We start from the raw sequence: 144179 nt of genomic DNA on the forward strand, positions 1-144179 counted from the left end.
TGTAGAGAGCAGATCCGAATAGTCAGTGTTTAAGAGGGAACTGGTCGTACAGTTGGAGGGCCAAGCTGACCTCCCGGTGGCTCAGCACTTCAACTCCCCCTCCCACTCCGCCTCCGACCTCTCTGTCCTGGGTCTCCTCCATGGCCACAGCGAGCAGCACCGGAAATTGGAGGAACAGCACCTCATATTCCGTTTGGGGAGTCTGCACCCCGGGGGCATGAACATCGAATTCTCCCAATTTTGTTAGTCCTTGCTGTCTCCTCCCCTTCCTTAGCCCCCCTGCTGTCTCCTCCCATCCCCCAGCCTTCTGGCTACTCCTCCTTTTCCCTTTCTTGTCCCCACCCACCCCCGCCCCCGATCAGTCTGAAGAAGGGTTTCGGCCCGAAACGTTGCCTATCTCCTTCGCTCCATAGATGCTGCTGCACCCGCTGAGTTTCTCCAGCTTTTTTTTGTGTAACCTCCGAATAGTCAGTGTTTTGCTCTGAACATACCTTCCCTTCAGCAACCAGACATCTATTCTAAATGATATACTAGATTGATAATTTCTTATAACATATTTGAAGTTTACAGAGATGCCAAAGCTAAGATGCAGCCAACTGTGAAACAAATATACAGTAAGGTAGTCTGATGCTTCATCCTTGTGTTCGATGGCTGTCATGAACTATTGAAAAGCAAAGTACTTTTCATGGGCAATCGAATTTCGACAGGGTTGTATAGATGCCCTTTATTTTGGTCTCGTCGATTGGCTTGTCAGTTACTCAGAGCTTTATGGGCCTGTCCCACTTAGGCGACTTGTTAGGCGAGTGCAGGAGACTGCATTCTCCACATGGTCGCCACATGTTCGTTCGCTGGTGGTCTCTGGTGAGTCTCCATGGTCGCGAGGAGTTCCTGCATTCTAGGAAACAGTCGCGGCCTCAGTATGGTCGCCGCAAATTTTTCAACAGGTTGGGGGAAAAAAACGTAAGCAGGCGTTTTCGGACCCAAGGATAACCGGCCGGTAATGTTAAATGTCTGCAGAACTTCACAGCTGTGTATCTCTGGCTTATCAAACGTAGTCTGGCTTCTTAAAGTTATCTCCACTTCTTCTCCCCCCTTCTTTTAAAGGACTTACTGTACACTGTGCTAGCCATCTTAATTACAGCGCCAACCTTCCTGTTCATCGCGGTGGGTGTCTGTATCACCTTGGCTTTGCACCGTGTGAATTTTAGACAGCGCTCCTCCGCTTGCCCAGGGGGGGGGGGGGGGGGTGTGTTTGTTTGTGTTCCACTCTGACAGTCGCTGTTCCAGTTCCCGGAGGGGACCTGACTGTGGAAGCTTTACTGAACTAATTATTTTCCAACTATTTCTTGGGTGCGTGTGGTGGAAAACTTCAGAGATAAGGCTGTTCAAATCCTGATCTCTATACTTGGGCATCAAATCTTAGCTGCCTAGGATTACACAGAGTGTGAACAGCACACCTGTAACTAGTGGTCTACCTCTGGGTCTGGTGCTGTGACCATTGCTGTTTGTCATCTATATCAATGATTTGGATGAGCTTGTACAAGGCATGATTAGTACATTTTCAGACTAAAGTCAGTGGTATTGTAGATAGTAAAGATGGTTGTCAAAAATTGCAAAGTTTCTTGATCGGTTGGGCAGGTAGGCAGAAGAATGGTTGATGGAGTTTAATATAGAGAAGTGAGGTGTGGCATTTTGGGAAGACTAACCTGCATGAACCAGATAGTGGGGGTAAAGGAGGGCTCGCTGGTGCACCTTGCGAGTCGGGGGTGGCATCAGAAGCTGGGGCTTTTGAGGCGGTGCAAGCCAGAGTGGCATCAGCAGATCTGCCCGCTATAACAAGGGTTTACTGTATTGAGTATAGAAGTTGTAGATACAAAATGCTGGACAGGCAGCATCTCTGGAGAGGAGGAATGGGTGACATTTTGGGTCGAGACTCTTCTTCAGACAGAACTTGAGTCTGGGGTTGGGAGGTCATGTTACAGTTGTACAGGATATTGGTGAGGCCACATTTGGAGTACTGTATTAGTTTTGGTCACCCTGTTATTGGAAAGATGATGTTAAGCTGGAAACGGTGTCGAGACGATTTTCAAGGATGTTGCCAGGACTCGAGGACCTCAAGTCAAGTCAGTTTTATTCGTCACGTGCACATAAAGTGCAGTGAAATGATTTTGCCAGGAGCGGTACAATAACAAAAACACACAATACGCGACAAAAATTTAACACAAACATCCACCACAGCATTCATCACTGTGGTGGAAGGCACAAAGTTTGGTCTGTCTTCCTCTATTTTCCCCCGTGGTAGGGACCACAACCCTCCACAGTCGCTGCTGCGGGCGTCCAGATGTGCAGACAAGGTAAGTCCAGGTAAGTCCTGAATCGGTGCTTCCCCAATGGAGACCGTGACTTCAAGATGGTGTAGGCCGCAGGCCGGTGGTCGAAGATCTAAAGTCCCCGCCGCACTGCAGACCGCAGGGCCGGCGGTCGGAGCTCCTCTCCAAGGATCTCCGGCGAGGGATCCTGCTCTGGATGGTAAGTACCCGCCGCGCCCACGGTTAGAGGTAGGCAGCGGTCGGAGTTCTTCTCCGGGGTCCCCAATGAGGGATCCCAGGCTCCGGAAGCACCGCCGTCTGCGGCTTCTCGATGATGTAGGCCGCGGGCAAGCTGTCGGAGCTCCTCTCTATAGAGACAGGTCTGTGCAGGCCATGACTTTATTTCTTGAAGTACAGCATGATGAGTGGTGATCTTATAGAGGCCTTTAAGATCATAAGAGGATTAGTTAAGGAAAATGCACAATAGGGGAATCAAGATCCAGAGATCATAGATTTAAGGTGACGGGGGAAGATTTAATAGGAGCCTGAGGGGCAAACCTTTTACACAAAGGGTGGTAGATAAATGGAACGGGCTGCCAGAGGAGGTGCACCTTGCGAGTCGGGGGAGGTAATTAAGGTGGATACTATCACTAAGTTTAAGAAGCATTTGGACAGGTACATGGATGGGAATGGTTTGAAGGAATATGGGCCAAACACAGGCAGGCGGGATTATCATAGATGGGGCAAATTGGTCAGAGTGGGCAAGTTGAGACAAAGGGTCTGTTTCCACGCTGTATGACCATGACTGAAAAAATGCTGTTTTCACATGCTATCTTAAACCAGCAACCATGCAGTTGGATATAGATAACTCCATAGCATCCATCTGAAGTAAAACATGGCAGTTAATCTTCATTATCTTGGCCAACAACATCAATTGACACTGCTCATTGTCACACTGTGCTTTGAGAGATGTTGCACACAGATTCGTTGCTGTGAATGCATTTCAAACATTTGTTGCCACAGCCATGTAATGAACAAATCTTTCATCCTACGATCCAAATAGATAGAACTAATAGTAAAAAATGGTTATTTCATTACCATCCATATTGCAGTTGGGGATATCTTGCCACACAGAAAATGACTGGTCCACTTGCCTGCAAAGCAGTGACTGTATTTCATTCTCTGTGATGTGTCACAATAACCAGAAAACATGAAAGCCAAGGATGTAAATGCAGTAACATTTCAGTCCAAAATTATCCATTTTGTTTCATTAATTTTAACAGTCTTAAATACAAATCAACGCACAGTTATAATTAAGTTAAAACATTCCAAGCAGAATTTATAGTGAAATTAAATTGTGATACACAAGTCAGTCAGGTTTACATATGGACAATATAGTCTCAATTTTTTTTTTGCAATTTCATGCAGCTACTAAAATATCCAGTCAATGCAACATTAAACCACAGAATGTAACTCACTAACGGAACCAGCTATAAATGTTATGCTATAATTTCCCTTGAATCGTTTGTTTAAAGCAGCACACAGAGCAATACCATACCGTAAATTTCATAACTAATTTAAATCTTGATTTTGATTTACAAATGCTCATGATTAATAAATGAATGAGAAAAACAGACAATAGAAGCATAGAAAATAGGTGCAGGAGTAGGCCATTCGGCCCGTCGAGCCTGCACCGCCATTCAATATGATCATGGCTGATCATCCAACTCAGTATCCTGTACCTGCTTTCTCTCCTTACCCCTTGATCCCTTTAGCCACATCTAACTCCATCTTAAATATAGCCAATGAACTGGCCTCAACTACATTCTGTGGCAGAGAATTCCAGAGATTCACCACTCTCTGTGTAAAAAATGTTTTTCTCATCTTAGTCCTAAAAGATTTCCCCTTTATCCTTAAACTGTGACCACTTGTTCTGGACTTCCCCAACATCGGGAACAATCTTCCTGCATCTAGCCTGTCCAACCCCTTAAAAATTTTGTAAGTTTCTATAAGATCCCCCCCTTAATCTTCTAAATTCTAGCGAGTACAAGCCGAGTCTATCCAGTCTTTCTTCATATGAAAGTCCTGACATCCCAGAAATCAGTCTGGTGAACCTTCTCTGTACTACCTCTATGGCAAGAATGTCCTTCCTCAGATTAGGAGACCAAAACTGTACGCAATACTCCAGGTATTACTCAGCAAGACCCTGTACAACTGCAGGAGAACCTCCCTGCTCCTATACTCAAATCCTTTTGCTATGAATGGTAACATACCATTCGCTTTCTTCACTGCCTGCTGCACCTGCATGCCTACTTTCAATGACTGGTGTACCATGACACCCAGGTCTCGTTGCATCTCCCCTTTCCCTAATCGGCCACCATTCAGGTAATAGTCTACTTTCCTGTTTTACCTCACATTTATCCACATTATACTGCATCTGCTATGCATTTTGCCCACTCACCCAGCCTATCCAAGTCACCTTGCAGCCTCCTAGCATCCTCCACACAGCCAACACTACCCCCCAGCTTTGTGTCATCCGCAAACTTGGAGATGTTGCATTTAATTCCCTCGTCCAAATCATTAATCTTAAATATATATATTTTTTAAATTTTATTTTTATTAGAAGTACGGTAAATTACAATACTACACAACACATATATCTTAATATATTTTTTGTACCGCTTCATTTTTTTTGAGCTTTAAGAAAAAGATAGCAGTAAGGAAAGTAAAGAAAGTGCGCAAGAGTCGTGAAGTGCAAGAGTGTTGGGAAAAGAAAGCCCCTTAGAAAAGAAGTTAGAGAAGGAAGTAAAGTAAGAAAGTAGCCCCTAGAAAAGAAAGAAAAAGAAAGTAGGAACAATCGCTCTATTATAACATTAAACTCCGCAGAAAGGGGACTACCAACCAAGTCTGTTTTTGTTGTTTTACCTCCCGTTACCAGGCCCTGATACCATTTATTTATTTATTTATTTTTAAAATTACTATTGCACCTCATGCTTGTAATAGGTCCAGAAACATAGACCACGTCTTTTGGAATTGGTCTGCTTTACCTGCTAAGAGGAATCTCATCTCTTCCAGATGTAATGTTTCAAACATATTTGATATCCACATTTTTATTGTTGGTGTGGGCGCATTTTTCCAGAATTTAAGTATAAGCTTTTTTCCCATTATTAGCCCGTAATTGAATAAATTCTTCTGAAACACGTTTAGTTCAGGGTTACCTTCCGATATTCCAAAAATAATCCATTCTGGTTTTGGTACGTTTTATTTTGATTAATTTTGAAAAAATATCAAATATTTCATACCAGAATTTTTGGATTTTTGTACAAAAAACAAAAGAATGCGCTATGGTAGCTTCTTGACACAGACATTTATCACAGATTGGTGAAACATTAGGGAAGAGTTTATTTAATTTAGTTTTTGAATAATATAGTCTATGTAATGTTTTGAATTGGATGAGCGTATGTCGTACGTTGATCGAACATTTATGCACCTGTAGTAAATGATTATCCCAGCTCTCTTTTGAAATTTTTATAGCTAATTCTTGTTCCCAGTCTCTTCTAATTCCATCTGTTGTGGGTATTTCTATGTTTAAAATGATATTATATAGGTACGATATTAGATTAGCTGATTCCGCCTTTGTCTTCATTGCTTCATCCAGTAAGTCGGAAGGCATATTATGATAGTCTTTTGTGTATTTTTTCAGATAATCACGAATTTGAAGATATTTAAAATATTGGTTATTTTTCAAATTATATTTCAGTTGTAGTTGTTGAAATGATAGTAATTTTCCCAATTCATACAGATCTTCGAGCGTTTTGATTCCCATTCTTTCCCATTGCATAAATGATTTGTCTATGATTGATGGTTTAAACGATGGATTATTGACTATTGGTATTAAAAGAGATAGGTTTCTTAATTTTAGATTCTGTTTTATTTGTTTCCATGTTCTAATTGTGCTATGTATAATTGGATTTTTATTATAATTTTTATTATTCAAATTTATTGGTGAGAGGATAGTCGCTCCTATATTACTCGGGGAGCAGTCCCCTTTTTCCATTACCATCCAGTCCGCCTGCTGGGCAGAATTGTCCAGCAGGTGAATCATATTTTTAATATTTACTGCCCAATCATCTATCTATCTATATATATAATACTCAAATCAGTCCGCCTGCCGTCCGGCTGCATTTCTTCCTTTGATTCATTGCCACGCCCAATCCAGACGCTCAATCTCCGAGATATTTTCCATTTCGGTAGAGATTTCGCTTTTCTTTCTAAGTATCCGCTCCTCATTTCATCGTGTTGAAGTACATGTTTTTAATCAAATCCTTCTCACCCCCCCACCCACCCCCAAGTATTTAAAAAATAAACAGGCTTCTCCATTTACATGTCAGCTTCCAACACACTTCGAAACAAAGTTGCAAGAGAGGAACACTGAACTTTTCACTGCTGCAGCAGGCAGGGGAGGGCTGCAATCTTACATTTGGGAACGGGCTCAGTTCCAATGGAGGAGACGGGTGCATGGCGGAATATTGGGTTGGGGGATCACACCATTGGGGGAGCAGACCCAACGGGTCTGCACTTGGTCTAGTATATATATAAAACTCAAATCCATCCGTCCGCCTGCAGTACAGATCCCTTCCTGCCTTTCGATTCGTGCCCGATACTCGCAGATGTCCAATCGGAATGGCCAATGCTCGCAGATGTCCAATCGGAATGGATTCATTTGCATGTACGGCTGCCGGCTGCATTTCTTCCTTTGATTCATTGCCACGCCCAATCCAGACGCTCAATCTCCGAGATATTTTCCATTTCGGTAGAGATTTCGCTTTTCTTTCTAAGTATCCGCTCCTCATTTCATTTCGTCGTGTTGAAGTACATGTTTTTAATCAAATCCTTCTCCCCCCCCCCCACCCACCCCCAAGTATTTCAAAAATAAACAGGCTTCTCCATTTACATGTCAGCTTCCAACACACTTCGGAACAAAGTTGCAAGAGAGGAACACTGAACTTTTCACTGCTGCAGCAGGCAGGGGAGGGCTGCAATCTTACATTTGGGAACGGGCTCAGTTCCAATGGAGGAGACGGGTGCATGACGGAATATTGGGTTGGGGGATCACACCATTGGGGGAGCAGACCCAAAGGGTCTGCACTTGGTCTAGTTCATATATAAAACTCAAATCCGTCCGCCTGCCTGCAGTACGGATCCCTTCCTGCCTTTCGATTCATTCCCGCCGTGCGATGTCACAATGCCCGATGCTCGCGGACGTCCAATCGGAATGGATCCATTTGCATGTACGGCTTTCCGGCCGCGTTTTTTCCTTTGATTCTCTGCAACTCCGAAGCCGGACGCAGAATCGCCAACGTCTTTTCCATTTCGGTAGAGATTTCACTTTTCTTTCTAAGTATCCGCTCCTCATTACATTTTGTCGTGTTTAGGTACACTTTTTTAATCAAATCCTTCACCCCCCCCCCACCACCTCAATATTTCAAAAAGGAACTGGATTCTCACCCACACAAGCAGCCCAGCCCATGGTGAACGTTCCATCGTGTGATGTCACAATGCCCAATGCTCAAATACATTGTTGCCATAGAGAACACTCAGTGATTATTCAAATTTTTCACTAACTGTCATTCTGATTTTGCTTGTGAAGTGAAAAGCCTTGAATTGCATTTGTCTGATGCAGGAAGATTGTTCCAGATGTTGGGGAAGTCCAGGACATGCGGGACACAGTTTAAGGATAATGGGGAAATCCTTTAGTACTGAGATGAGGGAAACATTTTTCACACAGATAGTGGTGAGTCTCTGGAACTCTCTGCCACAGAAGGTAGTTGAGGCCAGTTCATGGGCTATATTTAAGAGGGAGTTAGATGTGGCCCTTGTGGCTAAAGGGATCAGGGGGGTATGGAGAGAAGGCAGGTACGGGATACTGAGCTGGATGATTTGAGTAAAGAGTGCAAAGAGTAGGAGTAAACGGGTCCTTTTCACAATGGCAGGCAGTGACTAGTGGGGTACCGCAAGGCTCAGTGCTGGGACCCCAGCTATTTACAATATATATTAATGATCTGGATGAGGGAATTGAAGGCAATATCTCCAAGTTTGCGGATGACACTAAGCTGGGGGGCAGTGTTAGCTGTGAGGAGGATGCTAGGAGACTGCAAGGTGACTTGGATAGGCTGGGTGAGTGGGCAAATGTTTGGCAGATGCAGTATAATGTGGATAAATGTGAGGTTATCCACTTTGGTGGCAAAAACAGGAAAGCAGACTATTATCTAAATGGTGGCCGATTGGGAAAGGCCTGGGTGTCATGGTACACCAGTCATTGAAGGTAGGCATGCAGGTGCAGCAGGCAGTAAAGAAAGCGAATGGTATGTTAGCTTTCATTGCAAAAGGATTTGAGTATAGGAGCAGGGAGGTTCTACTGCAGTTGTACAAGGTCTTGGTGAGACCACACCTGGAGTATTGCGTACAGTTTTGGTCTCCAAATCTGAGGAAGGACATTATTGCCATAGAGGGAGTGCAGAGACGGTTCACCAGACTGATTCCTGGGATGGCAGGACTGTCTTATGACGAAAGACTGGATAGACTTGGTTTATACTCTCTAAAATTTAGTTGACTGAGAGGGGATCTTATAGAAACTTACAAAATTCTTAAGGGGTTGGACAGGCTAGATGCAGGAAGATTGTTCCCGATGTTAGGGAAGTCCAGGACAAAGGGGTCACAGCTTAAGGATAAGGGGGTAATCCTTTAAAACCGAGATGAGAAGAACTTTTTTCACACAGAGAGTGGTGAATCTCTGGAACTCTCTGCCACAGAGGGTAGTTGAGGCCAGTTCATTGGCTATATTTAAGAGGGAGTTAGATGTGGCCCTTGTGGCTAAGGGGATCAGGGGGTATGGAGAGAAGGCAGGTACGGGATACTGAGTTGGATGATCAGCCATGATCATATCGAATGGCGGTGCAGGCTCGAAGGGCCGAATGGCCTACTACTGCACTTAATTTCTATGTTTCCCTCTCCTCACACCTCTCCCTCTCCTCACCCCTCTCCCTCACCCTCTCTCCCTCACCCCCTTCCCTCTCTACCCCACCCCTTCCCTCTCTCCACCCGCCCCCTTCCCCCTACCCCTCTCCTCCTCCCCTCTCACTCCCCACTCTTTCCCGTCTCTCTCTCCCCATCCCCCTCTCCCACCCCCTACCCCGCTCTCCTTTCCCTCCCAAATCTGTCATGTTTCCTCCTCCTCCTCTCCCCTCCCTCCCCTCTTCTCACCCCCCCCCTTCCCCCACCTGTGAGTTTGGGGGGGTGGTTAATTTGAGTGTGTGATGCCGCAGCCCCACCCCCCCCCCCCCCCCCCCAAACAGACCCAATGGGTCTGCACTTGGTCTAGTAATACATAAAATTAGGGAGCGCTAGACCCCCCAACTCTTTTCGTTTATTAAGGTGTGATATTTGTATTCTATGGGATTTATAATCCCATATAAAATTTGTAATGTCTGAGTCCAATTTTTTGAAAAACTTTTTTGGGAGATATATAGGTATTGAATGAAATAGGTATAGGATTTGTGGTAAGAATATCATTTTTATAGCATTTATTCTGCCTATTAAAGACATCGGAAGTGTTTTCCAGAATTTAATCAAATTACTTAATTTCTTGAGTAAGGGATTATAATTGGCTTTAAACATATCCTGGTAATTTCTAGTAATTTCAATTCCCAAATATTTGAATTTTTCTGTAGCTATTTTAAAGGGGAATTTCCGGAGGTGTGTTGAGTCTTTTGGTTTTATCGACAGAATTTCACTTTTGTTCCAATTCATTCTATATCCTGAGAAGGATCCAAAGTCTTCAATTAAATTTAATATGTTTGGTATACTAATTTATGGTTTTGTGAAGTACAATAGTACATCATCGGCATATAGGGATATTTTATCATTAATCTTATATTACTAAAAGTCTGTTCTTGACCGGTTTTGGCCATCTGTGCTGTGATTTCCGAGAGAATGCCGCCACCTACGGCCGTCATTTTTGGCCACCTCGCTCAGAGCCCCCCTCCGCTGTATGTGTGCCGAGGATTTTTCCTGTCGATGAAAAATGACAGAGATATTAATGATTTTACAAAATTCCCCATTCTCTCTGCTGCCCCCCTGTTGGGACTATAAAACCAGGACGTGGTGTGCCTCAATCAGTGTCTGCAAGCTGGAGGAAGGCAGAGGGTCACATTTCTCTGAGCTGTGAATAACACTGAACACATGTCTACTCAAATGTAAGTGTCCTTAGTGGTTCTAAAATGCTTGCAGAATGTGTCTATTGGTTTTGTCTCTTTTGATTCTACAATGCTTGCAGAATGTGTCTTTTTTGGTTCTAAAATGTTTTTTTAAGTTCTCCTCCCCCTTTCCTCTCCCCCCCCCTCTCTCCTCTCCCCCCCCCCCCTCATCTCCCCTCTCTCTCTCCTCCACCTCTTACCCTCCTCTACTCCACCCCCCTATCCCTCTTGCCCCTCTCTCTGTGTCTCTCTCTGCCTCTGCCCCTTCTCTCTCTGCCCTTACTCTCTACCCCCCCCCCCCCCCCCCCCTCTAGATGTGACTGCAAGTTGGGGGCTATGCATCAATAGATAGGGTGGTTATGGGGTAAAATGAGCAAATTAATAATATTAATATAATACCTAGGGGGGTAATTAGTGTGTGTGCGGAGGGGGGGATAGTTAGTGTGTGTGACGCTGCATGCCGCCTCCCCCTCCCCCCCCCCCCCAACCTCACCTTGGGGGAACAGCCCCAACGGGTCTGCACTTGGTTTAGTATATATTGTAAATAGCTGGGGTCCCAACACTGAGCCTTCCGGTACCCCACTAGTCACTCCCTGCCATTCTGAAAAGGACCCGTTTACTCCTACTCTTTGCTTCCTGTTTGCCAGCCAGTTCGCTAACCACATCTAGGGACCCTCAATCATGTAAGCCGCCGCCGTCCCCGATGCCCAGCAGAACGCCGTCGGCCTCAAGCTGCCGGTATTCTGGGCTGAGCAACCGCAGGTCTGGTTCGTGCACGTTGAAGCACAGTTCCACATTTTTACGACAGGAAATACTTCCATGTCATTGGGGCCCTCACTCAAGAGATGGCCTCGCGGTTGCTGCCATTCTTGCTGCAGGGCCCACCGGCGCTCGCAAAGTATGAAGGCCTCAAAGCCCTCCTCCTCCGTACGTTCAGGCTCAGCCGCCGAGATCGCGCCGCCCGCCTCTTACGCATGGACGGTTTGGGCGGCCGCAAGCCGTCCAACCCAATGGCTGAGATGCTCGCTTTAATGGATGGCCACCACCCGTGTCTCCTTTATGAGCAAGCATTCCTGGAGTAGGTGCCAGATGACATCCGCTTAATGCTCGCCGGCGCCGACTTCACCGAACCCACGCAGCTCGTCGAATGGGCCGACGAGCTCTGGCTCACGAAGCAGCAAGATGGTGGGGACCATCAACCCGGTCTCCGCGCCCGCCCGCCCGCCCGTCGCCTCGATGGGACAGCAGAGACGCCCCGCCCACCACTACCACTGTAGAGCCGCAGCCACATGATGGTGACCGGGGTAAGCGCAAATTGTGCTTTTACCATCTCCGATGCCGTCAGCCCTGCTCGTTTTTGGGAAATGCCTCGGCCGATCGTCTGTAGAGGCGATCGCTATCGGCCCGAACAACCGCCTCTACGTGCGCGACCGTCGCTCCGGCCTGCGTTTTCTCTTTGACTATGGGGCCATCGTAAGCATATTTCCACCGACTGGACGGGACACCCCGTGCTGGTAAACGGGGCATCTGCTCACGGCCGTAAGTCGTAGTATGATTCCAAGCTACGGCACGCCGATCCTCTCCTCTCCCTGTCCTTTGACTCCCACCCTTATGAATGGACGTTCATCATCGCGGACATTGCGCAACCGCTCCTCTGTGCTGGTTTCCTCCGGGCTTTCTCGTGTGCGGGGTGGGCGCATGATTCCGGCAACGGACCTCGGACCCGCGGCCCCCGGTTCGACCCGGCCCGCAGCTCAGCGCCATTGCCGAGGTTGAAGGCCGCTATGCCTCTTTCCTCACCGAGTTCCCGAAGCTCCTCACCCTGTTTCAGCACGGCAGCCCCCAATCACGGGGTCGTCCATCATATCCCCACCGTGGGCCCAACTGTGCACACCGACTTCCACCCAACAAGCTGCGCATCGCCCGCGAGGAGTTCCACCTCATGGAAGACATGGGGATTGTCCGGCACCCGGACAGCCTGTGGGCATCCCCGCTACACATGGTCCCCAAGGCATCTGGAGGGTGGAGACCATGTAGGGACTATAGGCGTCTGAACGCCATAACAACCGCGGGCCGCTGCCCCACATCCAAGACTTTTTCGCCCACCTCGAGGACACTACTTTCTTTTCCAACGTCGACCTGGTCCGCGGTTATAACCAAATCCATGTCCACCCGGATGACGTTCCCAGGACCGCGCTGTTCGAGTGGCTTTGCATGCTCTTTGGAACGCCTGTGTGGCATTTTTTTAAACCAAAGGCGCATGGACATGGTCGATAGGGGTTTACCTTTTGTCTATATTTACCCCGACGACATCCTGGTCGCGAGCCGCACCCAGCAAGAGCACTTCGAGCGCCTGCGGACCCTGTTCCAGCGGCTCCTGGACCACAACCTCATCATCAACCCCTCCAAATGCCAATTCGACCTCCGCTCCATTTCATTCCTGGGGCACAGTCATGTCTCAGGGCGCCGCCCCTTTACCCTCATATGTGGAGGCAATTCGGTAGTTTTCCCACCGCGCACGGTAAAAGGGTTGGAGGAATTTGTCGGCATGGTAAATTGTTACCACTGTTTCATGCCGGCAGCGGCAGCTTCCAGTGCCTCGCAGACAAGCCGAAGGTGCTCGAATGGTCTGCCGAGGCAGACGCGGCCGAGGGCACCAAAGCAGCCCTGGCCAATGCCACGGGCCTCAGCCTCGACGGCCCTCACTATAGATGCCTCTGACAATGCTGTGAACGGCGTATTGGAGCAGCTAATTGATGGCCGCTGGCCTTTTTTAGTCATCAGCTGCAGGCCCCTGAACGCAACTACAGCGCTTTCGACAGGGCGCTCCTCGCTCTATACCTGGCCATCCGGCATTTCCGTTACTTTCTGGAGGACCACCCTTTCACCGACCATAAGCCTCTAACTTTCACCCTGGGTAAGGTGTCCGACCCGTGGACTGCACACCAACAGCGACATCTCGCCTTTATTTCTGAATTTACCACGGATGTGCAGCACGTCGTGGGCAAGTGCAACATGCTCGCTGATGCCCTGTCGCGCCCTGCCCTCCCTGACGTGGCGACCGTGGACCACGGCATGAACTACGCGGAACTGGCTGCGTTGCGGCGCGGATGCTCGGATGGCAGACTACAGCACTGCTGCTTCTGGCCTCCGGTTAGCCGACGTCCCGTGCGGATCCTTGAGCACGGTGGTACTCTTTGACATCTCCACTGGTCGACCTCGACCCATTTTCGTCGTCATCTACGGCCTGGCCCACCGGTCCACCGGGTGATCTCGGCGCTGTGCATGTGCGGTGTGGACCGCGGTGCAGGATTTTGCTGTCTCTTTGGCCCGATTTCTGCACATTCCCGTCGACTTGGTGGGTCCGTTACCGACATCCCGAGGCGCCACTCACCATCTCACCATCGTGATGAGGTGGCCGGAGGCTATCCCGCTTTCGGACACCTCCGCCGCATCTTGTGCTCGAGACCTGCCGGCCAACTGGATTGCCCGGTTTGGGGTTTCATCAGATATCTCTACCGACAGGGGGGCACAATTCACGTCCTCTTTGTGGACAGCTCTGGCACAAGTGAACGTGGCGCGGTTGCAACACACCACCGCCTACCACCTAGAAGCCAACGGGCTTGTCGAGCGCTTCCACCGCCTCCTCAAGTCGGCGCTGAAAGCTCGGCTCACGGGTCCGGACAGGGTAGACCAGTTGCCTTGGGCGCTGCTGGGTATCCGCACCGCTCACAAGGCGGACTTAGATACACCGTCCGCCGGCTCGGCCCCACGGGTGCCCGGGAATTTTCTCCCTGCAGTTCGGGGGCAGGCGGTCTCGGCGTTGTTAGCGACCTTCCAGGAGCGGGTAAGCGGGCTGGCTCCGGTGCCTACCTCGCGCCACGGGCTGACCGCGGTACACATGCTGCCGGTCCTGCAGGACTGTATGTTTGTTTTTGCCCACAGGGATGCACACCGGTCCCCGTTGCAACGCGTCTACGAGGGACCGTTCCGGGTGTTGCACTCTGGTGTCGCAACCTTCACCTTAGACGTGGGTGCCGGGGAGAAATCATCTGTCGCCCGGCTCAAGCCTGCTCAAGTGGACATTGACACCCCAGTGGTGGTGGCGTAGCCCCGACGTAGAGATCGTCCGCCGGCTGATCCCGCTGCACCTGGAGTGCCTGTTTCCTCCATTCCGGTTGTTTCTGTTTCTCCCGCCCTGTTAGTCCTAAGGCCCCTGTCCCACTGAGGAAACCTGAACGGAAACCTCTGGAGACTTTTCGCCCCACCCAAGGTTTCCGTGCGGTTCCCGGAGGTTTTTGTCAGTCTCCCTACCTGCTACCTCCGGGAACGGCACGGAAACCTTGGGTGGGGCGCAAAGTCTCCAGAGGTTTCCGTTCAGGTTTAAGGCTATGTTCTGCCAGCCCCCTGTTACGCCCGACCCGTCTCCAGTCATCACGCGTTCGGGTCGCAGTGTCCGGCCCCTGCTCTGTTCCGCACCTCGGGTTCTGGGGGGGGAGGTCCTGTAGCGACACCTGGTGGTGGACCTGGGTAGTCGAACCCTCGTGATTGGAGGAATCACATGAGCGCGGGTGGTTTTATTCGTGGGCTTTTTTTTAAACCAAAGATTAGAGAAGTATCTTTGCTTATTACTGTATTGAGTCATTCTAGCGCCACAGTGTGGATTCAACATCATGCTTTCGGCTGTCTCTATCGATTTGAGTAATCTCGTTGTTTTCGTGTTCAAAATAAAACAATTTTATTTACTCACCGTCTCGACTCGCCAAAACAGATTAAAAACAAAGCGAAAATGAAAGAAGGGCTTGCCAGGGAAAATAATCAGTTGCAACAAAACTATTTTGGCCACAATAAATGTGTGTACCTTGCAGAATCTATCGTTTCGTTTATCTTGTTTCAAAAATGCTCCCGGGGCTGTCATAATGCTTCTATTCGGCTGCTGGTGTTGGTTAACGGGGCGAAGGAGCAGAGTCTGATGAAGGGATCCGACGCGAAAGGTCGCCTACCCAGAGACGTTACCTGACCCGCTTGTGTTCTGCTGTATGTAGGAAGGAACACTAGATGCTGGTTTACGCCGAAGATAGACACAAAAAGCTGGAGTAACTCAGCGGGACAGACAGCATCTCTGGAGAGAGGGAATGGGTAACTTTCGAGACGCTTCTCCAAACCACGGACTGGTTCGAGGACGTTGCTCTAAAAGTTTCGCTATTAAAAAAACGACTTTAAATGAGCGTTTTATCTTTCTCACCGGTTCAACTTCGGTTGCGCTTTACGGAACAAATGTTTCCTTTAATCAGTGGAAAACATACTCAAAAGCTTTACAAACATGGAATACACCCTCTCAACTAAATAAAAGCCAAAATCATCAGCAGCGACCCACTGTTTCCTCGTCCACCGCTCACCTGAAGACTGCAGCGGCACAAACTGGAGTCGCCCCTGCTTTCAACCAAAGATACTAGTATCTGCTTTCAACTGAGTGAGAGGAAAAAGATCGAGCCGACCGAGTGAGTGAGTGAGTGTGCGGCGCCCGCCCGCCCGCCCGGCGCAGCGGTGGCGCCTGCGCAGTGGTGGCCTGCTGGTTGCTTCCCTCCCCCCAGCCTTCCCCTTCTCTCGCTCGGGCTGCCTTGGCCACCCCTCCCCCACCGCTCCCGCCCGCCCGCCCGCCCCTCGCAGCCCGGAGCCAGCCCGGCCAGCACAGCGAGCCAGCAACGGCAAGCCACCGCCACAGCGCCTCCACAGCACAGGCCTCCCACATCCACGGGCTCTCGTTGCAGGCGGCGCCCGGGAACAGGCGCCCTGAGCCGGGCGGCGGTTTACAAATTTAGACCGGGGATCGAGAGGTGGGTTTTATTTTTTTTTTCTTGTTTTCTTCCTTCCACGCGTGTTTATTAATTTAACATCGAGGTGATGGGGTAGGTGGGCGGAGGCCGCGCCGGCGGTGGGTGTGGGGAGAGGCGGGCCCCGCGGCCCGTTGTGGTGGGGTTTTTTATAGCTCGGGTGATTTGGCGGCCGCAGGCCGCGCGGCCTAACCACCCGGTCCGGTCCCGTCCCCTCCCCCGGGCTCCCATCCGCCTTTGTGTGCCGAGTTTCACGCCCACTGACCCTGTGGCGAGGGGCGGAGAGTCCTCGCCCGGCCTTCGGCCCGATCCAGCTGCCTTGCAAGCGCAGGCCCCGGCCGGGGCCTCGGGCGCCCCGCTGCCTGTCAGCCGGTCCATTCCCGGTTTCTATTGTTTGCAGGCCGGCGTGTGGGGGTTGCGGGTCGGAGGCAGGGCTCGGTTGCCGGCTACTTGTACGGGGGACACCCACCTCTCTCTGGCAACATTATACCGATGCCCTGCCCGCCCGGAGTTGGATGCACTCCTCACCTTCACCTGTCCCCTTCCTTCCCTCCCTCCCCTCGCTTCCTCTCAGCACAGATCTGGGTTACACACAGAGTGGTCTGGTACGATTACACACCCCTCTCCGGTTTACAGAGCAGAGCTCTCTCATATGCACATAATCCGTGGAGCTGTCCCTTACACATCTTACTGATTTAGATTCTTAAACTATGGTTTCAATAGATTCGGTTTAGCTGTGAAGTCTGTCTTATATTTGTCATCGTACATTGTGGGTAGATCTCCTTTGTAACTGTTTCCCCTTAACATTTGCAGTACTAATGCTCTGCAAAGTTCTCTTGTTTGGCTGCATAGGACATCTCGTGCATTAATACAGATTTTTATGTGTATGGATGATAGTTGCAATTAAATGCATTTCTAGCATGAATCGCCCCCTCAAGTATACTGTCATTGAACAAGATTATGGCGGAATTGCAACTTCAACTTGACCTTCTTGGTATCCATCAGTTCCATTATTGTCTTAGAATCTGTGGATCGCTTGACTTGAATGTGCTAATACTTGAGCATCTGCAGCTCGTTTGAAAGTATACAATTATAAACATTCACAACCCTTGGAATGAAGAAAATTCTTCTCATCCTCTGTCTGAAATAACCATCCCCTTATACCTGAAGATGGGATCCTAGTTCTTTACTCTGCAGCTGGATGAAGCAGTCTCTCAGCATCTGTGTAGATCTTATAGATTGTGCCCTAAGAATTGAAGGCAGATTTTTTTTCCAGCAAGGCAGAGATCATATAGAAACATATTATAGAACATATAGCGAGAGAGATTTTCATTGTAGTCGCATGTGGATCAGTAAGGGAGTGCCCTTTTTTCTATACTTGCGTAAAAGTTAAGACTTTTACTAAGAAATTGATGTTCTTTTCAGATGGGAATAGAACTCTGTGTGATTTGATTGTACAAAGAAATCTATCAAACCAGCTTTGTACTTTAATATCTAAATTGCAATGATTCAGATTTTTTTGTGACTACGTATTTATTACAAGTGTATGTTACTTGCTGCGATTTGATGGCCTTTTAATGGTGGAATAGAGTTTGATTGTTGGACTGTTACTTATTGGTGAATGAAGGTTTAGTTTATATTTAATATGTATATATTTTTCAAGTTTTCCGCCTTACCTTATTTTGTTCTTCAGAAACAGTGGTGGCAAGTCAGCCTGCCCAATTGTACTGAGGATAGTACATAGAACCCATTACAGGCTTTGTATTGTATGGGAAAACTCGAGGTTGAGAAGAATGTTTACCTAAATTTACTAGAGAAAAAGTTAGCATCTGGCTAACTGAAAGATGGTGATTGGAGTCAACTATGTTATTCCTTGTATAGGATATTTGGGAAGTGACTGAATCATGTAAGCAAATGTATTTTTTATTGAATACTTTGTTTTGAGAGTCCACCTTTCATGTCACAATGTTAATAATTTGCTGGCAAGCCACTTGTACCCTCTTAACTCTAGTTATACACTGGCTCCCTTTCATTCACGCCTCTGCCAATTGACCAAGATGTGTTGCCGACCTGTCAATGCCTCTCCATGTGGCCTTAGCTCTCCTTATCTCAGTAAGCCCTTCCAGGTCATCAATCCTGAGAAATTTTGCCGAAATTCATTTTGTGCACAACAGAACATCTCCACTTTTCATCACTCCTCCATTCAACTGCCATGCATTCTCTTCAACATTTCTCTTCCAAAGCATATTTCGGTTAATTGTGTTATCCTCTAAAGCATTCAGTATTAAAAGTTTGTTTCTTAACCCTACAGTAAGATGTTTTCATAAATTGGAGGTGCTATATAAAAGCATGTCCTAAATTCATACATTAAACATTATTTGCAAAGTGCAACAGCAGAAGTTGCCTCTGTATTTTTCATATAGTCTATATGCTACTGAACTGTCTGTAGTCTTTGGAGATATTGACCACACCATCCAAGTTGCTTTCCACCATTAGCAAATGCTTGTTTGTTTCCATTCCAAATCTGTTGCAGCAAGCGGATGGCCTGCAATGACTTTTTGCATCATTGCCTCGGGTGTCCTCCAAAGTATAATCTTTGGCCCCTTCCAATTTTCTACTTGCATGTTTTCTGTTTACAACATAAACCGTACACCAGCAACATCCATGTGTACCTTGCCATTATGGCTCATGATCTCTCCAGTCTCTTTCTGTGCCTAACTGGCATGGAATGAGCAGAAGTTTTCTCCAAATGAATATCAGGTAGGCAAGGACCCATAGGCTTTGCTTCCTAACCATTGATTCTGTCACTTTCCCAGGCAATATGCTGATGCTCAGCCAGATTGTTCAGAACTTTGGCGTCACTTTTGACCCCTATATGAGCTCTCGGCTACACATCCATGCCATCACTCAAATTTACTATTTTCATCTCCGTAACAGTGTCTGACTCTGCAGCTGTTTACCCTGTTTTCCATTACCCTCATTCATGCCATTATTGTCCCTAGTCCTGACAATTCTGCGCATTCATTGCCTGCCTTCCTTGTTCTATCATTCATAGGTTAATGGTCACCCAAAACGGGTGTTCATATCCTGGAAACCATACCAAGTTACCCCCCCCCCGTGCAAGCGACTTACACTGACGTCCCGATCAGTGACAAATTAATTGTTAAATTCTTACTCATTTTAGCTCCCCTCTGGCCACCTTCCTTCTCCAAAGGGCTCAATGAGATTACAGAACCAAAGCCCTTTGATAAATACTGGAGTAACTTTGCGGGCCAGGCAGCATCTCTGAAGAAAAGGAATGGGTGACGTTTCGGGTCGAGACTCTTCTTCAGACTCCAACATTTTGTGTCTACCTTCGATTTAAACCAGTATCTGCAGTTCTTTCCTACACCCTTTGATAAATAAATGCTTCTCCATTTTGAGTCTCTTAAGCACCCCCCTGATTTTAATTGATTCACTCTAGTTCAGCGCTTTCAGCTTCCAAGAAATTTCTGTCCTTAACCGTACTATTTTTCTTCTTTTGAGATGTCCCTCAAACTCTTTGTTCAAACTTTAATCATCCATCCTAACATCTCATGTTGCTCATTTACAAATTTAGTTTCACATGGCTACTTTGAAGCCCTTCAGAATGTTTTAACTTGTTAGTAGCACCATATATATATAAGTAATTCAAACCATTGACAGCTGCATTTCACTATTTCCTCGCTTGTGGCCGTTACCCTTAAAATTTTGCATAAAGATATGATGTTAAGTAGCTGGAATGTAATGTGGAAAAATGTGAGGTCACCCGCTTCTGTGTAGAAACAGAAAAACTGTATTCTTAAAAAGGTGATGAATTGGTCAGGTTGATGGGTTCAATGGACCAGAGTATGTTTGTACACAGGTTACTGAAAGCCAATGATACAAGAGCATTACTTGACAAGGAAGGTAAAAAGTATGTCATCCTTTATTACAAGAGGATTTGAACGCTGGAGTACAAAGATTGTACTGAGATTATGTGGGACCACGGTGAGACTGCACCTCAAGTAATGTGTAGAAACCAGGAATTGCAGATGCTGGTTTATTTTAAAATAAAGACACAAAGTGCTGGAATATCTCAGCGGATCAGGCAGCTTGCCCTGGAGAACATGAATAGGTGATGTTTCAGGTCAGGACCCTTCTTTAGACAGTCAGACACAGGGTCCTGACCCAAAAGTCACCTGTACATGTATTCCAGGGATGCTGTCTGACCTGCAGAGTTACTCCAGCACTAGGTGTCTTTTTTGTTTGTACTTGTCCTAGGAGTGCAGTGGAGGTTCATCGTACTGGTTCCAGGGATGGAGAACTTGCCGCTTGAGGGGCGATTGAGTGGTTTAAGTCTAGAGTTCAGAAGATTGAGAGGTGTATTTCAGATATGATGTTTTATCCTGAACAAGGCTCGTAGTCTCAGAATAAGGGGGCAGCTGTTTAGGAATAAGATGAGAAATGTCTTCACTCAGAGGATGGTGATCTTTATAATTGTTTACCCTGGATGGCTTTGGCTGCTTATTTATTGATAATAATAATAATAAATACTTTATTAATCCCCTTTTCAGGGGAAATTCAGATATTCTTGCAGTACACTAATAAAAATACAACATAGCATTGAAGAAGAAGTTTAACATTAAAACATAAAAACATGATGGCATTCAAAATCAAAATTGATAGCTCATAATTTTCAAGGAATTGAGGAATATGGGATAATGCAGGAATATTGTGTTAAGGTAGAAGGTAGCCAAATGGCCTATTGCTCTGAGTACTTATGTTATTGGCAGATTGGATATGAAATTGTGAAGAACAGTTATGCATCAGTTTTATATCCTTGAATGTTTGATGCTGTTCATGTATTGGGTGCTGAAATTAAAGAATGCAGTGGATAACACTCTAGTATGTATATGTGGTCTTGTATGTATAAGTGCTGAGATGTGGTTTACTGCTTGAATGTTTCCCATAAAGTGAGTTCCTGATCTGCGTTAGTCTGTAGATTGACAGGGGGGTGGGGTGGGGGGTGCACTGATGGTCACTAGGGGAAGGAGGTGAGTGGGGAAAATTAAATGCTGCCCTTTGCCCTATAAAGAAATATGCAAAAATTAACTTGGAAAACACTTGCGAGCTAAGCATACATGGTTACAAATACTGTAGATGAATCTAAATATGGAACTGAAGTGGATTTGACAATTCCCACTATTTTGTTTTATCCAGGGGTTTGTACGGAGTGAGATATTATATACATATTTATGATTGATTTTAATCCTTGTTCCATTTTGGCAGATCTTCAAAGGGCTATGATAGAATGGAAAGGATGTAAATCCAGCAATGGAATGATGGTCTGAATTGTCTTTGACTTGTATGGTTCCCTGGTTGGACATCGTTCCATTACACAATAGGTTAGATTTCTCAATTGGGACAGTTCATATTGTACTATGCATATTGGCACTCAACTGGCAGCTGATTTCTCTGAGTCCTAGGAGGAAGCTAACACAATAGACAATAGGTGCAGGAGTAGGCCATTCGGCCCTTCGAGCCAGCACTGCCATTTAATGTGATCGTGGCTGATCATCCACAATCAGTACCCCATTCCTGTCTTCTCCCCATATCCCTGGACTCTGCTATCTTTAAGAGCTGTATCTAACTTTCTTGAAAGCATCCAGAGAACCGGTTACCGCCCTCTGAGGCAGAGAATTCCACAGACTGACAACTCTCTGTGTGTAAAGGTATTTGCTCATCTCTGTTCTAAATGGCTTACCCCTTATTCTTAAACTATGGCCCCTGGTTCTGGACTCTCCCAACATCGGGAACGCGTTTTCTGCCTCTTGCATGTCCAAACCATTAATAAGTTAATTAATAAACTTTATTTCGGACCCAAGGTCCAGACAAGGGACAACATTACATAAAAATACATTGCATATAAAAACACCATAAAATACATATTAAATCTTAGTATATCACTTCTAAAAACATCATAAATTATATACTAAAAAAAAGAACAATACATGATTTAAAATCCAGAATAAAAAAGAAAGATCAGTGTCCTATAATGAGACGATGATACCAGTGTCTCCACAACCGGGATTCGTAGCATGTAGTGCTAAACCTTATGTTTGACAAAGCCACGATATTTACATTTTTAGTCATTTATCCTGCAAATGAATTTATACATATGATCTCTTAGGATGGAAACATAGAAAATAGGTGCAGGAGGAGGCCATTCGACCCTTCGAGCCAGCACCGCCATTCATTGCGATCATGGCTGATCGTCCCCAATCAATAACCCGTGCCTGCCTTCTCCCCATATCCCTTGACTCTACTAGCCCCTAGAGCTCTATCTAACTCTCTTAAATACATCCAGTTATTTGGCCTCCACTGCCTTCCACAAATTCACAACTCTCTGGGTGAAAAGGTTTTTTCTCACCTCAGTCTTAAATGGCCTCCCCTTTATTCTAAGACTGTGGTCCCTGGTTCTGGACTCGCCCAACATTGGGAACATTTTTCCTGCATCTAGCTTGTCCAGTCCTTTTATAATTTTATATGTTTTTATAAGATCCCCCTCATCCTTCTAAACTCCAGTGAATACAAGCCTAGTCTTTTCAATCTTTCCTCATATGACAGTCCCGCCATCCCAGGGATCAATCTTGTGAACCTATGCTGCACTGCCTCAATTACAAGGATGTCCTTCCTCAAATTAGGAGACCAAAACTGTATGCAATACTCCAGATGTGGTCTTACCAGCGCCCTATACAACTGCAGAAGAACCTCTCTACTCCGATACTGAAATCATCTTGTTATGAAGGCCAACATTCCATTAGTTTTCTTCACTGCCTGCTATACCTGCACGCCAACCTTCAGTGACCGGTGTACAAGGACACCCAGGTGTTGCTGTACCTCCCCCTTACCTAACCTAACCCCATTGAGATAATAATCTGCCCCCTTGTTTTTGCCACCAAAGTGGATAAACTCACATTTATCTATATTATATACTACATCTGCCCACTCACTCAAGCTGTCAAGGTCACCCTGCAACCTCCTAACATCCTCATCACAGTTCACACTGCCACCCAGCTTTGTGTCATCCGCAAACTTGCTAGTGTTGTTCCTAATTCCCTCTTCCAAATCATTAATATATATGGTAAACAGTTGCGGCCCGAACACCGATCCTTGCGGCACTCCACTCGCCACTGCCTGCCATTCTGAAAATGATCCGTTCACTCCTACTCTTTGCTTCTTGTCCGCCAACCAATTTTCTATCCATGTCAACATTCTACCCCCAATACCATGTACTCTAATTTTAGTCACCAGTCTCCCGTGCGGGACCTTATCAAAGGCTTTCTGAAAGTCTACATACTCTACATCCACTGGCTCCCCTTCATCCATTTTACTTGTCACATCCTCAAAAAGGATCCTCATAGCTTCTAAAGTACTGACTCCTGCAGTCATAAACATGTTACTAGCACTACACCATCTAGGTTTCCTTAGCAGTGTTCTCATGGCATCATTATAGGCCACCTTTAGCCTCTGCAAACTTGTCTTTCTGTAGTTTGACCACAGGTGCGCCGTATAGAGTGGTGTGTAATATGCTCTAAACACGCCATCTTCAATACATCGGTACACATCAGGAAATTTTAGACATTTATCCTCTTTGGTTCTACAAACCATAACAGCACTCTAACAAGCATTATATTTAATATCATGTTCCACACCATACACAGAACATATAGTAAGGAGCTGCTGGAGACCAGCGCTAGATGGACTAAAAACCACAAGATCATTTGCATACATAATATGGTTCACTAAAATATTACCAATAATGCACCCAGTATTACAGGCTTTCAATTGCTTGGACATATCATCTATATAAAGATTAAAAAGGACTGGGGGCAAAATTCCCCCTTGTCTAACACCATTGCTAACCCCAAATGGGGCTGAGACCCAATTGCCCTATTTTATTTGCATAGTCTGGTAGGCATTCAAGTAAGCCAGAATTCTCACAATGTTTTTAGGCACCCCCCTTTGACTCAATTTAACAAACAACTTTCTATGATTAACATGATCAAAGGCTTTGGAAGCACATATGAATTGAAAAGTTTTTGCCTTTATTTGTTTACAATCTGCTTTAGGGCATATATGCACAAGTCAATGCCATGTTTAGCTTTAAAACCAAACTGGTTATCTGTGGAGTTAAACTCATTTACACTATCCAGCAGAATTCTTTCTAAGACTTTTGACAATATGCTGGCTAAAGCTATGGGCCTGTAATTATTTAGGCTGCCTGCTCTACCAGCTTTGTCCTTAATGACCGGCACTAGCAGAATGGACAACATTGAGACAGGTAACAAGCCATGAATCATAAACCAGTAAAGCAAATAGCAAGGATAGGAGCTATCCTCATGTTCACATACTTAAGATGTTCAGCAGAAATATGATTCAAGCCACTTGCTTTGTTGTTGGACAGCTTGTTCATGGCATGATACACCTCATGTGATATAATCACCATTGAGTCATTACTCTCAATATTGTTCACCTATACAAATCACCTTGGACACAGTTGAATAAAGTACTATAATGTTGTCGCCATAACTCCGCGATATTAGCTGTTCCGGAGATTCCATCTACAGTGCATGGTAGAGATGTTTTGCAACTGTTAAGAGCTCGCATTTCTTTCCAAAAAACAGTATCATTGTTACTTAGCAGCAGCTTAGCCATGGAATCAGCCCTCATAGCTTGCTCATTTTTATAGATGAAACGGACAGCATACTTATCTTACATTCGTGAGCTTCTTGTACTCAAACACAGACCCCTGTCTGGGTCTACCTGCCATAGCCCATGATTTAGTGGCTTCACGGGCTTCAGTATGATACTCAGCTACATACTTATTCCAGCCAGGCCTGATGTTATGTGTCTTATTTTTATGCTTGCAGTAGGGCTTACTGCCTACATATAAAGTGCTTACTATATCATTATACATGGAGCAGATATATCTCCTATGCTTCATATCCTTACAATTAACATTACTACACATCATTGCATCTTTAGGTAGTTGAATATTGCTTAAGGATTTATCTGTATGGGCATAATAGGCTAAGATGTCTTCCTTTGTGAGGGTTGACCAATCCAGTTTTTCTGTGTTAAAGCTATTTCTATCTCTGGACACCACAGGTAGGTGTTCAACATTTATTGTTATAGCAGCAGATAACTGATCAGTCATTGCTGCCCCATACAAAATGCTCATACACCCCAATGAGGCATGTGCATCAGCTGTACTAATACAGTGGTCCAGCCACACTGCCACCCAGCTTTGTGTCATCTGCAAATTTGCTAATGTTACTTTGAATCCGTTCATCTAAATCATTGATGTATATTGTAGATGGCTGCGGTCCCAGCACCGAGCCGTGCAGTACCCCACTGGTCACTGTCTGCCATTCTGAAAGGGACCCGTTAATCCCTACTCTTTGTTTCCTGTCTGCCAACCAATTTTCTATCCGTGTCAGCACCCTACCCCCAATACCATATGCTCTAATTTTGCCCACTAATCTCCTATGCGGGACCTTATCAAATGCTTTCTGAAAGTCCACTACATCCATTGGCTCTCGCTTGTCCATTTTCATAGTTACATCCTCAAAATATTCCAGAAGATTAGATAAGCATGATTTACCCTTCGTAAATCCATGCCAACTACTGCTACTGCTATCCAAATGTGCTGCTATTTCATATTTTTAAATTGACTCCAGCATCTTCCCCAAAACCAATATTAGGCTAACTGGTCTATAAACACCTTCTGCTTTGTTACAGAATAGCATCACAAATTGAATCATTCATTTTGTCTTCAATATTTCTTCATAATTTATATTTATGGCACCTGCCACATTATTTATGCCACATAAATAAACTTGTGTTTTCCTGTCACATCACCAAGTTAAGATGAGAGGGTTTTGCTGGGATATTTATCTGTCTTTTTGAGGTGGTCGAACATGTATCAATGTATTCCTGTGCTTGAACTGGAATTGTCTCGCCTAGATGCAGTTCCTTCCTCCCTTGGTGATGATAGGGTTCTGTTTTTGTGAACTGTTCGTAACCTCGACAATTTGCAAGTTGGAAACGAGGGCGCGAACTGAGTTCCCACACGGCTGAAGATGCCTGCAGCCCTGCCACGGGTGGCAAATTCCCAAATACTAATTTCTATGTATGGGCGGTCCATAGGTCGGCTGTTCATAACTTCGCAAGAAACTGTTTGTTTAACAGTCTATTGGCACAGGCGGAACATGGGAATTTTGGACGAGAGCTCGGTGTGCACGAAAAATGTCAGGTCTTGAATCTCGATTGGGTGGTCTGGAACATGACCTAGATATGTCCAGTAATTTGATTTGTTGAATCACAATTTTGAATTTTTCAATTTGGCGTCAGCCTGGACTACTTTTCGAGGAAAAGAGTCTATTTCCACCATGCTTTCTTAGGTAGCCTATTTCAATGTAATGTCCCCTTGCTCTGGCATCTCTCCCAGAAGAAAAAACACACTCCCTTCTGAGAACAAGCGAGAGCTGCAGCATGAGAGAAGCTTTATATGATGCGCAGTATTCTGCTATTGAGAACTTGGTACTCTTCACTGGCTTGTCAATAAGCAGGATTTTTGTAAAATACTTTAAAATGCACAGGCATATGGCGTGGCAGCTTTGTGTGTGGAAGTGTTAAGGGAAAACAGCAGAGAATACTAGGAGCTGCTGCATTTGGTTCCTTGCTCTAATTTTTGATTTTGTGCAATACAGTAGCAGCAACACTAATTGGTGTTAGTGTAGTGTCAAGAAAAGACGGAACAATATTACTTTGCTTCTTTTCTTCCAAAATTGATTTGAGCCCTGTTCATCTGGGCCAGACTCCCATTATCCATACCAAATAAACATACAAAGTCCAGTTCACAAGTAAGTTCTGATAAGAGTTTCAACCTGAAGTGTCAACAATCCCTCGACCTCCACAGTTGCTGTCTGGCTTGCTAAGATCGTACAGGAGTTTGTTTTCTGTTCACTCCACTGTTCAGAACTTGCTGAATTATACAGAATATTGTCAAGAAGTTTTAAAATTTGCATTCTATCCAATGGCATTTGGAATGGCCTTTATACTCCCACTCCCCCTGAATCAAAATTGAATTGCCTGAGGTTGAAGAAGTTAATTATAACTGACATCTCATGGTCCTGGTTTTAATTGCTCCATTTTTACCCTTTCAGCTACTCTAGCCCAGAGCTCCGAAATTGCCTCCGTAACCCTCCTTTAAAGTGCTTCTTACAAACTGACCAAACATGAGCATCTTCCTAATATTTGCTTGTGGGCAGGATATTGAATTTTGAGTATTAATGTAAAACACCTCAAGACATTTCAGAATCAAAGATCATTTATAAACAGACACAAAATGCTGGAGTAACTCAGCGGGACAGGCAGCATCTCTGAAGAGAAATGGGTGACATTTCGGGTCAAGACCCATCTTCAGACTGAGAGTCAGGGGAGAGGGAGATATGGAAGGGTAAGGTGTGAAAATGTCAGATCAAAGCAAATGCTGATCAAAGAAATGTAGAATGGTTCATTTTTATCTGAGGGGACAATGAGGCATAACATTAATCTGGATGATAGTGAAACTGGTCGGAGAACTAGGGTGGGGGAGGGACAGAGAGAGAGAGAGAGGGAAATCAAGGGTTATTTGAAGTTAGAGAAGTCAATATTCATACCGCTGGGTTATAAAGCTGCCCAAGTGCAATATAATGTGCTGTTCCTCCAATTTGCATTGGGCGTCTTTCTGACAGTGGAGTAGTATATGTATATATGTGTATAGTATATAGTGAATGGAAGTTGCTTTTACTGACGAAGATTACTTGTACATTAGTGGAAGTGATATTTCTGACTGTTCTGTGTCCACGTCCTATAAGCTTAAAACATATTGTGGATTTTATTTCACTCTTCAAGACATCCCAAAGCTATATAACCATATAACTAGATAACAATTACAATAATAATAATAATAATACATTTTATTTATGGGTGCCTTTCAAGAGTCTCAAGGACACCTTACAAAAATTTAGCAGGTAGAGGAAAAACATGTAAGGGGAATTAAATAGTAGAGACATGACTAGTACACAAAGTAAATACAGAATTCAATACAAAACACAGTATGAGGCAATTAATGCACAGATGAAAAGGGACGGCACGTGGGGCTAAGGATAGGCAGAGGTGAAGAGATGGGTCTTGAGGCGGGACTGGAAGATGGTGAGGGACACGGAATTGCGGATCAGCTAGGGAAGGAAGTTCCAGAGCCTGGGAGCTGCCCTGGAGAAGGCTCTGTCCCCATAACTGCGGAGGTTGGACTTGTGGATGGAGAGGAGACCAGCTGATGTGGATCTGAGGGACCGTGAGGGTTGATAGGGGGAGAGGAGGTCAGTGAGATATGGGGGGGGCCAGATGGTGGAGGGCTTTGTAGGTGAGGATCAGGATTTTGTAGGTGATCCGGTGGGAGATGGGAAGCCAGTGAAGTTGTTTGAGGACTGGAGTGATGTGATGCCAGGATTTGGTATGGGTGATGAGTCGGGCGGCTGCGTTCTGGACCAGTTGGAGTCGGTTGATGTAGGTGGAGCTGATGCCAAGGAGAAGTGAGTTGCAATAGTCCAGTCGGGAGGAGATGAAGGCATGGATGAGTCTTTCAGCAGCGGGCGGTGTGAGAGAGGGTCTGAGTTTGGCGATGTTGCGGAGATGAAAGAAGGAGGTTTTAATGACATGGCGGATGTGAGGCTCAAGGGAGAGGGTGGAATCAAAGATCACGCCAAGGTTGCGGGCCTGGGGAGATGGGGAGACAGTGGTGCCGTCGATGGTGAGAGTGGGGTTATTGATTTTGTTGAGTGTGGCTTTGGAGCCTATGAGGAGGAATTCTGTCATATCGCTGTTGAGTTTGAGGAAATTATGTTGCATCCAGGTTTTTATAGCTGACAGACAGGAGTTGATATGGGAGAGGGGGGGGGGGGTGTGGGGGGGGATTTGGTGCCAAGGTAGATCTGTTGTCATCAGCGTAACAGTGGAAGTCCAGATTGAAGTGGCGGAGTATCTGACCAAGGGGGAGGATGTAGATGATGAAGAGGAGGGGGCCGAGTACGGAGCCTTGGGAACGCCCTGAGTGACTGTGGCTGTAGCAGAGGTGTGGTTGTGGAGAGAGATGAAGTGGGATCTGTTGGAAAGGTAGGAACGGAGCCAGCTGAGTGCAGAGCCTTCAATGCCGAGGTCTTTGAATCTGGTGAGCAGGATGTTATGGTTCACTGTATCGAAGGCTGCGCTCAGGTCGAGGAGGATGAGGATGTTGAGGGAACCAGTGTCAGCAGAGGTGAGGAGGTCGTTGAGGACTTTGAGGAGAGCAGTTTCTGTGCTATGGAGGGGGCGAAAGCCAGATTGGAGGGGTTCAAGTACGTTATACGCAAGGAGGTGGGAATGAAGTTGCGACGCAACGATACGCTCCAGGGTTTTTGAAAGAAAGGGGAGGTTTGAGATTGGCCGGTAGTTAATGAGAGAGGAGGGATCAAGACCAAGTTTCTTTAAGATTGGTGTAACAGCAGCAGTTTTGAAAGCGGAGGGGACAATTCCTTGGGACAATGAGGAGGTGAAGAGATTAGTGAGGTAGGGGCAGAGAACGGGGAGGCAGGACTTCAACAGGGGAGAGGGTCGAGGGAGCAGGTAGTGGGTTTGGAAGAGCTGATGAGTTTGGAGATTTCAATAGGGGTGACCAGGTCAAACTGGGAGAGGAAGCAGTGTGGAGGAGGGGTAAGGAGGTCAGTGGAGATGTTGAAAGGAGGGGCCTTGGTAGGTGGTGGAGTAGATGCTGGGGAGTCGGGTACAGCGGATAAAGATTGATAGATGGTGCTGATTTTATCAGCGAAAAAATGGAGGAATGAGTTGCAGAGATCCGGAGTAGAGGTAGGAAGAGTGTTGGCTCGAGGCTTGAGGAGGTTGCCCACTGTGGAGAAGAGGGTTCTGTGGTTTAGGCAGGGATCGGTGAATATGGAGGAGAGGTAGGCAGATTTTGCAGCAATGAGAGCATCTTTGTAGTCAGTGAGGTGGAGTTTGTAAGCTTCAAGGTGGACTGTGAGAGATGATTTATTTGTAAGTCGTTCGAGTTGGCGACCAGTCTGTTTCAGTTTACGAAGTGCAGGTGTGTACCAGGGTGAAGATGTGTTGAAAGTTACGGTTCTTGTTTTGAGGGGGGCCAGAGTGTTGAGGGAGGTAGACAAGGTGGAGTTGAGATGGTTTGTGAGATCATCAGGTGAGATGGGGGTTGAGTCCAGGGGGAGAGTGGTGGAGAGCAGGTCAGAGAGATGGTGGGGATCAATGGATTTTAGATTACGGAAGATGATTTCTCGGAGGAAGCGGGGGCGAGGTGTCAGAGAAGGGATGGTGAACCGTATAAGCTTATGATCAGAGAGGGGGAAGAGGCAAGGATGGAGGTCGAGTACCAGTTGATTTGTGGAGCAGACCAGGTCAAGGATGTGACCTTTGTCATGGGTGGGAAAGGTGACGTGCTTACTGAGAGAGAAGTTGTCCAGTAAAAAGGCGAATTCAGATGCGAGCTTGCAGGTGGGAGAGTCCATGTGAATATTTAAGTCACCAAGTAGCAGCAGACCTGGGGAGAGGGATGAGGCAAGTGTGAGGAGTTCAGTGAAGTCAGATAGGAAGGAGGGGTTTGGTTTAGGTGGCCGGTAAATGAGGATGACTGTCATGGAGGAAAGGGCTTTGAAGGCGAGGAATTCAAATGATGCTACTTGGGGGGAGGTGAGTTCAGTGATATGAAAATTCTGGTTGAAAATAACAGCGAGGCCACCTCCATGGCGGGAGGGGCGGGGCTTGGAAATGTAATTAAATCCAGTTGGGGATGTTTGATTGAGGGAGAAGAAGACATTGGGTTGTTGCCAGGTCTCAGTGAGCAGAAGGAAGTCCAGAGTGTTGTCAAGGATTAGTTCATGGAGGGCAAGGGCTTTGTTGTTGAGAGACCTGGTGTTGAGGAGGGCAAAGTTGGCATGGTGAGAGGGTGGAGGGATGGGGCAGGCTGGAGAGATCTGAGGTTGTCCCGGTTGACAGTGTGTGCGGTCAGCTGGGATGGGGGGTGACGTGAGTGAGGGGGGGCAGAGCGTGGTAGTGAGCAGATGGATGGAATGGAATGTCCGTGGTTGAAGCAAACAAGCCTGCGCCGAGAGCCTCTGTGGATGAAACGGGGTCGACACAGAAGTCCAAGCTGTTCAATGACCTGGGTGCAGGATGGGATGTGGTTGTTGCAGAAACCAGTCATCTGCAGAGTTGAGTATTTGAGCATGATGGTGAGGGTGCAGAGAGGTGTTCAGCGGTGCAGGTGCAGGTGGAGAGAGTATCCAGCGTATCCAGTATCCAGTATTACAGCACGGAAACAGGCCATCTCGGCCCTACAAGTCCGTGCCGAACAATTATTTTCCCCTAGTCCCATCTACCCGCACTCAGAGAACCCTCCATTCCCATCCCATCCATGTACCTATCCAATTTATTTTTAAATGATAAAATCGAACCTGCCTCCACCACATCCACTGGAAGCTCATTCCACACAGCTACCATTCTAGTAAAGAAGTTCCCACATGTTACCCCTAAACCTCTGTCCCTTAATTCTGAAGTCATGTCCTCTTGTTTGAATCTTCCCTACTCTCAATGGGAAAAGCTTGTCCACGTCAACTCTGTCTATCCCTCTCATCATTTTAAAGACCTCTATCAAGTCCCCCCTTAACCTGCAGCGCCCCAGAGAATAAAGACCTAACTTATTCAACCTTTCTCTGTAACTTAGTTGCTGAAACCCAGGCAACATATATAGTATAGTATAATAAATATAGTAAAACTGTATAGCAAATGAAGCACGCTTTGTTGTAATGTGGGAAATGCTTCAACCAGACTCTGCACGTCAAAGACACAGCAGCATTGTGATTGTGACCTAATCATCTGTTTTACAGCTATGTGGGATAACAAACAAAAAATGGCCAACATGTTAGGGAGAAACTCCCTGTTGTTCTTCTCAAATTATTGCCTGGGAGTGTTAACTTTCAGGCTAGGAACTTTCAGGCTAGTAATCCCTTTCCATGATGGAGCTCGGAAGAGAGCGCTTACTTCAGAAACTTGGTGATAGTCATGCTGTTGAGGTAGCCAGCTGATCTAATTGGGGCCTCAATGCCAGAGGATGTTGGTCGGGGTGAAGGCATGACATTGGCTCACTTGTCCTTTCCTTAAATTTAAAGGATTTTATGGAGATAGTTAATGGTTATTGATCTCTCAGAATTATATTAAATAGTGTTAATGCCCACGGACCACATAACAGCAACAGCCTGGTTACATGCACAACCTGATTGTTTTTTGAAGACATGACCAAAAAGGTTGATGAGGGCAGAGCTGTAGATGTTGTATACATGGATTTCAGTAAGGCATTCATCAAGGTTCTGCATGATAGGCTGATCATGGGATCCAAGGAGAGATAGCTGAATGGATAGCAAATTGGCTTCATGGTTGGAAGCAGAGGGTGATGGTGGAAGGTTGCTACTTGGACTGGTGGCCTGTGACTCGGGGTTCGGTGCCTGGCCTGTTACTGTTTGTCATCTATATCAATGATTTGGATGAGAACATACAGGGCAAGATTAACAAGTTTGCTGATGATACAAAAGTGGGTGGTTTTGCAGATAGTGAAGATGGTTGTGAAAGATTGCAGCAGGATCTTGATCGATTGGCCAGGCAGGCTGAGGAATGGTTGATGGAATTTAATACAGAGAAATGTGAGGTGTTGCATTTTGGGATGTCTAACAAGGGACCAGTGAATGGTAGGCCTCTGGGTAGTGTTATAGAGAAGAGTGATCTAGGAGTGCAGGTGCATGGTTCCTTGAAGGTCGAGTCGTAGGTAGATAAGGTGGTCAAAAAGGCTTTTGGCACAATGGCTTTCATCAGTGGGAGTATTGAGTAGGATGGGTCTTTATTCCTTGTAGTGTAGGAGGATGAGGGGTGATCTTTCCAAGGTGTATAAAATCATGAGAGTAGGCCCGGTAGATGCACAGAATCTCTTGCCCAGAGTAAGCAAATCAAGGACCAGACATAGGTTCAAGATGAAGGGGAAAATATTTAATAGGAATCTGAGGGTTAACCTTTTCACACAAAGGGTGGTGGGTGTATCAACCAAACTGTCAGAGGAGGTACTTGAGGCTGGGTCTATCCCAACTGTTTAAGAAACATTTAGACAGGTACATGGATAGAACAAGTTTGAAGGGATATGGACCAAGCGCAGGCAGGTGGGAGTATTGTAGCTGGGACATGTTGGCCGGAATGGGCAAGTTATTTCCACATGGTATCACAATATGACTGTAAAAATAAATGTGTCAATGGGGAGATAGAGTTTGGGGACAAGAAAGTTTTAGGCTTGCAATAACAATGTTGTTCTCTTTCAAGGTTTTCCAAAATAAAGGTGTTTTTAACAGCTATACGTTTATTTTTGTTATTGCAAACTAAAAATACGAAAGGCGTTTTGTTACAATATAAAGTATCATTGCACGTGTCAATTGCTTGTCAATTCCAATGACCTCCGGTGAAACTGAAAAACTGTTCTTAAGAGAAAATGGTGCATGATTACTACAAGGAGGATACATGGAAAGTTTTTTCCCCCTCAGACTTTCTTTCCCAAAGAAAGCTTTTTTTCTGTTTGTCAGTCTCCAAAGTGGTTCTCTGGTTCATGGTCAAAGTCATGTTATAACCAATTTGGCCCATGTATTACCAATAATGTTCCTCAATTTATCAATCACATTATATCCAATTTGTGTTGCGTAAATACACATTATGGTAGACCTGCTTGTACAGACCTGAAATGGATCAGCCACTCTGCACTTTTCGCTGAATGTAGCAATGTTACAAAATTTTGAGATTTAAAAAATCAAGTCTGCAATTTATCCCATCAGATAAAGCATAACAATAAGTTTAATTTGACACCTAATTCACTTTCATATCTCAAGTAATAAAAAAGTTATGGCCATTTTCATACTCGGAAATTAGCATCTTGTTCCCTATTGATTTTCTATGGACATAACAAAAAAGCTGTGATCGTGGACAGTCAAAAGCCCATAACCTTCTTAAAAATTAAGAGAACTGAATGAAATTTTCAGTTATCATAGATTGAAGCATTCTGAAACAAATATAAAATAATCTTACTTGGATGACCTGAAATTAAAGCATATAATACCGGTGGGGGCGCTGCACTGGCAGCAGCCCTGTCAGCAGCGTGTTAGTCTTTTCAACTTTTTTTATTTTTTTAGTATGTCTTAAAGTCTGTTTTTAGTGTTACTTAGTGTGTTTTGTGTGGGGGGTGTTGTGGGGGGGGTGAGGGGGAAACCGTTTCGGCCGCCTCCTCCATGGAGAGGCGACTTTTTCCAGGTCGCCTCCCCCGTGGCCTAACAGCGAGGATCGGCGCGGCCTTTCCCGGAGACGCGCCCGGGGCTCGGGGCTCCGGCGGCGGGTGCAGCGTGGACTGTCAGCACGGAGCTGGGGCTCGCTGGAGGGGAGCGCTCCGTTCCGTTGGCCCGCAGCAGACGGCAGCCTGAAGCCGCGGCCTGCACAGCTCCAGCTGGCGCGGCGTCTACAGCCCGGGATCCCTCGTGGGGGACCCGGGGGGAAGAAGAAGCTTCCACCGCCGGCCCACGGCCATCTTCTACCGCGGGTCCGGTATGGACTTAACATCACCCCTGGAGGGGAGCTTCGACCGCCGGCCCTGCAGACTGCGGTGCTTACGGCTGCGACGTGGAGGGAACTTTAAATCTTCGGCCGCCGGCCTGCGGCCTACACCAACTAAAAGCCGCGGTCTCCGGTGGGGAGGAGCCGACTCTGGACTTACCTGGACTTGTACCTTGTCCTTTTACCATCTGGACGCCCGCAGCAACGGCTGCGGAGGGTTGAGGTCCCGACCACGGGGGGAAATGGAGGAGGACTGGCCAAATTGTGTGCCTTCCACCACAGTGATGAATGCTGTGGTGGATGTTTATGTTAAAAATTTATTGTGTTTTTGTGTGTGCCCTTTATCATTGTATCGCTGCTGACGTATCATTTCACTTGCACTTTTTGTGCAATGTGACAAATAAACCGTTGTATTGTATTGTAATTAGTTAGTTACCCAATTGTAGCTAATTTCAAACTTCAATTACTAGATCTAAACATCTATCCATTTCTTAATAAATGATTAACATTTTTAAATAGCCCAAGTGTCCAAATAATATTCACAAATAATTTACAATAAAACATGATTTTTAAATCTCATTTACATCAATTTATAGGCCAAATGGAAGGAATTTAGTGTTCAATTGCTGTAAATTAAAGTCAATTTAAATCAGCTTTCTAGTGGGTTCCTCTGAATGCGCTGGTTTAGAACGTTCACATTATGCTGGATTTGTGCCCTCAAATGCCCAGAAAAAAATGCATGGGGGGGGGGGGGGTCCTTTGGGGACGACGACCCGCCAGCCGCACCTCTCTCCCTGTCCAGTGGCTGTCAGTTTGCCCCCTCGGTGGAGGGCATGTTATTAGAAACAGTGAGTCAGTCGGAGCTGGGCTAGGCAATCGGTTCCACTGGAGCTGCTTGTCGTCTTCCGGCATCAAATGTCCTGCTGGTGGAGGGCGTTGTGACTCAGACGTTGAGGTTTGGTGGCGACGGGGGCCGAGAACCGGCCACTGGCGGGGACGCACATGGAGCGCCGTGGCAGGCCAGGCAACATCTCCGGGTAAGGGTCTCGACCGGAAACGTCACCCATTCCTTTTCTCCGGGGATGCTGTCCGTCCAGCCGAGCCGCTACAGCACCCCGCACGCACCCCGGACGTCTCTGACCGCCCGGGGAAGACAACGGGGGACGGACGGGCGGGGGTTAACTGGGCGGTCCAACGGCGGCTTGGCGTCGCCAGCAGCGCTGGGCACACGGGCTCGACCCGGGCTGTGGATGAGGCGCGGTTCTGTGAGCGCTCTTCCCCTGTCTCCCACTGGCACCTGCCCCCTCTCTCTCGCTGTTACACCCGTTCTCCCGCTATCTGGCACCCCTGTTCCTCAGATTAAATATATTTTTACATATAAATCATGAATAAAGATAAGAATTTACATACAGTTCATGCAGCCATCACTTCGTTCGCTTTTTCTTTATACTGATTGGTTGCTGGAATTTCAGCTGCCAAGGCTTTTAGTTCTAAAATGTTTACAAGCCTTATAACCCATTAATATTTTGATCATTTGTACAATTACATTTTCTATATAGTTCAGTGTTAAATGTTTGTATGATAACATTTATGTAAGATGCTATTTAATGTTTTTTGGCACGTTAATGGTTTAATATAATTAATTTTGCGGTATACTTATCCTTGTGCCGAAATCTCATTGTGGCCATGCTCCTGCCTATCTCTGTCAACATGTTATCTGTTTCTGGCTATTCTATCTCCAGTTTAAAGTGTTCTGCTACTGGCTGTGTTGTCCTTTGCCCAGACACAACATTCTGGCATTCCTCTTCTAAACCGCTCGCCCTTCTCTCTTCTTTAAAGTGTATCATTTGTCAAGTTGTGTTTATTGTCATATACACTTAACTTTTTTTCTCTGTTGTCAGCTGGGCAACCTAGGTTTTTAGGTTGCCAAATGACAGTTTAGGTGGTCATATAAGACGGCTTGCATAACGCGTGTGATAATGTGCTCGGATGAAGTGCATAGTTACCAGTCAGAATTATGCTCAATGAAGCATTCACATATTATTTCTGCTTCAAATAAACATAGAAAATTGGTGCAGGAGGAGGCCATTCGGCCCTTCGAGCCAGCACTGCCATTCATTGTGATCATGGCTGATCGTCCCCTCATCAATAACCCGTGCCTGCCTTCTCCCCATATCCCTTGACTCCACTAGCCCCTAGAGCTCTATCTAACTCTCTCTTAAATCCATCCAGTGGCTTGGCCTCCACTGCCCTCTGTGGCAGGGAATTCCATAAATTCACAACTCTGGGTGAAAAAGTTTTTTCTCACCTCAGTCTTAAATGACCTCCCCTTTATTCTTAGACTTCTAGACTCGCCCAACATTGGGAACATTTTTCCTGCATCTAGCTTGTCCAGTCCTTTTATAATTTTATATATTTCTATAAGAACCCCCTCATCCTTCTAAACTCCAGTGAATGCAAGCCTAGTCTTTTCAATCTTTCCTCATATGACAGTCCCACCATCCCAGAGATCAATCTCGTGAACCTATGCTGCACTGCCTCAATCACAAACAATCCTTCCCCAAATTAGGAGACCAAAACTGTGCACAATACTCCAGATGTGGTCTCACCAGAGCCATATACAACTGCAGAAGAACCTCTTTACTCCTATACTGAAATCCTCTTGTTATGAAAGCCAACCTTACATTAGCTTTCTTTACTTCCTGCTGTACCTGTAAGCTGTAACCTGTCAGTGACCGGTGTACAAGGACGCCCAGGTCTCGCTGCACCTCCGCCTTACCTAACCTAACCCCATTGAGATAATAATCTGCCCCCTTGTTTTTGCCGTCAAAGTGGATAACCTCACATTTATCTATATTATACTGCATCTGCCCACTCACTCAACCTGTCCAGGTCACCCTGCAACCTCCTAACATCCTCTTCACAGATCACACTGCCACCCAGCTTTGTGTCATCCGCAAACTTGCTAGTGTTGCTCCTAATTCCCTCTTCCAATTCATTAATATATATGGTAAACAGTTGCGGCCCCAACACTGAACCTTGCGGCACTCCACTCGCCACTGCCTGCCATTCTGAAAATGACCCGTTCACTCTTACTCTTTGCTTCCGGTCTGCCAACCAGTTTTCTATCCATGTCAACATTCTACCCCCAATACCATGTGCTCTAATTTTAGTCACCAGTCTCCCGTGCGGGACTTTATCAAAAGCTTTCTGAAAGTCTAGATACACTACATCCACTGGCACCCCTTCATCCATTTTACTTCTCACACCCTCAAAACATTCCAGAAGATTAGTCAAGCAAAGTCAAACAAAGATAAAGTCACAAACTAAACATATTCACCAATCAAGACAAGATATATACCACAATGACATGCAGCAAAATTATAATACAGTATCTCAAATCTTTGTACATGTTGCAATGAATGCAATTTGTATTATTTCTTTCCACTTCCAAACAAAAATGTGGGTGGATTATTTAGCATATGATCAACCTCGGTGAGACCAAGCGCAGACGATCGTTTTGCACAACACCTCCACTCAGTTCGTAATAACCAACCTGATCTGCAGTAGCTTTCTTCCTGCTGAATAAGCTATGACAGGCTTTACTGTCATGCTGTCTAATATGGAAGGGTTTGAGGCAGTTAGAAATCTTGTGGCATCAAGTTATGATGGAGTTTAGCTGCAGTAGATTACCTGATGATTGGATATATGTGCAGGTATGTGCCAGACCAACAGTACATTTCCCTACTGTTTCTATGCAAATACCCAAATACTGCACAATATTTGGTGAGGTCACAATAAATCACAATCACAGTACAGGTGCACAACCTTTTATCCGGAGTTCCGGAAACCGAAAAACTCCGAAAACCGGCCATTTTTTCCAGATGTCGTCTGCGCACCAAAGCTCGCGTTTGGCGCCAAACTTGACCCGAAACAACCCACGGTCAACCCAGGTCTGTACTACTGTAGCGGCTGCCTCCTCCCCGGAGACCGGGAGACGCTTAAACATCTGTAAATCATTGCTTAAATGTTAGTCAGTTCGTTTGGAGGGCTTTTATGTGAAGGGGGGGGTGAAGAGGTAAACTTTAATTCTTAGTCCCCTACCTGGTCGGAGAGGCGGGGACTAAGCGGTCAATGCCTTACCGGGTCGCCATGCAGTAAGCTCCGCAGTGCTGTGGCCGGTGGGGCTGCGGGCGGAGGCAGCGATTGTAGCTCCGCCGCCCCCGGCAACTCTATCCCCTGGCTGCGAGGCGCTCCAAATCCAGCGCGTCCGAAATCCGACAAGTGTCCGGACGCCCCAGCTCCGCGAAAAGGTTTTGGGATCGGCGGCGTCGCATGAATGCAATTGGGATACCAGCGGGGAAATGGGCGATGCCTTACCGGGTCGCCTCGTGCGGCAAGCAGACTCCGGAGCGCTGTGCACAACACCGCCGACTCCCAACATCTGCGCGGAGCTTCGCTGGATTTGGAGCTGCGCTGCCATGGGGTAGAGTTGCCGGGTTTCGGCAGCTCCAACCGGCATCCGCCCGCGGCCGGATGCAGAGCCCCCAGGATGGGAGTATGACCAGGTAGGGGACTAAGAATTAAAGTTTCCCCCTTCACCCCTACTCCCACCAATACCCAAAAAATCCCTCCAAACTAACTGACTAACATAAATCACAATCATTCTCCCTTTCTTAGGGAAGAGGTTTTGCTCCAGACTTTTCAATTTGCCAAGCCTGTACAATAAAAATCAACGGAAAACACTTCCATTAACACGGAAATCCGAAAATGTCCGAAATCCGACAATTGTCTGGTCCCAAGGAAGGCGGATAAAAGGTTGTGCACCTGTAATACTTTATTAGCCAAGTATGTTTTGCAACATATGAGGAATTTCATTTGCCAAGCCTGTACAATAAAAAGCAACGGAACACACATAACACATTTTAATATGAACATCCACCTGCGGTGGCGATCAAACCTTCCGCGACGTTGGAGCTTCCCGAGACTGCAAGCTCCCGATATAAAGTCCGAAGACGCAGTTGGAGCGATCCCTGGCAATCCGTGGAGCAGATCCGTGGACTTAACATCCCTCCGATGTTAAGTCCACGTCCCGTGGGGGCGCTCGAGGTCAGTCCGAGGAAGCCTCCAGCTCCATCGATGGTAGGCCGTAGAGCGACCGGAGACGATCCGAAAAGTCATCTCATCTCCGGAAAGGGAAGAACTGAAAACAAATGTGAGCCAGGCATGCAAAAACTAACACAACAGTGTAACAAAGTATACAGAGAGATTTTCTTGAACTTAGAATAATTAGCAATGATTCTTTTAAGATAGATCCATCCAGGAGCTGCTACTCTTCTTTCACGTGTTGGGTGTCTTGAATTCAGGTGCTGCAAAGAAAATGTGGCACCACAGGATGTTGTAGCTGTTTCGAAAAAACGTATTTCGACCAGTGAGCAGTTTCGAATGGATCTGGCACTGCCTCTTGATTTTAATGCTGGCTATGTCATGGATAGAATGGTACACCTTGCCTGGCCCTATTGCCACATTACTGCCTCTGTATTAGCAGCTACTCGTGTTTAGATCTTTGGAAATGTTTCAAGAACTTCGTAGTCCCAAACTGCTTCTGTTGGAACTCATCCTGTTGATGGCAATTAACCATGTGCATGCTTGAGGACAGGTTGGGAATGACAAGACAACTTTTAAGAAGCTAGTCACAAACCATGCACTTGTGCAACTAAGTCATTTTCTGAGTTTATGGTCAGTTATCAATTGCATGTTTTAATACTTTTTCCCCCCTTCCTTGTAATGATGACAATTGCAGGTGCCGTGGCCAAGATTTAAGAGTCATCACAGGGCTCGAAATTAACGGTTGCCCGGGTGCCACAGACCACTCAAAGCGCTGCCGGGCAACCTAAACACTGATCCATTTTGCCCGGCTTGGCAACCAGATACTGGTTTGTACCGAAGATAGATACAAAAAACTGGAGTAACTCCGCGAGTCAGGCAGCATCTCTGGAGAAAAGGAACGCGACATTTTGTGTCGGCGGTGACGGCTGTATTGCGTGGGAAAGATACTAGGTGCGGGGTGAGGAAGGGTCGCAGCGAATGATTGGTCCCGAACGGCGGGCAGCAGCGGCCCCATCTTTTCCTCCTCCCGCCTGCCCTGATAAGGGCCGCTGCTTGCAAACCCGCTACCCGGCGCTTAAAAAAAAAACCCTCCCGCACGCCGAGGCCGGGAGTAGGGAGGGAGGGAGGGGGAGCCCTCGACGTGCGGGAGGGTTTGTATTGAAAGCGGTTTTCGCCGTTAGTGGGATTGCTGTCGCGGCCGCTGTGTGGGACCCGTCTTTCACTCCGACACTTCTGAAGCAGCTGCACCATAGATCCTATAGCGAGAGGATCTTTGAGCTGCAGCGCTCGGCCCCGCACCTTGCTGTTGGCTGGCGGAGGAGAGAGGCGGTGGCGGCGAGGAATCCCAAAAGCCAAGGCAGCGAGGCGATGTTGTCCGAGGAGCGCTGACCCTCCTTCCTCCATACCTCGCCCTCCTTTTCTCTCTCCCTCTCCCTCTCCCTCTCCCCCTCCCCCTCCCCCTCTCCCCCACTCTCCCAAAAAATTGCATTAATTACAATGTGTAAAAAGAGTTGAGATACTGTCTTATAATTTTGCTGCATGTCATTGTGGGATATATCATGTCTTGATTGGTGAATGTTTAGTTTGTCACTTTATTTGAAGCAGAGATAATATGTGAATGCTTCATTGAGGATAATTCCGACTGGTAACTACGCACTTCGTCCGAGCACATTATCGCACGCGTCATGCAAGCCATCTTAAATGGCCACCTAAACTGTCATTTGGCAACCTAAAAAGCGGCCAAGGTTGCCCGGCTGGCAACAGGGAAAAAAAGTTAAGCGAGAGCCCTGCATCATTAAATTTGGTGAGGTGGTGAAGACTGGAGGATGGCAAATGTTGTTCCTCTATTTCAGAATGGCTGCAAGGAAACCCCTGGGAACTATAGGCCAGTATGCGGGAGATTGTGCCTCATGAATGGGATTAAATGTTTTGAAGATGTGACCAAAAAGGTTGATGCGAACAGAACTGGATTTCAGCAAGACATTTCACAACGTTCCACATTGTAGGGTGCTCTGGAAGGTTAGATTACATGGGATCCAAGGAGAGAACGGGGTAGTAAATGGGCTTCATGAAAGGAAGCAGATGGTGATCGTGGAAGGTTATTTTTCAGACTGAAGGCGTGGTGAGTGATGTATTTCTGGGTTCAGTGCTAGGCTCATTGCTGTTTGTCATCTATATCAATGATTTGCGTGAGAATGTACAAAGCATGATTAGTAAGTTCGGTGACGGCACCAAAGTGGGTGGTATTGTACATAGTTGGTTGTCAAAAATTGATTGATTAACTGGGCAGGTGGGCTGAGGAATGATTGATGGAGTTTAATACAGAGACATATAAGGTATTCCATTTTAGGAAGTCTATAATCAGGGCAGGACTTGCATCGTGAATGGCAGGGGTCTGGGGAGTGTTGTTGAGCAGAGGGACTAGGAATGCAGGTACATAGTTCCCTGAAAGTGGCATCACAGGTATATAGGATAGTCAAGCCGGCTTTTGGCACATTGGCCACCATCAGAGTATGGAAGTTGGGAGATCATGTTACATTGGTAAGGCCTCATTTAGACTATTGTGTTCAGTTCTGTCACCCTGTTATAGGAAAGATGTGGCTAATCTGGAAAGGGTATAGAGAAGATTTACGAGGCTGTTGTCAGGACTCAATGGCCTGAGCTGTAGGGAGAGGTTGAGCAGGCCAGGACTTTATTCCTTCGAGTGTAGGTGGATGAGGGGTGATCTTATAGAGGTGCATAAGATCATGAGAGGGTGATGGGGTACGTGGGGGCACCGCGAGACGGCTGCCCTGCCAGCAGCATGTTAGTCAATTCTACTTTTTTTGTTTTTATTAGTATGTCCAAATGTTTGTTTTAATGTCTCTCGGTGTGTCTTGTGTGGGGGTTAGTGAGGGGGGGTAAGGGGGGGGACCCGATTTCGGTCGCCTCCTCCTCGGAGAGGCGACTTTTTCTATGTTGCCTCCCTCGTGGCCTAACACCAAGGATTGGTGCGGCTTTCCCGGAGACTGGCCCGGAGCTTCAGCAGTGGGTGCAGCGTGGACTTTTTCATCGCGGAGCGGGCGAGCCCTCGCCGAGGGTCGCCAGAAGGGAGTGCTCCGATCGCTGGCCCGCGTCAGCCGCGGACTGCGGTACTTCTTGCCGCAGGCGTGGACTGCGGAACTTCCAGCTGGCGCGCCGTCCGGAGCCTGGGATCCCTCGTTGGGGACCCCCGGAGGAGAAGAGCTCCGACAGCTGGCCCACGGCCTACAACAACTTGAAGCCGCGGTCTGCGTTGCTTCTTGCCGCGGGCGCGGCGGGGACTTACCATACGGACTGGGATCCCTCGCCGGGGATCCCTAGAGAAGAGCTCCGACCGCTGGCCTGCGGCCTACGTTATCTTCAAGCCACGATCCCCGGTAGGGAAGCACCGATTCGGGACTTACCTTGCCTGTACATCTGGCCGCCCGCAGCGGCGACTGTGGAGGTTTATGGTCCCGACCACGGGGAAAAGTGGAGGAGGACTGACTGAACTTTGTGCCTGCCACCACAATGACGAATGCTGTGGTGGATGTTTTGAGTTAAATGTTTGTTGTGTATTGTGTGTTCTTTTTTTATCCAGGCCTAAGTTGGGATTTTGGGTGGGCATAAAAGACCCTAAGGCATTTTTTTCTTTTTGTAGTTCTGGATCCTTGCGGTTACATTTTATATCTTTTGGTAGTGTATTCATAACACAAAGTTGGTACAAGCTTTTGTGTAGGCAATGTCCTCAGGCAGCTTCTATGAGGATTGTGTGTGGTTCTCAGCACCTGTGATATTCTCCCACCTATTTGAAAAATTCCTTTTAATATCATCCTAGGCAGAACTTTCTTGTTCTTTATTCAAAAATTACCCATGAGATAATGAATTGATATTGTACATAACTAACGACATTTCTAGACGCTTCTAATTGTTCTTTGTATGGTAGTGGAATATTCAATCAACGGTTACAACTTGCATTTATTTACATAGCTCTCTTAAATAACAAAATGTTCCAAGGGAATTCACAGGGACATTATCTAAAATTATTGACACAATTCCCCAGGAAAGATATTAGCAAATATAAGCTTGGTCAGTGGAGTTTATATAGTATTTTTCAAGCAGAAGGGAAAGGTGCAGAGGTTGAGAGAGGGAATTCCAAATCTCTGTGTTTTTTTGTTTCATTGATCCTCCTGAACATTCAGAATACTATTATCTACAAAGGGGCCAATAGCTTAAAGACTGTCCCTTGGACTATTTTCCTGTTGCTATTAATACATTTTTATGTTCCGTTTCCTAACATTCCAACCAACAATTTCAGAAAAATACAATGATCTCATTTTAGTGAGATATATTTCACTTAGGATTTCAACCAAGTGCAATAGTGTGAAATTGTTATGCTGAACTGTGAATATACCAGAATAATTTTAAATTGTAGTTTTTTTTTTTATCCTTCTATGAGTGGTTGCACAACATTACGGGCCTGTTGGAGTTCGTACATTTTTTACGGCAGAGCACTATCGGTAGTGATATTTAAATTCCTCCCAAGGTCTGAAATGAAAATGGCTGGTTTATCTCCTCATTTTTGCTGCCTTTTCAGGAACAAAGTTCCCACAAATGAGAAGATGTGTGCAGCCCACAGAAGCTGGCAAAATCCAGCCGACCCTTCTCCCTAATCCTCGATCCTATGCGCATGCTGTCCATAAGCACAACGTTTGTAACCTCGGGAGAACCTGTGGTGCAGGGAGGAGTGTTGGGTAGTTTTATATAAACCCAAAAAAAGAGTTGAGCAGATTGTGTGTTCAAGCCCCATCTGAGAACCTTGAGCATGTTAATAGACAATAGGTGCAGGAGTAGGTCATTCGGCCCTTCAAGCCTGCATTCAATGTGATCATGGCTGATCATTCACAATCAGAACTATCCACATCCCTGCCTTCGCCCCATATCCCGTGACTACGCTATCTTTAAGAGCCCTATCTAGCTCTCTCTTGAAAGTATCCAGAGAACCGGCCTCCACTGCCCTCTGAGGCAGAGAATTCCACAGACTCACAGCTCTCTGTGTGAAAAAGTGTTTCCTCATCTCCATTCTAAATGGCTTACCCTTTATTCTTAAACTGTGGCTCCTGGTTCTGGACTCCCCCAACATTAGATTAACTATACTAATCCATGCCTATATAATCTCCACCACACATATTATGCATGCCACACATTCCACCTAGTAATCCAGTCCGGGTTTTGGGCTGCTGTTGGCAGTTTTTGGTTGCTGCGGACAGAACATAGTTGATTTTAAAATGCATGTCTGTGTATCTTTATATCTTAATACAAGACTGATGGTTCACTCTTGACTTTGTAATGGATTGCATACAAACAGGGAAAATGTTTCCTGCCTCTAGCGCAGAGGTCGGCAACCTATGGCCCCTGGGACGAATGGGGCCCTTAACCCGAAATCATCCGGCCCGCAGGCGTATTTTATTTTCCCATAGTCATCTGGCCCGCATACTTCCTTCATCTCCAGTACCTCCCAGGCCCGAGGCATGGTGACGCAAGGAGGCCTGCACTGGTGGTTGCAATTGTGGAGCTGCCGAGTGCCTGAGCGGGGCCGAGATCTGGCTGTACCGCATCCTGACCAAAGCCGCTGGCACGACCGCACACCTGTGTCTGGGCTTCACTGTTGGGATCGGGGTTGTCAATAGGCCGGGGACGAGTGAGTATGAGTATTGGAGCCACTGCCTTCAGGACGGAGCCAAGGCAATGGTCCATAGGTTGGCCATGTTTGTGAGCGCTTGTAGCTAGGGGCCAGTGCTCCGGGTGGCGTCCTCGAAGGGGCGGGATCTATGTGAACACGTGATTTGATGCCTGCCATCCGGGGCGGGATCTATGTGAACACGTGGTAGATGTGGCCCGCCATCCACTCACAGACCTGTGTCGTGGCTCCTATGCATAGAAACATAGAAAATAGGTCTAGTAGGAAGCCATTCGGCCCTTCGAGCCAGCACCGCCATTCATTGTGATCATGGCTGATCGTCCCCAATCAATAACCCGTGCCTGCATTAGCATGTTCAAACCCTTAATAATCTTATATGTTTCAATAAGATACCCTCTTATCCTAAATTCCAGAGTACACAAGCCCAGTCGCTTCATTCTATCAGCATATGACAGTCCCGCCATCCCGGGAATTATCCTTGTGAACCTACGCTGCACTCCCTCAATAGCAAGTATGTCCTTCCTCAAATTTGGAGACCAAAACCAAAGATCCTATAGCGAGCAAGATAGCCCACGTGACGAAAAAGACGTAGTACGGTCATGGGCAGATTCATGAGTAATTTTCGGCCCCATTTCCATAGCTGGCTTCCGTCTCCGTATCAAAGATTCCATAGTGGAGCAAAGATACAAGTGCGGAGACAGAAACCGGTTACGGAAACATCCACGTAAAAATCAAAGATCTTTGGTAAAAATCTTCTCATTTTCCTTCGGCCTCTCTGCCTCACAATAAAAAGCAAAAAGATGCTCCCTTCCACAGCGTGTGGGAAGTCTGGCCCGGATCAGCACGGCTGGGACGCCAGGGTAAAGTTGCGGGGAGGTTTGCAATGTATTTTTATGTATTGTTGTCCCTTGTCTGGGTCTTGAGTCCGAAATAAAGTTTATCATTATATATATATATATATAAAAATCTGGAGAAATATATATGTGTGTTTTATATGATTATATACATCTATATCACATTCATGTATGTGTGTTCTTTCATACACAATCTAATCAGTTGTATGGTCACTGAATAAAACACAGCACATGAGCCATTTAAAAATATATATTTTTTTCTAAACATTTTTTTTAAATAAATAAATAAATAAACATAAAAAAAAAAAAGAAGACTAACAGAATTATAATTTATTAACACAAACTGTTCCCCCCGCAAAATTGATTACACTGCAAGAGGGATATACAAAATCGGATCGGGTTACTGAAATGGCCGAAGAAATGGCCCACATTCCGCTCCGTTGCATACTACTCGTCAGCCCATTGCTCGCTATAGGATCTTTGACCAAAACTGCACACAATACTCCAGGTGTGGTCTCACTAGGGCCCTGTACAAATGCAGAAGAACCTCTTTGCTCCTATATTTTCAATTCCTCTTGTTATAAACATAGAGACATAGAAAATTGGTGCAGGAGGCCATTTGGCCCTTTGAGCCAGCACCGCCATTCATTGTGATCCTCTTTCAATAACCCGTGCCTGCCTTCTCCCCATATCCCTTGACTCCACTAGCTCCTAGAGCTCTATCTAACTCTCTTAAATCCATACAGTGATTTGGCCTCCACTGCCCTTTGTGGCAGGGAATTCCATAAATTCACAACTCTCTGGGTGAAAAGTTTTTTCTCACCTCAGCCTTAAATGACCTCCCCTTTATTCTAATACTGTGGCCCTTGGTTCTGGACTTATAAAGGCCAACATGCCATTCGCTTTCTTCACTGCCTGCTGTACCTGCATGCTTACTTTCATAGACTGATGAACAAGGACGCCCAGATCGCGTAGTACTTCCCCTTTTCCCACCTTGACGCCATTTGGATAGTAATCTGCCTTCCTGTTTTTGTTACCAAAGTAGATAACCTCACATTTATCTGCATTAAACTTCATCTGCCCACTCCCCCAACCTGTCCAAGTCACCCTGCATTCTCATAGCATTCTCATAGCATCCTCCTCACAGTTCACACTGCCACACAGCTTTGTGTCATCTGCAAATTTGCTAATGTTACTTTGAATCCCTTCATCCAAATCATTGATGTATATTGTAAATAGCTGCGGTCCTTGCTAGCCTGCCTTGCGGTACCCCACTAGTCACTGCCTGCCATTCTGAAAGGGACCTGTTAATCCCTACTCTTTGTTTCCTGTCTGCCAACCAATTTTCTATCCATGTCAGCACTCTACCCACAATACCATGTGTCCTAATTTCACATATCTATAAAAACATTTGCAGTCAGATTTTTATGATCCTTGCCAGTTTTCTTTCATAATCTATTTTCCCATTCCTAATTAAGCCCTTTGTCCTCTTCTGCTGGACTCTGAATTTCTCCCAGTCCTCTGGTAGGCTGCTTTTTCTGGCTAATTTGTATGCTTCATCTTTTGTTTTGATACTATCCCTGATTTCCCTTGTTATCCACGAATGCACTACCTTCCCTGATTTATTCTTTTAACAAACTGGGATGAACAATTGTTGTAATTCATCCATGCAGTCTTTAAATGCCTTCCATTGCATATCCACCGTCAACCCTTTAATTAACTATGTCACTCCATCCTAATGAAGAACTCAACCATATTATGGTCACTCTTGCCCAAGGGGCCACGCACAACAAGACTGCTAACTAACCCTTCCTCATTACTCAATACGCAGTCTAGAATAGCTTGCTCTCTCGTTGGCTCCTCTACATGTTGTTTTAGAAAACTATCCCGCATACATTCCAAGAAATCCTCTTCCTCAGCCCCCCTGCCAATTTGATTCACCCAATCTATATGTAGATTGAAGTCACCCATTATACCTGTTTTACCTTTGTTGCACGCATTTCTATTTTCCTGTTTGATGCCATCCCCAACTCCACTACTACTGTTAGGTGGCCTGTACACAATTCCCACTAGCGTTTTCTGCCCCTTAGTGTTTCGCAGCTCTACCTCTATCGGTTCCACATCCTCCCAGCTAATGTCCTTCCTTTCTATTGTGTTAATCTCCTCTAACAACTGGTGCAACCCTGGAAATATCAAGATGCTTTCCCGTTCCTGCTCGCTGAACGCACTATGGGAACTACACTCGCCCCCCCTGCAGGAACTATACATCAGAAGGTGCAACTCCAGAGTCAACAAGATCATGGGAGACCCCTTTCACCCCAGCAATGGATGGTTCCAGCTGCTACGGTCAGGCAAACACCTCCGTTGCCATGCTGTGAAAACGGAGAGGATGAGAAGGAGTTTCTTCCCAGAGGCCAAACTCCTATCTCTCCAGGGACTAACTTTACTATACCATTTTACTGGTGTGGTGATTTTTTTTAAATTCCTTTTCTTCCCTCCCTCCCACAAATATGTGAATATGTGTTTCTGTTCCATTCTGTTTGTAGTTTGTTTGTTTTGCACAAACCGCGAGCATTGCCACTTTTAATTTCATTGCACATCTCGTATGTGTATGTGACGAATAAACTTGACTTGACTTGGAGGATTCAGAGTGTAGAATATAGTTCTCTGCATTGTAGCTCACCAGTACCATAGATAAAGTGCAAAGTCGAATCGAACAGTACCCTAGCTTATGAATGGACCATTCAAAAGCCTGGTAACGGAAGGGAAGAAGCTGTTCCTGAGTCTGGTGGAATGTGCCTTCTAGCTTCTGTATAACTGCTGGACTGGCACAGGGAGAAGAAAGAAGACTGGGGTGGGACAAGTCGTTGATTATGTTGGCTGCTTTTCCGAAGTAGCATGTAAATGGTATCAATGGTGGGAAGTCTAGCCTATGTGATCGACTGAGCTACATCTACAACTGCAATTTCTTGTGGTCCCAAACCATTGTTCCCAAACCAAGGTGCGGTGCAACCCGACAACAAGCTTTGTATTTTAACCTCCAGTGTAAAAATAATGAATATGAAGGAGTCGACAGTGGAAATCTACAGTGCAGTTAAACTGACAAACACAAATAATATTGTTTGAATAATTCAATCAAACTATCCAGATCTGAAACTAAATCATTACCTTGTTACTACCAAATATATTACATGTCAGTAAAAAAATGAAATGGCTCTTTGATAACTTTGTTTGATATCTTTTAATTTTTTTAAAGGCCCATTCATAAAATGTAATAATGCTGATGTTTAAGAACCACTTTTTTATGTAACTGTTGTGTCATAAAAGAACAGGATGTATTGATAGGAGGGAACTGCAGATGATGGTTTACACCGAAGATGGACAAAAAGGGTGGAATAACTCAGCGGATCAGGCAACATCTCTGGAGAAAAGGAATCGGTGAAACGCCACCTATTCTTTTTCTCCAGAGATGTTGCCTGACCTGCTGAGTTACTCCAGCATTTTGATATTTTTGTGATTTTGGATTAGCTTCTGAGCAAAATATTTCCTGGGTTTGCTTATGAAAACAACTTTTAAAGGCCCAAATCCTTTTGGTCCAGTAGTGTTCTGCTGCTTTCTGAGAAGCGTTCACAAAAGTAATTTGTGAATACATTACTTCAAGTACCGAATAATGTTAGACAATTTACATTTTGTCTCTTTGAATAACTCTGTAAATATTTCATAATGTTCGGTGTAACAAGTGTGAACATATCGCACTTGAACCACAAAGCAGCCAGTAAAGCCCTGCACAGAATTGTGCAAAATACCAATGACTAATACCAAAAGCCCTTGTCGCTGGTGGGTGCAATTCAAGAAATTAGAAATTATTGTCCTTGTAAAAGTAGCATAAATGTATTTTCTGGAAAAAAAAACAAAGAAAAATTGAAATAAATTGTATTTACAAAGTGACACTCACATCTTAGGATTTCACTGCTGAGGTATATTCGCTTGTTTTATTGTTGGAAATGAAACAGCCAATTTACAATGAGCAATCACCCACAAACAGAAGTTGATTGCGACAAATTATTTGCTTTTTAATCATGTGAATAGCTTGCACCAGAACAAAGCCCATTCTGATTTGCAGATATTGGCTTTGGTTTATTATTGTCACTTGTACAGGTATACGGTGAACAGTTTTATTTACATGCCATCCAGTCAAGTCATACTTTTCATGAGAACAATAAAGCCATATACAAGTTCAGCAGTTAATGCAAAGAGAAAAAATACCAGAGTGTAGAATATAGTGTTACAGCATTATAGCTTGGCAGTAACAGAGAAAGAGCAAGGGCTGCATTGAGGTAGGCTGGAAGATTGGGGCTAGACCCTAGCATATGGGAGGACCATTCAGTCATCTAATGACGTGGGGAAGACGTTGTTCCTTAATCTGGTGGTATGAGCTTTCAATCTTTTCTATCACATGCTCGACGGGCAAGAGAAAATGACTGAGGTGAAAATTATCCTTGATTTTGTTGGCTGCTTTCCTGAGGCAGCATTAAGTGTAGATGGAATAGATGGTTTTGGTGGGGGGTGGGTGGAAAGGCTGTTGTTTGTGATCGACTGGGTTACATCCACAACATCTGGGCTACATCACTGCACTTTCTTGCAGTCTTGAGCAGAGTTGTTGCTAGACCAAGTTGTGATGCATACCAGTCGACTACTTTCTGTGTTGCATCTGTAGAAGTTATTGAGAGTCATTGGAGGCATACCAAACTTCCTTTGTCTTTTGTGTGCTTTTGTGGCGTAGACAGGAAAGACTGGCTATCTACATTTACTGATTTCAGTTTTGAGGGCTGTGATATGGAAAAAGGTGTCGGTAGCCAAAGCGCACGAGGTCAGAGTTGATGTGTGGATGAGTAACATGAACCAACAGCTGAAAGCGCAGGGCAACCCTTGCAGATGGAACCGAAGAGTTCTGCAAAGTATTCGTCCAAACTGTGCTTTGTTTCTCCAACGTAGAGGAGACGATATCATGAGTATTATATGTTATATTAGAATGGATGACAGTTAAGTGAATCGATGTTGTTGAGGTCATTAAACAAAATAACCTATGGCATTGGGAATAGCATAGATTGAGACTTGATTTAGCTCGCAGAAATCATAGTAGTAATAAACGGATGACTTTTGAGTTAGAGTTTATGACTGGAGGGATATGGCAGGGACTGGTTTGGCGTCCCAGTTTTTTATGATTAACATGTTTGGAAGAGGAGATCAAAACCAATATTGCTAGATTTGTTGAGGATACAATGCTTGCTGAGAGGAGAATGATGACGGGCAAAGTAAATGTGTGAGAATAGAGGGGAAAAATGAGAAAAGTCTTTCCAGGTGAGACAGAGGTTCGCCTGCACCTCCTCCAATCTCATCTATTGCATCCGCTGTTCAAGGTGTCAACTGCTCTACATCGGTGAGACCAAGCGCAGGCTTGCCGATCGCTTCGCCCAACACCTCCGCTCAGTTTGCATTAACCAACCTGATCTCCCGGTGGCTCAGCACATCAACTCTCCCTCCCATTCCGAATCCGCCCTTTCTGTCCTGGGCTTCCTCCATGGCCAGAGTGAGTCCCACCGCTAATTGGAGGAGCAGCACCTCATATTTCACTTGGGTAGTTTACACCCCAGCGGTATGAACATTGACCTCCAATTTCAGGTAGTTCTTGCTCTCTCCCTCTTTCCCCTCCCCTTCCCAGCTCACCCACAACCAACTGTCTCCACTCCTTCCTTTCTATTTCTGCCCCCCCCCCCCATCAGTCTGAAGAAGGGTCTTGACCCGAAACATCGCCTATTCCTTCCCTCCGTAGATGCTGCCTCACCCGCTGAGTTTCTCCAACATTTTTGTCTACCAGGGAAAAATGGGTGGTCATTTATGTTGGTGGACATTTTTTTATAAACAGCATTTTCCAATGATGAAGGGTTGAAGATGTTGATGGTCAGAGGGTGTCTTTGGTCCGGGGCAGTCAATTGGTCCGGCGGGAGTTGAGCTGGGGTTTCCGCTTCTTCTCCGCGCTGGCTGTGACGACACCAGCGGCCCCAAGCCCACAGCTAGTGCGGAGAAAAAGTGCCAACTCCAGCCTGGCGCTGGTGAAAGCCGAGCACCAGCCATACACACAAAGCGCTGCAGTAACAGCCTCTTCCCTGCGCCGGCTGCAAGCTCGACACCTCCAGCCGCCACTGGACAAGGACTGGACATCCGGACGGGGACGGCCCAGCAGCAACTCAACAGACCCGACACCGACCACGGACGAGCACGATCTCGCTCACTCACCAAAGCATAAAGCAATAAAAACAACAAAATAATCTTAGCTTTTAACAAAGGCAATAAATACAACTATTTAATGGTTTGAAAGCAGTATTTTCTTACCAAGAAAAATCAAAGCTGAAAAAAAAAACGGTTGAAGTGGTCCACTACTCCACTGCTTTCCAGCAATGTTATGCACAGTGACCGTTGACCTGGGCATGCGCAGTTGGAATACCGAACTCACTTATTCTCATTGGAGTTCAGCAGAATGAGATGTGATCTTTTGAAATGTACAAAACTCTGACAGCACCTGATAGTAGATGCTGCAATGATGTTTTATTTATCTATAACCACGGGTCACAGTCGCAAAATAAGAGGTCTGAGTTGAGAAGAAATGGTGTAGTGAATTTTTGGAATTCTCTATCCAAGAGGGCTGTGAAGGCTCAGTTACAGTGATGTTCAAGATGAAGAACTTTGGGTATTCAGAGAATCAAGCAATATGGGATTATTGCAGGAAACTGGTGCAGACATTAAAAATTAACCATGATATTATTAAATGGTGGTGCAGGCTTGAGGGCCTGAATGCTATGTTTTTACTTATTTTATAGTCTTGGGTTCCTTAACCTTTTTCCTGGTTCATTGGTGAAATGGTGAAAAGCAGAGTGTCTTGAGCTCATTGCTTCATATGCCCTTCGGCCCAACTTGCCCATGCCAACCAAATTGCCTAACTGGGCTGGTCCCACTTGCCTTCACCTGGCTGGTATCCCACCAAGCCTTTCCAATCCATGTATTTGTCCAAATTACTTTTAAAATGAAAATTTGCATAAAGTTTTTTTTTTGTAAGACAGGTCATCCAAAACCCGGGGAGGAACAGAGGGACCTTGCTGTACCAGTCCAGAATCCTTTAAGGTGGCAGCAGAGATAGAAAGGTTGGTAAAGAAGGGATGCTTGGCTTTGTTAAAATATGAAAGCAAGGAAGTTATGGTAAGTTCTATAAAACCTTGAGACCGCATCTGGAATGTTCTGTGCTGTTTTGATCACCACAGTGAAGAAGGGTGATTGATGTGATTCATCCGTGTCAACCAGGTTGCCTAACTGAGCTAGTTCTACTTCTCTGTGCCTGGTTCACATTCCTTCATATCCATATATCTGTCCAAGTGTCAAATAAATGTCGTAATTGCACCCGCCTCTACCACGGCCCACGGTAACTTGTTCCATATAGTTCTACCCAATGTATGGAAAAAGTTGCCCCTCGGTCTCTTTCAAATTTTTCCCCTTTCATCTTAAATCTATGTCTTATTTTGTGAGATGATTTATTTAATGGCTGTTAAATATATATTCCTAAAGCACATTGACTGTGGGCAAAATGTTTTCTATTAAAATTGATACATATGTTGAAATGGTTAGTTGATGATTTGGACTAAATTGATGTGATTCACATTCATTGCAACTGAAGAAAACTGTGCTGTTTCAAAACTGTTAGCTTTTGTGGAAAATTCGTCACGGTGCTGCTACTTTGCAATTAGCGTAATCCATTATCCTTCTGTATATGCTACAGTGCCCTCCATAATGTTTGGGACAAAGACCCATCATTTATTTATTTGCCTCTGTACTCCACAATTTGAGATTTGTAATAGAAAAAAAATCACATGTGGTTTAAGTGCATGTTGTCAGATTTTAATTAATGCAATTTTTATACATTTTGGTTTCACCATGTAGAAATTACAACAGTGTTTATACATAGTCCCCTCATTTCAGGGCACCATAATCTTTGGGACATAACAATGTCATGTGAATGAAAGTAGTCATGTTTAGTATTTTGTTGCATATCCTTGGCATGCAATGACTGCTTGAAGTCTGCGATTCATGGACTTCATCAGTTGCTGGGTGTCTACTCTGGTGATGCTCTGTCAGGCCTGTATTACAGCCACCTTTGGCTTATGCTTGTTTTGGGGTCTAGTCCCCTTCAGTTTTCTCTACAACATATAAAAGGCATGCTCAATTGGGTTCAGATCGGGTGATTGACTTGGCCACTCAAGAATTGACCATTTTTTAACTTTGAAAAACTCCTTTCTTGCTTTAGCAGTATGTTTGGGATCATTGTCTTGCTGTAGAATGAATCGCCGGCCAATGAGTATTGAGCATTTGTTTGAACTTGAGCAGAACTTGTGTCTATACACTTCAGAATTCATTATGCTACTACCATCAGCAGTTGCAACATCAATGAAGATAAGTGAGCCAGTACCTTCAGCAGACATCCATGCCCAGGCCATAACACCCCCACCACCGTGTTTCAAAACCTTGGGCAGTTCCTACTCTCCTACATACTTTGCTCTTGCTAACACTCTGATATAAGTTAAGCTTTGTCTCATCTGTCCACAAGACCTTTCTCCAGAACTGTGGTTGCTCTTTTAAGTACTTCTTGGCAAACTGTAACCCAGCCATCCTGCTTTTGCGGCTAACCGGTGGTTTGCATCTTGAGGTGTAGCCTCTGTATATCTGTTTTTGATGTCTTCTGCGGATAGTGGTCATTGACAAATCAACACCTGACTCCCGAAGAGTGTTTCTGATCTGTCAGACAAGAGTTTGGAGTTTTTTTCTTTATTATAGAGAGAATTCTTCTGTCATCAACTGTGGAGGTCTTCCTTGGCCTGCCAGTCCCTTTGCGATTCGTAAGCTCACCGGTGCTCTCTTTCTTCTTGATGATGTTCCGAACAGTTGATTTTGGTAAGCCTAAGGTTTGGCTGATATCTCTAACAGTTTTATTCTTGTTTCTCAGTCTCATAATGGCTTCTTTTACTTTCATTGGCACAACTTTGGTCCTCATGTTGATAAACAGCAATAAAAGTTTCCAAAGGTGATGGAAAGACTGGAGGAAAGACTAGGCGCTGAGAGCTCTCTTATTCCTGCATTAAGGAGGCAATTAAACACACCTGAGCAATTACAACTGCCTGTGAAGCCATGTGTCCCAAACATTATGGGGGGACTATGTATGAACACAGCTGTAATTTCTACATGGTGAAACCAAAATTTTTAAAAATGGCCTTTATTCAAATCTGACAATATGCATTTTAACCACAATTTTTTTCTATTACAAATCTCAAGTTGTGGAGTGCAGAGGCAAATAAATAAATGATGGGTCTTTGTCCCAAACATTATGGAAGGCACTGTATATGTGTGGTTGTATTGTGCGATTACAAACCTCGCCTTGGGCTGTGAAGCATGAATTATTTTTGAAATGCTATGTAGATTAATAAATGTGTAGTATCTATCACGAACACCCTATAGTCGTACTCTGAAATCACGAATCAGGACTTATCAATGTATGTAGCTGGTAGTGAAAACGGCATACCAGCAGGTCTTCAGAGCTTAGTTTCAATATTGGGTAAAGTGGACCAAATGTTAATCTATGTTCAAATGTGAAATGCTGGTCATGGCTATATTTGATGCAGGCATTCATTTGCCAATGTGCATAATTTGTTCGTTCTTATGTGTCTTGTATTGAAACTTGAAAAATGTTAATAATCAGATAGAACCCACCTTAGTACTCCTTCCTTTCATCAAGATATGAATCAACCATACAAAAACAGTTCGTAAACCTAATGTTAGCTCAACCTGAATCCTAGGTCCCTGGTTTATATCCTGAACTCAGCTGGGTAGCCAATAATACTCTGCAATAATGTCTATCCAGGGCAATATGCCTGGGTTCGGGAGAAGATTTGCGTTTTTCTTATATCATGACCTCAGTTAATCCCAACCTAAGTGCTAATAATGTGCAATTACAGTTCTGATGCATGAATTTAGCAGTCAATTAGTGAAGAGTAAGATCCCATAGGTAGTGATTATTGACCAGATTAACTGCTTTGAGTAGTGATATTAGCTAGGGCAATCGGGAATGCTCTGTTGTTCTTCAAAATTAAGACATGGGAACTGTTATATCCAGCTTAGCAAGCAGGTTTAACATCTCAACTGATGATCCCACACGCTCGATTCCCTCAGTACTGCACTAGAGTTGCAGCCTGTGTCTCAAAAGAATAAATCAAGGCAGGGACTGGAATATATCAATTCCATTCCAGCCCGCGCTGGTCAAAGGTGTTAATTCACCCTCCAATTTGTATCTGACACTTTGCCTTTTTCTCTGTAGCTAATGTTCACAAGGAGAAGAATCACGTGATGTATGAAGGCAAACACATACACTTCTCAGAGGTCGATAATAAGCCATTGTGCTCCTACAGTCCCAAGCTCTGCAAGCAGCGCCGGCTCAACGGCTACGCATTCTGCATCCGCCACGTTTTGGAGGACAGAACCGCTCCTTTCAAGCAATGTGAATTTGTGGCCAAGTACAACAACCAGCGGTGTACAAACCCTATCCCAAAATCTGAAGATCGAAGGCAAGTCATCCATTCCTAATTGGGTACAATCTGCTCTTTGGTAGACTGATGCGGTCGTACCCAACCCTGGTTTTATACTTCACATTTTTACTGTTCATTCAAGTCAATAGAGAGTAATATAGAATACTAGACCAAGTGCAGACCCATTGGGTCTGCTCCCCCAACGCACCCGTTTCCTACCCATAGCCACCACGGGAGGTGTGGTCCTCCAACTCAAGCCGTTCCCAAACGTAAGATCCCACCACTCCCCTTGCCTTCCTCAGCAGTGATCTTTTAATGGCTCGACTAGCAGTCGCCCTCCCCCTGCTAGTCGAGCCATTGCGATCAGTTGAAGTTGGTCGGTTTGAAATTCAAAGTATTTTGATTTTTTTTTAAACTTTAGTCAGTAATAAGTCAAGGAATAAAGCATAAAATGTTCAGTGAAGGTGGTCTCTGCCTAGAGGGGAAAAATGTGAATCAGAATATGTAAGAATCTTGTGAAAGTGGCATTTTTAAAGCTTTAATCGCGAATAACGTGTCAAATATAGGATGAAATCTTCAGTGAGGATGTTCACTGCTAGCTGAGCAATTGTGCCGTCATCAGTTGAAGCTGGTGCTTTTAATTTCAAAGTCTTTTGACTTTTTTAGACTTTTATTCAGTAATCAGTCACGAATAAGTCTAGAAATAAAGCATAAAATGTTCAGATAAGGTGATCCCGGCCTCGACGGGAAAAATGTCAATCGCAATATGTAAAAACGTAATCATTGCCGCGTAGTGTTTTTGCGAAGATGTAAAGACAACCACAGATACACACACACACGTACAAGATCAGACTTTTAATAAGTATATGATAACATATCGTTGTCTTCATGCTAAATCCAATACTTCCCATGAGTTAAGTATGAATTGCTTCTAATTTCTCAGACCATAAAAATCGATGCAGTAAAATGCTTTATTTAAATTGCTGAGCAGAATTAATTACTTTGTTTTTAAGTTCACTAACCTGCAAACTTGTGGAGTTTCTCTCAAGTTAAAAAAAAAACTACTTTTCAATCTTTTATCATCTTGCAACACCTGAACTTTGGGAATTAAACTCTGATAATGTTGCCACAATAAGTAAATGGCATGCATCCATGTAAAGAAAATCAACAAGAACAGGAGAGGATTGTTGCTATTCCAAGGCAATTGGCTGTTCAACATCAAATAAAGGTAGATCTCTGGAGAAGATGATAAAATATTTTTAAAGAGTAGCATATGTTTCTCACCGCTCACATTCCCAGAATTGTAATTAGTGCTGCTGTAGAATTCCACAATAAATGATCAGGAACCCTGCCTTGATGAAATATATTTTTTGTTCCTCTTACCCTCCTGTTACCCTGGTGCAGATCAACTAAGCGCAGGGCAACAATTAATCCTTGGACCATGATGACCTGCTTTGCTTAGAGACCTCTGCTGAAGCAATTAACAATTTTCTCCAACAGAGAATCCACACAGTTCTCTGCCAATACTGCTGGAAATTGTTCCACTGTGACACATTTATTAGATTTGTTCTGAGGCACATTGCCAGGTAACAATAATAAATAGCAACAGAAAATGTTGGAAACAGCCAGCAGGTTAGAGAGCATCTGTAGAAAGAGAAACGGGTAATGTTGTAGGTTGAACAACCTTTGTTAAATTTAAGATATTTTTAATTAAAAAAATAAATTGAATTCAGAATTGAAAATATATACAAAACACCAAATTGTGCAAATCCTCATCATGGGTTCTCAGTGTCTATGCTTTCAATAGTATCATCATACTCTAGTGTTTGCACCTATGTTTAAAGAAAAAACACTTGCTACTCAGTAGTGTTCGCACCTACCTTTAAAGAAAACACCCGTGCCACTTATGAGGTTACTTGGAGTGATATTGATTCCCTTGATGAAGGAATATGGCCACTCATTGTCCAGCGATGGAAGGACAGTAGGCTGTGGTCCTCTCCCATAGAGCTTTTGCGTTACCAAACCAAGTTCAAGTTCACATTTATTGTCACATGCACCATTAAGGCACAGTGAAATTTGATATACCATGCAGCCATACAATCAAAAAGAACACAACACACAATAGAATTTAACATAAACATCCACCACAGTGGAATCAACATTCTTCACTGTGATGAAGGCAATAACCTTCAGTCAATCTTCCTCCTTGTTCACCCGTGGTCGGGGCCATGAACCCTCCCTAGTCGCCGCTATGGACGGCCCGATGTACAAGCCCTCTCGTCAGGATGCTTGAAACTTTGACGTCGGGACGGACGGAATACACACTCCACGGCTGGAGTTCCTGAATCGGCTACTTTATTACAGGAGACCGCGGCTTCACGATGTTATAGGCCGCAGGCCGGTGGTACTTCTTAGGGCGATCCCCGGCAAGGGATCGCCCCGCTACGTGATGGAAAGTCCACGCTGCACCCAAGGCTCGAAGCTCCGCAGACAGCGGCTTCACGATGTTATAGTCAGCAGGCCGGCGGTTGGAGCACTTCTTCTGGCGATCCCCGGCAAGGGATTGCCCCGCTCCGTGGATGGATGAGTAGGCAGGTCCTCTTTCCTTTCAGATTTGGTGAGGAGTTCATGTAGCTTATTGCCACAGTAGTCTGGCAACCAAGAGTGTCCCTTACTCCACAGCAGAATTGAAGAAGGAATAAATAGTTACTGGGAAACTTGTCTTTGAATTGAGCTTGGCGTCCTCATAAAACAAAATGTTTTTTCAGGTGTCTGTGGTTCTAGTTTAAATGGGAATGAGATTAATCATTTGTAAATCTAGTGAGGTTTTTTTCTGAAAACTTGATGTGAATAAATGTGGTCAAACTCAGCATTTGAAGATGAATATGATATTAAATCTTATCATTTTTAGTAATGATTAATAACTCTAAAATAAAAACACAGCTTTCTCAAGGAAGCCATTGCTTAGTGGTGAACTTTATCGTCAATTCTATCCTGTAGTGAGTGCCACAGACTGATTGCAAACATTCAAAAGCTTCTTTTTTTTTATCAGTTATGCACCACCGGGATGTCTTTATTTGTTGAATTAAAACAATCTCAGTTAATCATAGCTGAATGTAAACTTTGACCAGAAGGTCGCATTGTCCGAGGAAGGGTCCCAACCTGAATTGTTATCCATGTTATCCAGAGATGCTGTCTGACCCGCTGAGTTACACCAGCACTTTGTGTCCTTTTGTGGAAACTAGCATCTGCAGTTCCTTGTTTTTGTATATTCCATTGTGCCTGCTCTTCACTGCAGTATTTCTGACCCATTGCCTGCTAGCATGACCTAGTCTGCCCTACAGATAAGCCAATTCAATTTTGAAATCTATCAGTTAGCTATGTCAATCCATCTGCTTCACTCATTTCTTTCTGTGGCATTTCACTGGAAGTCACGATTTTGGTTCTAATTTTTCTTTTGTCAGTCCCACTTACTGTATAAATGCTTGGTTATTGGAATATCATTCTAAAAATGATAGCTTTCTGTGTTGCCCTGTATTTTATAATGAGTTTGTGCAACTTAGATTCTGTTGATGTTTTTTTACCGCTCTTATCTCCCCGACACTCCATCTCACTGACCTCTCCAATAGAAAAATGAGTATGCAGAAACTATTACGGGGCAGTATTTCTTTCTGGTATCTCATTGTTATTTTTCCAAAGCCTTTGCTTTCAGTTTGCACGATGCATTATACGATGCTTTAATCCACCATCTCAACTTTCCAGTACTGCTATAACTACCTTGCAGTAGAAAGTATTTCTCCCTAGTACAGTGTTTACGGATATTTTGTGAATAGGTGACTGTGATATATATATACGGGTAACACTCCAAGAGATGCCTTTGTCTTATCTCAACAGGCAGCAGGAGAGTAATGCTAATATGAAATAATTGTTTTATCTTTCATTGTGCATAACTGCTATAAAGTCAACATTGAGAATAGAATACATAACTTTTATACACATAAACCAGCTGCAACCTCTTCCCCACAAGAATCCCTGATTATAGTATGATAGTTATGTAAGGATTTGATAGAGCAGATCGGGATAAAATGCCTTCACTAAAGAAGAATTCAAAACTGGTTGCTCAAGCTAATAGCCAATAATTCCAAAATAGAAATTGGGAGCTGTTTCATCGTTGAAAGTATTGTTAGGTGAACTTTGTAATGCAATTAGTAATTAAGGTGAATAGTATAGATATACTTAAGGAATATGTAATGTGGCAAAAATGAATAGAAATTTAAAACAAAACCAAAAAATGCTGGAAGAACTCAGCCAGTCAAGATGCATCAGGGGAAAGATAAACTGATTAACATTTTGGGTGAACTGGGCAGCTCTGTGCAAAGGTCCTGGCCCAGTATACAACTTTTCTCTTCACTGATAATGGCTGAATTATTCCAGCAATGTATGTTGTTGTTTCGGATTCCAGAATCACTATTCAAATGAAAACAATTCAGCGCTGAATGTATTTATAATCAGCCACATCCTGGTTCTGGTTCCGGGGTTTGCAGGTACATGGAATCTGAATTGCACAAGGTGTGTTTCATGACACTGCAGCAAGACTTCCCTTACTGTGCTAATACTTTCATCCTTCTCCAACAGATACTGCAACAGCCACCTGCAAGTCCTTGGTTTGGTGCCCAAAAAGGAACGTAAGAAAAAGTATGAGCAGCTAGACGAGGTGCGCCCCAGACTGCACCCCGATGTGGCCATGGCAGTCAGCCTGGCAGTGCCCACGCTGGCCCTGAAGACGGCAAATGGTTTGGATGGACCCACGCGAACTCCGCAGATGCCGCGGCTGCCCCTCCAGTGCCTGGAGCGCGAGCTGGATGACCCCTTTGCTTTCCCCGATGACGACGATTGCGCACTGAGGAAAGGGACTGTCAAACGGAAGCTTCAGACCAAACTTGCTCAGAACCGGCAGCAGCTGCAACAGCGGCTGCTTCGCAAGCCCGAGATTTTGAGACTGCAATCAGAGCACTTTATCCCCCGCCCTGCGCCGCATCGGCCGCTCTACCCCGGCACTCCCCCTCTCTCCAGCCCCCCACGACCTACTGTACTGTCACAGGGCCTGCTATGCAAACCCCCACCGCCCCCCAGCCCCGGACTGCCGCCAGCAGCAGCCCAATGTACGGCTGCAGCGACGCCTGCCTCTCCCTCGCCAAACAGGAGGCCCCACCGGACCGCCTCCCCGCCTCAGCGAACAAGGACGCCGCCCCTCCCGCAGCCTGCTGCTGTCCCACCCACGCCTGCGGCCAAGGCAGCGGACTCTTCCAGGCCCAACATGGTGGTCCTCAAGGCTTCAAACTCCACGCCAGTCTGCAGGCAGCACTCGGCCTGTGTAAACAGGCTCCAGAGACTAGCAAAGCTGTGTGCTGAGAAGCAACAATTGCATCAGGATCTCTTTCCACATTTAGGTAAGAACCTGCAATGCTAGTTGGTAATTGTTTATTACTGTCATGTGTACCAAGACACAGTGAAAACTTTTTTCTGTGTGCTATCTAATCAAATCATACATAATCAAGCTATACACAAGCACAACAGATGGTGCAAAACCCCCCCCAGGATGCAGAATATAGTGTTTCAGCTCCAGAGAAAATGCAGATTAAAATGTGATAGGGCCACAATGAGGTAGATTGGAAGATCGGGAATAAATCCTTTGTTTATGAGAGATCCGTTCAGTAATTTGGTTATAGTGAGGAAGAAGCTGTTTATGAATCTGGTGATACGTGCTTTCAACTCTGCCTGTCCCGCCAGGTTAACCCACAGCCCTGCCTGGTGTTACGGGAAATATGGCCCAGGTTTTCCCTTTGAGAATAGGGAAGATTCAAACAAGGGGATATGACTTCAGAATTAAGGGACAGAAGTTTAGGGGTAATATGAGGGGGAACTTCTTTACGCAGAGAGTGGTGGCGGTGTGGAATGAGCTCCCAGTGGAAGTGGTGGAGGCAGGTTCATTGGTATCATTTAAAAATAAATTGGATAGGCATATGGATGAGAAGGGAATGGAGGGTTATGGTACGAGTGCAGGCAGGTGGGACTAAGGGGAAAAAAATTTGTTCGGCATGGACTTGTAGGGCCGAGATGGCCTGTTTCCGTGCTGTAATTGTTATATGGTTATATGGTTTACAGCCAGCGCGGAGAAGCAGCGCTGATGTCCAGGCAGGGCTGTAGATTAACAATTTTTTTTTAAAATTTGGTTCTAACAAACTGGGTATCTTCATTGCTGTTCACAACACATACATCTAATCTGAATGCCCGGTAATGTGGCATCTTGACACCTTTAAATATATTACCAAAAGAACATTTGCTGCAGTTATGTCCTTTGGCCATCTCTTATTAGTTAGTTAGTGACAGGTTAATGTTTAACCTGTCAGATGGGTATAGTCAATTTTAACAGCTATTATCATAAAATGCCTTTAGAAAATTCCTTGCAACCTGTATATTTTGTTGTCGATAAATTATGTGGAAAGTGAGTGTTTTTGTACCAATAGCAATAACGACCATTGCCATGTCATGATAATTTTCGGTCCATCACATAAAACATACTTGCATCAATCTGTAGTGTGCATGGTTAAGCATATATGTTATCATGGTCCAGGATTTATTGACATGAGTTGATCATACGCTGAATAATCTATTTTTGTTTGAAAGTGGAAAGAAATAATAGAAATTGCATTAATTGTAATGTGTAAAAAGAGTTGAGATACTGCATTATAATTTTGCTGCATGTCATTGTAGTATATATCATGTCTTGATTGGTGAATATGTATAGTTTGTGACTTTATTTGAAGCAGAAATAATATGTGAATTCTTCATTGGGCATAATTCTGACTGGTAACTATGCACTTCGTCCCAGCACATTATTGCACGCGTCATGCAAGCCATCTTAAATGACCACCTAAACTGTCATTTGGCAACCGAAAAAGCTTTGTCCGAAAGATTTGCAGAAGCTTGCAAAAACAGAATGGTGGACTTGATAGGAATGGTTAAAATATGCAGAAATTTGATAGGATTGCCAAAAAGAGGATGGGTTTACTTTTGGGAGAGTCCAGAACTTAAATATAACCAAGGTGACATGTCATTTTAAAGTATATTAAGAGCAAGGGGGTAATCGGGGAAAGAGTGAGGCCTGTTACGGCTTTGAGGGATAACGTATGTGATTCCACAGGAGGTTGGTGAGGTTTTAAATGAATATTTCTGCATTCACTTTAGAGAAAGATATTATGGGTAGAAATTTGGGGTTGGTGAGGGAGGGGGGGGGAGATGATGGTACTCTGCAGCATATTATCATTTAAAAGGAGGTATTAGATATTTTGGCTGACATAAGTGAATCAATTCCCAGGACCTGATGAGAAATATCCCTGGCTACCATGGGAGGCAAAGGTGCAGATAGCTAAGGCGCCAAAACAATGTAGTTCCATTATTTAAGAAGGGGAGCAGGGACAATCCAGGTAATTATAAGCCAGTGAGTCCTGCATCTGTGGGAGATAAATTACTGGAACAAGTTCTGACGAACAGGATTAAACTACACTTAGAAAGGTAATGATTGATGAGGGATCTTAAGTAGATTTGTTGGTGGGAGATTCTGTCTGACTAATTTGATTTGAGCTTTTACTGGAGGTAACAAAATATATAGATGAGGGTCATTTACATAACATTTAGTATGGTATTTGACAAGGACCTGCATGAGTCTGATCCAAAGGGTTAGTGCCCATGAAATCCAAGGGAAATTGGATCCAAAAGGACATACAGTAACTCAACAGATCAGGCAGTACCTCTGGAAAACATGGCTAGGTCTCAGCCTGAAACATCACTAATCCATATTCTCCAGAAATGCTGCCTGACCTGCTGAGTTATTCCAGCACTTTGTCCATTGTGCATTAATTAGCATCTGGAGTTCCTTGTTTTTAAAATTGGATCCAAAATTGATTTGGTGATAGGAAATAAAAAATTGATAGAGAAGGGTTTTTTTTAATTGGAAGTTTGTGATCATTGTTATACAGGTGCACAACCTTTTATCCGAAAGCCTTGGGACCAGACACTTTTCGTAATTCGGAATTTTTCGGCTTTCGGATTGGAAGATTTTTAGCGTAGATTTTAACGGCTGGCTCAGTGGTAGAATGCTCGGCTCATATCCGCAAGGTCGCGAATTTGCGCCTCGATTCCGGCAGTTACTCGATCGCGAGTTTGAGTCTTCAATGTAGTTTTTTCTTGCAGAATAGGAGAGAATAGGGAGGGTTAGGCTGGGATCATTCTCTGCGAGATAATCTTAGTGCGGGAGACAAGTATAGGAGAGGTGTACTGACTGTGTGGGCAGAACTTTGGAAGTGATTGCCCACCATTCTCAAAAGCCGCTGTGTCTCCCTGTCCCTCCAACTCCAGAGGAATCCGCTCCCCGATGGGCCGCTACGGCGACAAGTGGCAGTTCGCCCACAGCCCAAGCTGCGCCACCCCAAGAACAAGACGTACCTTGCACACTATCAGCTTCTGCCCATACGGGGAGCGTGTTCCTCTGGAATTGGAGCGGGGCTGGGCTGGAGTTGTTGATCTGGGATCTCCGTGCTTGTAGTGGGCCTGGGGGTCGGTGTCCCGATGAGGGGGCGCAGCTCGGGCTGTGGGCGAACTGTCACTTGTCGCCATAGCGACCCATCGGGGAGTGGCTTTTGGTGGTCCTGACGTCTTCGGCCTGTACAGAAGCTGAGACTGGGAACTGTACCGCCCTTGCAGTCTCCGGGATCTCCGTGCTTGCAGTCGGTGTCCCGTTGGTCCTGATGTCTCTTGCCACCCCCCTGGACAGGAGCTGAGACTGGGAACTGTACCGCCCTTGCCCCCTCCCTCTGCAACTGCAAACAACCCCACTCTCCTGCTCACCTGCAAGGGCGGTACAGTTCCCAGTCTCAGCTCCTGTACAGGGGGGTGGCCGGAGACGTCACAGCCCGAGCTGCGCCGCCTCATCTGCAACCCCAAGAACAAGACGTACCTTGCACACCATCAGCTTCTGTCCCTACGGGAAGCGTGTTCCTCTGGAGTTGGAACGGGGGCTGGGCTGCTGCTGGCTGTGGGTCTCTGGGATCTCCGTGCTTGCAGTGGGCCTGGGGGTCGGTGTCCCTTTGGTCCTGACATCTCCGGTGACTGGCATTGTATGCTGGCATCGTCGACGTGAAGACAGTGCAAAGCCCCCGCGCCGGTGCAATGGGCGGGGAACTGGAGAGGGGAGGGAAGGGGTCACACACATGGCCGGGAAGCAGAGGGGTGTAGGTGGGGTGAAACTGAAGGGAGCGACAATCTGCTGCTGCCTGCCCGCTGAGTTAAAACGTTCCCACGCAAGACTCACGATACACTGTGTATCGTGAGTCTACCGTGGGAACTTTTTAACTCAGCGGGCAAGCAGCAGCAGATTGTCAATTATTAACCCTCCCGCGCAATATACCCTCACCTCTTTTATGAATGGGGATTTAGTTCCCCTTTCTTCGAGGACCGACCGGAGGTTCCGCTGTCACCTCTGCGGGCCGCCCTCGGTAAACGTCTTCAAGGACCTTTCTTCAAGGACTGAAAAAATGTCCGCTATTCGGAGCTTTTCGTTATTTGGATCTTCGGATAAAAGGTTGTGCACCTGTACTACTAATTGGTACTGGGATCCATGCTGTTAGATATATCCAGCGCCCTCCATAATGTTTGGGACAAAGACCCGTCATTTATTTATTTGCCTCTGTACTCCACAATTTGAGATTTGTAATAGAAAAAAAATCACATGCGGTTAAAGTGCACATTGTCAGATTTTAATAAGGCCATTTTTATACATTTTGGTTTCACCATGTAGAAATTACAGCAGTGTTGATACATAGTCCTCCCCATTTCAGGGTACCATAATGTTTGGGACATATGACTTCACAGGTGTTTGTAATTGCTCAGATGTGTTTAATTGCCTCCTTCATGCAGGTATAAGAGAGCTCTCAGCACCTAGTCTTTCCTCCAGTCTTTCCATCACCTTTGGAAACTTTTATTGCTGTTTATCAACATGAGGACCAAAGTTGTGCCAATGAAAGTCAAAGAAGCCATTATGAGACTGAGAAACAAGAATAACACTGTTACAGAAATCAGCCAAACCTTAGGCTTATCAAAATCAACTGTTTGGAACATCATTAAGAAGAAAGAGAGCACTGGGGAGTTTACTGATCGCAAAGGGACTGGCAGGCCAAGGAAGACCTCCACTGCTGATGACAGAAAAATTATCTCTATAATAAAGAAAAATCCCCACAAACACCTATCCGACAGATCTGAAACACTCTTCAGGTGGGGGGTATTGTCAATGACCATTGTCCGCAGAAGACTTCATGAACAGAAATGCGGAGGTTAAACTGCAGGATGCAAACTCTGGTTAGCAGCAAAAATAGGATGGCCAGTTTACAGTTTGCCAAGAAGCACTTAAAAGAGCAACCATAGTTCTGGAAAAAGGTATTGTGGACAGATGAGACAAAGATTAACTTATATCAGAGTGATGGCAAGAGCAAAGGAGAGAAGGAACTGCCCAAGATCCAAAGCATACCACCTCATCTGTGAAACACGGTGGTGTGGGTATTATGGCCTTGGCATGGATGGCTGCTGAAGGTACTGGCTCACTTGTCTTCATTGATAATACATCTGCTGATGGTAGTAGCATAATGAATTCTGAAGTGTTTAGACACATCCTATCTACTCAAGTTCAAACAAATGCCTCAAAACTCATTGGTTCATCCTACAGCATGACAATGATTCCAAACATACTGCTAAATCAACAAAGGAGTTTTTCAAAGCTAAAAAATTGTCAATTCTTGAGTGGCCAAGACAATCACCAGATCTGAACCCAATTGAGCATGCCTTTTATATGCTGAAGAGAAAACTGAGGGGACTAGCCCCCAAAACAAGCATAAGCTAAAGATGGCTGCAATACAGGCCTGGCAGAGCATTACCAGAGAAGACACCCAGCAACTGGTGATGTCCATGAATCGTAGACTTGAAGTAGTCATTGCATGCAAAGAATATGCAACAAAATACTAAACATGACTACTTTCATTGCCATGACATTGCTGTGTCCCAAATATTATGGTATCTCAAAATGGGGGAGGGGGGGGGGGGGGGGGGGGGGGGGGGGGGGGGGGGGGGGGGGGGGCGCTATGTAAAAACACAGCTGTAATTCCTACATGGTGAAACCAAAATGTATAAAAATGACCTTTATTAAAATCTGACAATGTGCACTTTAACCACATGTGATTTTTTTCTATTATAAATCTCAAATTGTGGAGTACAGAGGCAAATAAATAAATGATGGATCTTTGTCCCAAACATTATTGAGGGCACCGTACATCAACAACTCTGGTATTAATGTAGGAAATATGGTTGGTAAGTTTGCAAATAACACAATAAATAGTGTTGTGATTATTGAGGGGTATAGTCACAAGCCACAGAAAAATATTGATCAGCTGGTAATTTGGCTTGACCATGGACAAATGGAATTTGATTGTAAAAAAAAATGTTAACGGATGTATTTTAGGAGGTCAAATATGAGTAAAAGAATGGTGGTTCCAAGGCAGTACAGACACTCCCTGAATTACTTAAGGGTTCCATTCCCAATAACAGTCCAACAGCTGATTTCACCATAAGCCAGAAATATCAATTTTCTATAGCTTCTCCATGTACAGTGCTATAAATCTTTCACTCTTATCAAACATGCACCATAATACTATCCATAAATTAAAAACAATGGATTGTATGCTGTATCCAGTCACTGATGAACACATGTAACTCATTATCATTATTATCATCACTATCTAGAAAAAAGCTTTAAAAATATATGGCATATTTTGTTGAAAGTCTGATTTCCGTAAATCAGGTAATCTGTAAACCCGGGATCCCCTTTACCGAGAAACAGAAGGACTTTGGTGTACAAGTCGAAAGAATCCTGAAGGTGGCAGCACAGGCAGAAAGTGGTTTAGAAACGATGCTAGTCTTTGAAATATAAAAGCAGGGAAGTTGTGGTAAGTTTTATAAAACATTGTGAGTTCATGTTCTGCACAGTTTTGGTTGCCACAGAAAGAACGTGATCGAGGGAGAATGTGGAGAAGGTGCAGAAGAGATTCACAAGGATGTTGCCTGGGATGGAGTGTCTCAATCATGAGGAGAGGCTGAATATCTAAGTTTGTTTTCCATTGAATGGAGGAGGCTGATGGGGACCTGACAGAGATGTACAAAATTATGAGTGGGTGTATAAGGAGGACATTAGTAAACTTTACCCAAAGCAGAATGTTTAGAACTAGAGGACATAGGCCTAAGTTAAGGAGTAAAAGGGTTCGAGGATATATAAGGATTTTTTTTTTCACACACGGGTGATTGCAATCTGAAATGCCCTGCCTGAGAGGGTAAGAGAGGCACACACTAACAACAAGAATAACTGGATGAGTGCCAATTGCCAAGGTATAGGAGGCTACGCCCAAATGCCGATAAATTTGATTTGTGGAAGAGTGCTTAGTCATGCAGCTGCACAGCACGGAAACAGGCTCTTCGGCCTTGCTCGTCCAAGCCAACCAGCTAATCCCACTTGATTGTTCCTGGCCCATATCTCTCCAAACCTTTCCTATGCATATATCTGTCAAAATGTCATAATTATACTTGCCTCTAGCTTGTCATGTGATAGCCTCTTCTATGTAGTTCTTCCTACTCTCTGTGTGACAGAAGTTGCCTCTCTGGTCTCTTAAATGTTTCCTCTTAAATCATCTTAAACCCATGCCCTCTCGTTTCAAATTCCCTTACCCTGGGGCAAAGACTGGATTTTCACCTACTCATGCCATTCATGATTTTAAATGTCTCTGTAAAGTTATTCCTCAGTCTCCGATACTCGAGAGCAAAAAATGACCCAACCTTTCCAGACTCCTTATAACTCAAACATCCAAATAAATCTCTTTGCACCCTTAGCAGTTTAATGACATTTTTATATAGCAGAATGACAAGAACTTTACTGAATACTCCAAATGGGGCTTTACCAATGTCTTGTGCTACTTTACCATAATATCCCGACGCCTATACTCAACCTTGACTGATGAAGGCAAACACACCAAACACTGCTTAATCACCCTGTCTACCTCAAGGAACTATGTACCTGCATCGCTAGGTCTCTGTTATACAATATTCCCCAGGGCCCTGTTATTTACTGTATACCATGTCGTGCCAAAGTGCATCATCTCGCACTTATCTGAATTAAAATTTGTCTGCCATTCCTCTGCCCGTTGCCCCAGTTGATCAAGATGCCAATGTAATTTTAGATGACTTTCTTCACTATCCACTCGACACCAATTTGTTAATTCATTTCATTACTTTTCTGCTGTGTGCTTATTAATATTCCTTAACATCACTACATTTCAGAGTAAAACATTATGAAGCCCTTTCATGTTATTGTGTATAAATACAGGGTCTAGCCTGGTAAAGTTAATGAAAAAGAATCCAGATGATATCTGACAGAATTTTTATCCTAGTATTTAGAATATTGTAACATATTGGCACTTTTCTGAAGCTTCCTGTGAAAGTTGTTAGATATGTTTCCCTCGTGCCTTATCTATTTTATCAACAATCCTTGCAGGATATAAAATCTGCCCAAAGTGAGAAATGTCTATTTCCTTCCTTGTGCTCCCCAATAAATAGTGATGAATTCTTTTTTTGGGGGTCTCATTCCTTCTAACAAACTGAAAACTAGTCTGGTTAGCAGTTGCAAATAGATATTGATATCCCATTGTTCGAGTTGTGCTCAATTTAAGGAGGTGCTTATGTTGTTAATCTTTTAGTTTAGTTTAGAGATACAGCGCGGAAACAGGCTCCTTGGCCCACCGAGTCCATGCCGACCAGCGATCCCCCACACATTAACGCTATCCTACACACACTAGAGACAGTTTACACTTTTTCCCAAGCCAATTAACCGACAAACCTGTACTTTTATGGAGTGTAGGAGGAAACCGAAGATCTCCAAGAAAACTCACGCGGTCATGGGGAGAACGTACAAACTCCGTATAGACAGCACCCTTGGTCGGGATCAAACCCGGGTCTCCAGCGCTGTAAGGCAGCAACCCTATACCGCTGCACCATTGTGCCGCCCACAGTTCTTTCCTGAAATGAGAAACTGAGTGCAGAACATGTCCACCTTGGTTAATGGATGGATAAGACGAGTATTCATAGCCAAAGATCAAAACTATGTGGATGAAGATATTATATGATGTGCTTGAGTTACGTTGACTTTGTAACTTTCTCCAGTTCTACACCCAATAAGATCTCTGCAATTCCGTCCTGTCAAACATCTCTAATTTCCTTCGCGTACCACTGGCAGCTATGTCTTTAAGTGGCAAAGCCCTAACTGTCCTGCCCTCCTAAATATTCCACCCCTTTGCTCATGTTAGCACCTTTGATTCCTTGAGCCTATCTCCTTGACCAACTTTGTGACCATCTATCCAAAATTCTCCTTTGTCCCTCTTTTTATTTTTGTTAGATGGCACTTCAGTGATGCACATTATAATGTTTTACTTTGTAGAGGACACTGTAAAAAGGCATGTTGTTGCTGTTGTATCTCTTCTACCCATACCTTGGCAATGGCCAATTGCTGGTACCATTTTGAGATAGATAGCTGTAATCTGAAACAAGTTAGAACATTTCAGTTTTCTGAGTTGAATCTAGTGCTCTCTTTATCATGGTAAGTGAACGCGGCCTGAAAAGTACTAAATATTGACATCTTGTTTGTATCTTAGTAAAACACCTAGTCTCTCATCGGGTGTGTAAAGGAAACTGGGAAAGTACCAAGTAAATATGTTATCATTCTGGATACAAACAGACCCTTTGCCAAGAGTCAAGACAAGTGTGTTTAATTGTCATATATATCGACAACAGAGTAATGAAATTCTTTGCAACCAAAGACAGTCCATAGCTCACAGTTCTGTTTATTTATTTATTTTTTAAAGAAATATTTATTTTATTAGAAGCAATTGTACAAGGAGAAAGTAATCGACATAACAATTATACAATTTTCAAACAGCTTCAGTTTTAACATTATATAAACTGATAAGTGAATCGGAAAAAAGTAAAAAGGAAACAATGAAAAGGAAGAAGAACGATACGAAAAAGAAAGAAGAAAAACCTCCTAAACTAACAAAGAAGTGAAAACAAAAAGAAAAAGCGGAGATATATCCCACTACCCTTCCCTTCACCCACTCACCCGACCCTAGTGTTGGTTTTGAATTTGTGTTCAGATTCAGATTCAGATTCAATTTTAATTGTCATTGTCAGTGTACAGTACAGAGACAATGAAATGCATTTAGCATCTCCCTTGAAGAGCGACATAGCAAATGATTTGAATAAAAAATAATAGTTGTCTGGGGGGGGGGGGTGGTGATTGGCAGTCACCGAGGTACGTTGTTGAGTAGAGTGACAGCCGCCGGAAAGAAGCTGTTCCTCGACCTGCTGGTTCGGCAACGGAGAGACCTGTAGCGCCTCCCGGATAGTAGGAGGGTAAACAGTCCATGGTTGGGGTGAGAGCAGTCCTTGGCGATGCTGAGCGCCCTCCGCAGACAGTGCTTGCTTTGGACAGACTCAATGGAGGGGAGCGTGGAACCGGTGATGCGTTGGGCAATTTTCACCACCCTCTGCAATGCCTTCCGGTCGGAGACAGAGCAGTTGCCATACCATACTGTGATGCAGTTGGTAAGGATGCTCTCGATGGTGCAGCGGTAGAAGTTCACCAGGATCTGAGGAGACAGATGGACCTTCTTCAGTCTCCTCAGGAAGAAGAGACGCTGATGAGCCTTCTTGATCAGAGTAGAGGTATTGTGGGTCCAAGAGAGGTCATCGGAGATGTTGACTCCCAGGAACCTTAAGCTAGAAACACGTTCCACCTCCGTCCCGTTAATGTGGATGGGGGTGTGCGTGCCGCCTCTGGACTTCCTGAAGTCTACAATGAGCTTCAACCATTCTGTTGTTGAAGAAATTCAATGAAAGGAGACCATATTTTGGAAAATTGATCTGATTTGTCAGACAAAACAAGCCTTATTTGGCCTGCAAAAGGTATTCTTGATAGTGTTCCAGTAATTTTTTCAGAACTGCTTTGAATGCTTACTTAAATAAGGAGACCGATGCTCTGCACAGTATTCCAGATGTCATCTTTCCAACACTCCTCATAAGTGAAGTATGGGCTCTCTGTTGTAAGTAATATCCCCTTGCAGTCAAAAATAACATTCTGTTGACTTTCCTTATTTATTTTCTGCCCATCTGCATACAAGCCTTCTGCAAAGTTTACACAAGCTTGTTGAGATGCAGTCTCTACCCAAAGTGTCGACCATCCCTCTGCCTCCACAGGTGATGCCTGACCTGCTGTTCTGCTCTAGATTCCAGCATCTGCAGTTACTTGTGTCACCCGATTCCACGCTATTTGAGTGTGGAACATTTTATATTTTTTCTGCCAAAATGAACACCTTTACATTTTACCAAAGTATACACCATAGGCTAGATCATTGCCTGTCACTTAACCCATTTATATCCCGTTGTTGCCTCATAATCTTTAATAACTTGAATTTCGACCCATTGTCATGTCATCAGCAAATTTAGCAACCATATCCTCAATTCCAAGTAAGTCATAGAATGAGTAAAAAAATAATTGAAACCCCTTCACTGACCACTGTGGCATGTCACTTGTTTCATCTTGCCACCTGGAAAATATTCATTTTTACTTATTCTATTTCCTATTAACCAGCCTATCTTGTCATCATGCCCACATGTTACCTCCGACACCATTAGCTTTTTTTCCACAAGAACCTATTTTGATACGGCACCTTATTGAATGTCTTCTCAAAATCTTAGTTCATCTATTGGTTTCCATTTATGTATAGAATCTGCTTTTTTTTTTTTTTAAATCACTAATATTGTTGATTACCTTACGTTTATTCGGTGCCCTCTACAATATTTTTAAGAGCAACAGTTTTACTCTGAGAAATTTTAAGCGATTGACCTTGCATTTGGTCATGCCCTAAGTTCTTTCTTGGCTTGGCGGTAGTTTTTATAGGAATGCTCCTGTGAAATAGCCTTGCATTCTTTACCATGTTAACTTTTTAAAATATAAATGTTTGCTCTTTTCTTACAATATGACTTTTCTGTGACAGAATATGCTGTAAAGTTATCCTTTAAAAAATATTTTGCAGAGAGACGCATAGTTTTTCACAGGGTTCTGAAGCTCTCAGTGGCCAACTTGTAAGCTAGGTCTTTTTGTTTATGAATGAGTCAGGAACAGTTTCACTCTTTATAGTTGGGCATAAGGCTTGAGGAAAGGGGAAAGTTGGTGGAGATGATGTTGAACTAGAACTTCAAAAACATTTTTTGTTGCTCCACTAGTCTTCCAAATATTATAGGGTGCATGCCATCACTCTAGGCTCAATGAGAGGTTTAGGTGGTATCTAAGCTTAGTGAATTAAAAAAAAAAATGTAGTCTGTAGTCAGCATTCGTGTTGATTTAGGAGTGTGATTTAGGGGGTCAGTATATGTTGATACGGTAAAGGAGCAGAATTAGGCCATTTGGCGCATCAAGTCTATTCTGCCATCATGGCTGATTTATCTTTCCCTCTCAACCCCATTCTCCTGCCTTCTCCCAATAGCCACTGACACCCTTACTAATCAAGAATCTGCCAATCTCTGCCTTATAAATATCCATTGACTTGGCCTTCTGTGGCAATGAATTCCACAAATTCACCACTCACTGACAAAATAAATTCTTCCGCATCTCCTTCCTAAAGATATGTCCTTTTATACGGAGGCTATGGCCTCTGGTCCTAGACTCTCCCATGAGTGGAAACGCCCTCTCTATATCCATATGTGTATACAAACACACTAACTCCCATAGCGATCTAGACTACACTTCTTCCCACCCTGCTTCCTGTAAAGACTCAATCCCCTACTCCCAATTCCTCCGTCTACGCCGCATCTGCGCCCAGGATGAGGTTTTCCATACTAGGTCATCGGAGATCTCATTCTTTAGGAAACGGGGGTTCCCCTCTTCCATTATGGATGAGGCTCTCACGAGGGTCTCCTGCAGCTCTGCTCTTGTTCCCCCTCCTCCCCCCATTCGTAACAAGGACAGAGTCCCCCTTGTCCTTGCCTTCCACCCCATCAGCTGTCGCATACAGCATATAACCCTCCAATATTTTCACCTCCAACGTGATCCCACTAATAGCCACATCTTACCATCTTTACCCCTTTCTGCTTTCCGCAGAGACCCTTCCCTCCGTAAATCATTGGTCAAATCGTCCCTTCCCACTCAAACCACCCCCTCCCCAAGTACTTTCCCCAGCAACCGCAGGAGATTCAACTCCTGTCCCTTTACCTCCCACCTTGACTCCATCCAAGGACCCCGACAGCCTTTCCAGGTGAGGCAGAGGTTCATTTGCACCTCCTCTAACCTCATCTACTGTATCCGCTGTTCCAGGTGTTAACTCCTGTACATCGGCGAGACCAAGCGCAGGCTCGGCGATCGTTTTGCTGAACACCTCCGCTCAGTCTGCCTTAACCTACCTTATCTCCTGGATGCTCAGCACTTTAACTCCCCCTCCCATTCCCAATCTGACCTTACTGTTCTGGGCCACCTCCATTATCAGAGTGAGGCCCACTGCAAATTGGAGGGAAAGCACCTCGTATTTCGCTTGGGTAGTTTATACCCCAGCGGTATGAACATTGACTTCTCTAATTTCAAATAGCGCTTGCTTTCCCTCTCTCTCTCCCTCCATCCCCTCCTCTTTTCAGTTCTCCCACGAGTCTTACTGTTACGGTGGCGCAGCAGTAGAGTCAGCTGCCTTGCAGTGACTGCAGCGCCAGAGACCCAGGTTCGATCCTGACTACGGGTGCTGTCTGTACGGAGTTTTTATAAGTTCTCCCCGTGATCTGCGCGCGTTTTCTCCAAGATCTTCGGTTTCCTCCTGCACTCCAAACATGTACAGGTTTGTAGGTTAATTGGTTTGGTAAATGTAAAAATTGTCCCTAGTGGGTGTAGGATATTGTTAATGTGCGGGGATCGCTGGTCGGCACGGACCCAGTGGGCCGAAGGGCCTGTTTCTGCGCTGTCTCTCTAAATTAAACTACATTCTATTTCTGTCCTGCCCACTCCCCTGACTGCACCAGTGTGTGAAAGGCAGTAGTAACACTAGGGGTCAGTATGTGAATGTTAAATGGTAACAGTTATTCAATGCATCTGTGTGCTAAAGGGATTTATAACCATCGGCATCAGTGGGATTTTAGTGGGTTGTGTGTAAGTTTAAGGAGACATTGCTTTAGGCGTCACTGTCATGGAAATTTTAGGAGTTATTGTAATTGTTGAATGTGACAGAATGCATGCTGTTCATGGAAGAAAAAACAGCATCTAGAGATCAGTATGATCTTATAGGGAACACCATATATCACCCTGCTAAGACAATCAGTGAATGAAAAGGATACGTTAACTCTGTAGGTTGGTGTACTGTGTTGAACGTGACAGTAACAAGAGGCCGGAGAATTTGTGTTGAAGGGAGCAATGACCCTGGTCAGTGTGAGTGATGAAGGTGGCACAGTGGTATAGTTGTTGCCTTACAGCGCCAAAGACGTGGGTTCAATCCTGACCATGGGTGCTGTCTGTACGGATTTTTTACCTTCTCCCTGTGACCACGTGGGTTTTCTCCGGTTGCTCTGGTTTCTTCCCACATTCTAAAGACGTGCAGGTTTGTATGTTAATTGGCTTCTGTAAATTGTCACTGGTGTATCGGAGAGAACTGGTGTATGGACAATAGCTGATTGGTGAGCTGAAGGGCCTTTCTATGTTGTATCATTAAAACTAAAAGATAGTAAGGTCACAATAAGGTATCTAAAGCAGACTATGAGAGCATCAGGTAACATTAAAATTAGTAATTTTAGTAACCATACTCGTGATGGTTAGCAGAGTATTGTGAAAGGTCATGAGTTCCTTCGAGAAAGATCCTAAAATGTCCTATGCATGATGATTCATTATTTTTACCTTCAACACAATCTGTGAAATGTGTCAACATGTAATCCACAGTCACACTTTAAAAAAAAATAAGTCTTCCCCTGTGTCTCCATGTCATTCTTTACATTCTGTCATATATACAGTGAGAACTCTTTTCTTTTCTTCAGGGCTAGACTGGTCAGAGGACAGTGAGGAAGATGAGGAGGAAGATGAACGTGTGCCTCGTTGCCAGTATGCTTGGACGTTGCGAGACAAATGGTCAGATGTTCACCTAGAGTGAGTAGCATTTGGCAATCAACTAACATTGTGCTGAGGCTTTGTTTTGGGTACGGATAACTTGACTTTGAAGGCAATTTGACCTTTTTTTACTGAAATAAATCATATCGACATCATTTCCTGCCTGTGACAAATGTACATTAACAATGATATAACCTTTCGCAGCTTGTAATTAACTTTGATCTCCACTAGCTGAAGCACACAAACTGCACAGAATTTAGGTCTCCAGTTGCAAAAAGATGAACAGAAGAACATTGAAAATTAATTTGGAGAGATTATAGCAGAACCAAGAGGGTAACAGTTCAGAAATCTTTCACAGGCTAGGGCTGTTTTCTAAACACAATGCTGCTGAGTGACCTGACTTTTGGTAGGTTTTGGAAGCTGTGAAAAAGGAAGGGTATGGGGAATCACATCTATAATACCTGCATCCAATAAATGTGTCAATAGAGATGTTCAAAACTCTGAGAATTTTGTTGGGGTAATTATTCAGATGTCAGAATCCAGAGGTCACATATTTAAAATACCGTGGAGGAAATCCATTTTTTAATGCTATTATTTATTAACTGAAATGCGGGTGGAAGTAGAGTCGATGATAACCTTTGAGAGGTAATTGGATAAATATTTGCAGCTTTTGAGGATTACTAGAGAAAGGGCAGGGGAGTAATTGGTAGCTCTTTGAAAGAGTTGGCACAGACGTGCATGCTTCTTCTGTACTTAATGCTAACCTACATGATATTTTTTGAGTTGTATGTTCAGAAGCAAAGCTAGGTGAAGAATTTGGTTTTAAATTACTCTGCTTATGATGCCATTATTAAGCTACATTGCATTAAATTAGAACAGTTAAAACTTTCAGTAGGAATTACTGTCCAAGAAATGTTCTATAATCCATACCATCACTCAGTCTGGCAACATAATTTAGGGATTGAAAAAGGCATTGAATCCATTGTTAATACATCTCTTGTTGCCTGTTAATAGAAATACTGTAGGTCATTCATTCCGACTGACCTAAATTGTGGAATATGTCCCACATATTCCACCTCTGACCCGCTTTCCATATTCCCCATTACTTTTTTCACGCATGTTGTTTTCTAGCTTCCTGTTAAATTAGTCTGTTAAATGTTCTTCTATTCATCTCTTCTGCAACAGAATGTTCACAAATCCTATATTCATAGCACTCTCCAGTTATTGTTATTGAGTGTGTTTTCTTTGCTTTTCTCTTGATTTTTGCTTCACTCCACCATCCCCATCTCCCCCAACAAATGTGCAAACATCTTTGCATCAAACTCATCATTTTTCTTTATAATTATAACAATCTTTATATGGTCACCCCTCAACCCTTCTTTTCAGCGAGGTAAACCTGTTCACTTTTGATAATTTTGGCAAATAAGCCATAGCTTTGCAGTTTCGCTGCCATTCTTGTGAATATATATTTCACGTTCTCCAGTATCCCTTTTTGTAATATCAATAACTGTACACAGGACCCATCTAAGCCTTTGTGTAATTAACTTTTCTGGTTGGCTTGTTGAATCATTTTATATGGCAGTAATTGTTGTGCAACAGAAGCACCCAGTAGGTCAGGCAGCATCTGGGTAGATAAACGATGCTTCAGGTTCTTTCTTTTATTTATATACATAATCAACATGTGTTGCATATAGTAAATATTATTAGGCACCTTTGAACACTCAAACTGGAGGGAAAGTAAAGCACCTTCAATCCCAAAGGATTGCCTAGGAAGACATCTATATTACTAAAAGTCTGTTCTTGACCGGTTTTGGCCATCTGTGCTGCGATTTCCGAGAGAACGCCGCCACCTACGGCCATCACTTTTGGCCACATTGCTCAGAGCCCCCCTCCGCCGCATGTGTGCCGAGGATTTTTCCCGTCGATTAAAAATGACAGAGATATTAATGTTTTTACACAATTCCCCATTCTCTCTGCTGCCCCCGCTGGCGGCAGGGGGGGGGGGGACACACTATAAAACCAGGAAGTGGTGTGCCACACAGTCTCTTCAAGATGGAGGAAGGCAGAGGGTCACGTTTCTCTGAGCTGTGAATAACACTGAACACATGTATACTCAAATGTAAGTGCCCTTAGTGGTTCTAAAATGTTTGCAGAATGTGTCTATTGGTTCTAAAGCTAGCAGAAATATGTCTATTGGTTCTAAAGCTTGCAAAAGATGTCTATTGGTTCTAAAGCTTGCAAAAAAATGTATTGGTTCTAAAGCTTGCAAAAAAAATGTCTATTGGTTCTAAAGCTTGCAAAAAAAAGTCTATTGGTTCTAAAGCTTGCAAAAAAGTGTCTCTATTGGTTCTAAAGCTTGCAAAAAATGACTATTGGTTCTAAAGCTTGCAAAAAAATGTCTTTTGGTTCTAAAGCTGGCAAAAGATGTCTATTGGTTCTAAAGCTTGCAAAAAATGTCTATTGTAGGTGGTTCAAAACCTGCTGAAATTAGGAATCTGACCTCAGCCATTGGCGATTTTCTGTTTGAGGGGGCGGGTTTTAAAACGCGATTTTTACTAGGCTGTACTAATCGCACTGTTCAGCCTAGTTCATTAACGAAAGCTGTTGCAAAACCCGGTCGCAAAAAGGTATTATTGGTTTTTAGGCCTCGATAAATGGTTCTAATACTAAAATTACTGTCTCCCCCCCCCCTCTCCCCCCCCAGGGTTTTATAGAGCAAACAATTTTGGCTTGTACCTTGGGTGTGGCTTAAATGGGGCATATAATAACCCTGAATATCAAGTTATCTATAACGAATAGTTCATTTTGGGCTTTTTATATCCCGCAGTATTTTTCTCGGCATTTGAGGGCACTAATCCACTATGTCAACGTTCTAAAATGGTGCGTTCCACTTTGGCTTGCCGATTTAAAAAGCATTTATTTACAGCAATGCACTAACTTCTTGTTTGGCCTATATAATGTAATTTTAGATATAAAAATCATGTTATATTGTGAATTATTTGGCTTTGGATTTTTAGGCCATCTGTTAATCAGTCCTTAAGAAATGGGCGCTGACTAGCAAGTGCAGAGCTTTTTTGTAATGTCAATGAAAATCAATAGGGAACAAGATGTTATTCCGAGTATTAAAAAATGGTCATAATCTCTCTCCTGTCAATCATGAAATGAAAGTCAAATTAAACATTTTGCTTTATCTGGTGGGTGGCAGACTTGATTTTTTAAAACTCAAAATTTTGTAACATTGCTATCTATTGGTTCTAATGCTTGCAAAAAATGTCGATTGGTTCTAAAGCTTGCAAAAAGTGTCTCTATTGGTTCTAAAGCTTGCAAAAAAAAAAGACTATTGGTTCTAAAGCTTGCAGAAAAATGTCTTTTGGTTCTAAAGCTTGCAAAAAAAATGTCTATTGGTTCCAAAATGGTTCATACTAGCGCCATTTGGTAAGAAACTGCACTTGAATTTGGTGGCCTTATACCCTGCTTGAAATAGAATTTCAAGGATTAGCCGTGAGTCAACTACCAGCCCACCAGCCGTGAGTGAGTTGCCAGCACAACAGGCTTGATTGACTGAGACGCCAGCCCAAGAATCCATTTGGCACACAATTTGCATACTAGCCCTCTGGTAACCAGTCCCTTCAGCCCACAACACCCATACTAACGCTCCAGAAAGCCTCCCCCCCTCCCCCCAACTGGCCACCAATATCAGAATTGGTGGAGAGGTGGAATATTGCGTTGGATGACCAGCCCTCCTGTGTAATGCTGGGACCCAACGGGTCCCACTTAGTCTAGTAAATGTATAGAAATATCACTGGATCAGTGACCGAGGGTCATGGGTACAAACGTTTTGTACTTGGAGAGTTGGATCAGAGGGACACATCCCAGTACCTTGTTTAAAAAAAAATGTATCTTATACATGTGGATGCCGTGGATGCTGAACATGCACAGATACAACAGGGAGTGCAAGACGCTTGTTTGATATCATTTGAGCAAAATTGTACTAATAGGACATAACCAAAAGTGGGAGAAAGACACAAAGTGCCGGAGTAACTCAATTGGTCAGGCAGCATCTCTGGAGAAAAAGGGGTGACATTTCTTCAGACTAACTTCTGCTTGCTCCGCTCTTGCCCCCTTCCTCCATCCCAGTCGTTTTAGCATTTCCAGAGTTCCCCACATTGTTTTCCTCTAGGGATCGCATCTTCCCATGCCATCAATGGACCTACTAGGCTCCACCCTGCCTGAGATCATTTGTGGCTGGCCCTGATTGATCCTGGTCTTTATTCTCCTTCAGCTCTTCACCAACCATCCCCTTCTTTCAAGCTGACGAAGGGTCCTGACCCAAAACATCACCCATCATTTTTCTCCAGAGATGCTGCCTGTTCCACTGAGTTACCCAGCACTTGTGTCTTTCTTTGTTATAAACCAGCATCTGCAGTTCCTTGTTTCTACCAAATGTTAGAGACCTACTTCAACAATAGTTGAAGGGCTTGACCTTACCTGGTCTGTCTTTCTCTCAATGGCTACATTTTTTAAATTTCTGCTTTCGTGACAATTATGTAATCTTGCTGTCATTGGTTATCTGTCAGTTTCAATTATGAGCTCAAGTATAGTATAGTTCTTATTTGAACTTACAGCTTTCAAACCCAAAAGGAAATTTGTTGCCAACTGCAACAATCTTTGTCTACCCCAAATAGCATTGTCTAATTAGAGTAAGTGTTAAGATCAATAAAATAGTCAGAAATATGCTCCAACCAGCCCAATCTTTCGACCTTTTGGTGCCATGCCAAGAGAGTACTGCATTGTTCATATTCGGCCCATCGAGTCTACTTCGCCATTCAATCATGCCTGATCTCTGCCTCCTAATCCCATTTTCCTGCCTTTCTCCCCATAACCCTTGACACCCGCTTGGTGTATGTACCAACATCCTGGAGAAACATTAAACTAAACCTATCTCCTCAGTTAATAGTAGGGAATCCCCACAACACCTTTGGTAAACCTGTAGAGTTTTTACAATGATCTAACAGAACGGAACTCGCCTGGTTTATTGCTAAATCAAATTCCTTAAAGTACATTGTCATTTACCAATTGCTACTTGAAAGTCTTTTGTGTGTTCAACTTACCCACCACACCTGTACATATTACAATGGTGTTATTTGTGAAACAATCCTCAAAGTGTCTTTGGACAGCATTTCTGATCAGTGGTAAAAGTGCAGAAATATGGATGAATGCTACCACACAACAGTTACTCAGAGAGAAAATGAGCAAGTCTATATTTGCATTCATCAAATCAAATTTCATCATCACATTTATTTATAAAGTACATTTAAAAATAACCCAAAACACAATGACTCAAAGACACAAAACAAAGTTTTGTCATCAGTCTGAAGAAGGGTTTCAGCCCGAAACGTCGCCTATTTCCTTCGCTCCATAGATGCTGCTGCACCCACTGAGTTTCTCCAGCATTTTTGTGTACCTTCGATCTTACAGCATCTGCAGTTCCTTCTTGAACACAAAACAAAGATCTGCCACATCAGGGGGATTCAAACACTAATGAATAAAAATAAGTTTTGAGCCTGGACTTAAAAGAGTCGATGGAGGGGGCAGATCTGAAAGGGAGGGGGATGCTGTTCCACAGACTAGGGGCCACAGCAGCAAAGGCACTGAAATGCCATTTGTAAGGACTAGTGCATAATCTCCAATATAACTCTAGACTGGAGATTAAATAAATTAACCATGGAGGACACGTATAATTTTGCTCATCAATCTAAATTCTACTTAATTCAAGTGCTACTAGCTCTTAACGAGATCTGGTAATGTTGACTGCACACTCACTGAGCCATATTAACTTCTGGTTTCACAATGTATTTTATAAATACTCATCTTTTTAATGAAATCTTCCCACAAGCCAGTCTCTCCATTTTTCAGTATAGCTTCTTCAGACTGAAAATTCCCATGTTTATTGTGCTGCTCCAATTCTGAATTGACTTCTTGTCGTCCCAGAGTCTTCCATAACCACAGTCCTTTCACCAAATCCGATTCTATGCTCTGGAGAAAAATACAAAGTGCTGGAGTAACTTGGCAGATGAGGAAACATCTCTGGAGAAAATGGATAGGTGATGGGTGAATCGGGAACCCCCCTCATATGCTCTGGAATTTTCTCCTCAAACCTGTCTGTATTTCTACATTTCTCTTACTTTAAGATGATTCATGATGTTTATGGTCATCATTGCTCATGCAGAGCTGCCAAGTAGTACGGATTTTCCGTATTTTGTACGGAAATACGATAAGAATACACATGTATGATTTTGCGTTGTTAAATACGGGTTGTTTAAAAGTCCGTATTTAACAATGCAAAATCGACCATAGATAATAGTAAACGAGGTGCAGGGGGCAGATGGGAGTGGCCGGGATCGGCCCGACCTTCTATTTTGTTGGCATGCCAGTCGCCAATGGAGGGGTGGTGGCTCGGTGGGGTTGACTTGGGAGCTTGCTGCTTGGAAAATGCAGGGATGTGGGGGGGGGTCATGCTGTACCTCCGGGGATTGGAGCAGATTAAATCATTGGTGTTTTGGATTTCAAGATCTGGATGATTGTTTTTGGTCTGCCGCGGTGCTTGGGGTTAGGGGGCTGGGGTCTCTGTCTCGTTCTTTCTCGCGCGCTCTCTCCCTTGCTCTCTCTCCCTCTTTCGCTGTGTCTCTCTGTCTTTCGCTCTCCCTCCCTCCCACTCTCTCTCGCGCACTCTCTCTCCCGCTCCCCATCTTGTCTCTCTCTCGCTCTTTCACTCCCTCTCTCTCACCCTCTCGCCTCGGCATTCCCGGAATCATTTGCCGTTTTGCTGGGAAGGCTGCATTGCGGTTCCTTCCTGTTGGGGGGGGAGCCCTGGCCCGGGGCAGCTCCTGGTCCGTTCCCTCCGCGGGTGCCGCCTGGCCTGCTGAGTTCCTCCAGCACTCTGTGTTTTTTGTTTGGCTCTGGAGTTGAAGGTGGACACGGGGCGCAGGGGTGGCTCAACAGGGGGGGGGGGGGGTGGGGAGGGGGGGGGGCGGGTGGCATTTCGGGTCGAGACCCTTCTTCAGCCAATCACAAGTACTCTCACTGACGAGAGTTCAGTTCAGTCTGGGGAGGGGTCTCGACCCAAGGCGTCGCCTGTTCCTTTTCTCCACAGTCACTGCCTGTCCCTCTGAGTTATTCCAGCTTTTTGTGTCTTATCTTCAATTTCAGAGTTAAATAAAAAACACAGTGCTGGAGGAACTCAGCGGACTAGGCGGCATCTGTGGAGGGAATGGATTAGGAGTTGTTTCAGGTCAGGGTTCTTCTTCAATAGGAAGGAACTGCAGATCAGGCATGATATTCTTCCGATTTAAATCGGAATTCCGATTTTTTTTGTTTTCGTATTTGTCAATTTTTTGTGCCCAATTATTTGGCGGCCAATCAATCGCTATCTCTAAAGGGGTTGCGTCCAATCACTGACCAGTTTCCCTTAAATTTCCCGTCCAATCAACAAATCGGTCTCCTCCTGTCCAATCAGCCTCTGTCTCCAAGGGCATTGCGTCCAATCACATTCATGCGCTGGTCACTCGGCGGCCAATCCCCCTTACTGAAGCAGGAGAGAGAGAGAGAGAGAGAGAGAGAGATAAATACAAGAAATCAGCTATGACATATACACAATAATGTATTATAAAGCCACAGTAAACAAGCTATGCATTCTTGTACTCTTACATGGGTATGACCGCACATTAAAAAAAAAAGCAAAATCGCACCGCGTGGAAATACTGATTTTCAGGCACTAGAATACTGAAATGCTCTGACAAAACTTGGCAGCTCTTCTCATGTTGTTAACATAGTTTTTCTGATAACCCCCCAATGTGAACAATCTTGATTGAATTGAAGATGCCATATGGTAACATTGCTCTCAGTTCATTTCTCTTTAGATATCTTCTTTCTCTGAAAGCTGTTGTTACTTACTTACTTACTGCCTATTATGCCTCCTGGCATGTAGGGCAGCAACGAAGGTCCTCCAATCAGTAGTGATGATTCCTTAAGTTGCTGTTTCCATAACATATTTGTTTTACGAGCCAGGGTTGTTAACCCTGTGCTCAACCTCCAACCTGGAGGACCAGTGGATCGCTCTTCGTCTCGCCTCTACCCTTCAACCTGTCCAGTATGGGAGACCCTAACAGGCGATGAATCTCCCGCTGGCATAGCTCTAGGGGTCACTGAGACACGCAAGCTCCCCGACCACGACAAGGTTGCAATCCGTCTGAAAGCTGTGCTCTTTGTTACATTCCTGATTCCTGACTGTTCATATGTCAATCTTGGCTGGTGTAGAGGGGTTTGTGGTTTCAAAGACTTGAGCACCAATCTAGGCCAACACTTCAGCAGATTAATTAGCTGTGCTGGACTAACAGAGGATTAATTGTTCAGATGACATGTTAGACCAGAGTCCTCCTAGGTAGACATGTGAACTTCTGTGACTAAGCAGATTAGTTCTTTGGTAAATAAACCAGTTGGTTCTCCGAGATAATATTTATCCCTATACCTTGATCATAATTAAGATCTGCTCACTATTTCAGGATATTGCATGCACATTTGCTGCATCAATCAATCAATCAGTTTTATTCATCACATAAACATATAAGTGCAGTGAAATGAATTTGCCAGCAGCGGTACAATAAAAAAAAGAACGCACAATACGCAATAAAATTAAACACAAACATCCACCACAGCATTCTTCACTGTGGTAGAAAGCACAAAGTCCAGTCAGTCCTCCCCAATTGTTCCCCTGTGGTCGGAGCCATAAACCTCCGTAGTCGCCGCGACGGAAGGCCCGATTTACAGGCCCCTTCGCTGGGATGGTTGAAACTCCGACGTCAGGACAGTCGAACACACTCCACGGCTTGGAGGTCCTGAAACGGAGCTTTCCTACCACAGACCACGGCTTCAGGATGTTATCGGCTGTGGGCCGGCGGTCGGAGCTCTTCTCCGGCGATCCCTAGCTAAGGATCCCAGGCTCCGCAGACTGCAGCTTCAGGCGACCAGAAAGATGCTACGACTCTTTGGAGACCTCTCACGACCATAGGAGACCTCTCACGGCCCTACAGGCGACCCCTGGCAACATGTCACGGGCGACCTCTCACATAGAAACATAAAAAATAGGTGCAGGAGTAGGCCATTCGGCACTTCGAGCCTGCACCGCCATTCCATATGATCATGGCTGATCATCCAACTCAGTATCCTGTACCTGCCTTCTCTCCTTTAGCCACAAGGGCCACATCTAACTCCCTCTTAAATATAGCCAATGAACTGACCTCAACTACATTCTGTGGCAGAGAATTCCAGAGATTCACCACTCTGTGTAAAAAATGTTTCTCTCATCTCAGTCCTAAAATATTTCCCCTTTATCCTTAAACTGTGACCCTTTGTTCTGGACTTCCCCAACATCGGGAAGACTCTTCCTGCATCTAGCCTGTCCAACCCCTTAACAATTTTGTAAGTTTCTATAAGATTCCCCCCTCAATCTTCTAAATTCTAGCGAGCACAAGCCGAGTCTATCCATTTCTTCATATGAAAGTCCTGACATCCCAGGAATCAGCCTGGTGAACCTTCTCTGTACTCCCTCTATGGCAAGAATGTCCTTCCTCAGATTAGGAGACCAAAACTCACGACCATAGGATACCTCTCATGACCTCTCACGACCTATCACGGGTGCCGGCAGTCGCCTGTAAAGGTCGCGTAAGTGGGACAAGCCCTAAAGTTAATTGACAAAATTTCATTTACCAAAATTCAAAAACAGATCCTTGTGTGCACAAATTCAAATCAAGCTTTCTACCTTAATAAAAATAAAGAAAGCTGTACTTGGTGGGCTGACACTTTCATTTTTATCTTTCTTTCCTCAACGCAGTTTTCCATCATTTTTTCTGAAACATTCTTTTCTCTTTGTCTCCCGGACCATTCCCTTCTCCCTATTTATTTTTCCTTCCATCTCTCATTGCACTGGAAATGCCAGGTCAGGATTTTCATGGATAATCTCGTGTGATGCTCTCTTTTAACACATGGACTGTCATTACCTTGCAATTGGGCACTTTCTTATTGTAGAGTAGGTGGTAGAATGGCAATTAAAACTGATCACGTTTTTCAGTATCCCCCCCCTCACAGACAAATGTAAAGACCCAGTGCTGTACAGTAAATGTTGTTCATTTTATATAATCTCATTTAAATATGCCAACTGCCTTGGATTTAACTCTTAAAGGATAAAACTAAACCATTGGATTTTCAGACCCGAAGACTCAAAAGATAAATGTAATTTCTAAAACTTTGACACAAGAATGTGCTTCTCTCTTTCTTCATCTCTGGACTTGTTCCTTCCACCCCATCCCCCAAAATAAGTTAGAGAAATACCCCAAAACACAGTTATATATTTATAATAACTAGACTGCATATTTATTCATTACTTAATTAATATAAAATCCTTATCTCTCACCACATTTCTGAGGAACTGGATTCAAGTAAAATTCTAGAATGCTGTTCACGGACTGACATTCCAGTATCCTGAGGGAACCATGTATTGCTGGAGACACCATCCTTCAGTGAGATGTTGAAACAATAACTCCTGTCGCCCTCCCATCACCACTCTAATGTAGAGGTGCTCCCATAGCACCGATCATTGGTCCTTCCCAACCTAAAGACACATTGACTTATTGGTTGTGGAATCTTGCTGCTTTTAAGATCTGGCAATGTTCAAAGTGATTCCTATGTTTACCCAGATAATTCCCTGTTTTTCCGCAATAACCTATTGTAATATGTCTTTGAGAGATGTGATGAAGCACTATACAGAAACATAGAAAATAGGTGCAGGAGTAGGCCATTCGGCCCTTCGAGCCTGCACCGCCATTCAATATGATCATGGCTGATCATCCAACTCAGTATCCTGTACTTGCCTTCTCTACATACCCCCTGATCCCTTTAGCCACAAGGGCCACATCTAACTCCCTCTTAAATATAGCCAATGAACTGGCCTCAACTACCTTCTGTGGCAGAGAATTCCAGAGATTCACCATTCTCTGTGTGAAAAATGTTTTTCTCATCTTGGTCCTAAAAGATTTCCCCCTTATCCTTAAACTGTGACCCCTTATTCTGGACTTCCCCAACATCGGGAACAATCGTCCTGCATTTAGCCTGTCCAACCCCTTAAGAATTTTATAAAAACACACATTTTCAGTATTTTCCTGTCTGTGGGGATCCTGTGATTTTGGATTATTAGAAAATATGCACAAATCAAGCCAGATAACAGTAGGGCGTTAGTCACCCAACACCTTCCATAAAAATGCATAATTTTATTTTATTATGATTGCTAAACGTGACTCTGCAAGGGAATCTATCCCTTGAGGTTTGTCCATGATGATCCATTTGAGTTGGTCTGTGCAAAAGGACCTAACTTTGGGACTGTTCTCTTTGTAATCCATTGAATGGAGCCATACAACAGGAGAAACTCTCAGGCTCTTCCATTACAATAACCAGAGCCACAATTTTAATTAATTCCTTTGGGAGATATTGTCAAAAGTCTAACCCTGTGCACAAAGTGAGGTTTAAAAGAAGACTGCATTAAGTTATAACTATGAATTAACAAAGTGCCATTTAATGGGGACACGTTGGCAACTAGTAGATTGATGTCTTTTACCTGGCCAACTGAACAACGCAGCATTGTTTTCTGCATTGGCGCATTGATGATCACTCAATTTTTGTATGCATGGGTTTCTCTGGAGGCAAGGTTAAACTTTGATTCTGTTCTTTTGTGCAGGTCCGAAGATGAGTCACGGAGTACAAGAAGGTTAAGAGTGACACGACTCTGCACTTACTTGCAGCACAGATACTCGCAGCTCTGTCATGTGGAGCGAGCAGCGGCACGCCAACAAAGATGTCGGCACGCCTTCCGGAGGGCCTTGCTGCAGGCAGCCAGCAACGAACCTGATTACACCGGGCAGTTGCTTCGAGACCTCAAAACAGGACCCCCCACGCAGCCCAGGTCAGCTACTGTGCACCGCTAGGGATAAAATAGCTCTTTATCACAAGCTGGCACATTTAGTGTCTGTTATAACCATAATGGTCAAAAGTAACTATGTGATTTCATCAATCTGAAGCTTGTAAGATACGTTTATTGCTCCGGTGGTCTAATAGAGTCCCTTTAAACAGACAATACTCATTTTAAGTTTTGTGTCAAGTTTTAAGATTTCGTATTTTGCCATCTACATCAGATTGTTTGAATCTTTTAGGAAAGGGAGCTCTTTTATTTGAAAGTGGTGCTGCGGTGTATTTCTCTCTCAAACGCTTTGAAAGGTAATTGCTCCTTGTTCCCTTCGAGCTAATGGATTTGAAATTGGCAACTTCAGTTCCTGCAAAAGTTCTTAAAAGTTGAGACATTGCTGTTTGGTATTGGGCCGGAAGGTGTTTATGCTAAAGTTTTCCGGGCAGTGTTTTGTTTGGATAGTCATGGAGCTGTTTTGTTTATAGTTCCTCAAAGTGTAACAGCAATCCCAATATTATTGCCATTCATTGGGGAATTTTTCAAACACTTTTACTAGGCCCACAAAGAATGAGTTTTATTTATTTTCAAATGGAGTTGATGTAAATCATCTGGTATTTGACAATGTAAGGTCTCCTGAGCAATAGCTATAACAAGAGACAATGATCAGACTTTCCGAGCAAAGCAGAGATCATAGTTAATGTAAGAATGTCTGACTTTGGGGGCAGCAGTGGGCCACATAGCCCATTGACCCTTCTCTACTTAAGATAAAGACCAATACCGTGTTATGTTGTTTTACTGCCCATTCTTTCAAATATGTTGATTCCCATAGTGTGAAATTTATTGATCTTGGCCTTGAATATACTAAAAAAAAGAACAACCACAGTCCTTTGAAACTGTAAACGTCTGTCGTCATATTTGTAAATTCGTAAATTGTTGACGCCTTTTCACCGTCATTTCAAAGTTTCAGATTCTGTAGCAACAGGAAAAGAGCTTTGGTATCCACCTAGTCCATCACTCTCAATCTTGGATGACGCAATGCAACACAGAAACATAGAAAATAGGTGCAGGGGTAGGCCATTCGGTCCTTCGAGCCAGCACCGCCATTCAATATGATCATGATTGATTATGCAAAATCAGTACCTCGTTCCTGCTTTTTCCCCATATCCCTTGATTCTAGTAGCCCTAAGAGCTATACCTAACTCTCTCTTGAAAACATCCAGTGAATTGGCCTCCACTGCCTTCTGTGGCAGAGAATTCCACAGATTCACAACTCTCTCGCTGAAAACGTTTATCCTCATCTCCTAAATGACCTACCCTTTATTCTTAAACTGACCCCTGGTTCTTGACTCCCCTGACTTCGGGAACATTTTTCCTGCATCTAGCCTGTCCAATCCCTTAAGAATTTTATGTGTTTCTAAGATATCCTCTCATCCTTCTAAATTCCAGTGAATACAAGCCCAGTCGATCCATTCTTTCATCATATGTCAGTCCCACCATCCGTGAATTAACCTGGTGAATCTACGCTGCGCTCCCTCAATAGCGAGGATGTTCTTCCTCAAATTAGGGGACCAAAGCTGCACACTATACTCCAGGTGTGGTCTCACCAGGGCCCTGTACAACTGTAGTAGGACATCCTTGCTCCTGTACCCACATCCGAATATGAAGGCCAACATGTAATTTGCTTTCTTCACTGTCTGCTGTACTTGCATTCTTATTTTCAGTCACTGATGTACAAGGACACCCAGGTCTCGTTGCACCTCCCACTTTCCTAATCTGACACCATTCAGATAATAATCTGCCTTCTTGTTCTTGCCACTAAAGCGGATAACCTCACATTTACCCACATTATACTGCATCTGCCCACTCACCCAACCTATCCAAGTCACTGCCGCCTCATAGCATCCTCCTCGCAGCTCACACTGTCATCCAGCTTTGTGTCATCCACAAACTTGGAGATGTTACATTTAATTCCCTCGTCTTAATCGTTAAAATAATATATAAATAACTGGGGTCCCAGCACTGAGCCTTGCAGCACCCAACTAGTCACTTAGCTCATAGAGCAACCCTCTCATTCCTCAAATATTGAATGTCCATTGTAATGACTCCAGGCCAGGGTACAAAGATCAAAACTGCTCGTGGTATTCCGGACTGGAGATCAAGTCCCATATCATCTCAGCCAGGTCTCCTTATTTTTAATTCCAACTTAATACATGTGTGGTCCAAGATGAACTGGCTGATTGGATCTAAAATTGACTTGATGATAGGAGGCAGAGTGTGCTGATGAAAGGTTGCTTTTCTCATTGTGAACAGTGATGCATTGAAGGGATCGGTACTAGGACCCTTGGTCGTAATGTATAATAACATCTTGGATGCATCTTTTAGAGGTATGATTAGTAAGTTAGCGGATTACATAAAAAATAGTGGTGCTGTGGATGGCAAGGAACTTTGTCTCAAGCTACAGCAGATTATAGATTATTTGGAAAGTTGGGCAGAGTTTTGGCAGATGGAATTTATCCTGACAAGAGCACAGTAGAGTCAAACAGTTGTAGGACATATATACAATAAATGGTAGGGTGCCAAGGAATGTTGATGAATAGAGGGAACTGGGGGTTCAAGTCCATAGTTCCCTTGAAGTGGCAACATAGGTTGATAGGATGGTGTAGTCAAATGGCATGCTTGCCTTTATGGGTTGAGGTGTAAAAGATAAACGTTGGAAAACTTTAAAGCAACTTTGCAAAATTCCAGTTAGACCACACATGAATGTGCATTCCTGGTCACCAGGCTCTGGGAAGGATATGATTGAGCTTTAGGGAGTGCAGAGGAGATTCACCAGGATGATATTTGGACTGGAAGACTTCAGTTATGAGGTGAGATTGCAAAGGCTGGGTTTGGCATCTCTGGAGAGGCGGCTGAGGAGTGACTATAAAGGACTATATAAAATTATAAGAGGCGTAGATAGTCAGAATCTTTTTTCCCTATCCAAAACAAGCAGACATTGGTTTAATGTGAGGGGAAGGAGTTTTAAAGGGAATTTGAGAAAACCTTTTTATTTTCAATAGAGTGGTTGATATCTGAAACTCACTGCCAGAAGAGGCGGTAAAATCAGATATATTCACAATACTTGAGAGACATTTGGGCAATTACTTCGTCAAAGCATAGCAGACTATTTATTTGTTAAGCATACTTTCTGTTCAGCTGCTTTCCTTCTTTCAACCTCTAGGTGTACTGATCATTGGATGAGGTTTTGCTTGTTACTTAAAACCATGAATAGAATATAGTACTTGGCATGGAACAAAGCATTGTACATTTCTTCCATGGGAAATATGCATCTCAAAACATTTAGGTTTTTTTTCTTAGATTATGTAAGTCCAACCAAAGCTTTGATTAATGGTTGGGTGAGAGCCATTCAGGTTAAATGATTTGATGCATGTCCCAGTGTATTAAGCTTGTTGAACTTCCAGTTAGCATGTCTTTATTGTAGCTTTTAAACCGCTTAACATTGAGGTGGAATCCAGAAGTGCTATAGTGCATTATGTTTAGAAAGTTTCTCTGTCTGCTGTGTTAAACTACTTTGAAAGTGGCAGTTTAGTGTTTCAGGTTAGTGCAGATGTAGTGAGTTGGTAGCTCCAGTGGTTGTGTAATTAATTCATAGAAGGACCAGTTTTTGAGTTTCTAACTTAATTCTGAACAACAACAGGTGCCTGGGAAAGGATTATACATGAGTCAGGACTTCTAAAAGTTGGACATGTCCAGTTCTAGAATTTCTTCCTACTGGCTAGGACTGATTGGGGATTGTGCGAATCACATCTACCTCGTTTTTTTAATCAGGTCCCCAGAACGTCCTTGCCCAGATTCATATTGAACAGCTAGATCGTAAGCAGCACGGGGTCTAGTTGAATATCATTCTCACAGGAACGCGTGACAGTTGGTTAGGCCTTGTCCCCAGGCGAACCAGCTGTGGAGGAGCTTGAGTTTGTGACTACCCTTGACATTTGCAAACATTAAAAAACTATTAAAGATGAAATATGCTATTAAAAGTAAATTATTTCTTAAAAACACTGGAAAGCACTTAAAAAATTAACTACAATTAAATTAACTCAATTAATTCAGAGTATAAATTGTTTGTAACTTGCCAATCTGCTTTGCAGTTATGCCTCTCCATTTAAATGAATGGAATTGCTGAACTTCTGCCAGATCTAACTTGGCGCTGCCAGCTCTAACTTGGCGGTGATTCAGCAGGTGCTAGGAAACTGCAAAAATCTGCAGTCCAGCCGCAGAGCAGAATGACGGCAACCATTAGGTCTTCAGGGGGACAGGACAACGTGCACTCACAAGAGACTTCAAATTTCCCTCAAGTTATGGAAGTAAAAGTTGACAGATCCACTCACATTTTAGGTCATAAATATTTATTTTACTGCCCTTTTAATCCTTCTTCATTAATCAAGTCCAACAAGAAAGATTAAATTAAAGTGCTTAAGCTTATTCAGTGCTCTGTATATATAAATCAGTGAGGCATTTATTGAATGCATTGATATGTATGATGTTGCATTTTTCATTGAAGTGGTATGCGCACAAAGAAGTTCTACTCGGAGGCTGAGCACAGATAATTAATGTAACAGCGAGGACATTAATTAATACAAGACATCGAGTAGCTTGATCGCTGCATGCAGGAAGAGTACCAGGTCCATGAAAGGGTACACCAAAGTTTCATTAATGTGTGAACACAGTTCGTTCAAATAAACCAAAATATTATGTACATTATGTAATAGTCCACTATAGTGAAGATAGTTATGAGATGGGCTAATAGAGGAGAAGGGTTAGTTAAACCCAACACATGCATCCTTCTCTGTGGTATAATTTTTGTGGATAGCTAGTTCCAGATAGAAAACTCAGACTTTATCTTTCTCAGGGCTGAAACATCATGCCACATTAGAACTGGTGAAGAGTTGATGGTCTCAGTTCATCAGAAGATTGGTAGTGAGGCAGATGGAAACTTGGAGGTTTTGACTTGTAGGAAGAAGCAATGCTATAAGAGTGTGTAACCAAGTCAAGTTCACCAAATAGCAAATTGCAATCAAACCAGGGAGGGATAAACTAGAAGGAAGTAGAATAGATTGCAGGGGGCAAGGTGAGAGTGATCTTTTCGAGAGAAAACATTGAAGAATAGAACAAGTAAAGAAAGTGTGGGGATGGATGTAAGAGGGAGTGATACATATAAGGCTTGTCAAGTATTGACTCCAATTCTGAGCACCGCACTTTAGGGAGAAGTATGCTGGAAAGTACCAGGGATGAGAAACTTCATTTGTGTAGAAAAAGGCGCGTGAAGCTTTAAAACAACATTAATGGGGGATTTAGCATGGGTTCAAAATCTTGATGTGATAATGCTTCTGAATATTTACTCTGAGAAGGTTCCATAACAAGAGACCAAGGCTTGGTTAGTAAAAGTTCCAAAGGGTGAATTACTTTTGTTTTACCTTCTTGGTACTTTGGGTTTGAGGATGATTTAGAGAAATGGAAGAAGGCTGTGTGTGATTTCATTTGATATGATGCAGCCCCCTAGACACACTTTCACACCTGTCTGGAAATATACACTTTTTTTCAGCTCATCTCTTCTCTCCACTTTACTCTCTCCTTCCCCTCAAGTATTTCATCTTCTTCCAACCTCTTCCTTTACCGTTTCCCTTAGTCAATAGTTGTAGGAGCAGAATTAGACCATCCAGCCCATCAAGTCTACTCTGTCATTTATTCATGGCTGATCTATCTTTCCCTTTCAACCCTTCTGCTGCCTTCTCCCCATAACCCCTGACACCCATACCAATCAAGAATCTATCAATCTCTACCATAAAAATATCCATTGACGGCCTCCACAGCCTTCTGTGGCAATGAATTCCACATTCGACAATCTCTGTCTAAAGAAACTTAGCCTCCACAACCTATTCCCTTCCACCCAGTTCTCCTTCAGCTTCCTTCTCCTTCACCTTTTCCTTCTCCAATCACCCAACCCCTGCACCTTACCAGGGTCTCCAGTTTGCAGCAGCCTCCACCCTCTCATTCTCCAGTCGCAAGCCACTTCAAAGCCATCAACTATACTTCCCCCACCCTCCCATCCAACATGAGGTGATGGACTTCAATCCTGCCTTCTGGCGATGAGTGGTTCAGATTTTGAATGACTGCTTACAGGGTGGTGGAAATATATATTCAGTAGTTGCTTTGAATTGAGAACAGAGTAATTAGTTAAAAGCCAAGGAGATGTCAAGCTATGTGGGGAGTGTGGCTTTACAAATTGGACCGTCTGCATAGGCAGTTTACTGAATCTCCTCCTCCACTGCTGGGTGATTCACTTATAAAATTGGTGCAGTGCTGAGAACAGAAGTGAGCCAAAAGAATAAGTAGAATAGAATTAGAAGTGTAGATGGAGAAAGCAAGTATAATTGCAAAAAATTATGGGATAAAAAGCAGCAGTTCCATCTATTGCGTTCATTCTAGCTATAAAAGCTACTGAGACTTTCCTAGGTTTTGGTCCAGTATGAAAGTGGAAACAAATAGAATTGTGACAGTGGTGAGGGGAACAGACTGGACAGGAGAGGACAAACTCCTGTTTGCATCACAACGGGGAATCTGATTTCTGTTTGGTGGATGTTGAATAAATGGTAGCAGTCCTTTAATCTCCGTACGGTCTGGCTAATTATGTTCCTGCAGTTAAAATACCAAATACAGATTCACTGGCCATTAGTTTTCTTGCTATTTTAGGACTTTTCAGAGTTTACCTAGTAGCAGCAGCTGTCGCTGCACTCTGGAATGATGTGTGTCCGAAATCCTTTGAAAGCAAGTTGTATTCTGACTTTTGATTGGGCTGGTGTGGGCACAATGCCATAGAGCAGTTTTTTGTAGTGTTTTCTGCCTCTTAGTTTAATCAGCTCTTGATTATCTATCGTTGAACGAATTGTTTGCATTTGAGACTATTTTCGAACATAACTGCTTTAAATTGTATCAATGAGAGGTGTGGGGAAGTTATTTTGCACTTCTTCGGCCTGTACTGTCTTTTTAAGTCTGTCTGTGACCGATGTACTCACTGCAACGGCCATGCAGCTGACAACCAGCAGATGAACAAAGTATCCCAATGGCCTCCGTGTTATCACTCCTTATTGAAAATTGCCTCGCTATTCATCCCTGGTGGTACCATTCTGGGATTCTGAAGAGAGAAGGCTTTTCAACATCTGTACTCCATTGTTCAAGTTCATGGGAATTTTTGTGTGACCTGGCCTTAAGACAGCTGCAAACATTCGTACTTATCAAGGGATGACTAATCTCAGTGTTGTGTTATTTTCAGCGTGAAGCAGCCCGACCACAGAGTAGTGGAACCAGCACTGTGCACAGGAGGCATCAAGGGCCAGCACTGCCCCAACATGTCTCTTCCATACACCAGGCATTGTTTCCAACGTATCCTTATATGACTCCTTTTCTCAAACGGATGAACTGAGTTTACACTATAACTGCAAGGCAAGAGGTCTCAAAAAAGCATTGCTAGGAATCGCTGAATCATTCATTTCCATCGTCCGTTTTGATTAATGACTTGAGTACACCATGAGGATTATTCAAGCGATTTTAACGGATTTGATTGAAGCTTGTAGCACAGGAGTCCATGCAGCTTGCTATTTCTATACCGCTTTTTTTACTGGGATAATCCAAAACTAATCTCGCTGCCGCACCCTCTCCCCTACATCTTGCATTGCTTGAATTTTTATCCTTAAAATCACAATAGCCATTGCCTCAAATGTTCCCTGAGTCTTCTAAAACTCTGAAGAAAATTGTTGATGCTCGCTAGCACCATTCCTCATGATTTCACACCCCAGCCAGAATAATCTTTCCATATTCATAACTGTTCAAGAATTTTCTAAGCCTCCTTTAAATCTGATTTTCTGCTGTTGTGGAAATGGTCCCTGGAGTTTCTCAAGCCCCTTCTTATAACTAGTTTTGTATTCCTGCTGAGTGTATGCTACAGATCTCTACGACTTCTTAATATCCTTTCTATAAATAAAGCATTGAAAATTACACACAGTGGCCCAACTTTCGTCTGAGTGTTACCTTGTGTTAATTTATCATTACCCCTTTTTGTTTTAATAACATCGGAAGTGTTGTAGATCTTTGCAGTATTGATTGCCTTGCCACAAATAAAGTGTTTGATATTCCATGCTTTTCCTATTTACTCTTCAGTTTCTTTTAAGTAAGTGTACCCCACCTTCCCAAATAACCAACAGATTTAAAACACATTTTCCATGGTAGATTTTATCTGCACAGTCTGTCCAACCCACTGGCCAATCCCTGTAATATTCAAGTGCATTACAATTCTGTTTGTGGAATAAATTAATATAATTCTAGTGGACAATCTTAAAGTATTTACAAAATTAGACCCAGCAGTAACCTCCTTGGTTCCCATCCTTCTCCAATCTGCTTAGAATATTTTATCTATAACCCTTTGAAGTTAATGCATTAACCAATTTACTATTTTTTCTGCCACATTTCTTGGTCTAACATATCCTTGGAATTTTTAATAATCTCTCCATTGAAGCATCAAATTGAATATCTTTAATAAATTGTATTTTGCTCGCATGTCCAGTTTTTTCATACGTACATTTAACCCACGCATTAATTATGGACTCTCAAAGTTTACTACAATTGGCAAAAGTGATTTAACAGTACCCTGGTGTATTTTATTTAATATACAGAGGTTATTATTTATCTTCAAATTCCCTCGAAAAATCTGTATACCTAGAAATGGTTAGAACGATTGTATGATCTGCATCCACTCCGTGATCTTCCAGCAGTATGCTTGCTGTCACACACTTGTCTATTTTAATTTCTGTTTTTGTTCTTTTTACAATTCTGCATTTCTAAACCCAAGCAATATCTAGGTTATCATTACACCTGTTTTAATTGAATGCTCCTGAATTTCCCATGTATATTCTGATTTGCTTTGTGCATTCATATTCAATCCCAAATTGGTTTCATGCATAATGTTTTCCAAATGTTTTATCATTTAACTTCTGAGGTAACTTAATTTTATGGCACCGTTCTTGCCACATAGTGCCACTCAATTTTCTTGCTTTTCACTTTTGCAGGTGATATTTTTCGTAAATTTCAGTTATATGATTCAGTTATATGACCCTGATTTATTTGCCCACTTGGCTTGGAAATTGGTGTTCCAGATTGGTTTTGGTGAAGGCTGCCAGCTCAGAGTTGCCTTAAGGGCCTGTCCCACTTTCATGACCTAATTCACGACCTCTGCTGAGTTTGCCCTTGACTCATCAAGTAGGTCGGGGCATTTTTCTAGCCTGATGAAAATGTCCACGAGTAAACAAGGTTGTGAATTAGGTCGTGAAAGTGGGACAGGCCCTTTACATGCAGCATCTGTCGAGATGAATTTGATTAACTGACACTCAAATTTTTACAAAGAAAAATTCAATTTAGCAAAAATGATAAAGAAGTTGATTTATTAGAATTTTCATTGTGTGCCAGCCATGGTTCAGTGGGAATACATTTACCTTCGATTTAGGATATCGTTTCAAAACCCTAATTCAAGATACTTGAGCACAGAGTTAATCTAATGCTCAGCACCACCCTGAGCGAGTGCTGCGCTGATGAGCAACTAACCTGAAGAATGGCAATGCTTGTGGACATTGAAAAGATTTCACAGTGCCATTTGCGGAAGACCAGTGAAGTTAGTCAAGAATTTCTCAATATTTATCTTGCGAGCAGCAGCTGTTCATTGAACCTTGCTCTGTAAAATGGCTGTCAACTTTCTAATGCAATGGCAGTGAAAATTCCTAAAGTGCTTCATTGTTTGCAGACCTTCTTAGAAGCTCTTAGAAGGTTGAAACGGGGTTTGCAGTCTCTCCCTGCGGGGGAATACGACATTTTTGTCGTATTCCCCTTCTCTGCCTCCGTCTGTGCTGAGGCCTAATGGAGCTGACGACCTCGAGGCTCCGGAGGCAGAGCACCGTCAGGACTCGCCCTGAGCTCGCTCCCGTGAGGGTGGTCCGGCTCAGGGCTGGAAGGGGTTTGGGACGCTCCCGTGAGGACGGCCAGCCCGAGGGTGGAACGAGGCTCCCGTCGGAGCGGCCGAGCTCGGGAAGGTGCGGCGCTGGCAGCCCGAGGGAGGTTCGGCGCCCAAGTCGGGGCAGCCCAGACCGGGGAAGAAGCGATGCCCAAGTCAGGGCGGCCCTGTCGGGGGGAGAAGCGACGCCCAAGTCGGGGCGGCCCGGTCCGGGGGAGAAGCGAAGCCCATGTCGGGGTGGCCCGGTCCGGGGGAGGTTCGGCGCCCAAGTCGGGGCGGCCCAGCCCGAGGCTGAAGACGGCGCAGTACTCATGTGAGGGTGGCTGGGACCGTGTTCTGGCGGCGGTGGCCTGAGTCCGGGGTTCGGCCGCGGGCCAGCAGCTGCTTCTGCAGGACTGGTGGGCGGCAGCTTCAACCACCCCGGGCTGCGGTGTTTGAGCCGCGGGACTGTTCTTAACATCGCCCGGGGGGGGGGGGGGGGGGGGGGGGGTGTATCGCCCCAGCGCAGAGGGAGAAGAGGAGGGAAGAGACTGCAGACCTAAGACTTTTGCCTCCATCACAGTGAGGAGATGCTGGGTGGACTCACTGTGGTGGATGTTAATATGTGTTTATTGTTGTTTTATTGTATGGTATTATATGTATGACTGCTGCAATTTCGTTCAGACTTCAGTCTGAATGACAATAAAAGGCTATCTATCTATCTATCTATCTATCTATCTATCTATCTATCTATCTATATCTATCTATCTCCTGAGTCTAGGAAAATGCAAGTTATGTTTAATTTTAGAATGCTTCGTAATTTTTAATTTTGGTGATAAAACCCTGAGCAGCAATTCTAACTCTTACCAGACACCAATGACAGTGAACGCCTCTGCTTCTAGGCGACCAGCACCCATTTTGATTTCTTGAATATTTTAAGAGTGATTGGAAGGGAAGAACATATGGTTGCATTTAATTTGCCTTCATTCTGAATGAGCCTGGGTTTCTGAAATTGTTTTATGAGTGCAGGGAGGGAAAATTTGCTCACTCCTAGCTTTCCCTCATTGCATCTTAAGCTCGGGCTGGCTTGGTTGTTCCATTAATTCAATTATTTGCAATGATTAATTAAGATTTGTAACCGAACATGAATGATGTTAATGCAGCAATGCAAGTTGGCTGCCAATTACCACTTAGTATTTGGCATATATTTAAATTTTGCCTTGAAGGAAAGATTAATGATAAAGCAAGTAGCACAGACAGCATAAAATTACGGGGATGCTCATAGATTAAACAAGTGAAGGGAAAATTACTGCAGTTGGGTTTTAATATTTTGGACAATAGTACAGATGCAAGTATTATATAAATGATGAAAAAAAAATCAAAACAAAAATAGTAGGTGTGCCTTCACATATTACCAAAAGGCAGTGATTGGGAAAGACATTCTAAAAATGCAAGTTTAGTTTACTTTTTAAATGTTTCAAACTTAAAATATTGCGATGAAACCCTGAGCAGCAATTCTAACTCCGTCCAAAACTGTAACCAATAAAAATGGAAGAATAAAGTCTATAATTGGAGGACAAGAGTATAATGTTTGGAGGAAGTTGCAACAGCTCTAAATCACCCTTATTACACCACATTTGATAAATGTGTCACATATATAAGATTAAATACAGTATACTGCCCTTTGATTTAATGCAGCAGAGATTAACATACGTTACATGGGTTCCAATGCTTAGATTGCGAGAAGAGTTTGAATTATGAAACAAGACTTGGATTCCATGAACCATTGTAGATGAAGAAATAATTTGACTGAGGATTCTAGAGTTTTGACTGGACGATAGAATAGATGGGAAATGTTTGTCTGGAACTGTACAAGTCCTGAGTCAAACCACCCAGTAAGGCTTCTAAAAGTTGCAGCTTCTTGCAGACAGGGCTAGATGTGTGGAATATTCCCCACAAGAAGCAGTGACGGCTAAGTCAGTTAATGTTTGAAATGCATAGGATTGCAAGGTAAGGTTATAATGCGATATAGATTCAAGGCAGTGGGATGGAGTTGAATACAAATCCAGCCATGATTTTGTTGAAAGGAAGAACAAGATTGAGGAGCTGGATAGACTACTCTTCCTATTCTTAAACAACATGCTCAGCTTCTTGCACACTGTAAATCTTAGTTATCCAGAAATTATGCTTTGATTAAGTTCAGTGCCCTCTCCAACTACCTTCCGTTGGAATATGACTTTGGTATCAAACCTCCTGTTTCATTCTCACACATTCTGCATCGTACCTTGAAAGCATAAAATTGAAAACCTTTAAGAATGTTGGAATTTTGTATAAAAGCACAAAGCCTCAATACGATAACTTTGCAAGGGTTCCAGTAAATGACCATAATGGGCTAATTGCTTTGATATTTAATTAAATCGCATTTGCCGTGGATTCTATTGTAAAACAATCACTGAATCACAACAGTTGCATTGCTCTATTAAACAGGTATACTTCACAACTCGGTCCAAGGCTGATTCTGTTTCCTTGACCCTGTGCAATTCAGATATCTTGTTGAGTCACTCGCAGCAGCTGTTCTCAAGCTGCACGGCCAAGTTCGCAGATGGGCAACAGTGTTCCATTCCAGTGTTTGACATCACGCACCAGACTCCACTGTGTGAAGAGCATGCAAAGAAAATGGTAAATAAGTTGTAAAACGGGCTCATTTGTTTTCCATTTTTAGAGTGAACCGGTTGTAATGAAGATTACTGACGGAGATAGAAACCTCCATACGAATGCAATGTCAATGCACACAGATGCCGCCAGATACATTGAGTTACTTAAGTAAACATGCAGGTACAGCAGGCAGTGAAGAAAGCTAATGGCATGTTGGCCTTTGCAATGAGAGGATTTGAGTATAGGAATAAAGAGGTCCTGCAGTTGTACAGGGCCCTGGTGAGACCACATCTGGAGTATTGTGTGCAGTTTTGGTCTCCTAATTTGAGGAAGGACATCCTTGTTATTGAGGGAGTGCAGTGTAGGTTCATGAGGTTAATCCCCGGGATGGCGGGACTGCCTTATGAGGAAACATTGGAAAGACTGGGCTTGTATTCTCTGGAATTTAGAAGGATGAGAGGCATTTTTATGGAAACATAAAATTATAAGAGGACTAGACTAGCTAGAAGCAGGAAAAATGTTCCCAATGTTGGGGAGTCCAGGACCAGGGGCCAGAGTCTAAAGCCCCTGTCCCACTTAGGAAACCTGAACGGAAACCTCTGGTGACCTTGCACCCCACCCAAGGTTTCCGTGAGGTTCCCGGAGGTTTTGGTCACTTTGGTCGAAAGTGGTTTCCGCGGCTTCTTCTATGTTCCTGCGATTATTTCAACAAATTCAAAACCGGCCTTGACTAAAAATAGGTTGCCGTTTGGTCGAAGCCAGTGAAGTGGGGTTGCTATTTACTTACAGGCAGTCGAAGGCAATCTCCTTCGCTGACCAGCCATTTTGATTGGCTCATTGGTGTCTTCAGCAAAGATTCAGGAAGGATCTTTGGTTTTCAGGACCTAGAAGATCCGCCGGAAGGTAAAATGCCCGCTAACTTTATTAAACTTCTTAAAACTGTCTCCACTCCATCTCCCCCTCCCCCCCCCCCTTCTCTCCCCTTCTCTCCCTTCTCTCCCCTTCTCTCCCCTTCTCCCCTTCTCTCCCCTTCTCTCTCCCCTTCCCTCTCCCCTTCTCTATCCCCTTCTCTCCTTCCCTCATGCGCTCTCTAAAGGACTTACCGTGCTCTGTGGCGGCCGTTTACCTTCCTCTTCATCGCGCAGACAGCGCTCCTCCTCTGTCCCTGGCCCCCACCTTCGCGATGTGTTTGTGTGTGTGTGTGTGTGTGTGTGTGTGTGGTCGGTAGCAAAGATCCTGTAGGATCTATGGTCAGTAGATGCAGCTCACGCTTCGGTGGAGGCTTTCCAGGCGAGTGACCAAAACCTCTAGCGACTCATGGAAACCTTGGGTGGGGCGCAAGGTCACCAGAGGTTTCCATTCAGCTTTCCTAAGTGGGACAGGGGCATAAGAATAAAGGGGATTCCCCCAATGCAACTTAAAACTGAGATGAGAAAAAACTTTTCACCCAGAGAGTTGTGAATTTGTGGAATTATCTGCCACAGAAGGCAGTGGAAGCCAATTCACTGGATGAATTTAAAAGAGTTAGATGGAGCTCTTGGGACTAGCGGAATCAAGGGGTATGGGGAGAAAGCAGGCACGGGTTACTGGTTCTGGATGATCAGCCATGATCTCAATGAATGGCTCGAAGGTACTCCTGCACCTATTTTCTATGTTTCTATTGTGCAATTTATGGCTGATGTGGTGCGAGCACACAGGGATATGCTCAGCAGGCCGGGCTATACACACAGGAAAACAAAAGGATGGTTCGGATGTAGACAGGAAGAGCATGTCATATGCCATTGCAGTTCAAGGGTATTAAGGGAGAGCAACATCATGTGGAGTAAAGAAAATTAAAGAACAAAAATTGTCTATGTTGAATTGAGTATTTGCCCATAGAAGTTTACAAAACAAAATCCATTGTGCAACTGTGTCGCAGAGTTTGAAATATGATAAAATCCTTCAACCTTTACTGGCAGTATGCTTATTTTGAGGTGGTTAGGTAGAGATGGAGACAGTCATGATGAACATGAGAAATAGTGGGTTCTGTGGCCAACATTCCTCTCATAGTTTAGTTTATTATTGTCAGGTGTACCAAGGTACAGTGAAAAGATTTTTTGTTGCGTCCTATCCAGCCAGTGAAAATGATATACATGATTATAATCAAGCCATCCATCATGCACAAAATCCATTATCCATCCAGGATAAAGGGAATAATGTTTAGTGCAAGGTAAAGTCTGAAGGTCTCCAACGAGGTAGATGGTAGGTAAGCACTGCTGTCTAGTTGGTGATAGGATAGTTCAGTTGCCTGATAACAGCTGGGAAGACACTATCCCCGAACCTGGAAATATATGTTTTTACACTTCTGCATCTCTTGCCTGATGGTAGAGGGGAGAAGAGGGAGTTACCAAGGTGAGACTCGCCCTGGATTATGCTGTTGGCCTTGCTGATGCAGCGTGAAGTGTAGATGGAGTAAATGGAAGGAAGGTTGGTTTGAGTCATGGTCTGGGTTACATCCACAATGCAATTTCTTGATGGAGCTGTTCCCAAACCATGCTGTGAAGCATTTAAATCAGACTAGTCTAAGTGGGATCCGTTGTGTCCCTGTCACACGGAGGCCTGGTCCCCCACTCAATCCGTTCCCCAATGTAATATTCCACCACTCACCCATTCCCCCCAATGCAATATTACACCACTCACACATAGCCCCCAACTGTGCAGGCAAGGCTAATTTCACCTCATCCCCCAACACTCCCTCCCCCTCATCTTCACCCTTCCCTCATCTTTCCCCTCATCTCCTCCCCTCCCCAATCCCTCCCTCACCTCTCCTTCCCTCTCCTTTCCCCTACCCACAGTCACCCTCCCTCTCTCCAAAACTCCTTTCCCCTCCCTACCCCCTCCCATCCCTCTATCCCCTACACCTCACCTCCCCTATCCCTCCTGCCCACCCCCACTGCCCACCTCTCCCTCTATTCCCCACTCCCTACCGCCCCCACTCTCCCCTCCTCTCCCTCTATTCCCCATTCTCCCCCACTCTCCCTCCTCACCACCCCCGCTTTCCCCTCCCTCTCCCTTCCTACCCCCTCCTCTCCCTCAATCCCCCCACACTCCCTCCTCACCTCCCCAGGATCTTTCCCATCTCCTCCTCCCCCAATCCCTCCCGCGCCTTTTCCCTACTCTCAGCCACTCCCTCCATCCATAAAAATCTGCATCTGCAGTTCCGCCACAGGTCATTCATTGTTATCTGTGGTTTAGATCCCGCTGACTTGACGATTGGACGAGTTTGCATCGCGTGTGTGTGTGTGCAAGTTACTCAAACTCCTCGCAACCTGCTCGGCCAACCTGCAACCCGACTCTCCTTCCCTCCCTCTGCCCACTCCGGCTCAGCCGCCGCTCACCCGTCCCCATCCTGTCTGACCGCCCCCTGCTGCCACTTGGCCCCGCCCCCCCTGCTGCTGCCGCCCGGTCTGTCCCCTGCCTGCCTGCTCGCTGCCGCCGCCAGGCAGGACCGGGCCATCCCACGGGGGGGGGGTGGAGTCGGTGTTCGTCACGATGGGCACCATGAGTTTCGATGAGCTGGTGGAGAAGATCTCCGAGAAGGCCGTGAGGGTGAGTTACTGCAACGGCGGCAGCGGAGGAGACTCAGGGTGTGTGGGAGGAGGGGTGGTGGGTGGGGGAGCGAGGGGGGGGGGGGGGGGGGGGGGGGGGTTGTGGGGGGTGGGGGAGCTCGGAGAAAAGACGGGGTGTATCACGGTGGAGGGGGGCAGGAGGCCAGCGAGGAGGACCAGAGAGGAAGGGGCTGTAGCTGACGGTGCGCTGAGGACTCACAGTGGTCGTTGGACGTTCTCCTCTGCCGGGATCAGAGTCTCCGTTTTTCAACATCTTCAACTCCGCGTTGGGTTGGGTTGAGCCGGGCCACTTCTGGTCCCTCCGAAAATTGTGTCTGGTTGGAGACCAGGCCAACCACCCAGAGCCTCCCTCGGCTCCAGTAAAGACGAGATGGAAAATCCGCCGGCCATCCAGAGCGTCCCTCAGCTCCAGTAAAGACGCGATAGCGCAGGAAGGAGCGGACCGTCCCACGGAGTGAGAGGAGAAAAGACCAATCCACGCGGCGCTGATTGGCAGGAGAGGAGATCGATCTGAGCACGCGCAATATTTAAACCTCGCTAACATTTACATTAGACCCCCGATCGGAACGAAAGTTGGTGCAATCGCAGCAGAGGGGAACGATCAGTAAGCTGGTGAAAAATCGTAATGCTATCGTGTACCGTTTTTGCGCAAATAGAAAGGCCGCGCATTCCGGAAGATGACAAGATCAGAGCTTTAGTTATATTTATGGAAAGAACAATAATGAATAGCTTTAGTTATGTATAGATTGATATAGATAGATGGATGGATGGATGGATAGTAATTGTTCATCAACTCTAACGTTTATTGGATTCTACTGTGTACAGAATAACTGATACATTTGTCCAAAGACAAGCATGTAAGCTCAAACTAATTGAATGAAGCATTTGCACCTACATTCCTTTTCAAATTAGCTTACCCATCACATGACACACACTTTTAAGCATTTTTACCATTTGATTACAAACCAAACGATGACAATTTAATGCACAAATAAGTTTTCTTCACTTCCAGTTTTCCCCCCATTCTCCCTACTACGATTAGTCTGAAGAAGGGTTCTGATCTGAAATATCACCTATCCATTTTCTCCAGAGATGCTGCCTGTCCCGCTGAGTTACTCCAGCATTTTGTGTCTGGTATAAATTAGCATCTGCAGTTTTTTTTAATCATGTTATTACACTGTAGAATTATTGCATTGTGTAATCTAGGCTACGTGGTCAGCACCGAAATGGATTTTTTTCCATCGGAAAGTATGTAGAGCTACCTGTACTTTTCCAGACTGCTGTCTCTCTACCCCTCCCCCCCCTTGTTGCTCCCTTTCTTCCTCTCTCCCCCCCCTTGCCTCTCCCTCTTTTTCCCACCTCTGCTGCGCCACCTTCTTTCCGATCTTATTCTGTGGATTTGTTCTTCATTTAAGGATAATTTTTTGCGGGGTGACAGTAACCGGAAAGTCCAGCAACAGAGGAAACCCAGGAAGAAAACCAAGCCTCCAGCACTTACCAAAAAACACAAGAAGAAACGGCGAAGAGGCCCTAGGCGGCCTCAGAAACCCATTCCTCCAGCAGTACCCCAGGGCAATCTCACAATGCCTTCCAGTCTTGGCATATCAGTCATGGCTTCCCATGTCAGGTGAGGACTCGCTACTGATGGTGTGCAGGTTGTTTGTATTTTGTGTTCATTATTGTTTTTTCCATAAAAATAACATTGCATAAAGAATTGTGATTTCATTCTTATTGACAGTGTGGCAGACAGCTCTGGTTTCTCAGTGAAATGAGATATACCATTGCATCTTCAGTTTACTTCAGATGTTGGGTTTCCCTTCTCCACTGGTCCTGCTGTCTGCAGTAACTAATACGTTAACAAATGATGATTCTTGTGTTGGAGGAGATACTGCAGATGCTAATTTATACCAAAGATAGACACTAATGCTGGAGTAACGCAGTGGGGCAGGCAGCATCTCTGGAGAAAATGGATAGGTGATTTTTCAGAGCAGAACCCTGGTTGGAGGAGATACCATTGCAAAAGAGTTGTATCAGAATAGGAGTTGAGGCCAATTGAGGTACCTCTTGAGAAATGAACATGGGAACACCTTGTCTCTGTGTTCTGTGACACCACTAAGTTGGTGTTTTGCCTGCTGGGGAAGCTTGGGTGCTGTGACTAGTTTTAAATGTTGGTCAAGACCAAGTGGGGAGCATTCTTGCCTCTTCGCAGATTGTGGATTCATCTCTTGCTGCAGATACTTTGCCATGTTATCAAGAATAGACATCAGTATTTTAATGCCATACTGCCAGAACTGCTGTCATCTGAATGAGACCTAATGCCAGTGCTTTTTCTTGCACTTCCGCACTCCGAGCGGTTGTGAGAGATCCCACAGTGCAATTTGAAACAAGAGCGAGAGAGTTCTCTTCTGTGTACTGAGCAATATTTATCCTTCCCCAATATTGCTAAGGCAGATATAGCGAAGTTGTGTACAAAATGGCCAATGTGCTGTTTGGTCTACAGTAATGATTATATTCCAAATAATAAATATTGAATTAACTTGAAACCACTTTGAGATACCAGAACTGCAGAGGTATAGTAGGGTACAGTGCGTATAGAGTTAAAACTATTTCAGATGGAGAATAAGAAAGTGTTACTGTTCAGCACGACTTGGGATAGTGTACATTTTCTGGAGAAGGTATCCCTGTAGGGTAGCAGCATATTCAATTCCATTTGGACACTGGCCTGAATAATTATGCAAACTGTATAAAGGCACTTGACCTGAGCGTAATCTGACAATACCTGACGCTGATCAGCTCACTGGGTAACTTAGTAGCCAAAACCTGGTCGAAAAAATAGGTTTCAATGCCCATCAAGAAGGAAGAGTGGGGTGAAGGGCATGAAGCACCAGTCGCAAGTGTTATAGCCAGGCATCAACAAGACTTTTTGTGTGACCATAATGATAAACGGAGAACAGAAGCAATTGGATAATATGGTGAAGATAACTTTTTCAAACTCATTCTTCTTTTACTAATTGAATTTGAGTGTTTTAACATCATACTGTTTTTTTTCCCCAAACTGGTATATTTATACCAGAAGACATGGCTATATTGTATAGCTTTAAGAGGGCATAGCTTTAAGGTGAGAAGGGCAAAGAGATATGCAGGGCAAGATATTTACATAGAGTGTGATGAATGCCTGGAATGAGCTGTCAGGGGTGGTGTAGAGAAGATATAATAGTGGCAATTAACATGCGTATGGTAGGCACATGGATATGCAGTGAAATGGCACATGAATGTGCAGGCAGAGGAAATGTTTGATAGGGACATTTTAGGCTGAAGGACCTGTTCTGTGCCCATAATGTTCCATATGATGCCTGCCCCTGACCACTGTTTTGTTGAATTCCAGGGACTCTTCAACTCCAGAACTCAGTGCTGACGAAATCCCTGATGACATCACCAACGAGATCACGGATATGCCAAATGACCTGGAACTAAATCAGGAAGAGTTGGCAGAGGTTCTTCAGCGATTGCCTGATGATTTGCAGGACTTCGACCTCTTTGAAGGTGATATTACAATGAAAGTGTTTTTGTTTGAAATGATTCCAGGGAGTGTGTATGTTTTTAAAAATATTTTTCAGTGTTGACATCTCTGGTAGGGCCAGCACCTTTTGCCCATCCATAACTTTCCTTGAGAAGGAGGTGTTGAACCGTTTTATTGAACAACTGCAATCCCTCCAATGGAGGTACTTCCTCGGTGCTGATGTTCCTTATGTGGTAGTTATTTGGTAACGACTTCTCTTTTGAGAAGCAAGGAGAGGGAAGAATTACATTTCATGTTTTTCTTCACTCCTTACAATGCTATGTACGACAGTGATCGCAACTTCTACTGAAGTGTGGATGGCCGTTGGCTCACTAGAAGCTTATCCGCCCTTTGACAGGTCTTGTTTTTGGTCCTGCTGGGGGCCCACAGCCTCCTCCTCACCTGGCAAACCAGGTGGGAGAGACGGTTTAGTCGCCGACTATCCGTCCATAGAGGAGGTAGCACGGGATTACATGATACCCGTGGATTACAGAGCTCCCCCCTGACCTGACCTGAAATGATGGTACAATTTAGTTTCAAAGTCGGTTAAGAAAGAATCAGTCCTATTTGTTGTAGGCCTAGCTTCATATACTGTGAATGCCAGCTTGGGTAGGGATGGCAAATTTTCTCCCGTTAAGTGAATCAGGTGGGTGTTTGCAACAATCTAGTAGTTTCATTACCTTTTAATGTAAAATTGTAGGTTATTTAGTTAACTGAATTTTAAATTTCACAGCTGCTGTAGTGGTATTTGAACCGTCCTTTTGGGATTACCATTCTTGCTATCAATAGCCAATCTAACTACCAAGATACATGCCATTTTATGTCATCATCAAGATTAAGTTTTTTTTTTTTTTAGCTGAAATACCTGAATCATAACTGGGAAAAAATTCCAAGCAATTACACATCTAGGAAGATAAAGCCACCCCAGCCGTTGCAACTATCCTCTTTCAGAGTGTTGAAACACCTTTGAGTCTGGGAACTCTTGTCCCCATTGCAGATGAGTGGTAGTGATCATGCCTCGCTAAAGATTGTGAATTTATATCCCTTTTTAGCACATTTAAGCTGACATAGCAGGGCACTACTGATAGTGCGTTGCTTGTTGGACAAGTCATCTTTCAAATGAAATAATACCCAAGAAATAATAACCAAATAATAATCTTCTCGACAGCCATACAAGTTTTCTTGGTGTTGCGACTAATGCTAATTCCTCAAGCAATATTACTAAATCAGATTTTATTGCTGTCTATCTCATTGCTAATTGTGGGAGCTAGCTGTATGCAAATTGATGGCCATGTTTCAAACATTTCATCAGTAAGAGTATTGAGTATAGAAGCTGGGAGGTCATATTGCTGTTATGTAGGACGTTGGTGAAGCCACATTTAGAGTATTGTGTTCAGTTTTGGGCACCATGCTATTGGAAAGATGTTGACAAGCTGGAAAGGATGCTGAGAAGATTTACAAGGATGTTGCCAGGACTTGAGGGCTTGCTATAGCGAGAGGTTGAGCAGGCTAGGACTCTATTCCTTGGAGCTCAGGAAGATGAGGAGTGATCTTATAGATATACAAAATCATGAGAGGAATAGATTGAGTAAACACACAAGGTAGGAGAATCGACAACCAGAGAACATATGTTTAAGGTGAGGGGGGAATGATTTAATAGCAACCCGAGGGGTAACTTTCTTATACAAAGAGTGGTGGGTGTATGGAACAAGCTGCTGGAGGAGGTATTTGAAGCAGGTTCTATCGTAATGTTTAAGAAACATTTAGAGAGATACATGGATATGATATGTTTAGAGAGGTATAGGCCAAACGCAGGGACTAGTGCAGATTGGACATGTTAGTCGATGTGGGCAAGTTGGGCTGAAGGGCCTGTTTCCCACACTGTATGATTCTATGACTATTGTCATAGTGCCTGTTCCATCAAAGGTTCTCTTAATTGGCTGTGATGTTTTTGCAGCTCCTCTTGTGATAGAATGCAAGAGGCAGGAAGTGGATTCTTAAAATGGGGAAATCAGAAATTATAGCATGTAATGAAAAAGGCCGGAATTCAGTAACCATTAATTGTGAGCATTTATCTTGATGATATGTTGAGTGGAAAATTGTGAGGCAGAACTGAATGAACAAAGCTGGCACTTGCTTTTTAATTTGGGCGAACGTGAAGTCATCCGCTTTGGTTTAAGGAGGATATGTCAAACAGAGTACTTTCAAATTAGTGAAGAAATAGAGTTCAGATCAGCTTTGAGATATTTGTAAATCATTAAACTCAGCGATGCACAAAAATAATCAAAAAGGTTAGAAGAATGCTACTCCTATTGCATTTTCCCGAGTACAATCCGATCACCAGAACCTCTCTGGAATTCATACATCAGATTTGTTCCCATTTAAAACCAAATTCACGTCCACTTTAATGAAGAGATGATGCAATGAGCTATGGTTAACATTTTGTGAATGTTATGTTCGGTAACACTGCTTTCAGTGAATTATTATATCAATGGGCTCACAGTAAATAAACTGGTTCCCATAACTGTTTTCCATGCTAGAACTGAACTTGAAGATTAAGAATGTTCCCAGATGATTATTTGAGGCAATTTCACCACAGTTTTGAGCATTGCTGTAGTGGTTCTTCAAGGGTTTAGACAGTGCATTATTTTCTAAAGCAGAGTACGTGATTACATCATAAATAATTCCCATAACCAGACTGAAGACCTTAACCCTTTTGGTATAGTTATATAAAGTATGATGAGTGAGCAGATTGCTCAATACTCATTAATCTTTTCAATTTCCTGTTGCAGAATGTAACCATCAGAATTATATTCCATGTCTTTGCATCTCTGTATTTTGTGTATTTTGCACTTTTTCATGTACCTCAGCTCTTTTTCTTTCCATCTCAAATTTACTTCATATTTATCCCTTCTCATTTCTCTGTCAACTGTCAAGGTCTGCTTCTTATGTTGTCCCACCTGTCAAACTCTGCATTGGTTCCTAGATCTTCCTTGCTGCTTCCCATTATCGAAATGTCCCCAAAACTCTCCTATTAAACCATGGGTTGCTCGTGTAAAAATAAAATTTGTCAATCGTTGAATAATATGGATACAAGCATAGCATGTTTTATTTCATCTCAATGATACTTTCAAATTTGGCAGGGGAATCAGTATGTTCAAAGTTTGTTACAGGTAATTGTAAACCTCATTTCTTCTGCCCAGTAGGAACAGAGTAGGCAAGGGTTTAAGATGGCTGATGTCATGGATCACCGTGAGTTTCCCCCATCCCCGTGCTGAAGGGATATGCACGAAGAAACTACGTGTAGTCCTAATCTGAAAGATAAATGTTACACCTCAAACATGTCACTATTTTATCTAGCATGGTTTGAAAGCTGTTGCCCAATTGGTTTGTGGGCATGGGGCCCGTGAGTGAACATTTTAGTGGATCTAACTGATCCTGATCCCACTACTACTTTACAAATTCCTGCTTGCAAAAGACAACCTGAAATCGCTACTGCTAAATTTGACAGGCCAAGACCCCACAAGCTGGATTGATACTAGAAATGGAAAAACATTCAAATTAATATACAGGTGCACAACCTTTTATCCGAAGATCCAAATAACGAAAACCTCCGAATAGCGACATTTTTTCAGTCCTTGAATAAAGGTCCTTGAAAACGTTCACCGAGGGCGGCCCGCAGAGGTGACAGCGGAACCTCCGGTCGGTCCTCGAAGAAAGGGGAACTAAATCCCCATTCATAAAAGAGAAGGTGAGGGTATATTGCGCGGGAGGGTTAATAATTGACAATCTGCTGCTGCCTGCCCGCTGAGTTATAAAGTTCCCACGGTAGACTCACGATACACAGTGTATCGTGAGTCTTGCATGAGAACTTTTTAACTCAGCGGGCAGGCAGCAGCAAATTGTCGCTCCCTTAAGTTTCACCCCACCTACACCCCTCTGCTTCCCGGCCATGTGTGTGACCCCTTCCCTCCCCTCTCCAGCTCCCCGCCCATTGCACCGGCGCGGGGGCTTTGCACTGTCTTCACGTCGGAGCTCGTGCCAATCACTGGAGACGTCAGGACCAACGGGACACTGACCCCCAGGCCCACTGCAAGCACGGAGATCCCAGAGACCCACAGCCAGCAGCAGCCCAGCCCCGTTCCAATTCCAGAGGAACACGCTCTCCGCTGTCCCCGTAGGGACAGAAGCTGATGGCTCGGGCTGTGACGTCTCCGGCCACCCCCCTGTACAGGAGCTGAGACTGGGAACTGTGGGGTTGTTTGCAGTTGCAGAGGGAGGGGGCAAGGGCGGTAAAGTTCCCAGTCTCAGCTCCATTCCAGGGGGGTGACCGGAGACGTCAGGACCAACGGGACACCGACTGCAAGCACGGAGATCCCAGAGACTCACAGCCAGCAACAACTCTAGCCCAGCCCCGCTCCAACTCCAGAGGAACCCGGGTTGCGGATGAGGGGCCGCAGCTCGGGCTGTGGGCGAACTGCCACTTGTCGCCGTAGCGGCCCATCGGGGAGCGGATTCCTCTGGAGTTGGAGGGACAGGGAGACACAGCGGCTTTTGAGAATGGTGGGCAATCACTTCCAAAGTTCTGCCCACACAGTCAGTACACCTCTCCTACACTTGTCTCCTGCACTAAGATCATCTCGCAGAGAATGATCCCAGCCTAACCCTCCCTATTCTCTCCTATTCTGCAAGAAAAAACTACATTGAAGACTCAAACTCGCGATCGAGTAACTACCGGGATCGAGGCCCAAACTCGCGACCTTGCGGATACGAGTCGAGCACTCTACCACTGAGCCAGCCGTTAAAATCTACGCTAAAAATCTTCCATTCCGAAAGCCGAAAAATTCTGAATTACGAAAAGTGTCTGGTCCCAAGGCTTTCGGATAAAAGGTTGTGCACCTGTAGCATCTTTTATGAGACACGTTCCACTGTGCGCTACAGTGCCCTCCATAATGTTTGGGACAAAGACCCATCATTTATTTGCCTCTGTACTCCACAATTTGAGATTTGTAATAGAAAACATCACATGTGGTTTAAGTGCACATTGTCTGATTTTATTAAAGGGTATTTTTATACATTTTGGTTTCACCATGTAGAAATTACAGCTGTGATTATACATAGTCCCCCCCCATTTCAGGGCACCATAATGTTTGGGACACATGGCTTCACAGGTGTTTATAATTGCTCGGGTGTGTTTAATTGCCTCCTTCATGCAGGTATAAGAGAGCTCTCAGCACCTCGCCTTTCCTCCAGTCTTTCCATCACCTTTGGAAACTTGTATTGCTGTTTATCAACATGAGGACCAAAGTTGTGCCGATGAAAGTCAAAGAAGTCATTATAAGACTGAGAAACAAGAATAAAACTGTTGTAGACATCAGCCAAACCTTAGGCTTACCAAAATCAACTGTTTGGAACATCATTAGGAAGAAAGAGAGCTTACTAATCGCAAAGAGACTGGCAGGCCAAGGAAGACCTCCTCCGCTGATGACAGGAGAATTCTCTCAATAATAAAGAAAATCCCAATCACAGATCAGAAACACTCTTCAGGAGTCGGGTGTAGATTTGTCAATGACCACTGTCGGCAGAAGACTTCATGAACAGAAATACAAAGGCTACACTGCAAGATGCAAACCACTGGTTAGTCGCAAAAATAGGATGGCTAGGTTACAGTTTGCCAAGAAGTACTTAAAAGAGCAACCATAGTTCTGGAAAAAGGTCTTTTGGACAGATGAGACAAAGATTAACTTATATCAGAGTGATGGCAAGAGCAAAGTATGGAGGAGAGAAGGAATTACCCAAGATCTAAAGCATACCACCTCATCTGTGAAACACAGTAGTGGGTTGTTATGGCCTGGGCATGTATGACTGGCTGCTGAAAGTACTGGCTCACTTATGTTCATTGATGATACAACTGCTGATAGACATAATGAATTCTGAAGTGTATAGATACATCCTATCTGCTAAAGTTTAAACAAATGCCTCAAAACTCATTGGCCGGCGGTTCATTCTACACCAAGACAATGATCCCAAACATACTGCTAAAGCAATAAAGGAGTTTTTCAAAGCTAAAAAATGGTCAATTCTTGAGTGGCCAAGTCAATCACCAGATCTGAACCCAATTGAGCATGTCTTATATGCTGAAGAGAAAACTGAAGGGGACTAGCCCCCAAAAAAAGCATTAGCTAAAGATGGCTGCAGTACAGGCCTGGCAGAGCATCACCAGAGAAGACATCCAGCAACTGGTGACGTCCATGAATTGCAGACTTCAACCAGTCATTGCATGCAAAGACAATAGACAACAGGTGCAGGATTAGGCCATTCGGCCCTTTGAGCCAGCACCGCCATGCAATGTGATCATGGCTGATCATCCCCAATCCGTTCCCCGTTCCTGCCTTCTCCCCATATCCCCTGACTCCGCTATCTTTAAGAGCCCTATCTAGCTCTCTCTTGAAATTATCCAGAGAACCGGCCTCCACCGCCCTCTGAGGCAGAGAATTCCACAGACACAACTCTCTGTGTCCGTTATAAATGGCTTACCTCTTATTCGGGGGGGGGCACTATGTATAAACACTGTTGTAATTTCTACATGGTGAAACCAAAATGTATAAAAATGACCTCTATTAAAATCTGACAATGTGCACTGTAACCACATGTGATTTTTTTCTATTACAAATCTCAAATTGTGGAGTACAGAGGCAAATAAATAAATGATGGGTCTTTGTCCCAAACATTATGGAGGGCACTGTAAATACTATTCTGACATTCAACCTGTTCAAAATGTAGGTATTGCAGAAGACAGTTTGGACACGGTGAAATACCATTTTTAACAATGAAGCTTTAGACCCTTTTAATTGATAAAAGGCTCCCTGCCTCATGCCCCAGGAAACATCAGAACAAAATATGAGATGAGGTGAGGTTGATCATGAAGATGTTACATAATCTGATGGGCACATCCTTGTCACTGTGGTACTGGTGGATCTAGTCTGTCACCACAATACCACAGTACTCGTGGGTCAGATCTGTTACACCATAATCTGGGTACATTCCTGGTGAGGATAGGTCTGTCAGTGTATAACATGGATACAGTACTGGCAGGACAGCAGTTCACTGGGTTGGCTTGTAAGGTGCAGGCTTTCATTAGTTCAAGCATTACATATCAAATATGTAACCTATTCTGCAGAATTTCAGGTTGGATTTATGGAGAACACTATCACTGCTTTTGGTTGTTTGGTATGGTCTGTCAGCAGTGAGGTGACATTCTTTCTGCTTCTGCTGGCGTCCCACAGGTAAGAACGGTGAACTGCTGCCAACGACAGAAGAGGCGGAGGAGCTGGAGCGGGCGTTGGAGGCGGTGACTTCGTACGCCGCCTCGCTGGAGTGCCTCAGTTCCATCGGTGATCTAGCGCACACGGACGGAGACGGCGACCAGGAGCTGTCAGGCAGGGGAATGGGTGCGTTCGTCGCCGCTGCCGGCATCCCGGTTCTCAGCCGGGCCGTCAACAACGATCTGGGGGATCTCCTCAACGGCCGCATGTCCACCGAGAACTTCTCCAGCCTGGAGCTGGACGAGAACCTCCTGCCCGCCCCCTCGGCGCTGTCCAGCCCGGCCGGATCGCAGGGCGCCTATGCCTCGCCGCCGGCGGTGGGCCATGCCTCCTTGTCGGCCCTCGGCGAGCGCGCCTACCCGGCACATTTCCACGGCCTGCGGGCCGATGGCAGCCGCTTATCTCCCCGCGCCCATCTGCTGGGCAAGGCCGAGGAGCTGCTGGTGCCGCGGTCTCGCTGTGGGAGCGAACACTCTTGCACGTCCCCCTACAGCAGTGAGCAGGCGCCGTCGCCCTACAGCGACCATGTGGTCTCGCCGCCCCGCCCCCCGCCGCCAGCCTACCCCTCCGACGGTCTCTGTGTTCCCTTCTCGCCCGATGTCGCTGCCCTGCTGCCCGCTCACGTGTTACCAGCTCAGCTCGTCAACTCCAGGCCCCAGTGGGGCACCATCAGCCTGAGCGAGTCGGCCAGCTTCAGTGGCCTGATGGCGCCCGGGCCTGAGGGTCACCTGCTCTCCACCTCGCTCTCCACCTCGCTCTCCACTCCCCACTTGCCCTCCACCTTCTCCAGCACCAAGGCACCCGGCAATGCTGTCCTGCTCGCTGCACTCGGCGAGGCCGGCTTCAGCGGCAATGGCTGCGGCGCTAGTCTGGGCCCATCCTCCCCTCCAGACCTCTCCTCTTCCTCCAACCCCGCCAAGCCGCCTCTGCCACAGTTCAGTGCCGCCTTTGGGCCGCAGCTCGGCTCCCACAGCGGCATCCCCAAGGACGTTCAGCCCACCCACAGCTCGGTCGCACCTCCCAAGGGCTTCTCTGTCACCGCCGCCATCAGCACGAACAAGGTCTCGGCACCCTACAGCCCTTCGCAGTGAGTCACGGCGCAATGAAACACCACCCTGTTTTCTCCCTTGCAAGTGAGGGTCGAGATGTTTTCCCCATCTCTGATATATTCAGTGGCTTCTTGGAATTTTTCAAGGGTATCAGCTGGTCGTTTTTCTTAAAACAAACTCTTCCTGCATGTGGTAAGAGGGGTAAACCTGTAAGGGCCAAGGCTTTTGGGAGAACCTGACTTGTGACCAAACAGAGATGCCAGTGATTCCTACCTTTATTGATACAAAGGACACACATAATGGGTAATGCTCATCATTCTCGCATCCAACGTTCCTGACGTCAAAAAGGGGCACATACCTTTTGATTTTGGTAATGAACGACAGACCCAAATCTCTTTGCACACCTGTTTTCTAGGCATATTTCCCTGCTTTCTCCACCTCTAGCATTTATGAACACTGCCTCCTCTATCTCCCCTCCATTCCCAGTCCATCATTGGCATCTCTGTTGTGAGCAGCATTTTAACAAATTGGCAGCCAGACCAAACTCCTGCCAACATTTTTTTAACCAGATATCTCTGACCTGGATATTTTGCCAAGCAGCCACTATGAGTTTAGGTGACTTCCTTTCCACCTTGCTAGGACTTTGTGTGCTTTTTGAACAGGGGAATGGGTGACATTTTCCCCCCTTTTCAGGGCTAAAAGAGCTAATACATTCAATTTGAGTATATTTTTTATGTAAATACATTAGTACATTTTATGACATTGCTTATTCTATAAAACCATTAATGGCACACTGTTAAACTCGAGGTAGATGTTTGGCTCATTGAGGCTTTTTATATAATAAAATTGACTCGGATACACACTAAGTTGTAGATCAGGTGCCCACGGTCTCTGCACAGACATGCCCCACATTGCTGTGAGATTCTTAAGCTAGGTGCAGTGCTGACATCATTTACTTGCTAAAATGTAATCCTAAAACTCAGCCTAAAGTCTTCTGTGAATGGACTACTAACAAGCAAATCATTTCAATCTGCAAGGATACCTGGGTGTTTTATAAATGCCATATTTGCAGAGATATCTCCTAAGCTCAAAGCCACGAATAAGATTTATTTTGCCATCCAGCTGAACATTGCACCCTTCTCCAACAACCCCCTTCACCTCTGTTGTTCTATCTATAATCTCCAGTCCCTATGCCTGCCCCTTCTTGCAAGGGTGTTCAAAACTTAAAGCATCAGTTCTTTTGGCTCCAATTTATATATTTCCATGAGAGGCCAGTTGGAGTTACTCTTCCTAAAATCATAGGTGCTGCACCTGAGAGACCTAATACTCGCAATAAAACTTGTTCACTGAAGCTTTTGTTGCATTTTAGTTAGCTTGGATGGGAGAGAAAATAAAATAGCCTGTGTATCTTGGTGTAGGACAGCAGAGGTTGAGGATTTTCTAGGAACAGTGGGAAATTGGGTAGGGTAATGTTACTTCCATTTTTGGGAACCCTTAAAAGCTGGGCTTTTGAGGTGTCGTCATATCGTTAACAGCATCACAGCGTATGGAATCCCAATTTGCTCTCAAACCAGTACTTTTGATGCTCTCAAAGGTTAGTTCATGTGTGGTCTGGAGGTGCTGATCCCTGGCTTCTAGAGTTTGGTTGTTTATTCCACTGCCTCAAGACCTGTATGCAGCTGACACAAAATAACGGTGGCTAAAGTGTACCACCCACTGTTTTCTGCAATGCATCCAGTGTCTTATAATGCCAAATATTTTAGATTTATTTGAGAGAACTTTTATGTTAAAAGCTCAGCATGTGTATAAAATCTATCCAATGAGCTATAAGCTTGTTTTACTTGTGGAGTTTTCAGATGATATGCTACAATGGGGTTACCCCAGTTTTAACATTTTAATCACACGTACACACTCATAACCTATATTGTACATAATATACATCGTATGGAGCTCCTCCATACAACACTTATGGCATTGCCCAGTTCCCACAGCCTGGTCCTCTTATACATTTCCTGCACTCTTAGAACTTCCCATTAAAAATTGAAAGGTTAGGGAAGAGATTCAATGAAACGTTGCTTGTGAATGCTTTGTGCATTTGATTTGAAATAAGGGGCCATTCCCAGTACATCTTGAAAAGGTGTGGAGGATTCCAAGTTAGTGTTATTTGTTTCTTTGAATAAAGGTGAACTTGCTACACATTGTGGAACAGATCCATGCCAGATATGTTTTGTGGAAGGACAATAACAATTTTCTGCACACACAACCCCTTTTTGAATAAAAAAACAAATCGTGCATTCCCAATATTCTATTTTAATTTAAACATCCACATTTTGTTAAACCTGATGCCTCTCATGCATTCTAATTTTACATTGGTTGTTTACTTAATTGATTGGCATAATAAAGTGCTTCATTGTGTGTGGGTTTAAATGGAGTGTGATCTAGTTTAATAATGCTTTCTGTCAGATTAGTTTGGAAGAGAGCAGGTTTTGTCAACCATTTGCTTAATGCGGGAGTTGTTCCATTCAAGTGTCCCAGTTTCTGAGGAGTTTCTTCTGTCTGTCTCAAGTGAAAGCTTGTGAAAGAGAGAGAGAGAGAGAGTGTGCAGAAAAGAATCACAATCGCAACTTTGGTTAACTCTGTTACATAGAACACAAACATGCTGGAGTAACTCAGTGAGTCAGGCAGCAGCTCTGGAGGACATGGAGAGAACCAACCCAAAACTTTGCCGTTCAGAGTCCAGTGAAAATGTCATCTATCTTGTCCTCCAGAGATGCTGCCTGACCCACATAGTTACTCCAGCACCTTGTGTTCTGTGCACGATTCCAACATCTGGTTGCATTTGACAGGTCATACACTCCAGTTTCCTCTAGTCATGGTCTTCCTGTTTCAGATGCGGCTGAGGGACGTGTGTGGTTTTTACCCAGTGGATTATTGACTGGAGACAGCAGATAATGGTCCCCAATCAGAGAAACACTTCATTAGAGTCCCTTCTGACAATTTTAACCGTAGAAAACGACCCACAAGCTTCCCGCTCTAATTCGGGTTGGTGCATTTCTTCGGCACAAACTTACTGGTTTTACTATCTCTCATTACTCCTTGCCCCCAGTACGCGTTGTAACTCAATACATCGATCTATAGGTCTATTACACCAGTCTTTGAATGCATGCTCCCCTAACACCTTGGCATATGCATCTCTCCACCCAAAGCGCCCTGATTTGTGAGCAATTCTGCGTCCAACTCAGTCTGAACCGCCCCATCATTATCAACCTGATCTTTGAACCACTTCACCCACCCAATACCTTGATCTGTGACACTCTCCACCCCCATCACTCTGGTCTCTGACCTATTTCACTCCTACCGCCCCAATCTCTGAATCACTTTACATCTATCACCCTAGTCTCTGAACCACTTCACCCCTAATGCCCTGGTCTGTGAACCTTCCCATCACCTCAGTCTGTGAACTGTCCCTCCCCATTGCCTCAGTTTGATGAACTGCCCCAAACGTCCCGGTCCCCGAACTGTTTCTCCCTTAACCAACCTGATCTGTGAATCTGCCTACCCCTAATCCCCTCAGCGCATTCACTGTGTATATCTCCATCCTAACCCACTCTGTCCATGCTGTCCACTCTGTCCCAAACCTTGGTCTGTGTACATCAGAGGAAAGTTCCCTGTGTGTGGTATAATTCTGAGTAGCATGAGTATGTTGGTCAGGGTGTAGGTGAGAGCAGGTATTTAGGTGCAGGTTACTTTTGGGCGCTTTTGTCTATTGTGATAACACCACTATTATTAAATTTCGGGTGTTTTAGTCAGACAACCACATAGCTACAGAATTATGGTAATTTTGAGTCTCCCATCTGACTTACTGTGGTAAAAGCATGGATAAGGTTGGTCTAAGAGGGTCTGTTTCCATACTGTATAGCTCTATGACTCTGAGGTTGGAAATGTGTTTTGGAGCTTTAGTATCGTACAGCCATTTATGGGGGATCATCAGCTCACTGTGCAATGTGTTGGGACCAAGGGCACTTCTGAAGGTTTTGGAAAGTAATTCTACACCTCCAGCTATTTGTCAGAAACTTCTGGGTGGCCCATGCTGTTACAATTTACAGATTACCTTTGTATAAAGTGGGATCTTAAATTATTCCATGCCATTTTATCCTGATTTCTAGAATAACTCATTGTGTTTTGTATACTCTTTCCCCAGTGGCTTAACAGGAATGAGATATTTCTGGCTGATTCTTAGTCATTGCCATTTCTGTTTCTTTAATCTAGGGGCTTTCTTTAATTTTATGTTACAGAGGGAAGGAATATTTGGTATTTATTTCTTGCTGCACTAAGATAAGGGTTTTTGTTTAATGTTGTTACCTGACACTGGATCTGGTTAACTGCCTGTAGTTATCCCTCCTCCATTCATTGCTTTTAATTAACTAGTTTCTCGACCAAAAAAAAGAAACAGCTTTCAAGGGAGTGGGATGAGCAGACTTTACTTTTATAAAATTGATGTTACTTAATGGAAATTTATTTACTATTGAAATTCCCTCATTACTTTCAAACGCTAAGCCAGTAATGAACTGTAGAGAAACTATTAATATGAATAGTTGCAGTCTGAACCATGTTTTGTTCAATGCCTATACATCTTGTTCATTACTCATCAGCGCAGGTCTGGTCAGATTGGAAGTTGTGCTCAAAATTAGATGGGGTGTCTTTGACAGTGCTGCAACTGACGTGCACATCCTCGATGACATACAAGCAAAGGATTTGTCCATGTGATATGGTTTTGATCTGTCTTTGGTTGCTAACATAAGAAGTAACTGTGGGGATTAAAGAGTTGCACTCTCTGCTGTCGCAATGAATCACCTTTGATTTGCATCAAGGGAGTGGGATGAGCAGACTTTACTTTTATAAAATTGATGTTACTTTATTGAAATTTATTTACTATTGAAATTATAGCAATTTTTAAAGAATCCATCTGTTTCATCTGGGTTTATAACTGCTGGAATCCATATGAGTGCCCTAAGAGTTATATCAGATTGGGATTTTTTCCCTTATTATGAATTGGTCCTTCTGGTTTGCTCTCCCTGCCTCTGTGATCAGCAAGCAGAGTTGGCAAACATTCAATGGACCCAATGTTTCCTCTGTTTAGTCAGGTAACTAGATCGATAGTTATCCCAGATGTCACCAAGTTCCTCTGTAAGACCTGTTTCCCTGCTTTTATTATCTTGATGCATGGCATTTAAGGGAATGCCAGTTAATATGAACTGTGGTGAAATCATAGGTCACAAGTATGATAATAGATGAGTAAATATTAACCTCCCACCCCCCCACTACCACAACCTTCAGAGAAGTCTGCTGTAAGCCAATTAATTTCTAAATGAAAATAGAGTATTTTGCCCAGACTGAACCACTCAATAAACCATTCCTTGGATTGGTGAGTAGGAGTGATGTAATCCCAAAGTTTGACTTTTATCTGTCTGTTCCCCCTTCTTGATGACTGTGATCAAACTTGGAAGTATTGCTGGAACCCTCATTATCCTCATTAGCACATTTCAGTTGTTTTATTTGCCTTGTGCACAATATCCGCCAATAGGCAATACAGTATAATTCACCCAGGTGCTAATTGTTATCCCTCAGATTAAAAAGTACCACGGTCAGCCTGGTGAAACCATTTACTCTCGTCATTCTAGTATAAAACCACACTTTGTGGCAGAGAAGATTTCACCAAGCCAGCTCTTGACTTCGCTACATATTGTCCTGCATTGAACAATTAGGAAAAAATTTGTTATTTTGTGCAACTGTGTTTTTAACCACCCAAGAATAAAGTCTTAGCCAATTTAGGATAGTTATAACCACATTATAAGCAATGACTTATGTTGTCAGCAGCTGGTTTGAAGCATGTCAAGGCCATTTAGATGGTGGAATGGGATGTGTGATCCCAGTAGTTTAAGCAAATTGCTGGAACTGAATTCCCATGTGCATTGTTACCCAAAGAAGTGCATTGAAGAACTACATAGGAAGTAAGCCATACTGAGTTTCAATAACACTTAAGTGATCGGACATTATCTTTTACCATCCATCTTTGGAAAGGATCTTGTAAAAATACTACAAGATTCGGCACTGCAGAGATTTTTCCTTTCAATTATTATCTTTCCAATACCTGTCAAAATCCTCAGATTTGTCAAAGCACAAAGACCATCTATTGTGTATGTATATAAACAGTTTTTAGTCTAGTTGGTGCAAACTGAGCAAATTTGAGAAGAGGATTTGTTTGCTTTTGGATACAGTCTCGCGACGGTGGAAAGTGAGCAGGAGCTTAGGCAATATCCCTTCATCTTGAGGACTTAAGAACATGTTTCATTCAGATTTAAAAAAAAACCCTCTTGAAGGAGTTTGGTTTTGCCAGTGAGTTTAAACAACTTGGCCTAAAACTAACATTGTTGATGAGATCAAATTCCTCCAACTATAATAATTTTTATGGGGTAAACATGAAATGACCAGCGAGAGAGGCCATGCAAGGCACAAGTGTCGTGCAATTGTAGTTCAGTCTAATTTCCAAGACAAAGCCACATCACAATTTCTGAACAAGAGTGGTCCACCAAGGTGTATAAGAGGAACTGCAGATGCTGGTTTACATTGCAGATAGACACAAAATGCTGGAGTAACTCAGCAGGACAGGCAGCATCTCAGGACATAAGGAATGGTTGACGTTTCAGTCTGAAGAAGCTTAACTCTCAGACTGAAGAAGGGTCTCAACCCGAAATGTCACCCATTCCTTCTATCCAGAGATGCTGACTGTCCCACTGAGTTACTCCAGAATTTTGTGTCGACCAAATCATTTGAGCAAAATTTGGTTACTAATATTTTGGAACAAAAGTATGAGGGAAAGTTGATAACGAGACACCCTTTTACTAGGATTCGTGGAAATTCATTGCTGGGCAGCCGCCAAGGAGTAGAGGTCCAGGACCATGTTGCACGTCACATAAGACCAAGCAACCATCTTCTGACCAAGAAAAGCTTTAATCAATCTCTAAATGATACACACTTTAAAAGGGACTACTATCCTGCAGTGTACAAAACAGGCAATGCAGATACTTTGAACGTTGACCACATATAATAAGCATCTAATCATTGAGACATGTATCATTGTGTGGCTTATACATATCCTGATCCTTACAGTGAGCTTTATGTACTGATGGAGCTGAGAGGTTACTGCTGCCATCAGGCCATCATCATTGGTTGAGAGTATGCTTGCTTGCTGGCTTGGTGTTATTTGAATCAGTTTGAACCCAGATTATTGTGAACAGGTTGGCTAACACTTAAGGCTTGCTTTTGATAACACTCTACAGTGTGGGTTGGGAAAGGATGGAATTGAATGAACACAAACCATAATGTTTCATTATAAGTAAAGCCAAATTATGAGTTGATAAGTTTCTATTTCAATACTTTCAGCTTTTGGACCAAGTGTCAGTAGGAGATTGTAACAACGGCCACAATTAGCATCGTTTTATAAAATATATCTGTAGCATTTGGTTTCTCTTGGTATCACAGTGTATGTAGAAAAAACAGAATAAATATTATTAGCCTGCAAGTTGACGATAGAATATATGATAAAATATCTATTTTGTAGCAGAGTCTACTTTAACAGAGTCTATATGAACTGCAGTAATTAGAACTACTGGGAAGTCTCACAGCAAATGTAGAATTATTTATCTGGCAAAATAGTGAGTGGAGGGTAGTTAAATATTATAAATTATGAATGTGACGTCAGGCCAGGCAACTACTGTAGTGTTATGTCCAGGCATAATTGATCTGGAAATTAGCATAACATCTCTACTCTGCCCCAGGTTTGTGTTATTACTATTGTAGCCCTGTAATAATCCATATACGTGCAACCTTTGTTCTGTTCATAACTTGGAAGGGATGACCTGGCAATTTATCCTTTTATTAACGGGGAGAGTCATTGGTTTCTCTAATCGTGTATTTATTGATTTGTCAATGAAACCCTTTTTAGAACTTTGGGAAGTTCAAGGCAGGTGATGGTGAGTGATAGATTCTTAGTTTTCATACATAAATATATATATATATAAAATTTATAAAATCTTTTTTATTGGGAGGTAAAAGTGAAGGACTATGTTAAGCTTGTATGTTGAGCATAAGCATAAAGCCATCCTGACATTTTCCTCTTAGGTTCTCAGGTTTATATATTTTTTAAAAAAGCAGGGAGGAGAGAAAGGAAGGAAGTTAGCAATGAAATAAATATTTTTAATTCCACTTTTATTAGAATTTTGCAGGAGATAATTAGCTGCATCCCACCCAGAGATCTTTTGTAAAAAAAAAAGAAGCAGGAGCAGAACATGAGCATGGAGGCTGATATCCTTCTTAAAGGATGTGTAGACTTTTGGGATTTCTCTTGTGACGTACCAAACTTTGGGCACAATCGTGACTGGTTTCTCTTGTTGTTTGACTATATTAAACAAATCCATCAAAGAATATCATAGATTACGATAGTTAAAAGCACAAGAAGCCTGTGTCATTTTATATCACTTTCCCAAGCATGCATTGTACCCACTGGGAATACTGCCTGCTCAGTAAGTCACAGGTATGGGAATACTTGTGCACGGCTCCATGAATCTCCCGGTGTTTTTTTTAATGATTTAAGGGCATGTAGTGGCAATAGCACAAGTTGTATTTTATATAAAATTGTGCATATAATTTAAAAAAAAAGAAACTTACAACTCATTAGAAGTAGACTTAACCAAACTAGAAATGTGTGTGGGGTTTATGGCGAGAAGCATGGATTGTGTGACCGTTATCTCTTTTTTTAGGCCCTTTTTCCTTCACCAACCCCAATGAGTGGTAAAACTGCAGAAGAATGAGAGCTTGAGAATGTCTCTCCTAGGGCAAAGACTTCCATTCTACTGGGAAGGGTTGTTTTAAGATGATGAACTACTCTTTGTAATCAGTTGTGTGTCTGCTGATCGTGACCTTTGAATGAGTCGTGCATGTGTGTGGCCATCTGTCCTAACACGGGTAAAAGAAACTCCCTCCCATTTGCCTCTGATCCACTATCCAGAACTGGTTTCTTCCATGAAATTTGGGAGAATCCTTATGAATTAATGACATTTATGTCATATTTTGTAAAGTTTCACTGCTGTAAATTTCGTGGCCCTGAAGAAGAGCTTGTGCATAGAAGTTGGATGTGACGCATGCTGGTCATGTGGTTTTTAAGATTAGCTAAGCAAGCAACAAAGGCATCAGTAAAATGTTTACTATATCAATTAAAAAAACAGTTAAACTTTCTAATTTTTTTAATATTAAATTATCCCCCCACCCCCCCCCCCCCCCCCCCCCCCCCCCCCCCCCCCCCCCCCCCCCCCCCCCCCCCCCCCCCCCCCCCAAATAAACCTTCATAAAACTGATCTTTTAAAATGAGCTGTGCAATTCTGTGGAGCCTGGATATGAGTAGTTAACCCATAACCCATGTGTTTCTCGGGTGAATTACGGGAAAAATTGATTTTAGACACATTTTAGACACACATTTTAAAATTTCCACCATAGCAACTTTTGGATTCCCTGCACCTTCTATCCTTTGGATGTTGCGAATCTGAATAGGGGTCTGTCCCAAAACCAAGACATAATGGATACTGGAGATGCACCAAGATCAGGAACTGCTGGAAATATTCAGTAGCCCGTCAAACTCCAGTTAGACTGAGAGTAGTCCCCACCATCCTGTACCCCCATCTTTTGTAGGTCCTTGGTCATAGACTTCCATGTGCTTCTTTTTCTCTGCTATCTCAAAGCACTTAATTTGTTTTTATTTTTCAAAATAAATGGTGTGTGGAAAAATCTTGAAAAATGAAGCTGGTCCCTCATTCCCCTGAAGGATCTATATTTCAAATGATTTGTGTGAACAGAGATTGGTGATTACAGGTTCCATTTTATTCAACATGCTCTAATGCCTGCCCTATTATGCATCTAAAAAGGCAACATTCTTCGAAAGCACTCATTGCGCCTTTGGGACCCTCTGCTGTTCTGGCTGGAAGAGAAGGAAGATTCCATGAAATCACTGGTACCGAAAGTGTATCCAAGAAGTTAAAAAAAAAATATCCACCATGCTGTCCTAACTATACCTGGTATTTGCCTCAAAGTGCCCAGATTTAAATCCCATCTGCTCACATTGTCATTTATAATCCCAGCTCTACGAATAGTTTGTATCAGGGACTTTATGGCAAAAGAATACAGCCCATGGAAAATCACAACAGTCCTACAAACTGCTTCAGCATACAGAAACTGAAGAGGTGGCTCAAATTTCTTATACTCAATGAATGTACTGTATTTCTGTTTTTAAACGATAGGGCGAGCTAATAATTCAATTAGTCCCTTTTGTTATTGTCCTTGTTTAATTTGTTTAAGGTATTTTTTGTATACAAAAGTTTACATTTTTTATGTATATTTTTCTTGTGTACAAACTATGTAATATGTGTATAAACACTGTATGTAATATCTGTATATAGTGTGATAAATGATCTTTGTTTGGATGTATAAATAAAACTTGCTGTGAAGAAAATAAAAATTCAAGTCACATTGATAAATTAACAATCCCCTTGTCCCTTTTACAATAGTAAAACAATGCCCAAAACACTGCATGAACACTTAAAGAAAAGTTGATGGGCAAATCAGATATTAATAGATATCAAAAACGTTTTTAAACAAGGAAGAGGTATGAGAAGGGAATTCAAGAAAGTGGGGCTGAAGGCAAAACCAATAGTTAGGCTTCTGAATTTGTCATGCATAAGAGAACGTAAGGAAAACAAATTAGGAAAGTTGTAGCCTATGGACTTTATTTTTGGCATAAATAAAATATTGATAAATAATGTTTCAAAAAGTATATGCAGCAGAAAACAATGCAAAGCTCTTAATGCATTCTTTGTGTTGGTCTATACATTCAGTGATGCTGGTTTCATACAAGGTGTTAACTTTTCTGATTTGTATATAGCACCATTGCTACACGGCCCCCGAGGGTGATACCCCCTCCTGGTGTTTGAAGGGCTTCCCCCCTGGACTTAGGCTCTCAATGTGCAGTGGCAGAAGGACCTCATTTCGCACTGGCTGCACAGAGCTTCAGTCCATCCCTCAGCGTACTTCTGCAGTGTGAAATGTGCCAGTTGGCAACATTCCCTTACAGACATCTCGCTGTGTTGAAAGATCAACAAGTTTCAGCCAAATCAAAGAGAATCTTTCACTGAGTTGACAGTCTTTCAGCAGCACTCGGTCCATCTCTGAGTGTGTCCCTGGAAACAGTGCTTGAATTATCAAGTCCTCTGTTATGCAGCTGCTCGGGATGAACCCTAGACAGGATCCATGCATCTTATGCCAGGCCCCTTTAGCAATCCACAATTTGCAATATCTTAATTATCTTCACTTTGGTCTTCAACACCATACGAGTGATTTTAATCGGTTGCCCATTCCAGCAATGACGGCACTTCAATAAATAACTTCATTGGCTGTAAAGCACTTTGGGATGACATGGAGTCTTAAAGCACTGAAACAGGCCCTTCAGCCCAACTTGTCCATGCCAACCAAGATGTCCCATACTAGTCTCACCTGCCTGCATTGGCCCCTTACCTCTACACCTTTCCTATCCTAATACCTGTCCAAATGCCTTAAATGTTGTGATAGTACCTACCTCAATTACTTCCTCTGGCAGCTCTGTGTGGAAAAAGTTGCCCCTCTGGTTCCTAATTAAATCTTCTACCTCTCACCTCAAACCAATGATTTTTGGTTCTTGATTCCTCCACTCTGATTAAAAGACTCTATTCACCCTATCTAGTTCCTCGCGATTTTATACATATCTATTATTTCAGCCTCCTGCGCTCCAATAAATAAAGTTCTAGCTTGCCAAACCTCTCCCTATATCTCAGGCCCTCAAGTCATGGCAACATCCTTATAAATATGTGCTCTTTCCAACTTAATGACATCCTATAGCAGTCACCAAAACTGAGCGCAATGCTCCAACTTCTGTGTCGTCAATGTCTTGTACAACTGTAGCCTAACAGCAACTTCTATACTCAATACCCTGACTGATGAAGGCCACTGTACCAAAAGCCTTCTTGACCACCCTATCTTCCTGTGATGCTACTTTTAGGGAACTGTACCTTCACTCCTCGATCCCTCTGCTCTTCAACACTTCCCAGGGCCCTGCCATTCACTGAATGTTCTGTCCTGGTTTGACTTCCCAAAATGCAACACCTCGTTTTTATCTGCATTAAGCTCCACTAACCATTCCTTGGCCCACTTGCCCTGCTGATCAAGATCCTGCTGTAATTTCTGCTAACTATCTTCATTGTCTACGATACCACCCAATGTCATATGTAAACTTAGTAATCATGCCTTGTACATTCTCATCCAAATTGCTGATATAAACCACAAACAGCGACGGGTTCAGCACCAATCCCTAAGGCACACCACTCGGCCTCCAGTGTGAAAAACAACCTTCAACTATCACCCTCTGCTTCCATCCATGAAGCCAATTCCCTATCCAGTTGGTTACCCCTTCCTGGAACCCATGTGATCTAACCTTCCAGAGTAGACTACCATGTGAAACTATCAAATATATTGCTGAAGTCCATATAAATAACATCTATGGCTTTGCCCTCATCAGCCGTTTTGCTTGCTTTATCAAGATCTTGATGCCTCAAGATCTGAGAAAAAGCAGCATGGAAATGCAAACCTTCAAGTCTTTGATACCTTCTTTCTCCACTGTTGGTCCAGATGATGTTGCTGACTGCTCCCTAAGGTCATGCTCTGCAGTTCTATGTTTGCTGTCAGCACTGGTCTCTACCCCTACCACCTCCTCTTCCCCACCTGGCTTTTGCGGCTCCACTGACTGCCTGATCATTATCGCAGCCTGGCTGCCACAAGGAAGCTGCTTAGTTAGCAGTGATCAGGCCTCCAGATCATCCAATAACTTTTGATAGTTACCCAAGTTGTTTAAACTGGTTTAAAAGGTGTTTACAAAATATTAAATGCAGAAATAAAAGTTATCTAAAGCACTAAAGTATATTGCTTCTGTAAATTAATTATGGACATTAAGTAATATAAGCTCTCACTCCCCATACCTCACTCGTAGCAAGGACAGAGTCCCCCTTGCCCTCACCTTCCACCCTACCAGCCATCACATACAACAGATAATCCTCTGACATTTTCGTCACCTCCAACGGGATCCCACCACTGGCCACATCTTCCCATCTCCTCCCCTTTCAGCTTTCCACAGATACCGCTCCCTCCGTAACACCCTAGTCAATTTGTCCCGTCCCACCCAAACCACCCCCTCCCCTGGTACTTTCCCTCGCAACTGCAGGAAATACTACACTTGTCACTTTACCTCCCCCCTCGACTCCATCCAAGGACCCAAGCAGTCTTTCCAGGTGAGGCAGAGGTTCACCTGCACCTCCTCCAACCTCATCTATTGCATCCGCTGTTCCAGGTGTCAACTGCTCTACATCAGTGAGACCAAGCGAAGGCTTGGTGATCGCTTCGCCCAACACCTCCGCTCAGTTCGCATTAACCAACCTGATTTCCCGGTAGCTCAGCACTTCAACTCCTCCTCCCATTCTGAATCTGACCTTTCTGTCCTGGGCCTCCTCCATGGCCAGAGTGAGTCCCACCGCAATTTGGAGGAGCAGCACCTCATATTTCGCTTGGGTAGTTTACACCCCAGCGGTATGAGCATTGACTTCTCCAATTTCAGGTCGTTCTTGCTTTCTTCTTCCTTCCTCTCCCCTTCCCAGCTCTCCCACAGCCCACTGTCGCCACCTCTTCCTTTCTTCTTCCCGCCCCCCACATCAGTCTGAAGAAGGATCTCGACCCGAAACGTCACCTTTCCTTCCCTCCATAGATGCTGCCTCACCTGCTGAGTTTCTCCAGCATATTTGACTACCTTCGATTTTTTCCAACATCTGCAAGTAAAATAAACATAATCATATTGCTTTCATTGTTAGCATTCTCATTTAAATAAACAGGATTTCAACTTATGAACATTGTGTTTGGAGCAGGAGTGGGCCTACAAATCAGCTCCTGATTCAATTTAGATCATGGCTAATCTGATTGGACCTACAGCTCCGCATTCGTCTCTACCCCTGGCATCCTTTCACCCCAACGCCAGTCCATACTGCCTCCCTGAACGGCATCCAGGCTGGACCTTCTGCTGCCACTGTCGGACGACCACTGCCGCTGACCCCTACCTGCACTCCGGCTGCCCGCGGGGCCATGACTAATTAATCCGCCGATCCTCAACTCTCCCCTGGCTGCCAACTCACTTGGATTTCAGTCCCAGTTCCAGACCAGGATTCTGAAGAAGGGCCTCGACCTGAAAAGTCACCTACCTATCCATGTTCTTCAGAGATGCTTGACCTGATGAGTTACCCCAGCACGTTGTGTCCTTATACTATATAGTGTTATGTAGCGTAAGTAACAGAGAAAGTGCAGATTTAAAAAATGCAAGTCTGCAATGAGATTGAGAATTCACCTTCACTTATGGGAGGACTATTCTGTTGCCTGATATCAGAAGGAAGAAGCTAGTGGTACATGCTTTCAAGCTTTGTATCCACTGCCCAATGGGAAAGCAGAGAAAAGGGAACATGTGGTCTTGATTATGTTGGCTGCTTTACCGAGGCAGCATGATGTGTAGATGAAGTCAAGGGGAGGGGGGGTCAGGGGAGTGGGGAGGAGAATCTATTGTGTGACGGACTGGGCTACGTTCACAACTCTGCATTCTTGGGCAGAGCTGTGCTGCTTCCCAATAAGATAATTCTATGATGCATCTGTAGACCTGGGCAAGAGTCATTGGAGACATGCTTGGCTCAGTATATTTGCCTTTTGTCTCTGGATCTTTTGCGTGCTAGGATCTGACCATCTCGTATCCGTCCTCTCAGTAATGATCCAAGATCTTAGAGCTCTAAGATCTTTGGTAATGAAAGTGGGTCCATTTCAGCCCATTTCCAAGCAAATGCAACTGGCCGCCACTAAGTGGTGCTGTCACCCTGTGCAACCCGTGAAGGACTGCAGTGCAGCATTCCTTGTCAATAGAAGCCAAAAGCAGGCAGAAGTTACTAATCATGCATCATTAAGGTAAGCTCCTTAAACCGCTCTAAAGTAGGATGCCGATTTGAGTAAAGGAAGTATGCAATTAAAACTCTCAATTACAGAACCCAGCATAGTAATGAGGCTCTCCTCAATGTATCTTTCTCACAGTTGTGTCTCGTTGCTTTAATTAACATTGTGAAGTAAATGCAGAAGTGATTTGGGTCTTCAGTCGTTGATGGGAGAGGGCTGAAGATTTCTCGGCTTATTCAGTTTCGTCTGTGCAGAGTGGAAATGGTCCATATTAGCCCTCTTTGAAAAGGTTATTGTTTGGAAAGCAGGTAATATCTAGGATTAATGGTTCATCGTCAGGCTGGGCTGTCTTTGGTGATTCATAGAGATGGAATCTGTTGGTGATTCATAGAGTGATACGGCACAGAATGAACCTTTCTGTCCATCACACTTATGCTGGTTCTTTGAAAGAGACCATTCAGGCGATCAAGTCAGTGCCGGATCATGGAAAGAACTTTTCAATTAATTGATCAAGAAGGAACTGTAGATGCTGGAAAATCGAAGGTAGACAAAAGTGCTGGGGAAACTCAGTGGGTGAGGCAGCATCTATGGAATGAAGGAATTAGGCAACTTTTTGGGTCAAAACCCTTCTCCAGACTGATGTGAGGGTGGGGGACGGGAAGAATAAATGGAGCCAGTGGGCTGAGGGAGAGCTGAGAAGGGGAGGAGAAAGTAGTGACTACCTGAAATTAGAGACGTCATAGTTCATACCATTGGGGTGCAAAGTGCCCAAGCGAAATATGAGGTGCTGCTCCTCCAATTTATGGTGGTCCTCACTCTGGCCATGGAGGAGGCCCAGGACAGAAAGGCTGAATTCGGAATGGGAGGGGGAATTGAAGTGCTGAGCCACCAGGAGATCAGGTTGGTCATTGCGAACTTAGCGGAGGTGTTCGACGAAGCGATCGCCAAGCCTACGCTTGGTCTCACCGATGTAGAGCAGCTGACACCTAGAGCAGCGGATGCAATAGATGAGGTTGGAGGAGGTGCAAGTGAACCTCTGCCGCACCTGGAAAGACGGCTTGGGTCCTTGAATGGAGTGAAGGGGGGAGGTAAAGCGACAAGTGTAGCATTTCCTGCGGTTACAAAGGAAAGTGCCAGGGGAGGGGGTAGTTTGGGTAGGAAGGGACAAATTGACCAGGGAGTTACTGAGGGAGCGGTCTCTGCGGAAAGCAGACGGGGGAGGAGATGGGAAGATGTGGCCAGTGCTGGAATCCCGTTGGAGGTGGCAAAAATGTCGGAGGATTATTTGTTGTATGTGACGGCTGGTAGGGTGGAAGGTGAGGACAAGGGGGACTCGGCCCTTGTTGCGAGTGGGGGGATGGGGACTGAGAGCAGAGTCACGGGGTATAGAAGAGACCCTGGTGAGAGCCTCATCTATAGTAGAAGAGGGGAACCCCTGTTCCCTAAAGAATGAGGACATCTCCGATGCCCTGGTGTGGAACACCTCATCCTGGGAGCAGATGCGGCGTAGACGGAGGTTTCAATTAATTGAGCTTACTTCCCCAACTCCCATCACCGCCCATTCCTTTCCCCATTTCAAATGTGTATCCAACATCCTATTGAAAGCTATTGCTGAATCTGCTTCAATATGCAGTCAGACAATGTATTCCAGGTCATTAAAGCTCTCCCCACAACCGGATTTCTCCTACTCCCAATATCTGAAGATGGACACAAAATGCTGGAGTAACTCAGTGGGACAGGCAGCATCTCTGGAGAGAAGAAATGGGTGGCATTTTGGGTCGAGATTAGGGTTGCCAACTTTCTCACTCCCAAATAAGGGACAAATTCCCAACAGCCTAAAGTACAAAAGGCCTTTGTTGAGTCATCACTGACGGGCTTAACCCATGTCTTTTTTGCTTCCCATTGCTTGTTTTAGCTGCACAGTATTTTCTTTTTTGCAGGTTTATCCATATTTGCACACGTCAAACGGACCGAACAACACCATACGTTATTGAAACTTTTTGTTTTGGCAGGAATTGGCAAAATATAGCGTATAACTGATGCGCATAAGGGGGCCTGCGATTGGATGACAGGTGAGTCACTCGTGCGTAGCGTCAACAGCACATGCAGCATGCACGCACGCACGCTGTTGTATCAGATCTAGGATCTGTCTGTAAGCGTGCCCTCTGGTGATTAGATAGTACAGATGTTCCTCGACTTACAATGTTTCGACTTATGATATTTCGACTTTACGATGGTGCAAAAGTGATACACATTCAGTAGAAACTGTACTTACAATTTTGAATTTTGATCTTTTCGACGAACCAGGCGTGCAACTGATGCACGGATAGTGACAGGATGTCAACCAAGATACAGGTCGTCAACCAAGCCCGTGGCAATTAGTTGACTGACTTGGCCGTGGCTGGATGAATGATGAGTTGGCCCGGGTGCTGGACTGCACACAATGCCCAGCCGGCGGGCCTGCTGAGGATTTGTGGCCCGGGCGCCGGACTTTGCGCCTTAAAACTCCTCAGCTGGCCCGCCGACCGGGCTTTGTGTTCGGCTGCACGCAAAGTCCAGCACCCCATCCAATTCATAAACCGATGATTGGCCTTGAAAAGGAGGGGTGGTGGTGTTGGCCGTAAGCGAAGGTCCGAAGGTCAGACAGCTGGCCTGGCTGTCGACCGACGGGGCCACGAGCGAGGCGCTATTGCTGCACTCCATGGGCTGCACTACGTCGGGACTGGTGAGGCAGGGCCGGACGTGGCCCTCTGACCCGACAGTCCACTCGACCCGAGTAGTAGCAGTCAAATACAGGACAAGGGCGGTCCCATATGGGACAAACCAATTTAGCCCAATATATGGGATGACCCGGCTAATATGGGACAGTTGGTAACCCTTGTCGAGACCCTTCTTCAGACTGATGTCAGGGGAGAGGGAAATACATCGATAAAGAAGTGTAAGGTGTGAAAATAAGACAAAGGGAATGGAGATCAAGGAACATGTAGAATAGATCATTGTAGCTGGAGGAAGCTAAAACCAAAGCAGAGATAAAATGTAGTCGGAGACCGTAAGATTGGTCGGAGAAGTGGGAAGGGGAACGGATGGAGCGAGCGGGAAAGCAAGGGTTACTTGAAGTTGGGGAAGTCAATGTTCATACCACTGGGGTGTTAGCTGCCCAATGGAAAAATGAGGTGCTGTTCCTCCAATTTGCGCAAGGCCTCGCTCTATGTCCGCGTATCAATAAATGTTCCATATCAAGCCCTTTAACAATAATGAACATCTTTCTTGACTTTCAGTAAGCTTTACTGCACTGTGGAATTCCTAGCTGACAATTATTTCTGAAACAAAAGAAAACAAATTTCAGCACAATCTAATAAGTGGGGAGAAGGTTTTAAAATGAGCTGGTTTGTCCAATACAGTTCTGAGCAGTAATTTACATTTATGGAATGATAAGGTGAGATTATGAGGTAGTGGCAGAGTGGTTGAATTACTCATGATATGGAGGCTTGGGCAGACAATGTGGAAATCTGGGTTCGAATCCCACCATGGCTATGTGGAATTTAAATTCCATTTTTTTAATAAACACTAGTCATGATGACCACAGCAGCGCTGGTTTGAAGTAAACACCCATCTGATTCACTAACCTCTTCATGGGAGAAAGCCCTACCTTGTCTAGTGTGTACAATGTGCTGGATTGTTGAATGCCTTCTGTAATGGATCACTAGGTTTACTGGAAAATTAGGGATGGCCACAGGATTCAGGCCTTACAAGTGTTTTTTACTGGAGTATTACAGGGCGTGCCTGGAATTATAAATGAATGCTGCAGCTTTAAAGCAGGCAAAAACAAATTACATCAAACACAGGACAACTGAAGTGAACCAGGAAATTTGAAGAAGCCCAGTGGTTTGTACAGAATCTGTGGAGAGGGAGGTGGCGACAGTTTCACCTGCCGGTGATTTTTCAATCGGGATTCCGGTCCATCCGAATGAAGAGGCAGAAACGAGGGTAGGAATGCGGAAAAGGTGAAAGGACTGAAGCAAGAGGAACAAGTAAAGGGAACAAGAGTACATTACAGGGAAGACACTGTGAATGTCAGGATGAAACTCAGCCAATATCAAAGGGCTGACTCAGAAATAGTGGTCAGAATAGTCTCTGAGACAACATCGTCTGAGACTTTAGGAAGTTGTTATATCCTCAGGGCTGCCAACTCTCACGCTTTGAGCGTGAGAATCACGCACTTGAAAAAATTCTCACGCTCTCACGCTGATCACAGATTTCTCGCGCTCTGTCGTGAGAAATTCTGTGATCAACGAAAATGTTAAAACTCAGATAAACTGCATGGATCGCGGGTGTTGGAGAGCCGGGGCTGAGGGAGGGATGGAAGCAGAGCCAGTGGCGGGGACAGATGCGGGTTGCCGGGGCTAACGAGTGTTTGCGGGCTGGCAAGTGTTAGCGGGGCTGGCGAGTCGTTCGCTGCAGCTCTGGCCATGGAGCAGCCTCAGTGCAAGAGTCCCGGGCCGTCGGAGGCGTCGGAAGAGTTGCACTGCTGCCCTGAGAGTCTCTGTGCCAAAGGGACAGAGACTCTCAAAGGGAGGCGGAGAGAGAGAGGGGAAGAAGACAGGGAGGGGAAGACAGAGAGCGGGGGTGAGAAGAGATAGAGGGGAGAGACAGAGGGGGGGAGAGAATGGGGAGAGGGAGAAGGGGGGAGAGAGGGGAGGAGAGGGAGAGCGAGAAGGAGAGAGGGGAGGGAGAGCGAGAAGGAGAAGAGAGATGTAGGGAGGGGGAGAGAGAGAGAGGAGAGGGGGGGAGAGTGAGATGGGCGAGTGGGGGAAGAGAGAAAGGGGTGAGGAAGGGGGAGAGAGGGGGAAAGAGGAAGAGAGGAGCAAGGGAACAAAGAGGGAAGTGGAGAGGGAGGAGAGAGGGTAGGAGAGAATAGGAGAGGGGAGAGAGGGGTGGTAAAAGAAAGGGGAAAGAGGGAGGGAGAAAAAGAAACGGGGAAAGAGAGAGGGGGCAAAGAGAAAGAGGAGATAGAAAGAGAGGGGAGAGAGAAAGGGGGAGAGAGAGGGGTGTGAGAGAGAGGGAGAAATAGGGGAGAGAGGGAGTGAGTGAGAGGGAGAGAGATAGGGGGAGAGAGAGAGACAGAGAGAGAGAGGAGGGAGAGAGAGAGAGGGGGAGAGAGGGAGGGAGGGAGGGAGCGGGAGGAAGGGGAGGAGAAGGGGGGGAGAGGCGAGAGGTGAGAAGGGGGAGGGAGCTGGGGGAAAGAGAAGAGGGGAGGGGGAGAGGGAGGGGGAAAGTGAGGTGGAGGGAGAGAGGGGAAGAGAGAGAGAGAGAGGGGAGGGAGAGGGGGGGAGAGAGAGAGAGAGGGGAGGGAGAGAGAGAGGGGAGAGAGAAGAGAGAGAGAGAGAGAGAGAGAGGGGGGAGAGAGAGAGAGAGAGAGGGAGGGTGAGGGGGATAGAGAGGGAGGGCTGCCAACTCCCATGCATTGAGCGTGAGAATCACGCATTTCGCCAAATTCTCACGCTGATCACAAATTTCTCACGCTCTGTCGTGAGAAATTCTGTGATCAATGAAAATTTCAAAACTCATATCAACTGCATGGGCCATGGGTGTTGGAAGCAGAAGCAGCGGCGGGGACAGATGCGGACGGGGAGCGGGGCTGGCGTGTGTTTGCCGGGCTGGCGAGTCGCTCACTGCAGCTCCGGCCATGGAGCAGCCTCAGTGCCAGAGACCCGAGCCATCGGAGGCGTCGAAGCGTTGCACCGCTGCCGTGAGAGTCTCTATGCCGAATTTGCCCAGGTGACCGGCATGGATTAGGCTGCGGCTCGGTGCATCCTGGAGGACAACCAATGGCTGCTGGAAGTAAGTACCAAGCACTGGGTAGATACGGTGGAAGATAGTGGACTTCAAATGAGGGTGGTTGGAGAAAGCATCCTGCTTGCCTGCTAGATTTTCACTTACTGTAACTGCAGGAAAAATGTTCCCGATGTTGTGGGAGTCCAGAACCAGGGTTCACAGTTTAAGAATAAGGGGTAGGCCAGTTAGGACTGAGATGAGGACAAACTTTCTTCGTGCAGAGAGTTGCGAATCTGTGGAATTCTCTGCCACAGAAGGCAGTGCAGGCCGATTCACTGGATGTTTTCAAGAGAGAGTTACATTTAGTTCTTGGGGCTAACAAAATCAAGGGATATGGGGAAAAAACAGGAAAGAGGTACTGATTTTAGATGAATAGCCATGATCATATAGAATGGCAGTGCTGGCTCGAAGGGCCGATGGCCTATTCCTGCACCTATTTTCTATGTTTCTATGCTATATATATATGGCAATAAAACTCGATCACTTGATTTTGAAGCATTCATGCATGGTGGAGGTATAATGTAGTCATAGAGTGATACAGTGTGAAAACAGGCCCTTCGGCACAACTTGCCCACACCCGCCAACATGTCCCAGCTACACTACCTGCTTTTGGTCCTTTCCTCCAAACCTGTCCTATCCATGTTTCAGTCTAACTGTTTCTTAAATGTTGGGATGGTCCCTGCCTCAACTACCTCCTCTGGCAGCTTGTTCCATACACCCACCACCCTTTGTGTGGAAAAAATTACCCCTTAAAAAGTTACCTCTTAAAAATACTTCACACAAAAAACATTGAAATCATACTTCTTCAATGCACTAAAACATGATTTTAATACATCAAATTTCAAAAAGTCCCTACCCTGGGAGGGGGGACATCCTAATTCCACATCCTCTCCCCACTCGGTTGCTCCACTCCCTCACCGGGTACCCCCAAGGCCAGTGATCAGTGATCGCACATCCTCCCCCCTTTCAAAAACGCTCCGTGGCCCCTGGTTCAGACGGAGACCACTGCCAGATGTGAGCGGGGAACTGAGGCCAGTTGTCCATGATGTCTGGATCCCAATGCTCAGTGCTTCATGTTTCGGAGTTGGCTAATGTTATTGATTTGTAATTAGCCTGATTTGTAATTAGTTGACAAAACCTTAATTTATTAATCCGGAATATCCAGGGGGATGGGATAAGTGTAATATTAAAATGACCTGCAAGGTGCCAGGCTGTCTGCCACAACATACAGCCCTAATAACCCATTATTTCCTTCAGTTAAATATTGGGAGGGTAGCACTATTGTCATTTGCCACTCAATTATTATGTTTGTTTACCTCATTGACTATTTCTAAACCTCCCCCCCCCCTCAAATTCCTTTGACAGGTTGAATAGAAATGTCCCCAATCTCGTTGTTTTATTAATTGAACACGTAGATGAACATCCTCAAGGAGTGTAATCAGATGGAAACTGATTCCGATGCGTTATTTAAGAGCTTGTTCAAAGAAGGGGCATATTTTAAAGGAGTGACAGAGACAGGGGAATGTGTGAGGAGATTATTATTTGTCTTTAGTTTTAGCTTGAACCAGGACTTCTGAAGATGCAATACAACAATCAATCAATCAGTTTTATTCGTCACTTGCACAATAAAGTGCAAGTGAAATGAATTTGTCAGCAGCGGTACAATGAAAATGAACGCACAAAAACACAATAAAAATGTAACACAAACATCCACCACAGCATTCATCACTGGTGGAAGGCACAAAATTTGGCGAGTCCTCCTCCATTTTCCCCCGTGGTCGGGACCGCAACCCTCTGCAGCCGTCGCTGCGGGCGTCCAGATGTGCAGAGACAAGGTAAAAAGTCCAGGTAAGTCCTGAAACGGTGCCTTCCCTACCGGAGACCGCGGCTTCAGGGCCATCTAACGGAGCGCTCCCCTCCGGCGAGCCCCGGCGAGGGATCGCCCGCTCCACGCCGAGAGTCCAAGCTGCGCCCGCCACTAAAGCCCCAGGCGCGTCTCCGGGAAAGGCTGCTCCGATCCTCGATGTTAGGCCACGGGGGAGGCAACATGGCAAAAGTCGCCTCTCTGTGGAAGAGGGGACCAAAGCGGTTTCCCCCTTACCCCCCCACACCACCCCCACACAAGACACACAAAGAACCATTAAAAACATACATTAAAACATACTAAAAAAAACAAAAAAAGTAGAAAAAACAGACACGCTGCTGACAGGGCTGCCGGCTTGCAGAGCCCCTTCCAACACTTCAAAGTTTAATATAGTAATTGTGCTGAAACTGACCCTAACCAACCATGTAATGAATATCATCCATTCTGGAGGTTTTACTTTTATGATGCCATTTAAACTTCACTTGGATTTCAATCACTTAAATGTAAAAGTAATTGGGAATGGGGAGCAATGGAACATATATTTGCGCTCGGTACATATTAACTATAATGTAATAATGAATGCATATTGGTAGGTGCAATCAAAACAAAGATCTTTTTATCATTGTTGTGTTATGAATACCACAGAAAATATTATGTACTCTCAAAATCACATTTAATAGAATAATATTGCTTAAATATATAGTTATTGGACTTTGCATTTCGGAAAAGTCCCAGCTGAGAGGAAGACAGCAAAATACTGAAAATATTGGGGGTGAAAATGACTACAGGAAAGTATGTTAGGAAAATGAAAGAAATGGTAACAAAATACTTATACAGCTGAGTGAGTATAACTTTATGGATGAAAAATTGTGTTCAACCAATTGATGACTTCTTTGACAAAGTAACTAGCATGTTAGATAACAAGGAAGCCAATGAAGGTAGCAAATTTTGTTATCCATAATTTAGTCTAACCTTATTCATAGCTAATCGAATTTAAAGCATATATAATGCATTCAAGTGTAAGTTAAAAGACTCGTTACAGTATGCACCATATTGCACAATTTCAAGCTGAAAAATGCAAAAGTTCCATGTCGCTATGCTCCCTCAGGCTTGGTCTCTCGCAATTTCTCACTCCCAACTTTCACCCAATATTGGCAGCCCTGTATCCTTAAGATGAACTTTTAAACCCAATTGCTCCTTAATCATTTTAAAGGCAAGTCTTGGGGACAGGAGTTGTGATGCTGAATCCAGAAGGTTGTAGTTTGCTGAACCCAGAGGGGAGCTGATATTCCGGGGCAAGACAGCAAACAAAATGGCCAGTGAATGCAATGTCCCGGTCATTTTGGCACACCAAGGTAGAGCTGCTGCCTCACAGTGCTGGAGACCCAGGTTCCATCCTGACCTCTGGTGTTGCCTGTGTGCAGGTGGAACATTCTCACTGTGATCATGTGGGGTTCCTCCCACGTTAACTGGCTACCGTAAACAGTCCACAGTGTGCAGATAAATGTGTGTGGGGGGGGGGCAGTGGGAGGTGGCGGAGAGAAGATGAGGAGAATGTGAGCAGAAAAGTATGTTAAATCCTCTGCTCTGGGCCAAGGCAGGAATCCCTTCGCACATCCCTGCAAGATTGGCCAGTCCCACACCTTTCAATACCTTGACTTCCTCTAGGGCGGCATGGTGGGGCAGCGGTAGAGTTACTGCCGTACAGCAAATGCAACGGTGGAGATCAGGGTTCCATCCCTAGTTCGGGTGCTGTTTGCACAGAGTTTGTACGTTCTCCCCGTGACCTGCGTGGGTTTCCGAAGGGCTTGTTTCCGCTCTGTATCTCTAAAAAAATAATCATTTAAAAGCTATCCGTATAATTATGCTTTGACCAAACATTCCATCATATGTGTCCCTCCCCTCCCCTTCCATGACACGGAAGCAGGTTTTATTTGACAACACTTCTGTGCCAGGTCTCGCGATGTTGAGGATGTGTTGGGAAGAGTGCTACTTGCATGGAGCTGGGTTTGCCAAAGGTTCCGTGGAGTCAGGCAGTCAGTCAGGCAGCATGCTGCACCAGGCTGCACCAGGCTGAAGCCCAGCCCTGCCGACAAGAGTGTTTAATTCTCACATGCACTGGGAATGGAGGAATGAAGTTCTTACTTCATTACAGCCCCAAAAGATGCAACAAATAAATATACTATAAACAATAATACCATAAATCATCAGTAATACTAAGTAACCAGACCATAACAGTACAAGCCGGGAAACATAATGCAAACCTTATACAGGTCCACCACTAATTTTCAGACAACCGATGGTCTGGCACCTCCTTTAATCCGGACAAAATTACGAGAGCGGATTTGAAATCTCCCGCAGAAGTCCCCCCGAAAATGTGGCATCTAGGCCGGGTGAGGCGGTCGATCTCGACCTCATCGGGACTTCTGCAGCAGGACTTCCTATCTACTACACTGCTGCATGGGGGATGTGTCATGTATCTGATACAGGACTTGTTGATGTTTACAGTCTTTTCCTCAAAATAGAGACATCTAAAACTAAAGGGCATCATTTTGTGAGAGGGGAAAGATTTAAAGTGGACGTGAGGGACAAACTTTTCACAGTGCATGGTGGGTAAATGGAAAGAGCTGCAAGAGGAATTGGTAAAGGTGGGTACATTGAAAATAAAAGTTTAAGGGAATATAGGACAAATGCGGGCACAATGGGAATACCTTAGATAGGGATCTTGGTCAGCATGCTTGAGCTGAGCTGAAGAACCTGTTTCACCTGCTGAATTACTCCAGCATTTTGTGTCTACTTTCAATTTAAACCAGCATCTGCAGTTCTTTCTTACACACGGGCCTGTTTCCATGTTGTATTAGTCTATTAATCTAAAAATTCTCCCATTGGCAAAGCCAAAGACACCGCCTACTAATCCCTGGTTTAGAGCAATGCTGTCCTCTTCCCTTTGTACATTTCAGATTATAGTCTTTTTAGCTTTCTTCTTCATTTAACCTGTCTTTGCATTTTGAAGCCACTGAGCCGAGAGCTGATTTGTACTTTCATCATGTGTTTGCCTCACAGACAGACAGACAGAAACAGCCCTTCTAGAGAGCACCAGCGGAGCTTCCTTTGTTACGGGGCACGGATATATATCCAGTCTCTCTTACGCTTTGTGCGCCAATTGCTATCTGACCTTCCATCGTTGCTATTTTTTGAGCAGAAAAATAATCTTCACCCAGTTCCCTGTGAGGCGTAAGTTCAAAGGAATAGAAAATTATAGCTGATGATACAGGACCCAGAGGAATCGCAGTCATTTTGAGTTATTTATTTTTCTTTGTGGTTTCGTTGTGCAGATAATCATAGTTTCCAAAGAGGAAAAAATGGCATTACTTCCTGTGTTATTACAGTTTTTTAAACTGCATACTTATTTCTGCCCAGAGAAAGTATC

General features: G+C 44.4%; 1 protein-coding gene and 1 long non-coding RNA gene across 3 annotated transcripts in view; both read left to right on the plus strand.

Moving 5' to 3' along the window:
- The first annotated feature begins 16190 nt into the window (after positions 1–16190).
- On the plus strand, positions 16191–120289 carry ino80db (INO80 complex subunit Db). Of its 2 annotated transcripts, none has more exons than XM_055638333.1 (11): positions 16191–16401; positions 53921–54005; positions 57221–57467; positions 62064–62878; positions 77634–77742; positions 89489–89713; positions 97044–97153; positions 102292–102425; positions 107425–107636; positions 109395–109552; positions 116855–120289. In XM_055638333.1, exons 3-11 carry the CDS (start codon positions 57250–57252, stop codon positions 117982–117984), a joined length of 3111 nt encoding a protein of 1036 aa, XP_055494308.1. In that variant the 5' UTR covers positions 16191–16401; positions 53921–54005; positions 57221–57249; the 3' UTR covers positions 117985–120289. The 2 variants fall into 2 exon arrangements, with proteins under 2 accessions (XP_055494308.1, XP_055494307.1); XM_055638332.1 differs by having other exon boundaries at positions 53925–54005.
- Positions 120290–133254: 12965 nt separating this feature from the next.
- The window catches only part of LOC129698907 (uncharacterized), an 11975-nt gene continuing 1050 nt past the window's right edge, over positions 133255–144179 (plus strand). The window contains exons 1-2 of the long non-coding RNA XR_008723747.1: positions 133255–133358; positions 135063–135122. This is a non-coding gene — a long non-coding RNA (uncharacterized LOC129698907). The remainder of the gene's footprint in view (positions 133359–135062; positions 135123–144179) is intronic.

The sequence above is a fragment of the Leucoraja erinacea genome, chromosome 7 (assembly GCF_028641065.1).
Source record: "Leucoraja erinacea ecotype New England chromosome 7, Leri_hhj_1, whole genome shotgun sequence".
In the NCBI taxonomy this organism is placed as follows: Eukaryota; Metazoa; Chordata; class Chondrichthyes; order Rajiformes; family Rajidae; genus Leucoraja; species Leucoraja erinaceus.

What these genes read in the sequence shown, in the direction of transcription:
- ino80db (XM_055638333.1), top strand. Translation starts at nt 57,250, where the DNA reads ATGTATGAAGGCAAACACATACACTTCTCAGAGGTCGATAATAAGCCA. An exon ending in TGGTCAGATGTTCACCTAGA is followed by an intron (nt 77,743 to 89,488) that starts GTGAGTAGCATT and finishes TCTTTTGTGCAG; the next exon opens with GTCCGAAGATGAGTCACGGA. An exon ending in GTCATGGCTTCCCATGTCAG is followed by an intron (nt 107,637 to 109,394) that starts GTGAGGACTCGC and finishes GTTGAATTCCAG; the next exon opens with GGACTCTTCAACTCCAGAAC.